This window comes from Nicotiana tabacum, chromosome 16, assembly GCF_000715075.1.
Source record: "Nicotiana tabacum cultivar K326 chromosome 16, ASM71507v2, whole genome shotgun sequence".
NCBI lineage: Eukaryota > Viridiplantae > Streptophyta > Magnoliopsida > Solanales > Solanaceae > Nicotiana > Nicotiana tabacum.
The window spans coordinates 72,147,409-72,291,587 of NC_134095.1; the positions used below are offsets into that span (position 1 = coordinate 72,147,409).

Genomic DNA, 144,179 nt, shown 5'->3' on the forward strand with positions numbered 1-144,179 from the left:
TTAGTTTTTTCACTCGTTTCGGTAGGAAATAAGCAACAAGTTCATGCTCTTGTGTCCTGTTTTGTCAACGATTCCAACTTCGACTCGTATGAAGTTTATATGTATTGTTCAACAAGGTATTTTTTAAATTTACAATTTCTTTTTCGATCAAACCATCATAAATTTATGCTAAATAATCTTAAATTTAAAATAAAGCCCACCCACCAACATAGATGATCCCCAATCACCAATTGAGTTAAACAACACCAAACCAAAAAGATCCATTGAAAAATGCTATGGTTAGAGAGGGAATTAAAGATATTTTATTATTCTAATAAAGCTTCAGTAATAAAGCTCTTCTGATAGCTTTATTTCTATTCTGATAACAAAATATGGAAGAAGTACAGATAATCTTTTTATACATTGGTCTTTGTTATTCACGAGAACTTGTACCGATCTTCTTCTTTTGGACAAGCAATAGGTGATTAAAACCAAGATGAAAACTTCAACCACAATTAGTTGGAAGATCATCTGCAAATAGCATACATTACGATACCTCTCCTTGGATGTGGCCAGTGGCGAAGCCAAAATTTCATTTAGGGTGTTCAAACTTGAAATAAGTAAAAAAAATTCAGATAAATGGTGTTCAATATATGTTATATACCATTAAAATCTAATATTTTACATATATATACAGTGTAATTTTTCGACGAAGGGTGATCAGTTGACCACCCTTAGCTCTATGTACCTTCGCCACTGGATGTGGCGCATCAATACATCCATCACCAAGGCAAATAAAAACAGACTAAGAGCTGAACCCTGGAGTAACCCCATCATGACAGAAAAGTGTCCCGAGTCACCTCTTACTATCCTAACCCGAGTTTTGGTTCCATCAGACGTATCCTTAATCGCCCTAATGTAAGCTATAGATACACTTTTTGCCTCCAAATATTTCCATAAAACCTCTCAAGGGACTTTGTCGTTTGCTTTTTCTAGGTTAATAAACACCATACAAATTCTTCTTCCTCTCCCTATACTGCTCCACCAATCTCCTTACAAGATGAATGGTTTTCATCGTTGATCCCCCTGGCATGAATCCGAATTGGTTCTCGAAAATGGGCACACTCCTCCTTATCCGGGCCTCCACCATCCTCTCCCAAACCTTCATAATATGGTTTAACAACTTGATGCCCCTATAGTTGTTACAATTTTGAATATCACCCTTGTTCTTGTATAACGGGACCATTGTACTCCACCTCCATTATTTGGGTATCATCACCGTGCTGAAAATAACATCAAACAACCTGGTCAACCACTCCAAACCTGTCCTACCTGCACTTTTTTAAAATTCCACCGGAATCTCGCCTGGCATGGTCGCTTTTCCCTTGCCCATCTTATGCATAGCCTCCTCCACCTCCTTGACCTTAATAAGACTACAATACCCAAAGTCATGTCGACTCCCGGAGTGCTCCAAATCACGTAGCACAATAGTCCTATCTCTCTCTTCATTCAAGAGTTTATGGAAGTATGCCTGCCATCTTCTTCTAATATGTGCCTTCTCCAATAACATTTTACCTTCTTCGTCTTTGATGCACTTCACTTGGTCCAAGTCACGAGCCTTCCTCTCTCTCGCCCTAGCTAGTCTATTGTACAACTTCTTATCCCTGTCTTTGTCCCGGAGTTCTTTATACAAGCATTCGAACGTTGTTGTCTTAGCCGCTGTAACTGCTAACTTTGCCTCCTTCTTCGCGGTCTTGTACCTCTCCTGATTCGCGCTCCTCTTTTACTCATCTTTACTCTCTCTTACCTTCAAATATGCTACCTTCTTCGCCTCCACTTTCCTCTGCACCTCCTTATTCCGCCACTAGTCCTCTTTATACCCGTCACAGTAATCCTTCGAGACCTCTAACAACTCTCTAGCTACTTCCCTAATGCAGTTCGCGGTTCTAGCCCATATACTACTCGCAGTCCGATGATTTAAAACATAATACTTATTAAAATTTTAGCAATTTTACAAACATATCAAAACATCGTAAAAATTATTGGATTCAATTAAACCCGTAGCTTGGTAGCTATATTTGCCCATGCGCGCTTAGCCAACGAAGGAATGGATGAAGCTGATAAAGGTTAAATAAGGACTCCATAGACATGTATAGCAAAAATAGAAAGAATTTTAGCCAATAAAATTCTAGACTACAATCAAGTCTCTTCTATTTTGAATCTCACTTTCCTTGTTGATTGACAAATTGCGAAAAATCATCTATTCCAGTGGCCATTGCATTTGCAGTGCCACTGTTCCTTGTCGCAAATTTACCTTTTTTTTTTGTTTTTGATTCCACACGAGTCACATTATCCTTTCAATTCTTGTTTATAAAATTCTATCGGATTAGTATGACTTTGTGCTAGACTTATTTTACTTATATTATTTAATTATTTATAAATTTTATAGGATTGCCGTGACTTTGTGCTAGACTCATTTTGCCTATATTATTAAATTGTTCATAAATTCTACCGAATTTGCATGACTTTGTGCTTGTTATTTTATTCACAAAATCCTTATGAATTGATATGAATTATGTGCTATATCCATTCTATATATGTAGTTTAATTGTTTGTAAATTTTATCAGATTAATATGGCTTTGTGCTTGTTCAATCATTCACAAAATTTACCAGATTACCACAATATTGTGTTATATTCATTCTATTGTTCACAAATCTTAGCGGATTAGTTTGACTTTGTACTTATTAATTGTTCCCACCAGATTGGCATAATTTGTGCTATATTTATTCTGTTTATCTTGTTAAATTGATCATAAATCCTATCGGATTGGAAAAACTTTGTGTTTGCTCAATTGTTATTAATATACTGCCGGATTGACATAATTTTGTGCTTTATTCATTCTACTAACAGAGAAGGATCATAACTACCCCTTTATTATCTAAAATAAGATATATTTACCCTCCGTTTTAGTTTTTTTTATTAAAAGTACTCCGACCCTTGTACTTCTGTCATGACCCAATTTCCCCCTTTGTGAACTGTCGTGACGACACCTAGTTTCTATGACTAGGTAAGCCTAATATTGTAGAAATAAAATAAAACACAAAGATAACAACTAACATATGTAATTAATTAAGCATAAACGGTGCCACTCGGCATATACAATAAACATCTTTTCCAAAACCCGGAATGTCGCAATGTCACAAGCTTCTAAGATAGTCTTAATTGTTCTATACATCGTTCTACGGGTAGGAAGAAAAATGAACATAGGGGATAGAAAGGGATTCCGAAGTCTACGGACGTGGGCAGACATACCTTTAAGTCTCCTGAAGCAGCAACCACATAGCTAGACTCGAGGCTTATAGCTAGTACCTAGATCTGCACACGGGAAAACATGTGCAGGAAAGAGCATGAGTACACCACAACGGTACTCACTAAGTTCCAAGCCTAACCTCGGTCGAGTAGTGACGAGATCAAGTCAGGACCCTACTGGTATAAATATAATAAAATAACACAGAAAGAAATATTACAGTAAAGTAAATGCAGAAATCTAATAGGAATAGAATTTGATGAAAGCCAACAGCTCAGAACATAGTAATAGCGATAGGGGATCTCCCGAGATACCGTCCCGTAGTCCCAAAGGTAAATGTATAGGGGGATCTCCCGAAAACCGTTCTGTAGTCCTAAAGTAAATAAGCAGTGCTGAGAGATCTCCCAGAATAACGTTCCGTAGTCCCAAAGTAAATATGCAGTACAAGGGGGGATCTCCGGAATACCATTCCGTAGTCCCAAAGTAAATATGCAGTATAGGGGGATCTCCGAAAATACCGTTCCGTAGTCCCAAAGTAAATATGCAACTCAACCAATATAAATAACAGTCACAACAAGAAAATCTACCGTTAGAATGAGTTCAAATCAAGAAAAACCAGGTAATTTCATTAAACATGCTGCACAGAGTTCAAATAGGCAGTTAAAACACGTAGGCATGCTATACTAATCTAAACAGGATAGAACATATGCTAGTGTAATTCAAACAAGGAGAAAACATGTTATGACTTAGTGAAAAATGGAGTTTTACAACAAATAGCTCGTGTACATACTCGTCACCTCACGTACACGGTGCTTATATATCAAACAGTACCAAATCCAAAGGGGATTTCCCCCACACAAGGTTAGGCAAGCCACTTACCTCGAACCAAGCTCAAATCAATCCAAAACAATGCTTTTTCCACGAATATATGGCTCCGGGTGGCCAAAATCTAGCCAACTCGATTACATAACGTAAATATAGCTACAAACAACTAATCTAGTTAATGAAATCAAAGCTAAGGCAAGAAAGTAGAAAAACACCCAAAAAACCTCCCCAGGCACACGTCTCAGAATCGGGTAAAAGTCACAAATTATAAATTCCCATTCACTCACGAGTTCACTCGTACAAAATTATCCAAATTCGATGTCAAAATCTCACTCAAAACTCAGAAATTCGATAGGGGAATTTTTCTCCCATTTTCCCAATTTTCTCACTCAAATTCCTTGATTAAATGAAGAAAACAACAATAGATTAATGAAATGCAATCAAAATCGAGTAAGGAATCGTTACCCACAAGCTTCCTCTGAAAATCCCTCGAAATTTTGGCTCAATCCAAGCTCTCTAGGTCCAAAAATGGAGAATAAAATCAAACATTCGATTTTGCCCTTTTTCTGCCAGTCAAACCGCGGATGCGGACCCTTCTTCGCACCTGCGATGCCGCACTTGCGGAAATTTCATCACAGGTGCGGAATTCACTTAAGTGGGATGGGACCGCATCTGCGAGCATTGGGCCGCACCTGCGAGCCCGCTCATGCGGTCCCCAACCGCTTATGTGCCTCCGCTTCTGCGGACTTCTCATCGCGTCTGCGGACCCACCTGAACTAGGCCCATATTTGCTTCTGCGGTTCCTTAGCCGTTTTTGTGGCTCCGCACCTGCGACCCAAAGTTTGCAGGTGCAGTTACACCAGATACAACAACTTCAGCCTTTTTCCTAAATCTCAAACCAATTCGTTAAGCACCCGAAACTCACCCGAAGCCCTCGGGACCTTAACCAAACATAGAAACCAATCCTAAAACATCATACAAACTTAGTAAAGCCCTCAAATCACATCAAACAACGCTAAAAGCACAAATCACCCTCCAATCCAAACTTAATGAACTTGAAACTTCCAAATTTGACAACCGATGCCGAAATCAACCAAACCACGTCCGATTGACCCCAAATTTTGCACACAAGTCATATTCAACACTACGGACCTACTCCAACTTTTGAAATCATATTCCGACCCCGATATAAAAAATTTCACTACCGGCCCAATATCCTATGTGTGAAAGTTTGAAGGAAATTGTATGCCTTCTTTGAATATAGACGGTGCACTCGGAAATGGGTCATCATCCTAATCATCTAGCACAATTATTGCACGTGTACCCCTGCCCACTCTAATGCGTGAAGCTCGGAATGGTGCCTCAAGTGCCAACTCTCCATCGGCAGGACCTGTGGGGACCCCCCTCCGCAAGCACAGTGCAGTCACCAAGGAAGGGAAGTAAAACCCCTTTGACAGCAGCGGTCCCCGCAGGACCATTTCGTCACTAATTACCCGGGCTGCATCAAAGTCCTTCTTCGTCATGAAGCACCATGTCAATAATGCTCTGTTGAAGTTCACATCAGTGGTGTTGCTAGAGGGCATGAACCGGCTGCAGATAACAGTCAACCAACACTTAGCCAAATGCGTAAAAGAATTGGAATTCAGGGTGCTTTGGTCTTTGATCCAGGTGGGGTGCCCTCCAGCACAAAGTACATCCGTCATAGCCTCCCACGTGACACCTGGTCTGTCATGGTAGAAATCAACGTCGCCCGTGAACTGGGGCAGCTGCAATACCTGTTGGACAGTCACAATAGAGGCATCCACTACTATGGCTCGCACAATCACCTCCCACAGCATATGTGCAGGGCAGTTCGCGTAAAACTCCCTAACAATCATCCGGTTCACCGGGCCGGGAGGATCAAAGAGGTATTCCATTTCCCTCCTCCGAATTTCTTCATACATGTCCTCTTGTTCCACGCGGAGGGCTGCCCGGTCAATTTGAATCTCGTGAATGAAGTTCTTTCCAGGCTTCGCATTAAAATCGTCCTCAACTCGTTCCGATTCAAACAGGGACTCGTCAAATGTCAGCTGGAGGGATGTGCCCGCCCCTCTCCTTTGCCTTTTACGTGCCATAGTACCTGCAGGGAGTCAGAAGAAAAAGAAAAAAAAAAAAAATCAACTTCATCCTAATTAGTGCCAGTCAGATGGGTACTCAGACATCGCCACCTTATGGCACCAAAACAATGCCCCCATATAATTCTTCATGACAACTAGCCGCACAAGCGGGGTGGCGAAGGTCATAACCTCCACAGGGGCCTCACAACAGAACTACTTACCACATTCTGCCAACACCACCCCACACTTACTCCTGTGCATATCTTTCCAAACATAAACAACACCCCTATCATCGAGTACAACACTCCACAATTAGGGGTGGGTAGAACCCGCCTCGCAATATCACAACAACTCCAAAATTGTGGCCCACATGGTGCCTAACAACAACTATTCCCAACAGATTAGATTTTTAGACCAAAACATCACAAATACCATGAAGGCCCAAACACCTTAACACCAACCAAGTTCACAACATTATCATACAACAACGAAAATCAAGAACAAAGCGAAAATTGACAAAAATTATACGAAGCCTACCTAGGTTTAAACTAAGTAAAAGTATTCTAGATTACACAAAAATAGAAGATTAAATAGAGAGAGAAAAATAAAAACTTACTAGTGTGGTTGAGTAGAAGTGGGTGATGAAGGTGGATGGCAAGGGAGTGTGATAATGGGGTTTTGGGAGGAGAAGAGTGGAAGAGAGAAGATAGAGAGAAGATGGAGAAGAAGAGAATGAGAAAAGACAGGGGGGTTGTGTTTTATTATGCTGGGCAGATGGGGGAATTAGTGGTAGGTGGGGTGGGGTATTTTGGGTAAAAGGGAAAGAAATTTTTTTTTTTTTAAAAAAATCGGACCTGGACCCGATCTGTGGCTGCCTCGGTTCTACCGCGGTCGCGGTAGAAACGCGGTAGACCAAGTTCAGAGGGTCGTACTTACCGCGGTTCTACCACGATCACGGTAGAAACTCGATGACCTAGGTTCAGAGAGGGGTCAGTACCGCGGTTTGACCGCGGTCTGATCGCGTCTCTGATTCTGACGTCTTTTTTTTTATGTTATACTTACAACAATTTCGTGAGTTGCCTCCCACGGAGCGCCTGATTTAACGTCGCAGCACGACGCAGGATGAGCGCATTTAAGGCTCGCTCGACCTCTGTGGTTCAGTCAGGTGTAGTTCAGACCCTTCCTTAAGCTCGCTCATACCCACATACAACTTCAATCTTTGACCATTGACTCTAAATGTACGAGAGTCATTCTCAGTGGCAACTTCAACCGCTCCTGACGGGAAAACTTCAACTACTCGAAATGGTCCCGACCATTGTGACTTCAGCTTGCCCGGGAACAACCTTAGTCTTGAGTTGTATAGCAATACCATGTCCCCAGGTTTGAAATTTCGCTCAACAATGTTTTGATTGTGTAGTTTCTTCATTCTCTCTTTGTACAGCCTTGTGCTCTCAAAAGCAAGATACCTGAATTCCTCGAGCTCATGCAATTCTGTGACTCTTGATGTGCCCGCAGCTTCCATATCTAAGTTTAGTTGCTTCAGTGCCCACCATGCTTTATGCTCAAGTTCTACAGGTAGGTGACAGGCCTTCCCAAACACTAACTTGTATGGTGACATACCAATTGGTGTCTTGAAAGCTGTTCTGTAAGCCCATAGTGCATCATCTAACTTCCTTGCCCAATCAGTTCTTGTGGCGTTTACAGTTTTCGTTAACACACTCTTGATTTCCCTGTTGGATACCTCAACCTGTCCACTAGTCTGCGGGTGGTAAGGAGTAGCTACCTTGTGGCGCACATCATATTTCATAAGCAACTTCTCGAAGGCTCTATTGCAGAAGTGAGTGCCTCCGTCGCTAATAATCGCCCGTGGTGTCCCAAAGTGGGTGAATATGTTCTTCTTTAGAAATCCCACCACCACTTTCGTATCATTTGTGGGCAATGCTACAGCTTCCACCCACTTGGACACATAGTCTACAGCAACACGGATGTATTTATTGCCATAGGAGCTGACGAAGGGACCCATGAAATCAATCCCCTAGACATCGAACACTTCTATCTCCTGAATTGGGTTCATGGGCATTTCGTGGCGCCGCGAAATGTTCCCGGTGCGTTGACATTCATTACAACCCTTCACCCATGAGTGCGCATCTTTAAACACAGTCGGCCAGAAAAATCCGGCCTCTAGCACCTTCGCTGCTGTCCTGATCCCTCCAAAGTGTCCACCATAAGCCGATGCATGACAAGCCTGCAAAATAGAAGATTGTTCTATCTTGGAGACGCATCTCCGGATCATGTTATCCAGGCATATTCTAAAGAGATAGGGCTCATCCCAATAGTACAAGCGGCTTTCACGAAAAAATCATTTCCTCTGGACCGATGAAAGGTCGTGAGGGACTATACCACTGGCTAGGTAATTGGCCAAGTCCGCATACCATGGCGCTTCTTGATGAGTGGTGGCGAGCAGTTGCTCGTCTGGAAAAGTTTCCAAAATTTCCTCAACTTCAATTGCATTTTCAGATCCCTCAAGTCGTGATAGATGATCAGCGACTTGATTCTCAGTGCCCTTGCGGTCACGTATTTCAAGATCAAACTCTTGCAGAAGCAGCACCTAACGAATCAGGAGTGGCTTAGAGTCTTTCTTTTCTATTAAGTATCTGAGAGCAGCATGGTCAGTGTATACAATTACCTTTGATCCTATCAGGTAGGACCGAAACTTGTCGAATGCGAACGCTACAACTAGAATCTCCTTTTCAGTCACCGTATAGTTCAACTGGGCTCCACTCAGCGTTCTACTAGCATAGTAGATTGGGTGCATCCATTTATCTTTTCGATGGCCCAGCACTTCCCCCACTGCGTAGTCACTAGCGTCACACATTAGTTCGAACGGTTGCTCCCAGTTGGGGGCAACAATGATGGGTGCTGTGACCAGTTTCTGCTTCAGCTCCTCAAACGATACCCTGCAATCATCAGAAAATAAAAACGGGTGATCTTTCTCTAATAACTTATAGAGAGGATTGGCGATTTTGGAGAAGTCTTTTATGAACCGCCGGTAGAAACCGGCATGTCCAAGGAAACTCCTGATTGCTTTGACCGAAGTTGGTGGAGGCAGATTTGCTATTACATCAACCTTTGCTCGATCTACCTCTATTCCCTTGCTTGACACCCGGTGCCCCAAGACTATGCCTTCTTGTACCATGAAATGGAACTTTTCCCAATTCAGCACCAGATTAGTCTCGATGCACCTTTTCAGCACACGCGTCAGATTCACCAGGCACTCATCAAATGAATTCCCCACCACTGAGAAGTCATCCATGAACACCTCCATTATATCCTCAACCATGTCAGTGAATATGGCCATCATGCACCGTTGGAATGTGGCGGGTGCATTGCATAGGCCAAAGGGCATCCTCCTAAAGGCATAGATGCCATAAGGGCATGTGAAGGAGGTCTTCTCTCGATCCTCAGGTGCAATGGAAATCTGATTGTACCCTGAGTACCCGTCCAGAAAACAAAAGTGTGACCTCCCTGCTAATCTATCCAGCATTTGATCAATGAAGGAAAGTGGGAAGTGGTCTTTCCGGGTGGCTAGGTTCAACTTTCGATAATCCATGCAAATTCTCCAGCCTGTGACGGTTCTCGTTGAGATTAGTTCATTGTTGTCATTCTTCACAACCGTCATGCCACCCTTCTTAGGCACACATTGAACTGGGCTAACCCAGCTGCTGTCAGAGATTGGGAAAATAATTCCCGCATCTAGCCACTTTATCACTTCCTTCTTCACCACCTCCTTCATATTCGGGTTCAGCCTCCTCTGATGTTCCCTGGAAGGTTTGTGCCCCTCTTCCAGCAGAATCTTATGCATGCAGTACGCGGGGCTGATCCCCTTGATGTCTGCCATGGTCCACCCAATGGCAGTTTTGCACTCCTTCAATACCTGTAGAAGCTGTTGGACCTGCACATCTAACAAACCAGATGAGATAATAACAGGTAGAGTGGAGTTAGGTCCCAGAAATTCATACCTGAGGTGGCCTGGCAATGGCTTTAATTCCAGCTTCGGTGGTTCTTCAATGGATGGCTTAGCTGGAGGAGTCTCCCTCTTTTCTAAGTGTAGGGGCTCAAACTCTAGATTTCTTTCCCAAAACCCTCTACCTTCCAATGCCAACACCCATTCTGCCAAGTCCTCACCGTTCACTTCCTCCAAATTCGTCAAACATGCAGCGATGGGATCCTCAATCGTCAACACTTCATCATCAGACTGAACAATTACATCCACGGCATCCAGAAGAGAGCAATTTGCGAACTCACTTGGGTGCCTCATAGATTTCTGCACATTGAATATAATCTCTTCGTCATTGAGCCTCATCTTAAGCTCCCCGGTCTCACAATCAATAAGAGCTCTCCCTGTGGCCAAGAATTGTCTTCCTAAGATGATAGGAATTTCTTCATCCACTTTGCAATCCAATATCACAAAATCAGCAGGGAACACGAACTTCCCCACCTGAATAAGTACATCATCAAGGATCCCAAATGGACGCTTCACAGTCCTGTCGGCCAGCTGTAACAACATAGAGGTGGGTCTAGCTCTCCTAATGCCCAACCTCTTGTAAATGACTAGGGGCATAAGATTAATGCTGGCCCCTAAATCACAGAGTGCTTTCGCAAAAGCAAAGTTTCCAATAATACATGGAATAGTAAAACTCCCGGGATCTGAGAGCTTTTCAGCAACAGGTCTAGTTACCACTGCACTGCACGTCTGAGTAAGTGTCACCGTAGCCAAGTCTTGGAAGTCAAATTTCCGGGACATTAAGTCTTTCATCATTTTTGTGTATCCAGGCATCTCCTTTAAAGCTTCGATCAATGGAATATTTACTGGATTTGCTTGAGCATCTCAAAGAACTTTTTGTATTGCTCCTCCTTTTGGTGTTTAGCCAACCTCTGTGGAAATGGTGCAAGAGGTCTTTTCTTCCCAATCACTTGGGACTTTTCTTTCTCAGCTACTATCTCTACTACTGGCTCTTCAACTGCTTCAGCAACTTTCTCAGTATCATGCTGAGTATTCTTTTCTTACTGAGCAGGCTGGACTGTCACATCTGTCAGCCTTATGGATTCATCCAGTTCAATGGGTACCTGAATAAGTGTCTCAGCCTGTATATTGGCACGAACTTTCTCCTGCTCTTCATCGAGATCCCTGCCATTACGGAGACTTACCGCCATCAGCTGCTTCGGGCCCTGATCTTTAGGATTGATTCGGGTATCTGCAGGTAGCGTTCCTTGAGGACGATTATTCAGAGACATTAAAATTTGGCCCACCTGCACTTCAATATTTTTGATAGCTGCATCATGTGCATCTACTCTCTCATTTATCTTCGCAGTGGACCCAATAACCTGCTGCATCATTGCTTCCAGTCTAGCAAACCCATCGTCTTGTCTTCCACCATGCTGCTGCTGAGGCTGGTGGTACCCCTGCTGCTGATTGTTGTACCCTTGGGATCTAGGATACGGTGCCATGTTGTTGAGGGGTCTTATACCTCCCATGTTTCCGGCGTTATATTGTGGCGGAGGTGGTCTGTACTGTTGTTGAGTCTGCTGACCCCAGTTCGGATTTCCCTGTCTCTGACCCCCATAGTTAGCTACATAGTTCATATCTTCAGGGTGCTGATGATGATGATCAAGCTCTGTATTCCAAGGATTACCAACTGGTTGACTAATGCAAGATGTGCACAAGCCCCCATTGGTAGTGTCTACTATGTGTACCTGCTGCTTCTGTCCTGATTCCTCCACATTTTTGGTGAGGATGCTCATTTGTGTCAGGAGGGTCGCCATATTTTCAGCCATAGTGTTTGAAGGATCAAGGGGCACTGAGTGTACCACTGGAGTGAGGGGTGCATTCCTGGATGTCCATCTCGAATTCTGTGCCATTTTATCAAGTAAACTCTGACCTTCTCTCCATGTCTTGCTCAAGAATGCCCCACCAGCTGAAGCATCCACAATATTCTTCAACCCATCCGACAGTCCCATATAAAATCGTTGTCCCAACATCTGTTCTGGAATACCATGACGTGGACACATAACCAACATTCCTTTGAACCTGCTCCATGTTTCATGCAGTGTCTCCATTGGTTTCTGCTTGAAGCTCACGATCTCATCAATTTGTTGGGCAGTTTTGTTGGGTGGATGAAACTTGTTATGAAACTGCTTGACTAACTCATCCCACGTTGCTATAGAATTTATGGGGAGTAAGTTTAGCCAAACCTGTGAAGCTCCTGTCACCGAGAATGGGAACAATAGTAACCTGATAGCCTCTGGAGTGACATTGGGCTGCCTTTGGGTCTTACAGATCGACATGAAGTTCTTCAAGTGTTGCTGAGGATCTTCAAGTTGTGTGCCAGAGAAGAGTCCCTTGTTTTGCAACAAGTGCAGCATATTATTTGTGATCTGGAACGACTCAGCTTGTATTGCAGGCAAAACTATGGCAGTAGCTAAATTGTCAGTTGTGGGTTGTGCCCAGTCATACAGTGCACCCTCGGGCACCAGAGGTGCCACGTCTCTGACATTCAAGTTGACTTGCTCATGCCTGCCGTTTCCGTTAGGGTCGATTGCGTCTCCCATGTCAGTTTCGAATTTGTCTATTTGTTGAGGTGGTTGAAGTCTTCTGTTGGCACGGTTCAATGCCCTGAATATTTTCTTAGGGTCTGCGAGTCCTTCAAGTAGTTCTCCGGTCCTTGTAGAGTTTCTAGGCATACACCTGTGCAACCAAGTCAACAACTGTCAAAAATTTCAATCAAAAATTGGGTGTAGAGGAACTGCCTACGCGAAGAATTTTTTTGTATTTCTAGCAATGGTAATTGATAATTCCGTTAACTCCCCGGCAACGGCACCAAAATTTGATCACGCCCAACTATGCCTTATACAAAAGACAATGCGGTCGTTGCAAATATAATCCGGTTTACAAGTCCGGAGTCGAATCCCACAGAGAGTTAACCTATCAATCACAATCTTTAGACTCACTAAACTCTTCAGAACCAGCTTCCCAAATGTTTGAATCACAAGTTGATGATTTCTTTAGTAACTAAGATTGCAAGTAAATTAAACAGGCTGTAAACTAAAACGCTAAGGTTGTAAACAATGAAGAGATAAATCTAAGGTAAAGATTTCCCCTATTGATGGAATCCCTTCTGTTTATGCTTCATACAAATCTCCCAACACACCTGTATCAATCATGAACACTTTTCTTACCGTAAATCTCTCCTGAGTAATCACAGTAATATACTATTGCACTCTCCCGAGATACACTAGCTAGCTTTAATTAACACAGTTCACTTAAGATTGCACCCAAGGATTCGTTATCCCTAATCTCGCCTTTAAACCCGCAGTTATAGATCCCTCTTATACGTTGGGAGTGGTGTTGTTCAACAATAACCTAAATATGCACTCTCTTCCGAGTTATGCACACTAAATAGACACAGCTAATTGAGGATCCTGTCAATTAACTACAACATACACAAAGTTGAACAAATAAAGATTGAAACTAGCAATTTGTATTCACATAAACAAGAAGTTCATCCCCCAATAGGTTCCATCAAAACCTTAGACAAAAGATTTAGCTACTCATAACTATGGGTAAACAAACTAAGATAAGATTCATCATAAACTAGCAATAGAAATCAAAGAAAAGAAGAAAGATGTTTTGGGTGATCTCTCACAATTGTTTTCTTGCCAAGATACTCTCAAAATCAATACATGCCTCTCTTGGGCGAAGTCTAGTGTTTAAAATAGGGTTTTGGGCTAAAAATTCCGTATTTGCACTTTAGTCCCTGAAATTCCCGCCTCCTGCCGCGGTTCTGTCGCGGTCGCGGTAGAACCGCGGCCAAACATGGCCTCTGATCTTCCTTCTATCCGCGAACATCCTTCACCACGGTTCCACCGCGGTCGCGGTGGAACCGCGGTAGACTCAGTTTTCTGATTCTTCAGCCTGTTTTGCGTGGTTCACTTGGGATATTTCATGGTTGGCCTCTATTTCTTCATTTTTTTCACTCCAAACGTGATCCCTAGCCTTCCTTAGTCATATATAACCTGCAAATCATGAAAAGCACTAATAAGAGCATTTTGTTATCACTTTTATTATCAAAACTATGCAAGAAGGCGATTAATTAGGGTCTGAATAAAGTTAAATTCACCTATTATCACTGAACCCTGGAGTAACCCCATCATGACAGAAAAGTGTCCCGAGTCACCTCTTACTATCCTAACTCGAGTTTTGGTTCCATCAGACGTATCCTTAATCGCCCTAATGTAAGCTATAGATACACCTTTTGCCTCCAAATATTTCCATAAAACCTCTCAAGGGACTTTGTTGTTTGCTTTTTCTAGGTCAATAAACACCATACAAATTCTTCTTCCTCTCCCTATACTGCTCCACCAATCTCCTTACAAGATGAATGGTTTCTGTCGTTGATCCCCGTGGCATGAATCCGAATTGGTTCTCGAAAATGGGCACAATCCTCCTTATCCGGGCCTCCACCATCCTCTCCCAAACCTTCATAATATGGTTTAGCAACTTGATGCCCCTATAGTTGTTAAAATTTTGAATATCACCCTTGTTCTTGTATAATGAGACCATTGTACTCCACCTCCATTATTCGGGTATCATCACCGTGCTAAAAATAACATCAAACAACCTGGTCAACCACTCCAAACATGTCCTACCTGCGCTTTTTTTAAATTCCACCGGAATCTCGCCTGGCCTGGTTGCTTTTCCCTTGCCCATTTTATGCATAGCCTCCTCCACCTCCTTGACCTTAATAAGACTACAATACCCAAAGTCATGTCGACTCTCGGAGTGCTCCAAATCACGTAGCACAATAGTCCTATCTCCCTCTCTTCATTCAAGAGTTTATGGAAGTATGCCTGCCATCTTCTTCTAATATGTGCCTCCTCCAATAACATTTTACCTTCTCCGTCTTTGATGCACTTCACTTGGTCCAAGCCACGAGCCTTCCTCTCTCTCGCCCTAGCTAGTCTATTGTACAACTTCTTATCCCTGTCTTTGTCCTGGGGTTCTTTATACAAGCATTCGAACGTTGTTGTCTTAGCCGCTGTAACCGCTAACTTTGCCTCCTTCTTCGCGGTCTTGTACCTCTCCTGATTCGCGCTCCTCTTTTACTCATCTTTATTCTCTCTTACCTTCAAATATGTTGCTTTCTTCGCCTCCACTTTCCTCTGCACCTCCTTATTCCACCACTAGTCCTCTTTATACCCGTCACACTAATCCTTCGAGACCTCTAACAACTCTTTAGCTACTTCCCTAATGCAGTTCGCGGTCCTAGCCCATATACTACTCGTAGTTCGATGATTTAAAACATAATACTTATTAAAATTTTAGCAATTTTACAAACATATCAAAGTATCGTAAAAATTATTAGATTCAATTAGACCCGTAGCTTGGTAGCTGTATTTGCCCATGCGCGCTTAGCCAACGAAGGAATGTATGAAGCTGATAAAGGCTAAATAAAGACTCCATAGACATGTATAGCAAAAATAGAAAGAATTTTAGCCTATAAAATTCTAGACTACAATCAAGTCTCTTCTATTTTGAATCTCACTTTCCTTGTTGATTGACAAATTGCGAAAAATCATCTATTCCAGTAGCCATTGCATTTGCAGTGCCACTGTTCCTTATCGCAAATTCACCTTTTTTTTGTTTTTGATTCCACACGAGTCGCATTATCCTTTCAATTCTTGTTTATAAAATTCTATCGGATTAGTATGACTTTGTGCTAGACTTATTTTACTTATATTGTTTAATTATTTATAAATTTTATAGGATTGCCATGACTTTGTGCTAGACTCATTTTGCCTATATTATTAAATTGTTCATAAATTCTACCGAATTTGCATGACTTTGTGCTTGTTAAATTATTCACAAAATCCTTATGAATTGATATGAATTTTGTGCTATATCCATTCTATATATATAGTTTAATTGTTTGTAAATTTTATCAGATTAGTATGGCTTTGTGCTTGTTCAATCATTTACAAAATTTACCAGATTACCATAATATTGTGTTATATTCATTCTACCTATATTATTCAATTGTTCACAAATCTTAGCGGATTAGTTTGACTTTGTACTTATTAATTGTTCACACCAGATTGGCATAATTTGTGCTATATTTATTCTGTTTATCTTGTTAAATTGATCACAAATCCTATCGGATTGGAAAAACTTTGTGTTTGTTCAATTGTTATTAATATACTGTCGGATTGACATAATTTTGTGCTTTATTCATTCTACCAACAGAGAAGGATCATAACTACCCCTTTATTATCTAAAATAAGATATATTTACCCTCCGTTTTGTTTTTTTTATTAAAAGTACTCCGACCCTTGTATTTCTGTCACGACCCAATTTTCCCCTTCGTGAACTGTCGTGACGACACCTAGTTTCTATGACTAGGTAAGCCTAATATTGCAAAAATAAAATAAAAACACAAAGATAACAGCTAACATATGTAATTAATTAAGCATAAACGGTGCCACTCGGCATATACAATAAACATCTTTTCCAAAACCCGGAATGTCGCAATGTCACAAGCTTCTAAGATAGTCTTAATTGTTCTATACATCATTCTACGGAAAGGAAGAAAAATGAACATATGGGATAGAAAGGGATTCTGAAGTCTACGGACGTGGGCAGATGTACCTTTAAGTCTCCTGAAGCAGTAACCACATAGCTAGACTCGAAGCTTATAGTTAGTACCTAGATCTGCACACGGAAAAACATGTGCAGGAAAGGACATGAGTACACCACAACGGTACCCACTAAGTTCCAAGCCTAACCTCGATCGAGTAGTGACGAGATCAAGTCAGGGCCCTAATGGTATAAATATAATAAAATAACAAAGAAAGAAATATTACAGTAAAGTAAATGCAGAAATCTAATAGGAATAGAATTCGATGAAAGCCAACAGCTCAGAACATAGTAATAGCGACAGGGGATCTCCCGAGATAGCATCCCATAGTCCCAAAGGTAAATGTGTAGGGGGATCTCCCGGAAAACTGTTCCGTAGTCCTAAAGTAAAATATGCAGTGCTGGGAGATCTCCCGGAATAATGTTCCATAGTCCCAAAGTAAATATGCAGTACAAGGGGAGATCTCCGGAATACCATTCCGTAGTCCCAAAGTAAATATGCAGTACAGGGGGATCTCCTGGAATACCGTTCCGTAGTACCAAAGTAAATATGCAACTCAACCAATATAAATAACAGTCACAACAAGAAAATCTACCGTTAGAATGAGTTCAAATCAAGAAAAAACAGGTAATTTCATTAAACATGCTGCACAGAGTTCAAATAGGCAGTTAAAACACGTAGGCATGTTTTCTAATCTAAACAAGATAGAACATATGCTAGTGTATTTCAATTAAGGAGAAAACAAGTTATGACTTAGTGAAAAATGGAGTTTTACAACAAATAGCTCATGTACGTACTCGTCACCTCACGTACACGGTGCTCACATATCAAACAGTACCAAATCCTAAGGAGATTTCCCCCACACAAGGTTAGGCAAGCCACTTACCTCGAACCAAGCTCAAATCAATCCGAAACAATGCTCTTTCCACGAATATCCGGTTCCGGATGGCCTAAATCTAGCCAACTCGATTATATAACGTAAATATAGCTACAAACAACTAATCTAGTTAATGAAATCAAAGCTAAGGCAAGAAAGTAGAAAAACGCCCAAAAAACATCCCCAGGCCCACGTCTCCAAATCAGGTAAAAGTCACAAATTATAAATACTCATTCACTCACGAGACTCGTACAAAATTATCCAAATTAGATGTCAAAATCCCACTGAAAACTCAGAAATTCGATTGGGGAATTTTTCTCCCATTTTCCCAATTTTCTCACTCAAATTCCTTGATTAAATGAAGAAAACAACAATAGATTAATGAAATGCAATCAAAGTTGAGTAAGAAATCGTTACCCACAAGCTTCCTCTGAAAATCCCTCGAAATTTCGGCTCAATCCGAGCTCTCTAGGTCCAAAAATGGAGAATGAAATCAAACATTCGATTTTGCCCTTTTCTGCCAGTCAAACCACACATGCGGACCCTTCTTTGCACCTGCGGTGGCGCACTTGCGGAAATTTCATTGCAGGTGCGGAATATCACTTAAGTGGGATGAGACCGCATCTGCGAGCATTGGGCCGCACCTGCGAGCCCGCTCCTGCGGTCCCCAACCACTTATGTGCCTCCGCTTCTGCGGACTTCTCACCGCGTCTGTGGACCCAGCTGAACTAGGCCCATATCCGCTTTGGCGGTTTCTTAACCGTTTTTGCGGCTCCGCACCTACGACCGAAAGTTTGCAGGTGCGGTTACACCAGATACAACAGCTTCAGCCTTTTTCCTAAATCTCAAACCAATCCGTTAAGCACCCGAAACTCAGCCGAGCCCTCGGGACCTTAACCAAATATACAAACCAATCCTAAAACATCATACAAACTTAGTCAAGCCCTCAAATCACATCAAACAATGCTAAAAGCACAAATCACCCTCCAATCCAAACTTAATGAACTTGAAACTTCCAAATTCGACTATCGATGCCGAAATCAACCAAACCACGTTCGATTGACCCCAAATTTTGCACACAAGTCATATTCAACACTACAGACCTACTCCAACTTTCGAAATCATATTCCGACCCCGATATAAAATATTCCACTACCGACCCAATATCCTTTGTGTGAAAGTTTGAAGGAAATTGTATGCCTTCTTTGAATATAGAAGAACAAAATATAAACTTTTCTTCTATTTATACTAAAGTTCATACAAGGTATGATATCATGGATGACATTATGTGGGTCATTTCTTGTTATAAATAGCAAGGTTTTATTTTATTTGAGAACACACCAAACATATATAGTAAGAGAGAGTTCACAGATTAAGAAGAAAAATACTCTGTAAGAAAAAAAATATAGAGAGTTGAGCGGTATTGTTGTGAGGTGGAAAAATCAAAAGAAAGTTATTTCTTTTGAGTGTGTAGTGATCGTAAAGTATTTTATTCGGTACCACAAATTATAAAATCCTTGCTATAGTAAAATTTATTACTCCTCTTGGGCCATGATTTTTTCCTTATTCAGAAGGGTTTTCCACGTAATAAAGTTGGTGTCCTTATTTCTCTTATTATTATCGTTGGTTACGGTATTTTAGTAATCCACATTTATTATAATTGTATAACATGAATATTATTTCTGTGAGGATTATTTTTCCAACAATTGGTATCAGAACATAGGTTCTGCTCGTACACAGAAATACTTTTCACGGTCGGTAGTACTATACGAGGTGGAAAAATAAAATGTCCAAGTAAAGTATGAAGTAGTAAAATTTAATGGAGATAGCGGTTGCTCAATATGGTAAAGAAGGATGAGGGATATGCTCATCCAACAAGAATTACACAAGGTATTAAATAGTGATACTAAGAAGCTTGATACCATGAAAGTTGAGGATTTGACTGACTTGGATGAAAAGGCTGCTAGTGCAATCAGGTTGCACTTATTAGATGATGTGGTAAATAACATAATTGATGAAGATACTTCATGTAGCATTTCAACAATGTTAGAAAGCATATACATATCCAAAACACTGAAAAATAAATTGTACCTGAAGAAGCAATTATATGCCCTGCATATGGGTAAAGGAACAAATTTTTGTCACATTTAAATTTGTTTAATGGACTAATCACGCAGCTTGCCAAACTCAAAGTAAAGATTGAGGAAGCAGATAAAACCATCTTGTTGAACTCATTTCCATCTTCATACTATAATTTGTCAACAACCATCATGTACAGTAAAATCACTATTGAGTTGAAGGTAGAGGTAGAAGTTACCAAAGGAGTTCGAGCAACTATTGTAAATTTGAAGGTCGTAGGAAGTCCAAGAACTGATTCAAATCAAAAGCTAAAAATTGCTACAAGTGTGATCAACCGGGTCACTTCAAAAGAGATTGTCCAAATCTAAGAAAGGGCAAAGGTGAAAGCAGTGGCCAGAAGAATGACGACTACACAACTGCCATGGTGAAAGAAAATGATAATGTTATAATCTCTTTATAAATGAGGAAAAGAAATGCATGCACTTGACATGCCCAGAGTCGAAATGGTGGTTGACACAAAGACATCTTACTATGCCATACCAGTAAGAGAATTTTTTTTTATAGATATGTAGCAGGTAATTTCAACACTATGAAAATAGGTAACATGAGTTACTCAAAGATTATGGGGATTAGTAAAATTTGTATTAAGACAAATATCGGGTGCACATTGGTTCTAAAATATGTGCGGTATGTACCTGATTTGTGAATAAACTTAATCTCGAAAATAACTTTAGACCGAGATGGATACGGAAACTATTTTTCAAATCAAAAGTGAAGACTCACCAAGGGATCTTTGGTGATTACAAAGGGAATTGCTCGTGACACTTTGTACAGGACAAATGCAGAAATATGCCGAGGTGAATTGAACGTGGCACAATATAAGATTTCTGCAGATTTGTGGCACAAAATAGTGGGTCATATGAGCGAAAAGGAATTGCAGATTCTTTCTAGGAAATCACTGATCTTTTTTGCCAAAGGTACAAAGATAAACCTTGTGACTATTGTTTATTTGGTAAGCAACATAGAATCTCATTTCAGACATCGTCTAAAAGAAAATTAAATATACTTGATTTGGTATATTTGATATTTGTCTTCCAATAAAAATTAAATTGATGGGAGGTGTGAGCATGTGATTTTTGCTCTATGAGAACTACTCCCAAAAAATTCAAAATAAAATAGTTTTGTGTTGTTTGTAATTTATTGGTATTTTTGTCTGCGCGTGTTTATTTCTACTTTAGTTAAGAAAAATACAAAAATATGTGTTGCCTGTGCATTTAGGATATAATGTTACAATTAGGAATTAATTAAAACAATTTTGGCTTTGCGAGGACGAAAATCACAAAATGATGTACTGTGCATTCTTAGCATTTGATGTCCGATTGTGCGATTTTGTTTTCCCATGTGTTAGTCAATTATGTATGATAAGTAATTAGCATTTTTATAAGTTAATTTGATTTATAAATCAATGTAGGATTTTGGTTTTTAATTTGGAAAATTAGTTTAAAAAGAAACAAGTAAAACAAGAAAAAGAAAAAAAGTCGGATTGGGCTTAGGCCCATCCCGTTTTGCCCGTTCCAACAGCCCCAAATGACCCCGGTCCAGTCCATCTCAGAAACACCCAAACGGCATCGTTTTGGGGAAGCCCTGATCAGGGCCGTTGATCTCACTTGATCAACGGTCCAGATCACTCCGCCTTCACCCGTAACCCCATACCCGACCCGTGGCCCCGAACCGACCCCATCCCCTACTTAAACCAAATGACGTCGCTCCCATTAAGGGAATTGATCCAGGCCGTCAATCCTCATTGATCCAACGGACTACATTAATCTCACCATCTCAATATACCAAACCCCTTACCCCCCCTCATTTCCCGACCCCTCTTCTTCATCTCCCAAACCATAGACCAAACGACCTCTTGAAACCCCTAGAGCCGCCACCCCACGCCTTCGCCTGAAACCCGGCGGCAACGCCGCCGCCGGCCACCCAAATAACACCCCTGAACCTTGTAACCACCCCCAATCCAAATCCAGTACCCGTTTGCTTCGAATCATCCTCAAACTTCTCGAATCTTCATTTGAAGATTCGAGCAAAACCTGGACCTACTCCAATCCGCCTTGAACTCACACCCTGGCACCCCTTGACCTCCCTCATGACCAAACCACCGTTGGTTTGGTTCGAATCTGGCTAGAAACACTCGAACCCCAAATCGAAACGTAAGAGCCCTAGAAAACCAAAACTGGTTTCTGTCCAAAGTTTAAGGGGATTTGGGTGTTTAACTGACCTTAGTCGAAGTGTTCTCAGTTGAGAACACTCGATTAAGGTCCGTTTGACCTTAAAAAGTTCAAGTCCGAGTCTATTCAAGTCCGTCTGTTCTCTGTTCCATTTAAGGTATTTTTCCTTCTTTCCTTTTATTCTATTTTGATGTTTTAAACGTCTGATTATTTGTCTAGTATTGTTATATTAATTTTTTAATTTTTGTCGATTGTTCTGTTCTTCTCCCTCAGACCTTTCTATTTGGTCGAATGTGTGTTTCTGCTCGTTGTTGTGTATAATTATAGGCTGTTTAATCGATTCGAATAAGTTTCGTCTATTAGTTAAGACTTATTGTAAATCCCTGGTCTTGTCAATACCGCTTGAATTGCCTGATTATCTATTTCTGATTAATTGCTGTCAATTGTTGTAGGCAATCGGTTAATTAGTTATCGTCGATTAATTCAGTTTTATTAGTAGTTTCGTCAAATGGTTTGAGGTCGAATGTTGTATGTGCTGATCTGTAGACACTTAGCTTCAGGGCATTGTCAATATGCTGACAATGATCCTGAATTCTTGTATAGGTTTGACTTAGAATCCCTGCATTCATGATTGATTTTGATTCAGTTTCAGTTTCAGTTTTAATGATTCTGTTGAGTTCTGTGTTGTGATTTAAATTCAGTTCATTGGTTTCAATTGGAACTCAACCTTAGTCATTTAGTTGTCATGAGGATTGGTTATAGCTGTTAATCAGATTTAGTTTCAGATCATTGTTAGCTTGAACAGATTTTAGAGTTAAAAGGTTTTAATACGGATGAATAGATTATATTGGGTCAGTAATATTAAAGGGGTTTCAGGGGTGATTTGGGAATGAAACAGTTAGTATAATATTGTAATGTTAGTGTCTTGTTAGTGAGATATTAAATGTGTTTAAATTAATAAGGTAATGAGGAACAAGAGGGAATGAGAGCTGAAAATAAGGAAAAGCTTTCCTTAGTGGGTTTTAAGTGGAAAGAGGCAGACTTTTGGTTGCTGGGGGGGGGGGGGGGGCAGGTAGTTAAGTTTAAAAGAGAGAGAGCAACAGAGAGGAAAGGGGGAGCAATCTAAAGCCGAAAGACACATTTTTGATAACGAGAGTATGAGAAATCAGTTTTCTGAAATATAAAGGGCAAAAAAGAAAAACAATTATTGTTATTCCGATCGCATTTTTCTTGGCTTCTTCATTCTGAAAACAATTCTGAACCATCCTGGGAACTTGAAATGTGTTTATCTTGGGTTAGAGAAGGTTTTTAATCTGAGCTTTTAAAAGGTTTACTGCTCCATTGATTTGGAATCGAATTCCTTGGTTTTAATCACTGAATCTGGGCTGTTTGTTGCTGTGTGCTGCTATTTTTATTGCTGATCTTCCTCTCCTTTTTCTTTTTCAATTCCAGGTATTCCTCTATCTACGAGCAACAATGTGAATGTGATTGTGTAATTCAAGTAGAAATCTTATGGAATGCAAGCTGTATTGGCCTTAGCTTTTCTTTGTCCGATTTCGTGAAAGGCCAAGATAGAGTCCTTTCATTACTTTATTATCGATTAATATATAAGTTTGAATTCTTTATAAGAGGTATCTGTATAAATGTTTGGCTCAAACGTACTGATTGGTTGAACATTTTATTTTTTTGTTCATTTTTGGCATAAACTAGTGTGTCATTTTTGTTGGTTTAAAGTTTCAGCAAGAAAATGTTTGTTCCCTTTTAATCCATGAATGATAGTAATTTTCTGATCTTGCCTAGTTTTCTCAAAAATAATTTTGTTATATTGTAGTTAACTTTATAGAAAGGTCGATTCTGTGAATAGTTAAGGTTTGAATTTTTTTTTTATTTTTTTTATCTTCTAATCTCTTTTTTTTTGTCAATTTGATTTAATATGTATACTACATTTTTCGTAGCAGTTTGGGCTACTGTTTTGTTGCTAAACGTAAATTAGCTTGCCTTATCTGTCTCTCTATATAGAAATTAATTGCCAATTATGTTAATTAGATTTTAATTTGGGTACACAAGGCACTGACTTATGAACTTGGGTACCATGTATATACACATTGATTTCTTTTAAAAGGGGAACATGTATATATGTTTAGTCGCATTTGTGGTCTTTAAACTTGGGACACTTTGAGCTTGGCTGGGAGGCAAGTTATAAGTAAAGAAGTTAGGTAATTTGGCTTTAAAGTTTTAATCATTCCAAGATGTAGTATTGATGTTTACGATAGTTGATCCTTGGGTTAATTTGGGTTGCGTTAATGTGTATGATATTCTATACTAATCTTGTTATGAGAATGAAAAAAAAAATATTTGATAATATCTGTGATCACTTACTACAAAGGTTTGACATTGTCTTTTCCAGCAAAGTTATGCTATTAAAACATGACAGGATACTTCGTGTTGGCATATAAATTACATATTGATTTGAGTTGCATTTGTGTCTGTCACTTGATATACTGCCAAAGCTATGGGGGTTTTATTTATATCTTTAGAAAAACAAGTATTCCGGTAATGGATACGGTTCATAAATATCGTAGTTTGCTTTAGGCACGTAATTAATTTACTATAACTATGGGTATGGCTCCCATGGCATGGTTGTGATAATCTTAAACTAGTTTTAAATATGAATATCCATAGTTCACCTAGTTGAGTGTTTTTCCTCTAATAAAAATTGAGGTGTGCCACGTCAAATAAAATCTCAAATGCATGGCCCTCGGATAATTAACTTCGACTCTTTAGAAATCATGGCGTGTCGTTTAGAAAACTCCTTGGCCCTTGCAAAGTTGCAAACGCGAAAAGCTTTAAGCGCGTATTTTAATAATTTTACCTTCCTAAAATTTGGGTGCGCATTTATGTGATCCAAATTCAAATCCCCACAAAGTTGAAATATGTCAAAGACCGCGGGTACATTGATTGTGACGTGGTTCGAGATGCATTTCCACGACGTTGCAAATTCCTTTTAAAAATAATGAATGAGACTGTGAGCACGTGATTTTTTCCCTATGTGAGAATTACTCCCAAAAATTCAAAATAAAATAATTTTCCTTTGTGTGCAATTTTGAGAATTTTCGTGGCATTTTTGGATAATTATTTGTATTTGTCCGTGCATGTTCATTTGTTAAATTAATAAAAAATACAAAAATATGTCGCATTTGCATTTAGGATTTGATTCTACAATTAGGAGCAATTAAGTTTGTTTTACAAGAACAAAAAAATCATAAAAATAATGTACGTTGCATTTTTAGCATTTAATGTCCAAATTGTGTGATTTTATCGTAATTGCTATTTAATTGTGTGTAAATTATTTTTAAGAGTTAATTAGCGTTCTTATAAATTAATTTAGTTTTATAGGCTAATTTAGGATTTTTAGAATTTTAGTTTTATTTAAAGAAAAATAAAATAAGAAAAAGAAGCAATAGAAATAAGAAGAAAATCGGACTGGGCCACCTTTTAAATTAAATCAACCAGGCCCAAACCAAATAATCCCTTATCCAACCCAAAAAACTCCACCGGGTCGACCCGACCCAGTCCGCCCCATAACCCCAAACAAACAACCCCCCCTTCTTCCATTTTCATTTTTCATTTTTCGAAAAAAACCTAACCTAAAAAAACTAAAACCACCCGCCCCCTCTCCTCTTCATCTTCCCCAAACCACCCCCCTTTTCCCCTCACCTCCATGGCAGCTGCTGTTTCACTCATCTTCGTCTAAACGATCACCCTCCCATGGCTGCCTTCTTCTTCTTCTCCGTCCTCATCGTCCCTACGTCAAGCAGCGCTGCTGCTGCTGCTGCTTCACTCATCGTCGTTCATCTTCTCCAACCAACCTCCCGTGCTTCTCCAGCTCCAAACGACCTCACATCTATGGCTGCCCTTCTGCATCTTCTTCACCCATCGTCGTCCAAACGTCCACCCTCCATGACTGCCCTCCCGTCTTCATCTTCCCCAAATGACCCCATCTATTCTTTTTGATATTTTCCTTTAGGGTTTATCCTCTTCTCTCGTCTCTCAGTGTAGTAAAATGGCTGCAGAAGTAGAATACAGTTGCTTCGTCGGTGGGCTCGCATGGGCTACCACCGATAGAACCTTAGCCGATGCTTTCGGTACATACGGCAAAGTTCTCGACTCGAAGATCATTAACGATAGAGAAACTGGCAGATCTAGAGGATTTGGCTTTGTTACCTTTAAGGATGAGAAATGCATGAGGGATGCAATCGTAAGGATGAACGGTCAGGAACTTGACGACCGTAACATTACCGTTAACGAAGCTCAGGCTCGTGGAAGTGGAGGCAGCGGTGGTGGTTACGGAGGTGGCCGACGTGAAGGAGGAGGATGCTGCAAGTTCTGAAGCAATTGAAGGTAACGAGCTGCGTGTTTTCATGATCGAACGTAGTGAGCAGCAATACAAGTTCATGAATCTGTAGTTCTTCTTGCTTGTTTTAATTATCTTGCCTCGTTCTAGTTTCTGTTTTTGTCTTGGTTATGTTATGTTGTTTCTTTTCTTGTCGTTGTTCATCATTTTTAGTTTCCAGTATGTTGACAGTGTTCATTTGTTTCTTGTTTAGGTTTAATCTAGAAGTGTGTTAGTTTAATCACTGAATCTTTATTTTGAGGATATTTGGTCTGAATTGAGTTTCAAGCTTAAATTGTGATTTGAGTTTGATGAATCTTAATGTCATTGATTGGGAGTTAGTTTCATGTGTTTAAATCAGTCAATTGTTAGGATTTCTCAATTAAAATTGGTTATAACTGCTAAAGTTTGGTTAATTGATTTAGGAGCATTGGATATAACTGATGGGGTAGAATGTTAATTTTAGTAGTTTCAGGGGCATTTTCGGGATTTTAAGTTTTAAAAAATGATTAATTTGAGTGCTTTGTCCACTAAGTACTAATAATATTAAATTAATACATTGTTTAATACATAATGGGGGACAAGACATGTGGTAGTGGGAATTAATACATTGTTTAATATAGTGGGAGGCAAAGCATGCAGTAGTGGGGAATAAGAGAATTAAATAAAGAAAAGACATGTGGTGGTGGGAATTAATGTATTTGTTTAATATAGTGGGAGACAAAGCATGCAGTAGTGGGGAACAAGGCATGCAGGTGTGGGGAGAATATTTCGGATTAGTTTAAGTCTTTCAAGGCAAGAGATTTGTTATAAATAAAGTCACTTAGGACAGATTTAGGGGGGATTTTGGAGAGAGTTTGGGCGGATTTTTATAGAGAGTTTAGGCGAATTTTTTAGGGGGATTTTTCAAGAGAGGAGAGGGGGGATTTTTGGAGAGAGTCTAGGCCGGATTTTTAACATTTAAAAGTTCAGTAATCTGAGAGTAAAAGGGAGGCTGATTATTTCTGAGATTTCACTGAGGTTTTAAGTGGATTTTTTGAGTTTGTTATTCCTGGTCTGCATTGGTTTGTGTTGATACTGTTTCGTTGAGTGTGCTGGAATCGTGTTGGTTTTCAAATCTGTCACTGGGTGTTCCGTTCGCTGTTTGTTGTTGGTTATTGTTGTTGTTGCTGTGTTACATACTACTTTGCTGACCTTCCTCTTCTTGTATTGGCAATACCGGGTACACAACTGTAACTTTGGCATTTGTAAGCTGAAAACATGAAGTATGAATATACGTGAAGAGTTGATTTTCTGCTTTGGTTTCAACATGACTTGTGTATTTAAATTCTTCAGTCGCTGATGATAGGTAGATCCCTGTTAATATGTAGTTAGTGGACTGAAACGGAGTTGTATGAGAGATTTTTTTATTAAAACATGTTAGCATCTGGTAACTGAGTCCTATAGTTAAAAATGAGCTTGTTGGACTGTTAAATTAATTTGGACCGGGACTGTTTGGATCTTGGAATATGATTATGTAATAGTCGTATTAGTTTAGTTTTGTTTCGTAGTATAATTTGTGAGATTAGAGGTCAGCTGCAAGCTGAAACAGGAAAGTGTTTTGGAATTCCTGAATTTCACTCGTATTAAATAAATTGAGCTAAAATTAGTAAGGTGGGTCTAAAATTGGTAAAGAGTAATTAGTTTCGTTTTTGATATTATTGTTCGTCAATTCTGTATTTCTATTTATAATTTCAATTTTTTTGGTAATATTCACTTATAGAATAAGATATGAAATAATCTCCCTTTGTACAAGCTTGATTACAATTTCCCATTTGCATTTATCTTAGACTAATAACTAATAAGTCACGTCCTTTTTTTAAGCATGTAATTAATTTGGAGATCTGCTTTTAGAGATAAACTTAATAAAAATGTAGTCACTTTAGGATTGTCCTTTTAAAATAAATGAGATGAGCCTCGCTGGATAAACACATAAATGGCGGGGCCCTCGTTAAGTGTATGTATTAATTACTTAGATTCCGGGACAGGTCGTTTAGCAAATTTCACGGCCCTACCCAAAATAATATACGCTAGTCGCTTTAGGCGCGTATTTAATAATGTTATCTTCTTAAACTCGGGTGCACATTTATGTGACCCCAATCCAAATCTCAACGGAGTCGAAATGTGTCGCTAATCACGGGTGCATTGATTGTGACGTGGTTCGAGATGCATGTCCATGGCGTTGCAAATTCCTTTAAAAAATAATGAATGAGACGAGCCTTGACAAACAAGAATACACAAATTACGGGGCCCTCAACGGATAGTTATTTCGAATGCTTAGATTTCGAGACAGGCCGCATAGCGAACTTTACGGCTTTTCTCAAAATAACAACGCGTTAGTCTTTAGGCACGTATTTAATAATATTATTTTCCTAAACTCGGGTGCACATTTATGTGACCTAAATCCAAATCTCAACGAAGTTGGAACGTATCAAAAATTGCGGGTACATTTATGTGGCGCAATTCGAGATGCATTCTCACGACGTTGCAATTCTTTGAATAAATAATAACAAAGCGGTAAACAGTTAAAATTTGCACGTAGGTTCATAATTGTATAAAATCAGATAATCAAGCCCGAATATGACAGTTGAGCGACCGTGCTAGAACCACGGAACTCGGGAATACCTAACACCTTCTCCCGGGTTAACAGAATTTCTTATCCCGATTTCTGGTGCGCAGACTGTTAAATAGAGTCATTCTTTTCTTCGATTCGGGATTCAACCGGTGACTTGGGACACCATAAATCTCCCAAGTGGCGACTCTGAAATAAATAAATCCCGTTTCGATTGTCCTTTAATTGGAAAAACTCCCTTCTGCGCCCCTTAGCGGGGGCGCGGGTAAAAAGGAGGTGTGACAGCTCTGGCGACTCCGCTGGGGACCGAACCCAGAATCTCTGGTTCAGGGTTCAAGAATTCGAGCTTAGAATAATTGTTATTATTTGGCTTTATTTATTATCTGATTTTATTACATGTTTTAGCCTAAATGTGCAAAATGTTGCTCTTACCGCTTTGATATTATCTGAACTGTATATATAAATTGCTACGAAATCCCTCTCTTCTCTCTCTTGAGGAGTGCACGCTGGTCGTGACTTCTTTCTGTTAGTGTCATATCCCAAAATTGAACGGGGATTCAGAGGAGTTGCAAAACCGGATGATCTTTTGGTTACCAGTACGCAGTTCCCATCCTCGGCTCGAGTTGTCTGCTCGGGTAAGCCAGGTCTAGAACAAAACACCCAGGATAAACCTAGTATAACAAAACCTCATGCCGTATCCCTAGTAGGAACGCTTATTTGCATCATGTGCACTTGACTTAGGGGACTCAACACAGGGATTGGGTCCGTCTAGGACAAGCGACCTGAAATGAAAAATACCATCCTGCTGCATCCTGTTTATTTTACACATTTATTTGCTGCAGACTTGCATGCTGACCAGCTTCTGAAAATACTGGAATATTGAAAAAAAAATAAAAAAGAAAAAAAAAGCAGTATAGAGAGATAATTCTGAGTTACCGACGAACTCTGCCAAAATTTTGTGAAAAAAAATATGTTTTTAGTGTAATTTATTTAAACAAGTCTTGTTGTCAGAATTAGTTTGTTGTCGTGGCCCGAACTACGCGGGTCTGATTCTCACCGGATGTTAGATACGTAGGCAAACCTCTTCGGTTCCGGCCCACCATATTCAAAAAAAAAAATCCAAAAATATTTTCCATTACTCGCTTCTTTAGAAAGTCTTTCTTTTAGACCTCAATTTTAAAAAAAATAATACAAAAATATTTCCTTTTAATCTCTCTCAAAATTCAAAAATATTTGTTTAAAAATTCAAAAGAAATTCAAGATTCAAAAATATTTTTTCTTTCTTTTTGTAGTATTTCTTTCATAAATTCAGAGTAATAGTCCAAAAATATTTCCTTTTTTCTTTAGAAGTTTTTCTTTCGAAATTTTCAAAAAAAAAGAAAGAAAAAGAAAAATAAGTTAAAATTCAAAAAATATTTCTTTAGACGTCATTCTCTTCAAAAGTTTTTTTTTTAAAAAAAAGAGAAAAAAACAAACAAATCGAAATCCAAAAATATTTTCTTTCTTCTTTGTAAGTATTTTATTCGAAAAAAAAAGAGTTAGTTTATTTCCTTTATTCCTGATCGGCCCGAACTACGCCGGTTTGATTCTCACCGGATGTGAGATACGTAGGCAACCCTCATCGGGTCCAACCTCCCCTTTTGCAAAAAAAAATAGCCAAAAAATGTCAAAATTTTTAATTGTTAACATAAATAAGTCGGGTGATGCCGTGTTTGGCAAGAATAGCCGAATGTTCCCGAAAGGAACGCCGGAAGGCTTACTTTGCATAAACGACAACTTTTGATCATCCTTTAGAGTTTATTTCGGTTGACCCTCACAGTCTTAAAATCTTCATTCCTGAAGTGCTGAAAGGCCGTGTTCGGAACCAGATCTTTCTTTTAATCTGTGAAATTTTTTTTTAAAAAAAAATATCCAGTTGGCTGAGTCAAATAAATTTTATTTTTGCTTAGTCACCTTAATAAATGTGCAGAATGAGCACAATGCAAAAAGAACCTTTTTGTTTTCAATAAAGATTTATGTCCACCAGATCATGGAAGATTTGAAGGATCTGCAAAGGGGCCTTGCACCAAAGCCCGCGGCGAGGCCGAACGACACCCCGCGAGCGCCAAAATTCAAAAACTCTGAAACATTCATAGTTTGAGTCTGTATTTTTCTTTTCCTTAGAGTCTGTTGTCTGTTAGAGTCTGTCTTTATCCCGCATCAGAGTATATCAGTAGTTATTGAGTTCATACTTGGTTTAGTTTCGAGTTTGTTATTTTCCTTTCCAAAAAGTGTGTCTGGTTTGTAATAAAATGTTTATTAATGAAAAATCGAAAATTTCCAAAAAAATTATCTTTTTCCTTTTTGCACTTATGTGGCAGAACTACGCCCGGTTTGATTCATGCGGGGACATGATACGTAGGCAATCCACATAATATTCGACCACCTTCAAAAAAGAAAAATATATAGAAAAGAGAAAAATTGAGAAAAACAAAGAAAAAAAGGGAAGGCGTTCAAAAGGAGCACAATTATAAGAAGCCAGAATGATGCACATAACTGAAGCAAATGCATGATAGAAAAGGTTAATTGCCTAGTTGCATTGCATTCTTAATGTGTGTTTTCTTATCTGTTGAAAACCCTAACGCTAACAGGTTGCTTCCATTTTGTCCTTTTTCAAAAATCCAGAAAGGTGGTTGGTTGTGATTCTAAAGTAGCGCTTCCCTGCAACAAAAAGGCAAAAGACAATGGCCGAGAGCAACAGAACTGAGCGGGTTGGTACCGACGCCCGAAAGCAGTTGGTTGAACAGGACTACGGGTTGGTAGAAGAGGTAAGAATTTTGAGACAGCATGTGGCAGACATGTATCGGGCATGGAGGGCTGGGAAAGCACCAACCCCGCCACCGCCTAGCTTCTTGGACGCTGTCCTTACCCAAGCACCTAACACAATAACGGATGATCCCCCATACTCTCCATATCTACCCGCTTATAACAGCTTTCCCAGCCACCCGAGTAGCTCCATCACTCGTCATCCAACTATATTCTCCCAGCGCTACTCCCCTCCCCAACGCTACTTCTCTCCACGGGACTCCCAAGAACATGCTTCACTTTCCCAGTACCCAGCTCCACAAAATGCCTATCCACCCTCACAAGCCTACCGAAAGCCCTCTGGATCAGGTTTCCGGCCCAATCAAGCATTTAAGAATGAGAGGTTGCTGAAGAAAGAAAAGGCTTTCACCCCTGTTAGAGGATCATATGCCAGTTTGTTCCAAAAGTTGAAGCAATTGGACATGCTGAAGCCGATTCATATAAAAATGCCAAACCCTCTGTCAAAGAAGTTTGATTTTTCTCGAAGGTGCGCATATTGCTCAGATGCCCCGGGGCATGACACAGAGAAGTGTTGGAAGCTGAAGAAAGAAATTCAGAAGCTTATTGATGCAGGTGACATTGTCATGCAAAATCCAGATGCAACAGACACTAGCCACAGTCCGTCGCCTATTCGTAATGAGACGTATATGTCGAATATGACTTGTTTTGAAAAGTAATATGAGAAGTCTTCTGAGATCCTCGGAGGTCCGTGCGTTGCAGAGTTTTCAGTCCTATCGGAGGTTGCTCTTAAGAACGAGCCCGCAAAGGGAACCCAAAAGCAATTTGTTAAGATCAATGAGATGGAAGTTGGTGGAGGTCCCACTAATGTTGATGCCAAATTCAGTGGCTAAGATGTCGAGCTTGGCAATTGGAAAGACGCTCCTTTCTTGGTTGGTCAGGGAGGAATTTTTGGTGGTTCATTTTGTTATCATTTCTGTTGTCCGGGTTATTTGCAGGGTTGTAATCCAGACATTGTCTTGTGTCAAACCCTCTTATCCTTCCATTTTGTCCTAGTGGTTTGTTTAGGGATGTCTAGGATTGTTTTAGGGTTGTACCCCAGTTGTTTTGCTTGTTTCGTAATACAAACCGTTTCACCGCTTATCTAAATGCAAATTCTGGTCTTTTGTTACATCTAATCATCTTCTTTGTTTAGTTCTTTTTATCCTTTTGTTTGTCTTTGTTCAAACGCCAATTCTAGTGACATGACATGCACGCACAGTTTGGGCCTAATCTTAAGAGTTAATTATAAAGCCATTGGGGGATGATCGTGACACTTAAGGGAAATAGGAACAACTTGAGATCCTTTGAAGCCCGAGCCACGTGAAACTGGGGCAAGTAAAACATAAAGAAAAACCATAAAAGCAAGTGAAAGTACTGCCCAACGGTGCTTTAAAAATGCCAAATGAAAAGGCGAATGTGTGGATATGGTTATCGAGTGCGGCACAATCAGAAGATGTGGCGAATGTTTAATTGTTTTGTTTGTGCTTGGCATGTTTTGAAGATTGGAATGATGAAGGCATTTTATTCTTCTATCTAAATACTTTATCCTTCGTTAACCCTTTGAGCCTTATTGGTTTTCTTTCATACCCCTAATTCGGAATTAGTAGAAAAGATTAGAAAACACAAGCATGAAAGATAAAGAAAAAGAAAAAAAAGGAACAGAAACAACAGAAACAACAAAACAACAAAAGAGAAAGGAGAAAGGAGAAATGAGAAATGAGAAATGAGAAAGAAAAGAAAAGAAAAGAAAATAATAAATAAGTGAAAAAAAGGAATTGGGAACTACATTTGACCTGATTCCTCAAAGAGGATACGTAGGCGCTTCACGGCTCGGTCATAGTGTAACAAAAAAATAAAAAAATAAAAAAATCCCCAAGCAGAAACTGGGGCAGGAGTTGTGTTTGATGTAAAGAAATCTGGTTCCGAAGGTTGTAAATTTTGAACCCAAATTGATTCGTTTTGAGCCGTTAATACCCTTTCTTTCTAGCCCTATCCAGAACCCCACGTTACGGTCCAAAGAAAGATCTTTTGACCAGTCTTCGAAAGATGCCAAGTCATGCAAATGGAAGTCGAGAATAACACTCTGATCCCCGACAGAAAAGTAATAAAATGAGAGAGTCTTATCGGTGAAAACTTTCACGGGCACCTTGAGGCGGCTATAAATTGAGAGAAAAACCAAAATGAGAGAGGCTTGATAGTGAAAACCCTTCAGGCACTACAAGTCGAATAAAGATTGAGAATCGTACAGGAAAGCACCAGACGAAGATTGTGAAAGGTGATTAACGATGGAGGATAGGCCACGTGTGGATGTCATGGCCAATAGAGTTGGTATCCACATCTGATAGGTTTCTTGTTAGGAGTCATCTCTTTCTTTTGCCTTTTACTCTGTTCCTTTTACCTTTGTCATTTCCTCTTCTTGAGTCTCTTTGGTCAGAACAAGCGAGAAATGATTTCAAAATTTGCCATCAACTTTCCAATTATGCAAGACGAGATCTGACTAGTATATCAAAGGGGTATAAGTCAGGAAAGAACAAGCGCAATGAGCTGGTAATAGTCAACGTGCTTTGAGGTTCGCGCAAAATACCCAAGATTGGTCCATATCAATTCAGGGACAGTGCAACAAAAAGAGGGCCAAGGGGATTGAACCGAGGATATATTCGATGATGAGATTGACAAAAGGATAGACCGGTGTCAAGAAGGATATCCCCCGCGGAAATCTAGGGTTATAAGGCCAAGGCCAGCAAAAAATCAAGAAAGAACAACGCGGAAAGCAATGGACATAATTGGGAGATTCATAGGAGACTCAAAAGTTGGGGAAATGACAGTTCACGGACAATACCGCAAAAGAAGATATTGGGTCTGCCCCGGGAAAAGGTATTTCAGTAACACAGACGATGGAAGGAGTGGTTAATCAATGAACGAACATGCAAGATCTTCAAGTGAAATCAGCTGTCATGAAAATACATAAGGTCAGATAAGGAGACTGGAAAAATGGTTAAGAGGTTTGTGAATTTGTCAAGAAGGTCGGAAGGTATCAGCCAAGCTTCAAGATGGTCAGACAACGCATAGATGGAAAATGGTTGATGACATCCCCATCAGGAGTATCACAACCAACCACCACGTTTTAAACTGACCAAATTTTCTTTGATTTGAAGCAGGGACATGGAATGCTACCGATGACGGAAAGATGCGCCACAAGAAAGATTGTCAAACTGGGGGCAGAAAATTTTCGTTCATTTCGAAAATTTTCGGGAAGTCTAACACAAGTTTGGTGAAAAGCGGTATCCCCAGCAATTTTTCAGGAGAAAGCAAAATAAGTTTTAAAGAAAGCAATGTTAGGAGGAAGATAACACGAGTTTTAAGGGAGGTAGTCTTCGAAGGAAAAAATAAAAAAAAAAAAGAAGAAGAAAAAAAAAGAAAAAAAAAAGAAAAAAGAGGAAAACCAGTTTTGCAAAAGGAAACGGTTTGCAGAGGAATGAAACATCAGTCTTAAGGGAAGTAGTCTTTGAAGGAGTAAGATAACATATTTTTGAAAAATGTTATCCCCAGCAGTTCGCATAGAACACAATACAAGTTTTGAGGGAAGTAGTTTTGAAGAAAGTTAATTCAAGTTAGAAGGAAAATGGTTGTTGAGGTCAGGAGCCCCCCCTGAAGAACGGAATGACAATTTATTTTTCGAAGTTGTTGTTGAAATCTCGCCCGCCTGAAGAAAGGAATGGCGCTTTATTTTTCGAAGTTGTTTTTGAGGTCAGGAGCCCCCGTGAAGAACAGAATGACGATTTATTTTTCGAAGTTGTTGTTGAGGTCAGGAGCCCCCCCTGAAGAACGGAATGACGATTTATTTTTCGAAGTTGTTGTTGAGGTCAGGAGCCCCCCCTGAAGAATGGAATGGCGATTTATTTTTCGAAGTTGTTGTTGAGGTCAGGAGCCCCCCCTGAAGAATGGAATGGCGATTTATTTTCGAAGTTGTTGTTGAGGTTAGGAGCCCTCCCTGAAGAATGGAATGGCGATTTATTTTTCGAAGTTTTTGTTGAGGTTAGGAGCCCCCCCTGAAGAATGGAATGATAATTTATTTTTCGAAGTTGTTGTTGAGGTCAGGAGCCCCGCCTGAAGAACGGAATGACGCTTTATTTTTCGAAGATGTTGTTGAAGTCTCGCTCGCCTGAAGAAAGGAATGGCAGTTTATTTTTCGAAGTTGTTGTTGAGGTTAGGAGCCCCCCCTGAAGAACGGAATGACGCTTTATTTTCGAAGTTGTTGTTGAGGTCAGGAGCCCCGCCTGAAGAACGGAATGACGATTTATTTTTCGAAATTGTTGTTGAAGTCTCGCCCGCCTGAAGAACGGAATGGCGATTTATTTTTCGAAGTTGTTGTTGAGGTCAGGAGCCCCCCCTGAAGAACGGAATGACGATTTATTTTTCGAAGTTGTTGTTGAGGTCAGGAGCCCCGCCTGAAGAACAGAATGGCGCTTTATTTTCGAAGTTGTTGTTGAGGTCCAGAGCCCCGCCTGAAGAACAAAATGACGATTTATTTTTCGAAGTTGTTGTTGAAGTCATGATCCCCGCCTGAAGAACAGAATGGCAATTTATTTTTCGAAATTGTTGGTTGAGGTTGGGAGCCCGCCCATATAATAGAGGAATACATTTCAGCCTTTACATTTTAAGTTGAAGAAGTTGGGAGCCCGCCCATATAACAGAGGAATACATTTCAGTCTTTACATTTTAAGTTGAAGAAGTTGGGAGCCCGCCCATATAACAGAGTAATACATTTCAGTCTTTAAAATTCAAGTCCGGAAGTTAGGAGCCCGCCCATATAACAGAGGAATACATTTCAGTCTTTACATTTTAAGTTGAAGAAGTTGGGAGCCCGCCCATATAACAGAGGAATATATTTCAGTCTTTACATTTCAAGTTTTGAAGTTGGGACCCCGCCCATATAACAGAGGAATACATGGAAATTTGAAGTCAGTAAAGCGGAGGGTTACAAAAAAAAACCAGCAGAAATCAGAAGGAAGACCACAAGTCGAGCCAGAAGTAAAGAAATGGCAAAGGTGTTATATTTTAAGAAACAATTGGTGTTGAAGTCAGTAAGCAGAGGAATACAACCGAAATCCCCAGCGGGAAACAACAAAAATCCCCAGCAGAGGAAGGAAGTTCAAGATTCGATGGAAAAATAATGCGAAGCTCATGAGAAGGAAATAAACAGTTCGAGATCGGCAGTCAAGGGAGAATACAAGACAAATCAGAAGTAAAGAAATACCAGAGGAGTCACCGAGACATCAAAGCAACAAGAGATACAAGAGCACGGCTGAAGATCTAGATAAGATTTTGTAATTCATAGACTATAGTTTAGTCTAGCTTCTTGTTTTCTTTCAGCATGGTGTAATAAGGAGGTCGACAAGCAGTAATAACAGCATGCAACAACAGTAACATTGCAGTCCCATGGTAGTCCCAGCTACCAAAACTTCCCGAACTACATTAACCTGATTCCCTTCTAGCCAGGGATATGTAGTAAACCTTTGAAGCAAAGGTTCGGTTAAATCTTTCAAAAATTGCTTCACACGGAGTACTCGGATGGGCAAAAATCGCTCGTATCTGCTCACTTTATCTTTGCACGAAAACTCTTTGTATTTTCGGACAAAGAGGGGCAGCTGTGAGCACGTGATTTTTGCCCTATATGAGAATTACTCCCAAAAATTCAAAATAAAATAATTTTCCTTTGTGTGCAATTTTGAGAATTTTCGTGGCATTTTTGGATAATTATTTGTATTTGTCCGTGCATGTTCATTTGTTAAATTAATAAAAAATACAAAAATATGTCGCATTTGCATTTAGGATTTGATTCTACAATTAGGAGCAATTAAGTTTGTTTTACAAGAACAAAAAAATCATAAAAATAATATACGTTGCATTTTTAGCATTTAATGTCCAAATTGTGTGATTTTATCGTAATTGCTATTTAATTGTGTGTAAATTATTATTAAGAGTTAATTAGCGTTCTTATAAATTAATTTAGTTTTATAGGCTAGTTTAGGATTTTTAGAATTTATTTTTATTTAAAGAAAAATTAAAGAAGAAAAAGAAGCAATAGAAATAAGAAGAAAATCGGACTGGGCCACCTTTTAAATTAAATCAACCAAGCCCAAACCAAATAACCCCTTATCCAACCCAAAAAACTCCACCGGGTCGACCCGACCCGGTTCGCCCCATAACCCCAAACAAACAACCCCCATTCTTCCATTTTCATTTTTCATTTTTTGAAAAAGGCCTAACCTAAAAAACCTAAAACCACCTGCCCCCTCTCCTCTTCATCTTCCCCAAACCACCCCCTTGCCCCCTCACCTCCATGGCAGCTGCTGCTTCACTCATCTTCGTCCAAACGACCACCCTCCCATGGCTGCCTTCTTCTTCTTCTCTGTCCCCATCGTCCCTACGTCAAGCAGCGCTGCTGCTACTGCTTCACTCATCGTCGTTCATCTTCTCCAACTAACCCCCCTGCTTCTCCAGCTCTAAACGACCTCACATCCATGGCTGTCCTTCTGCATCTTCTTCACCCATCGTCGTCCAAACGTCCACCCTCCATGACCGCCCTCCCGTCTTCATCTTCCCCAAACGACCCCATCTCTTCTTTCTGATATTTTCCTTTAGGGTTTATCCTCTTCTCTCGTCTCTCAATGTAGTAAAATGGCTGCAGAAGTAGAATACAGTTGCTTCGTCTGTGGGCTCGCATGGGCTACCACCGATAGAACCTTAGCTGATGCTTTCGGTACATACGGTGAAGTTCTCGACTCGAAGATCATTAATGACAGAGAAACTGGCAGATCTAGAGGATTTGGCTTTGTTACCTTTAAGGATGAGAAATGCATGAGGGATGCAATCGAAAGGATGAACGGTCAGGAACTTGACGACCGTAACATTACCGTTAACGAAGCTCAGGCTCGTGGAAGTGGAGGCTGCGGTGGTGGTTACGGAGGTGGCCGACGTGAAGGAGGAGGATACTGCAAGTTCTGAAGCAATTGAAGGTAACGAGCTGCGTGTTTTCATGATCGAACATAGTGAGCAGCAGTACAAGTTCATGAATCTGTAGTTCTTCTTGCTTGTTTTAATTATCTTGCCTCGTTCTAGTTCTTGTTTTTGTCTTGGTTATGTTATGTTGTATCTTTTCTTGTCGTTGTTCATCATTTCTTGCATATAAAATCAGTTTGTTATCATCCAGTATATTGACAGTGTTCATTTGTTTCTTGTTTAGGTTTAATCTAGAAGTGTGTTAGTTTAATCACTGAATCTTTATTTTGATGATATTTGATCTGAATTAAGTTTCAAGCTTAAATTATGATTTGAGTTTGATGAATCTTAATGTCATTGATTAGGAGTTAGTTTCATGTGTTTAAATCAGTCAATTGTTAGGATTTCTCAATTAAAATTGGTTATAGCTGCTAAAGTTTGGTTAATTGATTTAGGAGGATTGGATATAGCTGATGGGGTAGAATGGTAATTTCAGTAGTTTCAGGGGTATTTTCGGGATTTTAAGTTTTAAAAAATAATTAATTTGAGTGCTCTGTCCACTAAGTACTAATAATATTAAATTAATACATTGTTTAATACATAATGGGGGACAAGACATGTGGTAGTGGGAATTAATACATTGTTTAATATAGTGGGAGGCAAAGCATGCAGTAGTGGGGAATAAGAGAATTAAATAAAGAAAAGACATGTGGTGGTGGGAATTAATGTATTTGTTTAATATAGTGGGAGACAAAGCATGCAGTAGTGGGGAACAAGACATGCAGGTGTAGGGAGAATATTTTGGATTAGTTTAAGTCTTTCAAGGCAAGAGTTTTGTTATAAATAAAGTCACTTAGGACAGATTTAGGGGGGATTTTGGAGAGAGTTTGGGCGGATTTTTAGAGAGAGTTTAGGCGGATTTTTGAGGGGGATTTTTTGAGAGAGGAGAGGGGGGATTTTTGGAGAGAGTCTAGGCCGGATTTTTAACATTTAGAAGTTCAGTAATCTGAGAGTAAAAGGGAGGCTGGTTATTTCTGAGATTTCATTGAGGTTTTAAGTGGATTTTTTGAGTTTGTTATTCCTGGTCTGCATTGATTTGTGTTGATATTATTTCGTTGAGTGTGCTGGAATCGTGTTGGTTTTCAAATCTGTCACTGGGTATTCCGTTCGCTGTTTGTTGCTGGTTATTGTTGCTGTTGCTGTGTTACATACTACTTTGTTGACCTTCCTCTTCTTGTATTGGCAATACCGGGTACACAACTGTAACTTTGGCATTTGTAAGCTGAAAACATGAAGTTTGAATATACGTGAAGAGTTGATTTTCTGCTTTGGTTTCAACATGACTTGTGTATTTAAATTCTTCAGTCGCTGATGATAGGTACATCCCTATTAATATGTAGTAAGTGGACTGAAACGGAGTTGTATGAGAGATTTTTTTTATTAAAACATGTTAGCATCTGGTAACTGAGTCCTATAGTCCCATTTGCATTTGTCTTAGACTAATAACTAATAAGTCACGTCCTTTTTTTTAAGCATGTAATTAATTTGGAGATTTGCTTTTAGAGACAAACTTAATAAAAATGTAGTCACTTTAGGATTGTCCTTTTAAAATAAATGAGATGAGCCTCGCTGGATAAACACATAAATGGCGGGGCCCTCGTTAAATGTATGTATTAATTACTTAGATTCCGGGACGGGCCGTTTAGCAAATTTCACGGCCCTACCCAAAATAATGATACGCTAGTTGCTTTAGGCGCGTATTTAATAATGTTATCTACTTAAACTCGGGTGCACATTTATGTGACCCAAATCCAAATCTCAACGAAGTCGAAATATGTAGCTAATCACGGGTGCATTGATTATGACGTGGTTCGAGATGCATGTCCATGACGTTGCAAATTCCTTTAAAAAATAATGAATGAGACTAGTCTTGACAAACAAGAATACACAAATTGCGGGGCCCTCACCGGATAGTTATTTCGAATGCTTAGATTTCGAGACAGGCCGCATAGCGAACTTTACGGCTTTTCTCAAAATAACAACGCGTTAGTCTTTAGGCGCGTATTTAATAATGTTATTTTCCTAAACTCGGGTGCACATTTATGTGACCCAAACAAAGCGGTAAACAATTAAAATTTGCACGTAGGTTCATAATTGTATAAAATCAGATAATCAGGCCGAATATGACAGTTGAGCGACCGTGCTAGAACCACGAAATTCGGGAATGCCTAACACCTTCTCCCGGGTTAACAGAATTCCTTATCCGGATTTCTGGTGTGCAGACTATTAAACAGAGTCATTCTTTTCCTCGATTCGGGATTCAACCGGTGACTTGGGACACCGCAAATCTCCCAAGTGGCGACACTGAAATAAATAAATAAATCCCGTTTAGATTGTCCTTTAATTGGAAAAACTCCCTTCTGCGCCCCTTAGCGGGGGCGCGGGTAAAAAGGAGGTGTGACAGAGACGAGCCTCGACAAACAAAAATACACAAGCTGCGGGGCCCTCTATACGTGTTGGTAAAAATACTTAGATTTCGGGATAGGCCGTTTAGCGAGTTTCACGGCCATTTCCCAAAATAACAACACGTTAGTCTCTTTAGGCGCGTACTTTAAATAATATTACCTTTTTAAATCCGGGTGCACATTTATGTGATCCAAATACAAATCTCAACGAAGTCGAAATATGTCGATAATCACGGGTGCATTGATGTGACATGGTTTGAGATACATTTTCACAGCGTTGCAATTCTCTGTTAAAAAAATAATGCTGATAATAATAAAAGCGGTTAAAAGTTAAAATTTTCACATAGGTTCATAATTGTATAAAAATTAGATAATTAAGCTGAATATATAGTTGAGCGACCGTGCTAGAACCACGGAATTCGAGAATGCCTAACACCTTCTCCCGGGTTAACAGAATTCCTTATCCGGATTTCTGGTTTGCGGACTGTTAAACAGAGTCAATCTTTCCTCGATTCGAAATTCAACCGGTGACTTGGGACACCATAAATATCCCAAGCGGCGACTCTGAATTAAATAATATATCTCATTTCGATTGTCCTTTAATTGAAAAAAAACTCCCCCTACGCCCCTGCGGGCGCAGTTGAAAAAGGAGGTGGGACAGCTCTGGCGACTCTGCTGGGGACCGAACCCAGAATCTCTGGTTCAGGGTTCAGAATTTGAGCTTAGATGAATTGTTATATTTGGCTTTATTTATTATCTGATTTTATTACATGTTTTGTCCTAATGTGCTAAAATGTTGCTTTTACTGCTTTGATATTATCTGAACTGTATATATAAATTGCTACAAAATCCCTCTCTTCTCTTTCTTGAGGAGTGCACGCTGGTCGTGACTTCTTTTTGTTAGTGTCATATCCCAAAATAGAACAAGGATTCGGAGGAGTTGCAGAACCGGATGATCTTTCAGTTACCGGTACGCAGTTCCTATCCTCGGCTCGAGTGGTCCGCTCGGCTAAGCCAGGTCAAGAACAAACACCCAGGATAAACCTAGTATAACAAAACCTCATGCCGGATCCTTAGTAGGAACGCTTATTTGCATCATATTGCATTTGACTTAGGGGACTCAACACAAGGGTTGGATCCGTCTAGGACAAGTAACCTGAAATGAAGAAAGACCATCCTGCTGCATCCTGTTTGTTTTGCACATTTATTTGCCGCAGACTTGCATGCTGACTGGCTTCTAACAATACTAGAATATTGGGAAAAAATGAAAAATGAAAAAATGTTTTTTAGTGTAATTTATTTAAACAGGTTTCGTTTTCAGAATTAGGTTATTTTCGTTGCCCAAACTACGCCGGTTTGATTCTCACAGGATGTGAGATACGTAGGCAACCCTCATCGGGTCCAACCTCCCCTTTTGCAAAAATAGCCAAAAAATGGCAAAAATTTTAATTTTTTCGTCATAAATAAGTCTGGTGATTCCATTCTTGTAAAAATGGCCGAATGTACCTAAAAAGACGTCGGAAGGCTGTTTTTGCGAGAACAACCACTTTTGGTCATTTTTAAGGTTTTGTCCGGTTGGTAAAACACAGTCTTTAAATCTTCTTCGAAGTGCTGAAAGGCCGTATTGACAAGACCGGAGTTTTTAAATGTGTGTCAATTCTTCCTTTGAGTCCAATGAGTCTTAATCACCCCAAACAAACATGCAGAACGAGCACGGGTCCAAGTTTGTCGGTAACAGTTAGGAGCATGATCCCTTTGGAGTTGCGCTTGTGGTGGGAGGATTTGGAAAATTCAGAGCGAGATAAGATCAAATCACATCTGGGAGGCCTCGCCAGTTTGTTGAATGTCAGACCCAGATGTGACATCATAAAAGCTTTGGTTACATTTTAGGACCCGGCCCACAACGTATTCCACTTCTCGGATTTTGAACTCACCCCAACCTTAGAAGAGGTAGCAGGTTATATGGACATTACTGAGGGGCTAAGGCACAAATATCTGATTGCTCCAAGAGCCGTCAATTCGCACAAGTTCATGGATTTGCTGAAGATAAGCAAGGGAGTCTCGTACTCTGAATTGGATAGGGGGTTTTCTACTCTGCAGTTCATATACCAGATGTATGGGCATATAAGAGGGTTCGACGATCTGGAAAGCGGGGTTTGCAGCAGAGGGAATCAGACAAAATGGGATGAACATAGGCGATTCACCTTCATGGTAGCGTTCTTGGGCATTATGGAGTTTCCTCGGAAAGACAGAAATATTGATTTGAAAGTGGCTGGAGTCGTCAAGGTCCTAATTACCAACAACAAAAGCACACTTGCCCCTATGATAGTGTCCGAGATATACCGAGCTCTCACAGCCTGTAAAGCCGGGGCAGATTTTTTTGAAGGATGCAATTTGTTATTGCAAATGTGGATGATCGAGCACTTGTGTCATCATCCTCAGTATATGAGCTATAGATCTTCAAACGAAGGTTGCATTAAAGGATATAACACGAGGGTTTCAGGGCTCAAATTGCCAGAAGGGTCTGAAGACTGGGTATCTTGCCTTCGCGCCATCACTGCAGCACAAATAGGGTGGACATTGGGTTGACTTCCTGTTGAAAAAATTGTGTACATGCCCGCCACGGGTCCTTACTTCCTCTTAATGAGACTCCGAGGCATTCAGCCTTATGTGCCTTACCGGGTGATGAGACAGTTAGGGAGGTGTCAGGTGGTACACCCAGATGAAGATCTTAGTGTTTATGCAATCGAGGTTAGCACCAACGACCAATTTCATGAAGAAACCATTCGTTCTATATGGAATGAATGCCAGTATTTAACGGTAACCACTCGAGTGCGCGACCTATCCAAAGGCGAAGTATCACCTGCTTATATCGCCTGGTACAGGAAGAGAGATGTTGTAAGAGACGAGCCAGAACGGCCAACCAAAAAACCTCACATTCAAGAGTTCGTTGAGGCGTCACAAGAACCGTGGGACTGGTTGGCCAAAGAGCGCGAATACCGGGCCGAAGTAGGCAAGCTGAAACAACAGATCAAGGATCTGAAATTTGAGAACAGGGTGGAAGTTGATGCCGATGAAGGAGAGAAGAACAAGTTAGCCCAAGAAAATGAGGCTCTCAAGGCTCAGATCCGACAAATGAGGATAGATGCTGACAATCAGCAAAGGAGTCGGTCGGATAAAAGATTGATTAACGGACTAAAGAAGGAAATCATTGAGCGCCGGGATGACCTGAAGAAATTCGAGGGTGCCATAGCACAGCTCCGGGCACAATGGGCAAAAATAACAAAAGAGCACACATAGTACTTGCAGCAGGTGAAGAAGGAATATGAAAAAACCATCGCCAAACTAAAGGGAAAAATGACCACCCTCGAGGACAAGGCAGCTAAGCAAGCTGAAGCTTATGAAATCAAAAGTGGACACTGTTATGATTTACTGGCTCGAATGGAAGATGAAATACGGCAGCTGCAAAGGCGGCATCTCCAGGATTCTCAGGTTTTGGGGGGCTGTAGTGATCAGATAAGGCGCCTGCTCATAGAAAAAGGTCGAACCAGGAACAAGATTGGGACTATTGCCCATGCCATCATTAGGAGATGCCGAATGTGTGAAGACATGACCCGCACTACCTTCATGTCAACAGTAATGATTTTAGTCAAGAGGACAATGTACAAACTGGAGCAACTTGAAAGGGATCTTGCACCTAAGCCCGCGGCAAGACCAAACGATGCCTCGTGGGCACCAACTTTTGGAGCTTTAATGTATTCATTGTTCGAGTCAGTATTTTGTTTTTAGAGTCTGTTGTCTGTCTGTATATTCTCTTTTGCATCAAAATGTGTCAGTAGTTTTTTTAGTCCGTAATTGGTTTTACTTCGGGTTTGTTCTCCTTTCCAAAAATGTTTAGTTTGTATTATAATGTTTCAGTAAAGAAAATGGAAAATTCCCAAAATTTGCTTTCGCATTTATATGGCAGAGCTACGCACGGTCTGATTCATGCGGGGACATGACACGTAGGCAATCCACATAAGATTCGACCACCACTAAAAAAGGAAAGTTTGGAGGCACTTAAAAGAAGTCGGAATGACGCATGCAGTCAGAACAAAGAAATGATAGAAATGGTTAAACTGCTTAGGAAAATTGCATCCCCAACGTGAAATTGCAATATGTGTTAAACTCTAACGCTAACAAGTTTGTTGTTGATCCAGAGATTTCGAAATGGTTAGCTCGTTAGAATGTTCTGGTAGATTACCATTACCACACAAGATCTAAAGGGCCCATTCCAAAAAGCATGTCTGGTTCGGACAAAAGTGTTGAGGAGGAAAAGACGAAGATGCAAATGATGAAGGAGGAAGCAGACAGGTTGAGACAAGAGATAGCTGGGATGCACCTAGCCTGGGCTAGGGGACAAACGTCATCAATCCTTCCCCCTACTCCTACCCTCTCACCGGCTCGGACTCCGGAACACCCTCCCACTGGTCCATCAACGAGCTTCCCCATTGCCCAATACTATCAAGGGGAAACTTACTATAATCCCCAAGCTCCACCACCCAAACAAAACCCTCCTCCAACAACTGTTCCTGTTTTCGTGGCACCTCCGCCCGCCACATTGCAAAAATCATCCGATGAACCAGTGTTTCAGGTTCACGACAACCAATACTATCCTCCCGAACTCACCTTCAAAACACCCGAGCCATACACTTACACCCCTCACCTTCAGCTCCCGGCGGAAACTGAGAGGCCAGGAAAGGATCCGGAGTAAGATGAAGTGCTTCGCAAAGTGAAAAGCCTGGAGCAGTCCTTCAGGAATATGCATGGATTGGGCAGCCAAGTTAGTGTGGCCTATAAATATCTTTGTCCCTTCCCCGATGTTCAATTGCCGACAGGTTTTAAGATGCCAAAGTTTGATCTATATGAGGGACATGGTGATCCCATGGCACATCTACGAGGTTTCTGTAGTAAGATGAGAGGGGCAGGTGGAAAGGATGAGCTGCTAATAGCTTATTTTTGTCAAAGTTTAAGCGGGTCCGCACTGGAATGGTACACGAGGCAGGATCCTAGCAGGTGGTATACCTGGGACGATCTAGCACAAGCATTTGCAGGTCACTTCCAGTATAACCTTGAGATCGTCCCTGACCGTCTCACACTGTTGAAACTTGAGAAAAAGCCTGGAGAGAGCTTCAGGGAATTCGGATTCCGTTGGAGAGAATAAGCAGCAAGATTTGATCCACCAATGAGGGAAGGTGAAATGGTGGACTACTTCTTACAAACTTTGGAGCCAACTTACTTTAGTCACCTGGTGACGTCAGTTGGTAAATCTTTCAACGAAGTAGTAAAAATGGGTTGTATGGTTGAAGAGGGACTCAGGTCCAATAAGATAATGAGCTATTCGGCAATCAAGGCCACAACTCAGGCTATCCAAAGCGGCATGAGAGGTGCGCTCGGGAAAAAGAAGAGAGAGGAGGCCGCAATAGTCGAAGCAGGTACTTGGTCCAGATCCAGAGGTCTTTCCTCTCACTACCAACCCAGACCCCATCACCCAAATGACCCACACACTCCATACGACCCTCCACAGCCCTATTATCCACCACAAGAGCCACATTTCTCCGTCCATCATGCCCAAACTTAGACCCAGCCTCCGGTGGCGTGCGCCATTTCCCCAGAATACATATCCAACTCCACAAAACACATACCCACCTCCGCAAAGCACATATCCACCACCAAGGGCCTACAGGAATCCTTCAGGGCCAGACTTCCGCGGAAATCAGGCTTTCAGGAATGAAAGGGTGCACAGGCAGAGAACATTCACTCTGCTGGGAGAAACCTATACTACTCTGTTCCACAAATTGAGGCAATTAGACCTATTGAGTTCTGTTGAGCCCAAATTGCCAAATCCCCTTCCCAAAAATCTGGACCACTCGGTAAGCTGTGAATATTGTTCGGGGGCTCTCGGGCATGATACTGAGAAGTGTTGGAAATTGAAGACTGCCGTACAAGATCTTATTGACACAAATAGGATCGAGGTTCAGGCACCCAACATCAATGAGAACCCATTGCTGGTGCACCATGAGGCTCACATGATCGAACTAGTGCACGAAGGAGGGGAGCCCAAGAAACCCTAACAAATGGTAATGATGATTCGTGCCAGTCCAAACGAAAAGCCAACCAGTGGAAAGGCAGTGGTTCAGTTGGGAAGGGTAGATGAAAAGCCAGTTGTGGTAATGGGGAAAGGTTTGTTTGTTGTTGCGAAGAAGCTAGAGCCGGTCAAGGTAGTATTGCAGGGAGTACCAAGCACACCAGTGTTAGTTGTGAAAGGGGCCCGCGTAGAACCAGTTGTTATCATGCCAGTAATGCAGTTGCCGATAACAAGTGAGAAAGTTGTGCCCTGGAGCTACAGTCAAGTGACGGTGATGCATAAGGGGAAGGAGGTTGTGGAAGAAGTATGCGAGGCCCAGGGGTTAACTCGTTCGGGAAGGTGTTTTGCTCCCGCAGAATTGAGAAGGGCCAATCCTATAACAATAAAGAAGCCAGTGACGAAGAAAGAAGCAGAGGAGTTTTTGAAGAAGATGAAGGCACAGGACTACTCCATTGTAGAACAGTTGAGGAAGACCCCGGCCCAGATTTTGTTGCTATCCTTGTTGATCCATTCAAGCGATCATTGTCGGGCATTAATGAAGATTCTGAACGAAGCCCATGTTCCGGACAAGCTCTCAGTGAACCATTTGGAGAAAATAGTGCACAAATCTTCGAGGTAAACCCAGTGACATTTTCTGACGATGAGTTTCCAGTCGAGGGTACAGAACACAACAGAGCACTTTATTTGATTACAAAATACGAAGACTCGGTGGTCACTCGAGTACTGATTAATAATGGGTCCAGTGCCAATATCTGTCCTTTGGCCACTCTAAACAAACTAAAAGTTGATGATGATAGGATTCACAAGAACAACATCTGCATCTGAGGTTTTGATGGGGGTGGTACTGACATAGTGGGTGATATCATACTGGAATTGACAATTGGTCCGGTCGATTTCACCATGGAATTTCAAGTGATAGACGTGGCGGTGTCGTATAATCTTCTATTGGGGCGACCCTGGATCTACGCAGCCAAAGCAGTGCCTTCTACACTGCATCAGATGGTCAAATTTGAATGGGATAGACAAGAGATTGTGGTACACAGGGATGACGGTACGAGCGCCGTTAGTGATGCCATTGTGCCCTTCATAGAAACCAACGATGACAAGGGCCCATGGGTTTATTAGGTTTTTGACGCAGTCTCAGTGGACAAAATTCTTGAGGGCGGGGGCCTTTCACTTCCCAGAATCGCAACTGCGACCTTCATGATAGCCTCGGAAATGTTAAACAGCGGGTTTGTACCAGGAAAAGGTTTGGGGGTTGGTCTGCAGGGTATTGTACAGCCAATTTCTTTGCCCAAGAACCTGGATACTTTTGGACTAGGATTCAAGCCTACCACAGCAAATGTAAGACGGGCCCGCAAGTTGAAGAAAAGAGTCTGGGTCCTTCCCAAGCCAATCCCGCGCCTATCCAGATCTTTTGTCAGGCCGAGCATCAAAAAGCGATTGCTGTCCAAAGTTACAGGGCAATTGATTGGTGCATATGGAGACTTAAATGAAGTCTTTGAGAGGTTATTCACCGAAATCAACATGGTAGAAGTTGGGGAGGGGTCCAGCAAGGCGGATGTGCAGTTTGTGGGGCCTAAGGCAAAAATCAACAATTGGATGGCTACTCCTTTTCCCATTCGGAGGGAGTCTTGGTAGTTGTCTCTGATTTTCCTTCCTGTTTTCTAGATTATTCCAGGGTTGTAATCCATATTTTTTTTTATTTTTTTATTTGTGTTCATCAAAGTGTGAAACCTTGTTATCTCATAATTCAATAAAATAAAAAGTTTCTTCTTCATTCCTTATTTTATTTTTTAATTTTGTTTTCTTATTTTCTTTTTTTGTATAGTTCTCTTTATATTGGTCTTAATGACATGGCGTGCATAAGGAATCCTCAGCCCAGTCTTAAAAATCAATCTGATTCCGAAATGATAGTTCAAGAAGTAGATTGTGGTTACGAATCAGAATATGATGATGAGGATGAAGCCTTCGAAGAAATTAGTAAGGAGTTAATTCACTTCGAAGAAAAACCCAAACCCAATTTGAATGACGCGGAAGTCGTCAATTTAGGGGACACAAACAATGTCCGAGAGACTAAGATAAGTGTCTGCCTCGAGCCAGAAATCAGGGAAAAACTAGTCAAAGCACTCATTGAATTCAAAGACATTTTTGCATGGTCGTACGATGATATGCCAGGATTAAGCACCGATTTAGTGGTTCATAAATTGCCCACTTACCCGGCATGCCCTCTCGTCAAGCAGAAATTGAGGAAGTTCAAGACAGATATGAGTGTGAAGATTAAAGAGGAAGTAACCAAGCAGCTGCAAGCAAAGGTTATTCGGGTCACTCGATATCCTGATTGGTTGGCTAATGTGGTGCCAGTGCCGAAGAAAGATGGGAAGATCAGAATATGTGTCGATTACCGTAATTTGAACAGGGCAAGCCACAATGACAATTTCCCATTATCCTACATCCATATCTTGATCGATAATTGTGCCAGACGTGAGATCGGGTCTTTTGTAGATTGCTATGCAGGGTATCATCAGATTCTGATGGATGAAGAAGATGCGGAAAATACGGCGTTCATTATGCCATGGGGGACTTATTACTACCGGGTAATGCCATTTGGTTTGAAGAATGCTGAGGCAACATACATGAGAGCAATGACTACTGTGTTTCATGACATGATACACAAAGAGATTGAGGTATACGTGGACGATGTGATCATAAAATCCAAGCATAAGGAAGACCACGTAGCAGACCTAAGGAAGTTTTTCCAAAGACTTAGAAGGTACGATATTAAGCTCAACCCGGCCAAATGTGCGTTTGGCTTCCATCTGGAAAGCTGTTGGGATTTATCGTCAGTCGGCGAGGCATTGAGTTGGACCCATCAAAGATTGCCACCGCCGAAGAACAAGACAGAAGTAATGAGTCTGTTGGGAAGGTTGAATTATATCAACAGGTTTATTTCTCAACTCACGGCAACTTGTGAACCCATCGGCTACTGAAGAAAGATGCGGTGGTAGAATAGACAGCAGAATGTCAGGAAGCATTTGACCAAATCAAAGGATATTTGTCAAATCCACCTGTGTTGGTTCCACCTGATCCGGGAAGCCCGTTAATTCTTTATCTAACGGTCCTGGAGAATTTGTTTGGCTGCGTACTGGGGCAACACGACATTACAGGAAGGAAGGAGCAAGCTATCTATTATCTCAGCAAGAAGTTTACAACATATGAGGTTAAGTACACTCAACTTTAGAAGACATGTTGCGCCCTAACTTGGGTGGCCCAGAAATTGAAGCATTATCTGTCATCATATACTACTTATCTCATTTCACGCTTGGATCTACTGAAGTATATTTTCCAGAAGCCTATGCCCACAGGGAGGTTAGCAAAATGGCAAATATTACTCACGGAGTTCGACATCGTCTATGTGACGGGGACGGCCATGAAAGCCCAAGCATTGGCCGATCACTTGGCTGAGAATCCTGTTGATGAAGAATACAAGCCATTGAGGACGTATTTTTCTAATGAAGAAGTGATGCATATAGATGAGTTGGAAATGACCAAGGAACTAGGTTGGAAGCTCTTATTTGATGGAGCCGCAAATGCGAAAGGAGTTGGAATAGGAGCAGTACTTATTTCTGAAACAGGACATCATTATCCTGTTATGGCTCAGCTACGTTTCTATTATACCAACAACATGGTTGAGTATGAGGCATGCATTCTGGGCTTACGGTTAGCTGCAGACATGGATGTCCAGGACATCTTGGTTTTGGGAGACTTGGACCTCCTAGTGCATCAGATTCAGGGTGAATGGGAAACAAGGGATTTGAAGCTCATACCATATCGACAATGTTTGCACGATCTGAGCAAGCGATTTTGATCAGTGAAGTTCAGACACATCCCAAGAGTTCACAATGAGGTTTCCGATGCTTTGGCCACTTTAGCATCGATGTTGCACCACCCAGACAAAATTCATGTTGACCCGTTGCATATCTAGGTTCATGATCAGCATGCTTATTGCAACATGATAGAGGAAGAAATGGATGACGAACCATGGTTTTATGATGTCGAAGAGTACCTCAGGATGGGGATATACCCAGAGCAGGCCACCGGAGATCAGAAGAGAGCCATTCGGCGATTAGCAAATGGATTTTTCCTCAGTAGATGAGTGTTGTGCAAAAGAACACCAGATTTGGGATTGCTGATATGTATAGATGTTAGTCAAGCCACGACAGTTATGACAGAGGTACATGCTGGAGTTTGTGGGCCACATATGAGCGGATATGTATTGGCGAAGAAGATTCTTCGAGTAGGGTACTATTGGCTCACTATGGAGCGTGATTGTATCAGTTTCGTGCGGAAATGCCATCAGTGTCAGATACACGGAGATCTGATTCATTCTCCGCCGATAGAATTGCATATAATGTCAGCACCATGGCCATTTGTGGCCTGGGGCATGGATGCAATTGGACCTATTGAGCCGGCAGCTACCAACGGTCATAGGTTCATTTTGGTGACCATCGATTATTTCACTAAGTGGGTCGAAGCTAAAACTTTCAAGTCGGTAACCAAGAAGGCAGTGGTAGATTTTGTTCATTCCCATATCATCTGTAGATTCGGGATCCCGAAAGTGATCATCACGGACAATGGTGCTAATCTTAACAGCGGTTTGATGAAAGAGGTATGTCAACAGTTCAAGATTACACACCGCAATTCCACCCCATATCGTACCAAGGTGAATGGAGCAGTTGAACTTGATTGATAAAAAGAGATTGGCAGCTGTGTGTCATGGCCAGTTATATAAAAAGAGAATGGCAAGAGCATACAACAAAAAGGTGCGTCCCCGGAAGTTTGAAGTGGGCCAGCAAGTGCTAAAACGCATCCTCCCACATCAGGCTGAGGCAAAGGGCAAGTTCGCCCCGAATTGGCAAGGGCCATTCATTGTAACCAGAGTGTTGTCCAATGGCGCTTTATGTTTAACAGATATCGAAGGGAAATGCGTCGACATGGCTATCAATTCTGACGCAGTTAAGAGATATTATGTATGATTTCTTTTAAATGTAATTGTTGTTTGTTTGCATTTGGTATGGTATCAGAGAATGAAATGACGGAGGCAATTTGTTCTTCCATCCAAACACTTCAACCTTTGCTTCCCCTTTTGAGCCTTATTTATTCTTTCATACCCCTCTTTTTGAATCAGTAATGAAAATGAAAGAAAAAGAGAAGAGAAAAATAATGATAATAAAGACAAAAGAAAAGTCACAAGAAAAAACAAAGGAATTGGGAACTACGTTTGACCTGATTCCTCAAAAAGGATACGTAGGCGCCTCACGGCTTGGTCATAGTGTAACAAAAATAAAAATCCCCAAGCAAAAAAACTGGGGCAGAAGTTGTGTTTGTAATTTTGGAAAGAAAGTTTGATTCCAAGAGTTGTACTGTTTTACCCATCAAAATTATTTTGAACTTTTGATACCCCTTTTCCTTTTGGCCATACACAAAAACCCATATTGATGTCCAAAAGAGACCTCCCGATCAATATCCGAGAAGTGCCAAGTCATGCATAACACTCTGATCCCCAGCAGAGAAGAGGATCATAAACTGGAAATGAATTGATAACCGAAAAGAATCCCCAGCAGAGAGAGTCATATCGGTAACACTCCAATCCCCAGCTGAAAAAATAAAATAAAATGAGAGAGTCTTATCGGTGAAAACCTCCACAGGCACCATAAGGCGACAGAAGTTGAGAGAAATAAAATGAGAGAGTCTTATCTGTGAAAACCTTCACAGGCATCGTAAGGCGACGGGAGATGAGAGAAATGAGAGAGTCTTATTGGTGAAAACCCCTCGAAGGGCACTATAAGGCGATGAGACAAGATTGGAGGAAAGGATCCGCATTTGGCAAAGAGTCGAGTGCATGTTTATCCCCAGCAACATGAGGCCGCCCGAGAGGTTGATTGACACAAATAGACTGGGTTGATTAATCCGAAATGCGCGACATGATCGTTGGGATCGGTTGTATTATTCAGATAAGTTCTTTTCTTTCCCTTTTTCCCCAGCATTTGTTCAGAAAGACTTCTTCTTTTTCTATCTTTTGAAATCATCACTTTTTTATTTCTTGGTTTAAAGACTTTACCTCCCCCAGCAGTTTTGTTTTGAAAAGAATTTTTCAGAGCTTACTACCAGTTGCCAACACGGTGCGAAGCAAAATGCGAATAGGACAGGCCAAAGATAAGGCGACGAAGCGAAAAGAAGTTAGTCGCAAGATTATCATTTTCATACTCTGATCGCAATTCCAAGAGGATCCCCAGCAGATTTGCGAGATGCAGGAACAACTCCGACAAATTATCGACCAAGTTCCGCGATGGTCGGACAACACAGAGCGGGGAAGGAAGAGAAAAGAAAAACCATCCCCAGCAGGAATATCATCTCCAACAAATAATATCATCCCCATCAGGTTTTATAATAAAGCGCAAAGCAGGGAAAGGAAAAGGGAAAAACCATCCCCAGCAGGAGTGGCACGACCACTCACCACGTTTTAAACAACAAATTTTTCTTTGATTTGAAGCAGGGAAAGGAAATGTTATTGACAGTGGGAGGACATGGCCACAAAGAAGATTATCAAACTGGGGCAGAAAATTTTCTCTCATTGCGAAAATTTTCTTGAAATCAGATAGCCACTTGGGGGAAGAGGGAAGATAACACAAGTTTTAAAGGAAGTGGAATCCCCAGCAGTTTACGGGAGAAGGCAATACAAGTTTTAAAGAAAGCAATCTTGGAGGAAGCAAGATAACCCAAGTTTTAAGGGTAGTGGTCTTTGAATCAGTATCATCCCCACCATTGTTAAAAGGAGGAAAGTAACTAGAGGATAATTCCCCAGCAGTGTTATCCCCGGCAGTTTTCAGAGGAATAAAACGCATTTCTTGAGAAGATTGAAGTCAGGAGCCCGCTTGGAGAATGGAGGTGTTATATATTTAAGAAGTTGTTGAAGTTAGGAGCCCGTCTGGAGAATGAAGGTGTTACATTTTAAGAAGTTGTTGAGGTCAGGAGCCCGCCTGGAGAATGGAGGTGTTGTATTTTTTAAGAAGTTGTAAAGTCAGGAGCCCGCCTGGAGAATGGAGGTGTTACATTTTAAGAAGTTGTTGAGGTCAGGAGCCCGCCTGAAGAATGGAGGCTGAACTATTTTTGGAGTCAGGAGCCCGCCTGGAGAATGGAGGCTGAATTATTCTTAAGTTGTTGTTGGAGTCAGGAGCCCGTCTGGAGAATGGAGGTGTTGTATTTTTTAAGAAGTTGTAAAGTCAGGAGCCCGCCTGGAGAATGGAGGTGTTACATTTTAAGAAGTTGTTGAGGTCAGGAGCCCGCCTGGAGAATGGAGGCTGAATTATTTTTGGAGTCAGGAGCCCGCCTGGAGAATGAAGGTTGAATTATTTTTAATTTGTTGTTGGAGTCAGGATCCCACCTAGAGAATGGAGGATGATTTATTTTTCAAAGTTGCTGATGAAGTCAGGAGCCCGCCTGGAGAATGGAGGCTGAATAATTTTAAGTTGTTGTTGGAGTCAGGAGCCCGCCTGTAGAATGGAGGTTGTTAAATTTTAAGTTGAAGGAGTCAGGAGCCCGCCTGTTAGAACGGAGGTTTTTATATTTGAAGTTGATGAAGTCAGGAGTCCGCCTGCAAGAACAGAGGAATATATTCCAAGAGCAAGTCAGAAGTCAGTAATGCGGAGGGTCACAACAAAAATACCCCCAGCACGAATCACATTTCAGAAATTAGAAAGAAGACTACAAGAGCAAGTCGAAGATAGATAAGATTCTGTAATCATTAGTTTAGTCTAGCTTTTGTTTTCTTTCTAGCAATGGTGTAATAAGGAGGTCGAAAAGAAGTGGTAACAGTATACAACAGCAGTAACAGCAACATCGCAGTCCCATGGTAGTCCCAACTACCAAAACATCCCGAACTACATTAACCTGATTCCCTTTTAGCCAGGGATATGTAGGAAACCTTTGAATCAAAGGTTTGGTTAAATCTTTTTAAAAAAATGCTTCACATGAAGTATTCCAACGGGCAAAAATCGTTCGTATCCGCTCACTTTTTGCACGAAAACTCTTTGTGTTTTTGGACAAAGAGGGGCAGCTGTGAGCACGTGATTTTTGCTCTATGAGAACTACTCCCAAAAAATTCAAAATAAAATGGTTTTGTGTTGTTTGTAATTTATTGGTATTTTTGTCTGCGCGTGTTTATTTCTACTTTAGTTAAGAAAAATACAAAAATATGTGTTACCTGTGCATTTAGGATATAATGTTACAATTAGGAATTAATTAAAACAATTTTGGCTTTGCGAGGACGAAAATCACAAAATGATGTACTGTGCATTTTTAGCATTTGATGTCCGATTGTGCGATTTTGTTTTCCCATGTGTTAGTCAATTATGTGTGATAATTAATTAGCATTTTTATAAGTTAATTTGATTTATAAATCAATGTAGGATTTTGGTTTTTAATTTGGAAAATTAGTTTAAAAAGAAACAAATAAAACAAGAAAAAGAAAAAAAGTTGGATTGGGCTTAGGCCCACCCCGTTTTACCCGTTCCAACAGGCCCAAACGACCCCGGTCCAGTCCATCTCAGAAACACCCAAACGGCATCGTTTTGGGGAAGCCCTGATCAGGGCCGTTGATCTCACTTGATCAACGGTCCAGATAACTCCGCCCTCACCCGTAACCCCATACCCGATCCGTGGCCCCGAACCGACCCCATCCCCTACTAAAACCAAACGACGTCGTTCCCATTAAGGGAATTGATCCAGGCCGTCAATACTCATTGATCCAACGAACCATATAAATCTCACCATCTCAATATACCAAACCCCTTACCCCCTTCATTTCCCGACCCCTCTTCTTCATCTCCAAACCACAGACCAAACGATCTCTCGAAACCCTAGAGCCTCCACCCCATGCCTTCGCCTGAAACCCGGCGGCAATGCCGCCACCGGCCACCCAAATAACACCCCTGAACCTCCTAACCACCCACAATTCATCAAGTACCCGTTTGCTTCGAATCATCCTCAAACTTCTCGAATCTTCATTTGAAGATTCGAACAAAACCTGGACATGCCCCAATACGCCCTGAACTCACACCCTGGCACCCCTTGACCTCCCTCATGACCAAACCACCGTTGGTTTGGTTCGAATCTGGCTAGAAACACTCGAACCCTAAATCGAAACGTAAGAGCCCTAGAAAACCAAAACTAGTTTTTGTCCGAAGTTTAAGGGGATTTGGGTGTTTAACTGACCTTAGTCGAAGTGTTCTCAGTTGAGAACACTCGATTAAGGTTCGTTTGACCTCAAAAAGTTCAAGTCCGAGTCGATTCAAGTCCGTCTGTTCTCTGTTCCATTTAAGGTATTTTTCCTTCTTTCCTTTTATTCTATTTTGATGTTTTCAACGTCTGATTATTTGTCTAGTATTGTTATATTAATTTTTAAATTTTTGTCGATTGTTCTGTTCTTCTCCCTCAGACCTTTCTATTTGGTCGAATGTGTTTCTGCTCGTTGTTGTGTATAATTATAGGCTGTTTAATCAATTCGAATAAGTTTCGTCGATTAGTTAAGCCTTATTGTAAATCCCTGGTCTTGTCAATACCGCTTGAATTGCCTGATTATCTATTTCTGATTAATTGTTGTCAATTGTTGTAGGCAATCAGTTAATTAGTTATCGTCGATTAATTCAGTTTTATTAGTAGTTTCGTCAAATGGTTTGAGGTCGAATGTTGTATGTGCTGATCTGTAGACACTTAGCTTTAGGGCATTGTCAATATGCTGACAATGATCCTGAATTCTTGTATAGGTTTGACTTAGAATCCCTGCATTCATGATTGATTTTGATTCAGTTTTAGTTTTAATGATTCTGTTGAGTTCTGTGTTGTGATTTAAATTCAGTTCATTGGTTTCAATTGGAACTCAACCTTAGTCATTTAGTTGTTAGGAGGATTGGTTATAGCTGTTAATCAGATTTAGTTTTAGATCATTGTTAGCTTGAACAGATTTTAGAGTTAAAAGGTTTTAATACGGATGAATAGATTATATTGGGGCAGTAATATTAAAGGGGTTTCAGGGGTGATTTGGGAATGGAACAGTTAGGATAATATTGTAATGTTAGTGTCTTGTTAGTGGGGTATTAAATGTCTTTAAATTAATAAGGTAATGGGGAACACGAGGGAATGAGGGCTGAAAATAAGGAAAAGCTTTCTTTAGTGGGTTTTAAGTGGAAAGAGGCAGACTTTTGGTTGCTGGGGGGGGTCGGGTTGTTAAGTTTAAAAGAGAGAGAGCAACAGAGAGGAAAGAGGGAGCAATCTAAAACCGAAAGACACATTTTTGATAACGAGAGTATGAGAAATCAGTTTTCTGAAATATAAAGGGCAAAAAGGAAAAACAATTACTGTTATTCCGATCGCATTTTTCTTGGCTCTTCATTCTGAAAACAGTTCTGAACCATCCTGGGAACTTGAAATGTGTTTATCTTGGGTTAGAGAAGGTTTTTAATCTGAGCTTTTAAAACCGAATTGCTGTTTTTCTCCTTTTTCTTTTTCAATTCCAGGTATTCCTCTATCTACGAGCAACAATGTGAATGTGATTGTGTAATTCAAGTAGAAATCTTATGGAATGCAAGCTGTATTCGCCTTAGCTTTTCTTTGTCCGATTTCGTGAAAGGCCAAGATAGGGTCCTTCCATTACTTTATTCTCGATTAATTTATAAGTTTGAATTCTTTATAAGAGGTATCTGTATAAATGTTTGGCTCATACGTACTGATTGGTTGAACATTTTTATTTTTTTGTTCATTTTTGGCATAAACTAGTGTGTCATTTTTGTTGGTTTAAAGTTTCAGCAAGAAAATGTTTGTTCCCTTTTAATCCATGAATGAAAGTAATTTTCTGATCTTGCCTAGTTTTCTCAAAAATAATTTTGTTATCTTTAGTATTTAACTTTATAGGATCGATTCTGTGAATAGTTAAGGTTTGAAATTTTTTTTATTTTTTTTTATCTTCTAATCTCTTTTTTTTTGTCAATTTGATTTAATATGTATACTACATTTTTCGTAGCAGTTTGGGCTACTGTTTTGTTGCTAAACGTAAATTAGCTTGCCTTATCTGTCTCTCTATATAGAAAGTAATTGCCAATTATGTTAATTAAATTTTAATTTGGGTACACAAGGCACTGACTGGTGAACTTGGATACCATGTATATACACATTGATTTCTTTTAAAAGGGGAACATGTATATACGTTTAGTCGTATTTGTGGTCTTTAAACTTGGGACACTTTGAGCTTGGCTGGGAGGCAAGTTATAAGTAAAGAAGTTAGGTAATTTGGCTTTAAAGTTTTAATCATTCCAAGATGTAGTATTGATGTTTACGATAGTTGATCCTTGGGTTAATTTGGGTTGCGTTAATGTGTATGATATTCTATACTAATCTTGTTATGAGAATGAAAAAAAAATGTTTGATAATATTTGTGATCACTTACTACAAAGGTTTGACATTGTCTTTTCCAGCAAAGTTATGCTATTAAAACATGATAGGATACTTCGTGTTGGCATATAAATTACATATTGATTTGAGTTGCATTTGTGTCTGTCACTTGATATACTGCCAAAGCTATGGGGGTTTTATTTATATCTTTAGAAAAAAAAGTATTTCGGTAATGGATACGGTTCATAAATATCGTAGTTTGCTTTAGGCACGTAATTAATTTACTATAACTATGGGTATGGCTCCCATGGCATGGTTGTGATAATCTTAAACTAGTTTTAAATATGAATATCCATAGTTCACCTAGTTGAGTGTTTTTCCTCTAATAAAAATTGAGGTGTGCCACGTCAAATAAAATCTCAAATGCATGGCCCTCGGATAATTAACTTCGACTCTTTAGAAATCAAGGCGTGTCGTTTAGCAAACTCCTTGGCCCTCGCAAAGTTGCAACGCAAAAAGCTTTAAGCGCGTATTTTAATAATTTTACCTTCCTAAAATTCGGGTGCGCATTTATGTGATCCAAATTCAAATCCCCACGAAGTTGAAATATGTCAAAGACCGCAGGTACATTGATTGTGACGTGGTTCGAGATGCATTTCCACGATGTTGCAAATTTCATTTAAAAATAATGAATGAGACGAGCCTCGACAAACAAAAATACACAAGCTGCGGGGCCCTCTATATGTGTTGGTAAAAATACTTAGATTTCGGGATAGGCCGTTTAGCGAGTTTCACGACCATTTCCCAAAATAACAACGCGTTAGTCTCTTTAGGCGCGTACTTTAAATAATATTACCTTTTTAAACCCTGGTGCACATTTATGTGACCCAAATACAAATCTCAACGAAGTCGAAATGTGTCTATAATCACAGGTGCATTGATGTGATGTGGTTTGAGATACGTTTTTACAGCGTTGCAATTCTCTGTTAAAAAAATAATGCTGATAATAATAAAAGCGGTTAAAAGTTAAAATTTTCACATAGGTTCATAATTGTATAAAAATTAGATAATTAAGCCGAATATGATAGTTGAGCGACCGTGCTAGAACCACGGAATTCGGGAATGCCTAACACCTTCTCCCGGGTTAATAGAATTCCTTATCCGGATTTCTGGTTCGCGGATTGTTAAACAGAGTCAATCTTTTCCTCGATTCGAGATTCAACCGGTGACTTGGGACACCATAAATTTCCCAAGTGGCGACTCTGAATTAAATAATATATCTCATTTCAATTGTCCTTTAATTGAAAAAAACCCCCCCTACGCCCCTGCGGGTGCAGGTGAAAAAGGAGGTGTGACAGGAGCTAACAAATATTTTGTAATTTTATTAATGATGCTTCACGAAAATTATGGGTTTATAGCTTAAAAACCAACTATAGGTGTTTTAAGTTTACTAGAAGTTTCATGTTCTAATAGAAAGAGAGAAAGGTTGAAAGCCATGAAAAGATAGTTCTTGGAACCCCACAACACAATAGTATAGCTGAGAGAATGAACCACACCATTGTTGAGAAGGTGAGAAGCATGCTCAGAATAGCTAAACTGCCTAAGTCATTCGGGGGTGAAGCAGTTTAGACAGCCTGTTAACTTATCAATAGGAGTCCATCAGTTCCATTAGAGTTTGACATCTGAGAGAGAGTTTGGACCCACAAGGAGGTATCCTACTTACATATAAAGGTGCTCGGTTGCAGAGCTTTTGCACATGTACCAATGGAGCAGAAAACAAATGTAGATGATAAATATGTTCCCTACATATTCATCGGATATGGAGATGAAGAGTTCGGGTACAAATTATGAGATTCTATGAAGAAGAAGTTCATCAGAAGTAGAGATGTAATCTTTCAAGAAAGTGAAGTTGGAACTGCAGATGATCAGTCAGAGAAGGCCAAAAAAGGTATAATCCCTAACCTTGTTACCATTCCTTCTACTTCTCACAATCCCACAAGTGCATAAAGTAGAAGCGACGAGGTTGTCGAGCAGTGGGAGTAACCTGATGATTTTATTGAGCAGGGGGAGCAACTTGATGATGACGTCGAGCAAGTGGAGTACCCCAATTAGGGCGAAGAACAGCCTCAGCCTCTGAGGAGATCAGAAAGTCAAGGGTAGAGTCATGCAAGCACCCTTTCACAAAGTATGTCCTCATCGGTAATTAGGGAGAGCCAGAAAGTATAAAGGAGTGTTGTCCCATCTAGAAATGAATCAGGGGATGAAATCCATGCAAGAAGAGATGGAATCTCTGCAAAATATGGCACGTACAAATTGGTTGAACTTTCAAAGGGTAAAAGACCACTCAAATACAAATGGATCTTTAAACTCAAGAAATATGGAAAATGGCAAGCTGGTTAGATACAAAGCTCGATTAGTGGTAAAAGGTTTCGAATAGAAGAAATGTATTGATTTTGACAAAAATTTCTCACTTGTTGTCAAAATGACTTCTATTCGAACAATTTTGAGCTTGGCGGCTTGCCTAGATTGTGAAGTGGAGCAGTTGGACATGAAAACTACATTTTTGCATAGGGTTTGTAATAAGAGGTCTATATGGAGCAACCAGAAGGTTTTGAAGTAAAGGAGAAGAAACACATGATGTGCAAGTTGAAAAAGAGTTTTTTTGGGTTAAAGCAGATACCAAGGCAGTGGTACAAAAAGTTTGACGCATTCATGAAAAGTCAAACTTACATGAAGACCTATTCCGATCTATGTGTATACTTCAAAAAATTTTCTAACAACGACTATATTATTTTGTTGTTGTATGTTGATGATATGTTAATTGTAGGAAATGACAATGAGCTGATTGTAGAGTTGAATGGAGATTTATCCAAGTCATTTGATATGAAAGTTTGGACCCAACACAATAAATTCTGGGGATGAAGATAGTTCGAGAGCGAACAAGCAGAAAGTTGTGGTTGTCTCAAGAGAAGTACATTGAACGTGTACTGAAATGCTTCAACATAAAGAGTGCTAAGACAATCAAACACCTTTTTCTAGTCATTTGAAGTTCAGCAATAATATGTATCCTATAACAAATGAGAAAAAAGAGCATGATAACTCTTATTCCACAGCAGTCGAAAGCTCGATGTATGCAATGGTATGTACTAAACCTGATATAACTCATGCAGTTGGTGTTGTTAGCGGGATTCTTGAAAATCCTAGGAAAGAACACTAGAAAGCTGTCAAGTGGATACTCAGGTACCTGAGAGGTGCCGTAGGCGACTATTTGTGTTTTGGAGGATCTGATCCAGTCTTAAAGGGCTATGTAGATGTTGATATAGCAGGTGACATTGATAATAGAAAATTTACTACTGGATATTTGTTTACATTTTCAGGGGAAGCTATATCATGGCAATCGAGGTTGCAAAAGTGTGTCGCACTCTTTATAACTAAAGTGGAGTACATTGGCGCTACTGAAGCTGGCAAGGAGATGATATGTCTTAAACGGTTTCTTCAAGAGCTTGAATTACATCAAAAGGAGTATGTCGTCTATTGTGATAGTCAAAGTCCAATATATTTGAGCAAGAACTCCATGTACCATGCAAGAACAAAGCATATCGATGTGAGATATTATTGGATTCGTGAGCAGGTGGAGAACGAATCTTTGCAGGTCAAAAAGATTCACACGAGTGAAAATCCTGAGGATATATTGACCAAAACGATACCAAGAGACAAGTTCGATTTATGCAAAGAACTTGTCAGAATGAGCTTTATACGAGAAATTGGAAATTCCTCCTTCAGGTAAATGGGATTGGAGGAGGAGATTTGTGGGGTCCAGCCCCATATCTTATGTATGAAAGTTTGAAGGAAAGAGAATTATTTCTTTTGAGTGTGTAGTGGGTTTAGAGTATTTTACTCGGTACCATAAATTATAAAATCTTTGCTATAGTGAAATCAGTTGCTCCTTTCGGGCCGTGATTTTTCTCTTATTCAGAAGGGTTCTCCATGTAAAAATCGTGATGTCCTTTTTTCTCTTATTATTATCGTTAGTTATTGTATTTTGTAATCCGCAGTAATTACAGTTATATACCGTGAATATTATTTCTATGGGAATTATTTTTCAACACGTTGAAGAACAAGCGCGGTAGAAGAAGCTGACAGAGTAAGAGGAGGAGGAGGAGAGTGGTAGGGTAATAAGGTTATTTTTGTCTATAAGATTAAAGGAGCCTATTTTTGTCCAACTTTTAAAAAAGGAGACAAAAATCTAATATCAGCCCCTCAAAGGGACACGGGACAGATTTTAAATCAAATCAATCAATTATAAATTATTATAAGAAGAAATAAATTATACCAAAACTACCAATATATAATAATCGGTTTGACGTGTCGATATACAAAGAAATGTCGTAATTTCTTTAAGTTATTTTTTTTTCTTTCATTTTTTCTATCATAATTCAATTAATTAAACCACTCACATATCTCTAGAAAACTTAGTCTACTTTGGGAAACATTAGACTTTGGATTGTGAAAAATTCTAATCTTGAGTAAAATTCTATCTAAATGTCTCGGAGGAAAAGCTCTTTAACAGATACCTCATGAAATAAGACTATGTATTCTTCTAAAACCCTAATAAATTTTCTCTTCTTTTTTCAATCGGCCACACCCAAATAGTTCCAGTTAATCGATGTCGTCTGCTCGCAATAAGCGCCAACGGAATCATGTCATTGTTGATAGAATCAGCGACTTGCCTGACTTAATTTTGTGTCACATTCTCTCTTTTCTTCCAACTCAATATGCTGTGTGGATAAGTTTACTATCACAAAGATGGAAAAATCTATGGACCCATGTCGACACTTTGTACTTCGATTGCTTTAATAAAAAGTGGAGAAAACGTAACTTTACCCGATTTGTTAATAGGGTTTTGATGTACCGCAACGCGTTGTTTCTGAACAAGTTGAAAAAGTTCTCCCTTTTGTGGACCAAAATTTGTGACAAGGATGATATTCATGCATGGGTACGTTGGGCTATTGCTAACGGAGTTGAAGATTTTAATTTGCAAAAAATTGGTGAAACTAGTCGCCCAGTGAATTTGCCTATTAGCTTATACTCCTGCAAAACGCTACAAGTTCTTGAATTGCGAGGCCAAATACTCATCAATTGTCCAGAAAATATTTGTCTTCCAAAATAAAAAAACTCTTAGTCTAATTACAGTTCATTATGAAGGCGGCGAACATGATGTTGATAAGCTTATATCTAGTTGTCCCATGTTGCAATCTCTTTATGTTGAAAGGAAGGGGTATGATAATGTGTCTAAGTTTGTTATAAGCTCTCATGTGTTGAAAAATCTCAAGGTTAAAATTTATGATGATGGATCCTTTAGTGAGTTGTGTTTGGTGATAAATACACCTAAACTTGAGAATATAAATTTGATGGATGATGTTTCTGAGACATATTTTATAGTGGATGCATGTATCATCCTTAGTTGGAGCAAATGTGAATCTTAAAATTCCAATGCGACTCTCAGATGAAAAGAAAGAGCAAAGAGTCAACTCTTTTGCCAGATTGATGCAAGCGCTTCACAAAGTTGAGAATTTACAGATCGACGTTCCTACTCCCGCGGTACGCCGCACTACATTCTCTGTCGCTTTATTCCTATCTACTATGCTGTTAGCTATTATTATCGGTGATCATTTTTTACTGTTGGTATCCTCTGATTGTGTTTGTTTTAGCTTCTTTGCATAATGATCCATGAACATTTTTTGTTGCACGTGCTACAATTAGATCACAGTTTTTACGGAGGTATGAAGTGTTATAATTGATTAATCTTCCTCTTGGTAACCTTCAACTAAGTGCACCATTCGACCTTCAACCAAGTGCACCATTCGACCTTCAACCAAGTGCCCAATTCAACCTTCTTGGAGCATGTATGCTAATAGTTAATATTTTACCAATTTTTACAAACATGTACATACAATATCTAATTTTGCCGAGAGATCATGAGTTCACATACCGTAAATTTCCTTTATAAATCCGCCCCGTTGTAGATGCACCAATCCGTAGGTGTAAAATTATGATGGGAGAGGTGTTAAAAGAGGATGGGTAGAGTAAAATCACATGAAAGTAAGTTGTTTCGAAAGACCGACAAATCCTTGGAATCAATGCAGAGTAAACTAAAAATAAGATGCAATGGAAGAAAAATTCTAGTGGAGAAAATGTTTTATACTTGATAGAAATTTTTTATTATATGTATATATTTTGGTAATGTTGCTGAGATGAGTTGAATTAAATGAAAAAGAATGAAATTCATGAAGTGAACTTGTTCGGGAATGAGGAGTATATTGGTATTGTTATTGATATTTGTAAAGAGAGATATTACATTGGTGAAATAAGTAAATGGCCCCTTAAATTCGTTACGAATTGCCAAGTAGACACCATAACTATGGTAGCGAACAATTTGAACACCTCTGTATGTATCTCTGAGACCAATCTCTTATATTTTCTTCTCCACCCATGAACCATCCATCTCCCAAAGGCACTTTCTCTTTTCTTCCCCGCTTAAGAGATTTAACAACTCAAAGGACAGTAGTATATCATTTCATTTGTTGAGTGTCCTCCATTTGCTTTGCTACATGTGCTATCTAATTAAGGTCAACTTCAAAAAATTGGTACAACTGAGTCCTGACTGCAAGTTTGTGACTGATCAAATATAATTGTGCTGCTATTTTCACATTGATCTTGGAAGCAATGGAAATATCTCAAAATCCAAAACCTTGGCACAATGTTAGTGATAAGAGGGTTCCCATGTGATATATTCTTTTTAGGGTTAAAATAGAATGATATTTTGCTCTAGGAGGTTTTAATTTTTTCCTCAATATTCTGCAGATATTTTTCTTGACGGGTGGCCGATGGAATTGGAAGGAGTAGAGTGAAGAGGAGGGTGCAAATTAAGGGTTTCACGCACTCTGCAGGTTAAGTGTGGAGATACATATTTCGAAATATTTCTGCCAAAGAGAAGTACTGTCTATTTGGTCGTTGGTATAGTTAAGAATGTGTCTAGCAGTTGATAATTTTAAGGGCCAACCTTTGTATTTTGCCTATTACATATTTGATTGCACTATGATAGCATTTTTTTTTGGGTAAGTAGGATGACAGTATGTTATATAGTATGAGTTGTATGAAGGTTTCAAGATAGGGTAGCAACTTTCTGCTTCTAACTGCTGAATGTGTTACATGCTCCTGTACATACAGTGTTTAAGCTTATAATACTTATCAAATAGTTGTAGCGCTTGTTTTTACTAAAATATAGAAATAGGAGTTGAAGTGTACCAACATTGGAACGAACACTGGCAAAATGGATGTTTGTCATGGGCATTGTTTCATTCTGCTCTTCAAAATCAGCAATTTTCATGACACGTGTTGGTTTTTGTATTTTTGTCTCCCACTTTCATTGATCCCATTTTTCCACTTCAATATCAGTCATTTCGCTGCTTTCCTCCTTCGAAAAATGCACACTTTTTCTTCTCTGGTTTTTCCTCTTCTTGATTTTGTAGGCATATAAAATTTATTGAATTCAAATTCAATAAATAATTTGAATTATATTTTAAATATATTAGTCCAAATAAATATTATGAGCTAATATAATTGAATTAATTATATAAGTCCAATATATATGGATTAAATAAATAAGTCTTAATCCATTGGGCTAGCCCATTTAATTGGGCTAAAGTGATGAGCTCACTTCATTAAGCCCAAGATGTCATCTTCCTAGAGGCCCAGTTTGGTGTCACGTGTCAAATGACGTGGCGCGCCAAGTCAAGCGGAAGAGCCAATAGGACCATACCACGTGTCAAAATGCCAAGGCATGTCCAGTCGCGCTAAAAGGCCAATGAAATCGCGCCACGTGTGCAAGTGACATGTTCTGGCCAATCAAATGCAGCCATGTCACACTTCAATTTGATTGGTCGGAAAGAGTTTGTTCTTATCACAACTCTTCCCTTCCACAACTATAAATAGGGGTCTTCATAACTCAGAAAAGACACCAGAAGTTATAACAAGAAGCAAGAAAGAGCTCGTGGATCAAACGCTGCAAATTCCTCCACAAGTTTCAGGCTTCAAGTTCAAGTTCAAGAAATCAAGTGCAAGTCCAAGAACGAAGAACAAATCAAGGTCAAGTTCAAGCTATCAAGTTCAAGCTCAAGAACAAGATCATCGTTCGAGGCAACAAATACATATTCAAGATCAAGCTCAAAGACCCTTGAATTTATTTACTATTGAAAAGAAGAATCAGAGGATTCATAGAGATTGTACACTCAAATATTTGAAATAAAATACTACGATTGTTGCGATATTTTTCGGTCTTGATTTTATTTTCTCGACCCAAATTTATTGTCTACAAATTCTGGCACGCCCAGTGGGACAATCTCTACCTCTCATCTCAACTTTTCAATCACCAAAGTTCAAGAACATTGATATGGCTTCGAAGAAAATCAACTCCAAATCAACATCCACCAAGGCTGCTAACTCCAGGTTCTATGCTGATGTGGAAAGCATCCTCGATGTCACCTTTGGAAGCTTCGGACCAGTTACGAGGAGCAAAGCAACTCTTTAGGACAACAAGTACCCTAAGTGTCGTCCGCATCAACCCCTATTTTCGGATCTTCATCCTCAAAAGGAGCAAGATCTTCCACAAATGCATCTGAAGGAGGAAGCGATGTTGCTGAAAAGATCAAGAAAACTCTTGCTCTGCTTGACCTCTCCAGCTCCAAGCACTCTGCTGTGAAGGAAGATGATGATGCTTCAAGCGATGGATCCTCCCCACTTACACCACATAGCGTGACCCAGTCAAGGATCAACCTGTGTGAAAATCCATGCTACTCTCCGTCATCGACGACAATCATGCAAGCCATGGTGACAAACACTTCATCTATGGAGGAGCAGTTAGCAAACTTGATGGAAGCAATCGCTGGCTTGACCAAATGCATGCAAAATCAAGAGACTAGAATTGACAAGCTAATAGACATGGTGGGAATCTTGATGGAAAAAGAATCTACCCATGCACCCGACAAGCTCCCAGAAGTTCTAGAGAGTGACTCTCCCCCAAGACAAGTAGCATCCACTAAGGCTATCCCTATCTCATCTGAAGGGATGATTCCAATCGATCAACTGAAGGAGTTCATCGAAGGAACCATTAAGAACAAATATGAAGTTGCTGCCAAATCCTCCCTTATATATGTAAAGCCGTACACTGCAAGGGTCGATATGTTGAAGATGCCTGCTGGCTATCAACCTCCGAAGTTTCAACAGTTTGATGGTAAAGGTAATCCAAAGCAACATATTGCGCACTTCGTGGAGACGTGCAACAATGATGGGACTTATGGAAATTACCTCATCAAGCAGTTTGTTCGCTCGCTAAAAGGAAATGCTTTTGACTGGTACACAGACCTCGAGGCTGGATCTATCGACAGTTGGGATCAACTAGAGCAAGAGTTCCTCAATCCCTTTTATAGCACAAGACGCACGGTGAGTATGATAGAACTTACAAATACTCGTCAACGAAAGGGGGAACCAGTTATCGACTTTATCAATCGTTGGAGGAATGCAAGTCTCAACTGCAAAGACAGGTTTAATGAAGCTTCAGGCATAGAGATGTGCATCCAAGGCATGCATTGGGGATTGCGCTACATCTTGCAAGGTATCAAGCCTAGCACATTTGAAGAACTTGCAACTCGTGCCCATGACATGGAATTGAGCATGGCTTCCGCTGGAAATGAAAGGCTACCCATCTATGAACCTCGCAAAGTGAATGACAAGCAAGAAGTCAGGAAGTGGGGAAAGTTCGTACCCAAGTCGAAAGCAAAGAAGCTATGAATGTCAATACGTCACTTGTGAAGTTCACGGCGAAGGAGAGCAAGAAGCAGAGTATGAAATCCACTTCGTTTCAAGATAAGCCAAGTGGGAAGTTGACTCTAAAAGAAATGCAGGAAAAAGAGTACCCATTCCTGAATTTTGATGTGCCAGCCATTTTCGAAGAACTCCTCGAGTTAAATCTCATTGAGCTTCTGGAGATGAAGCGACCAAATAAAGCTGGGAAAACAAATGACCCGAACTACTGCAAATATCACCGACTTGTAAGCCACCCTCTGGAGAAGTGCTTTGTCTTCAAGGATAAAGTCATGGACTTGGCTCGCGAAAAGAAGATCGTGCTTGAAGATGATAAAGCAAGTGCAAACCAAGTCTCTATCACCTTTGGCTCACTCAGTCCGGATGACTTATGTGGTTTTAAAGAAAGTAAAGATGAAGAATTACTGGAGAGCGACAAAGCTGAAGTCAATCAACCTGATGACGATGAAGGTTGGACATTGGTGACTCATCGTAGGCACCACAAAAGGAGCCCACAAAAAGAATCAATAGAACAACCAACAAGGAAGATGATGGTAAAAAGACCAACGAAAAAGAATCCAGTTAGGCATTTGAAGAAAGCAAAAGTGGAGATGCACCATCCTCAAAAGCCACGAAATCCAGTGACCTTGGAGGAGTTTTTACCAAGTTGGTTCCACACGAAGATTTCCCATGAGGGCATTGATGCCTCTTGTTGCCATGCTGACAAAGGGGAAGAAAAGATTGATGACCTACCGTTGGCACCACCTTCGAAAAATCCCATTGAGTCCACTCCTCAAGAAGTTAATGCTTGTGAGGAAAAGGTCACGTTCACAAATGACGATCTTTTGCTAGGTGACACTCCTCATAACCGCCCATTGTACCTGGTTGGCTATATGTGCAATGAAAGGGTAAATTGAATTTTGGTTGATGGAGGATCCTCAGTGAACATTTTGCCAATCCATACTGTGAAAGAACTTGGTATTCCCATGAACAAACTCTCAGAAAGTCGTGTGATGATCCAAGGATTCAACCAAGGGGGGCAAAGAGCCATAGGCGCGATCAGGCTGGGAATCACTATTGAAGATATGCGATCAAGTGCATGGCTGCATGTGATCGACGCGAAGACTTCATACAATGTTTTGCTCGGGAGGCCATGGATACATGAGAATAAAGTTGTTCCATCTACCTACCATCAATGTTTGAAATACTACGAGGGCGAAGTCGAGAAGACGGTAGTTGCTGATGATGAGCCATTCACCGAGGCTGAGTCACACTTCGCCGATGCAAAGTTCTACTTGAAGAACCGCATTGTGAAGGAGCTGAAAGTTGATGATGGTATGAAAAGCAAGAATGACGAACCCATAACTAAAAGAGCTGAGGTGACTATTGGTAAAGCCAAAGTTGTTACTGAGGAGGTACCCGCCAACGTGAATAAATCTCATAAAGGGGGTATTGTGTCTTATGGAAAGAAAGTAAGTCTCGCGCTCCAATATGTCCCTAAAAGGAAGAAAGACGAGGGCGAATCATATAATCTCCAAACCAAGACGCTAAGGGAGTTAACTCTTTCGGTAAAACGAATTGAGGCAGTAAAGTTGCCCTCAAAGTCGCTTGCAGGGTTTGTAGCCCATAATCGTTTGCATAATGTGGCACTCCCTACAAAGCGAACAGATGAAGGTTTTGATCCTAACGCTTACAAGCTATTTGCAAAAGATGGATACAATCCCAATGAGCTGTCAAAGTTAGGGAAGCTCCCATCAGAAGCAGCAACGAGGAAATACCGTGAAGGTCTGGGATACAAGCAACCGTCACCAGTGCGCATCTCAATAAGAAGGGCAAGTAGCAATTATATCACTGTAGAAGACGAATCTGCCGCTTCTAATAGGCCTTCTGTCTTTGATCGGCTTGGAAAATCAACTGTGAGAACTTCTGTATTTGAGAGATTGGGTCCATTAAAGAAGGGGAATAAATTCCAAAGAAATCATCGAAATACAAGAACACCCGCTTCACCCAAAATTCAGGAGATCTCTAGGGATTTACAAAGTTTGGTTCCTTCCAGAATGAGGCGACAAACAAAACTGATGGTTTCATGTGAAGAAGTACTGAAGGTAAAGCCATATACTGTGGTCTACACTAAGGAACGTAACGAAGATGAAGAAAGTGTAGGTTCTTCGTATCATATCACTGTACAAGGCGAGAATGGTGTTTCGTCTTCGATGGAAGATAATGTGGAATTGGAGGATGTTTCGCCGTGTTATCACATATCCTTCAATGATGGGGACCCTCAAGAAGATAAAGATGCGAAATATGCTCCACCTGAACTTGAAGAAGGAGTGAAGACGACAGTTGATGCCTTAAAAGAAGTTAATCTTGGCACCGATGAGGAACCAAGACCCACCTACCTAAGTGCTTTACTAGAAGTTGATGAAGAGAGCACTTATATTGAGTTACTCAAAGAATTCAGGGATGTCTTTGCTTGGAGTTACAAAGAGATGCCTGGCTTGGACTCGAAAGTAGCAGTCCATCACCTTGCAGTCAGAAATGGTGCTCGCCCTGTTAAACAAGCTCAAAGGCATTTTAGGCCAGACTTGGTTCCCCTGATTGAAACTGAAGTTAACAAACTCATTGAAGCTGGATTTATTCGGGAAGTTAAATACCTAACATGGGTTTCAAGTATTGTCCCTGTAAGGAAGAAGAATGGCCAAATTTGAGTATGCGTTGACTTCAGGGACCTCAATAATGCATGTCCCAAAGATGAATTCCCGCTTCCTATTCCAGATCTGATGATCGATGCTACTACTGGTTACGAGGCAATGTATTTCATGGATGGTTCGTCGGGCTATAACCAAATTCGCATGGCACCAAAAGATGAAGAGCTTACTGCATTTCGCACCCCCAAGGGTATTTATTGCTACAAGGTAATGCCTTTTGGCTTGAAGAATGCTGGTGCTACTTACCAAAGGGCTATGCAGAATATTTTCGACGATCTTCTCCACAAGAATGTCGAATGCTATGTTGACGACTTGGTGGTGAAATCAAGAGAGAAGGGTGACCACATGAAATACTTGAGGATGGTATTTGAATTGCTCCGGAGGTACCAACTTAGGATGAATCCGTTGAAATGTGCCTTTGGAGTTACTTCTAGAAAGTTCCTTGGTTTCATTGTCCGACATCGAGGGATCGAAATTGATCAAGCCAAAGTGGATGCCATTTTGAAAATGCCTGAGCCTCGAGATATCCATGAATTGAAGAGTCTGCAAGGAAAGCTAGCATACCTTAGAAGATTCATATCAAACCTGGTTGGGAGGTGCCAACCATTTAGTCACCTCATGAAGAAAGGTGTTCCTTTCAAGTGGGATCAAGCTTGTAGCAATGTCTTCGAAGGTATCAAAACCTATTTGATGAAGCCTCCAGTTTTAGCAGCTCCTATACCAGGAAAGCTATTGATACTATACATTGCGGCGCAGGAAAGGTCTGTTGGAGCATTATTGGCCCAAGAAAATAGTGAGGGGAAAGAAAACTCTCTTTACTACTTGAGCAGGATGATGACACATAACGAGTTGAACTATTCGCCAATTGAAAAGTTGTGTTTGGCGCTAGTCTTCCCAATTCAAAAGTTGAAGCACTACTTTCAAGCTCATGTTGTCTGTCTTGTTTCTAAAGCAAATCCCATCAAGTTCGTGATGTCAAAACCTGTTCTTAGTGATCGACTAGCGAGATGGTACCTCCAATTTCAACAATTCGAGATTTTGTACATCCCTCAAAAGGCTGTAAAAGGACAAGCATTGGCAGATCATCCGATACCTGATGACTGGGAGCTAACTGATGAACTACCTGATGAGGACGCAATGGTCGTTGAAGTTCAACCCCCATGGAAGATGTACTTTGATGGTGCTGCGCATCGTGGGGGAGCTGGGGCTGGCGTAGTATTTGTCACTCCTCAAGGTGAAGTCTTGCCCTACTCTTTCACCTTGACATAACTCTGTTCCAACAATGTTGTTGAATATCAAGCATTAATACTTGGTCTTGAAATGGTCGTTGATATGAAGCAATTGCAATTGCAAGTCTTTGGTGACTCCCAGTTAGTGGTCAATCAGCTTTTGGGTAGTTACGAGGTCAAGAAGCCTGAACTACGCCCATATCATGATTACGCAAAAAGGTTGATGGGGTGGCTCAGCGATGTGACTATTCAGTATGTACCAAGGAAAGAAAACAAGAAGGCTGATGCTTTAGCCGCTCTAGCTTCATCATTAGCCCTGCCTGACCAAGTGCAAGTTACCGTCTGCCAAAAATGGGTAGTACCACTGCCAAATGAGGTCAATGGTGAAGAAAATGAACTCAAGCATCTTGTTGCTGTTTCTGAAGTTGATAAAAAAGAATGGAAACAACCCATTATTGACTACTTATGCTATGGGATACTTCCACAAAATCCGAGGAGAAGGACTGAAATCCGTCGTCGTGCACCTCGCTTCCTTTACTATAAGGATACTCTATACAAAAGGTCGTTCGAGGGAGTACTCTTGCGATGCCTAGGAGAAGAAGAAGCTTTCCAAGCTTTGCAAGAGGCACATTTTGGGGTATGTGGGTCACACCAGTCCAGACCAAAGCTCCACTTCCATATAAAAAGGATAGGATATTATTGGCCAACGATGGTAAAAGATTGCTTGGACTACGCTCGAAGATGCAAGGCTTGTCAATTCCATGCGAATTTTATTCATCAACCTCCTGAAGTGTTGCACCCGACTGTTGCATCCTGGACATTTGACGCTTGGAGATTGGATGTTGTTGGACCACTACCAAAGTCCTCTAGCGGGCACCTATACATCTTGGCTGCAACTGACTACTTCTCAAAATGGGCTGAAGCTGTTGCTCTTAAGGAAGTAAAAAAGGAAAATGTTGCAAGTTCATCCGAGTAAACATTATTTATCGTTTTGGCATTCCTCGTTACATAATAACGGATAATGGAAAGCCATTCGATAATAGGTTGATGAACAGGATTTGTGATCTTTTTGGCTTCAAGCAACGTAACTCTTCGATTACAATGTTGCCGCCAATGGTCTAGCTGAGGCATTCAACAAGACTCTATGCAACTTGTTAAAGAAAGTTGTCTCCAAATCCAAACGATATTGGAATGACCATATGGAAGAAGCTCTATGGGCATATAGAACGACTCATTGCCCAACACAGGCGACTCTTTATTCACTCGTTTATGGAGTCGAAGCTGTCTTGCCACTTGAGCGTCAAATACCTTTGTTACGACTGGCTATTCAAGAAGGGATCACTAATGAAGAAAATGCTCGACTTCGATTAGCAGAGTTGGAAGCTCTTGATGAAAAAAGATTGGAAGCTCAACAGAGTCTTGAATGTTATCAAGCTCGATTTTCTCGCGCCTTCAATAAAAGAGTTCGTCCGAGATCCTTTCAAGTAGGAGATCAAGTCCTTGCCGTACGAAGACCCATAATTACTTCCCATAAACCTGTAGGGAAGTTCACTTCAAAATGGGATGAGCCATATGTCGTACAAGAAGCTTATTCAAGTGGGGCTTACAAGCTAGTTGATGTAGATGGTATGAGAATTGGCCCTATCAACGACAAGTTTTTGAAGAAGTATTATCCATGAAGTTGCAAGTCATGACGCTTCTCGACGTACGAGCCTAAACTGCAAATTATGATGCTCCTCGACACACGAGTCTAAACTGCATGTTGCTACGCTCCTGGCCCGCAAGAGTATAAATTGTGTACAGCCCAAAAAAAAATCCGCTAGGTTGAAAATCTCGAAAGAGGCGGCCTAGACAAAAGTTAGGACATAAAAAAATCACCCATTCTGAACTACGGAATGACTTGATCCTCTTCACCGAGGTACGTAGGCAGCTTAGAGTTTCATTCTAAGTTCAGTCGCACAAGTTCAAAAGATACATATTGCCCCAATTGTTGTCCGAGTGAAGTATGGAGGAATGCAAAATCAAGCTGAAATGCCATCCTCTTGTGGAACTTTGATCTCATTTGATTTAAAAGGGGAAACCCTCCATGGTAAATTGATATCTTCACGTCCGTCGGTACTCAAGTTGAAGTCCCCAAGTTGAAATCTTCAACTCCGTCGGTCTTCAAGTTGAAGTCTTCAAATTCGCCGATCTTCAAGTTGAAATATTTAGGCCCTCCAAGTCTCAAGGTTGAAGTCTTCAAGTCTGTCGGTCTTCAAGTTAAAGTCTTCAAATTCGTCGGTCTTAAAGTTGAAATATTTAACCCCCCAAGTTGAAGTCTTCAAGTTCGTCGGTCTTCAAGTTTCAGTCTTCAAATTCGTCGAGCTTAAAGTTGAATTGTTTAAGCCCTCTGAATCTTCGAGTTGAAGTCTGCAAAGTCCGCCAAATCTTCAAAGTTTTCCAAGTGTTCAAGTCGATGTCGTCTTGAAGTTGAAGCTTTATAACTTTCCAATCTTAAGGTGGACATATAAGTTCCTTTGCACCTTAAGTTGGCCTTTTCGTGGGTTTGTCCTTAAAAGGAACTATAACTTTCCAATCTTAAGGTGGACATATGAGTCCCTTTGCACCTTAAGTTGGCCTCGCCGATAGTGTGGGCCACATTGAGAGTAATCTCTCCTGTAGTCGATCCACTTTGAGAGTAATCTCTCCAAGAATCGGGCCATTTGAGAGTAATCTCTCCAAGAATTGGGCCACATTTTGAGAGTAATCTCTCCAAGAATTGGGCCATATTGAGAGTAATCTCTCCAAGAATCGGGCCATTTTGAGAGTAATCTCTCCAAGAATCAGGCCATTTTGAGAGTAATCTCTCCAAGAATTGGGCCACATTTTGAGAGTAATCTCTCCAAGAATTGGGCCACATTGAGAGTAATCTCTCCAAGAATCAGGCCATTTTGAGAGTAATCTCTCCAAGAATCGGGCCATTTTGAGAGTAATCTCTCCAAGAATCGGACCACATTGAGAGTAATCTCTCCAAGAATCGGGCTATTTTGCGAGTAATCTCTCCAAGAATTGGGTCACATCGAGAGTAATCTCTCCAAGAATCGGGCCATTTTGAGAGTAATCTCTCCAAGAATTGGGCCACATTGAGAGTAATCTCTCCAAGAATCGGGCAAGGATGAATACTCATCCCCTCACACTCCAAGATTATCTTCTTCATGCGTGGATCATCTTGTTGAACAAGAACATATCTTTCTCGCTTGACCTACAAAAAAAAGGAAAAAAAAAGACAACAAAAAAGAAATCACCAGAAAAGAAGAAGAAATTACCTTCGCGTTATTGCTTTCGAGTCCACAAAAATAGACTCAAGTGGCTTGCAAATACTGCGAATTGATGCTAACAATACAAGCATATGAGTTTATATAGGCATGGCAAAGACAACATAAAAGAATAACTTCCGATGTGGGATCACTTGTTGAGGCGGCTCCAAGAAGTAGTTTCCAACTTGAACTGGAATGTAGTAATTTGACTACTGCTCGAATAGTAATATGCGTATTTCATAATTCAAGTAGGGGTCTAACTAAGCATTTCAGAAGTTGGATTCTAAATGGAGATTGCACTATTTTTGAGAAACAATTCAAGACCAACGTGACTTGGTCTTGGACTCAAGTCCATGATAAGCAAAAAGTCATGTTTACGTATATTTTGCCTAAGGGAATCCATCTGGTATTTGGATTCAAGAATTGTTTACTTAATCTTGAAAGCTGCATATTGAGAGGTAAACAAAAATATGACTTTCCTTGGAAAAAGAAAGCAAATGAGTGTTAGTCGTAATACTTCAATCCTTGTCTTTCAATATTTGACAAATATATCTGACAAGACTTGAAGCAGGGGGCATTTGTATGCATATAAAATTTATTGAATTCAAATTCAATAAATAATTTAGATTATATTTTAAATATATTAGTCCAAATAAATATTATGGGCTAATATAATTGAATTAATTATATAAGTCCAATATATATGGATTAAATAAATAAGTCTTAATCCATTGGGCTAGCCCATTTAATTGAGCTAAAGTGATGAGCCCACTTCATTAAGCCCAAGATGTCATCTTCCTAGAAGCCCAGTTTGGTGTCACGTGTCAAATGACGTGGCGCGCCAAGTCAAGCGGAAGAGCCAATAGGACCATACCACGTGTCAAAATGACAAGGCATGCCCAGTCGCGCTAAAAGGCCAATGAAATCGCGTCACGTGTGCAAGTGACATGTTCTGGCCAATCAAATGCAGCCATGTCACACTTCAATTTGATTGGTCGGAAAGAGTTTGTTCTTATCACAACTCTTCCCTTCCACAACTATAAATAGGGGTCTTCATAACTCAGAAAAGACACCAGAAGTTATAACAAGAAGCAAGAAAGAGCTCGTGGATCAAACGCTGCAAATTCCTCCACAAGTTTCAGGCTTCAAGTTCAAGTTCAAGAAATCAAGTGCAAGTCCAAGAACGAAGAACAAATCAAGGTCAAGTTCAAGCTATCAAGTTCAAGCTCAAGAACAAGATCATCGTTCGAGGCAACAAATACATATTCAAGATCAAGCTCAAAGGCCCTTGAATTTATTTACTATTGAAAAGAAGAATCAGAGGATTCATAGAGATTGTACACTCAAATATTTGAAATAAAATACTACGATTGTTGGGATATTTTTCGATCTTGATTTTATTTTCTCGACCCAAATTTATTGTATACAGATTTTGTTGTTAATTTTCTTTTTGGGTCTTGGTTAACTCCAAGCTTTGTCTTACTATTCTTCTTCTATATGTATTCTTGGTTCGTCTGATATCACATATTTCTGAAGTGTTGCATGTGAGTAATTTCTTTTATTTTAATGAAATTTTAAATTTTAACCTAAGATTTGAAATTGGGGTAGTAAAAATTCAATGAGACCAAGCAACTGAAACGCACATAGGATTTTTTGGGGTGCAAGAGGAATAAACGGTGAAGGTTGCAAAGAAGCAGCTTTTAAGTAATCTCTCGGCGGCTCATATTGAGAGGTAATGAATGAACTTTCTTCTTCCTGAACAAACTATTAAGAACTTTTTTTAGGTTATTTTAATTTTTCATATCGATTGTCATGATTTTCGTTAATTGGTATTTCAATACTTATTGTATATATAAAAAAATGAATTGTACGTATGAGCTTCAGACACATTGGTATTTCATTTATAAGGAATTGGTTCCAAAATGACAACCTCATAAACATGCTTCATTCGACTTTTTAGGGAGTGAAATTGGGTGTTAATTTGGTTCCTACTTCCGTCCTATCCTGTTCGTATCTTCTTCTTCTTCTTCTTCTGTATTTATGAGTATTTCTTTGGTGTTTTCTATTTTGCTACCCAATTTTATATATGAATATTTTGATTTATCATTGATTTGCATATGTCTAAGATTTCATAGATATTGTCAGTTCAGTTCCTTATCCCCTTTGGGTTTGGTTAGAGCACATGTAGCGCGCGAACTAATTCCCTCGACTGGAAAACTGCGGGCCCTTCATTTTTACAATAATATGAGAGGAGATAAGGGCGTTATTGCTATCTGTGAACTTGTGAAGCACTCTCCAATATTGGAGGATTTCATAGTCATATACAATGATTGGATCTGATGAAGATAAGGGCGTCATCTACTATCTTTCACAAGCAGTTGGAGTATGCACCAACTTAATGGGGGTTGACTGGCATGAAAGATGTTTATGAGGAAGCTGAAATTGTATTGAGCAAAGTCATATCGAGTTTGTTTGTCAAAGTTAACTGAAATCTCACCCGAGTTACTTGAATTTGTAGGATAAAGTCTTCACTTCTCTTGCTAATGCCCTTAATAAATTTGTTGAATTCTTGGAGTTTTAGAAAGACAAACCATCAAACCTTCTCCTTCTTTGCCCACCTGTATAACTGTAAAACAAATTCTTACCAAGTTAAACTTTGCTGAGAATGAATTGAAAGATGAAGGTACTATCTTAGTTGCTATCTTTTGAGCATTGTCTGAACACACTTCACATTCACAATTGCACCAAAATAACAATGTGTTACTTTATTTGAACTATCTAACCATATTTCTTTCTTTTTGTATTTCACAGTATGAATATCATGATATTAATCTGATATTATTTTAAGATCAATAACTAGATAATTTCCATTTGAATTGCTATGGAGATCAACGACTCCAGGTCTGTTTTGAACTTGGGGAATACATTTTTATGAAGATAACACCAACTTTTTGACAACCTCTTACAATATATACTGTTTATTAAAAGAACATAGTTCTGGCAGTTTTAAATCTTTAAAAGAAAACCCATTTACTCCAAAAGTTTTACTTGCAATGTGAACTACAACAATTTTATCTACAATGTGGCCTATGTTGTATTTGAAAATTGATGCCCATTCGAATCCTATCGATAAAATTAAATTCTTAAACAAATGACTTGCCATTTGGTTACCCGAGCTAACAGTTCTGTGTTGTCGTGTGGATGATGATACTTACATCTAAGCTGCTCCTGCTGGAATCTATATTCCCATATCACTGTGAACCTTCCAAGAAAAGTTTTAATATGAAAATTTTGAAAAGTGTGGGGATGTAATTAGAATAAAGCTGCTTAATTTTGAAGAACATGATGCTCTTGCGTATTTGATATGCCTTCATTAGAAAGAGAACTTGCAGGACTCATTTGACTATATGTTGTCTTATTTGTCATTGCCTAGGAGAAAACATAACGATCTTACCACTCTATTTCTAGGAAAATCACAACTGATTGGTTGTAATCTTAGAAGTTGTTCATCTTGGTGATTTGAGAAGGCATAGGATATATATATGGATCTGGATCTGGCCTAAAACATTTGTCTTCCACTGTAGATGTGTCTTTCTAATCTGGAGGAAAGATGAATGCAGTTAGTAAAGTTCAGGAAGTGCTTACCATGACAAAGAAGAAGAATTGACAGAATCATGACTAAAGTGCCGCAAGAATGCTCCAATATTGACATTCTATGGACTGCTTCAATGGATATGGCATCTTATCTTAATCCTTATGCTATTGTTGCAACTAGAAATTATATGAAAAAAGAGGATGTTAAAGAGAAGCTAGACATGGGTTTAACATCATACTTTTGTTGCACCAGGTATTTGAAATTTTAGGCATTGCATTACAAGTTTGAATGGCAACATAGTAATAGATTGCACAGGAATGTTGTAGTAAAAAGATGTGTTGCTGCAAAACTAAAGCATGGAGAAAGTGGGAGCCACATTGAAAGAGGGAATAAGACTAATAGATGGTAGACATGTACTTGGAAGTGCTGTGGAATTCATAAAGATTGCCTTGGTTAGAGAAGTTGATGAGAACAATCTCAGTTACATGTGTTAGCTTAATTTTTCTGTTAAGTGATGTTTCAACTGGGAATCCTTTTGGTGCTGCTACTTTGTCTTCCACCCTTATCCAAACAAGCAAATTTTATATCCTTTGGCGTTTGAAACCTTATATTTGCAGGTTACTCCACCACAAGAGAAAAGTTCAAACTTTTTTTTATCTTCAAAGGTCTTCATCACATGTATTAGAGAAAATAGTTTCAAATATGTTATGAATAGAATTCTATTTAGAGTGAATGTCTATCTTGTAGAGAGTTTTACTTTGTGGCTAAGTCATTTTTTCCCGGTCTTACCCCATTGTAGATCATCCCAAAATTCAATAAGAATTTTCTCTCTCTTTCTCTGCAATATTGTTCTTCTACTTTTATTGTTTTATCACACGTTATCAGCACGAGACTCTACCGTCTCAAGAAGCTCTTTGAGAAGATTAAGCAAATATGGATATCTCACAAAGCAAACTTGGATCAAAGTTTAATTGTAAAAATATTTGTTTAATTGATTCATGTACGACACATACAATATTCAAAGAGAAGAAATATTTCTCTCATTTAAATATGTGTAAGACAGATGTTACTACAATTTCTGGTAGTAGTAAATTAATTGAAGGCTCTGGAAGAGCTACTATAACTTTGCCTAAGAGAATAATACTTATCATAGAGAATGCAATGTTCTCCTCCAAGTCCAAGAGGAACTTGTTGAGTTTTAAAGATATCCGTCGAAATGGATATCATATTGAGACAATAGATGAGAATAATCTTGAATATCTCATCATTACCAAGAATGTTCTCTGGACAAAAGAGGGTTATTGAGAAGTTCCAATCTTTATCTTGTGGCATGTATTGGACAAGAATTAGTGCAATTGAGGCACATTCTACCGTAAACCAAAAGGTTACTGATTCCAATACTTTTGTACTTTGGCATGATCGATTGGGACACCCTGGATCAATTATGATGAGACGAATTATAGAAAACTCAAATGGGCATTCATTAAAGAATTTAAAGATTCTTTTAAATAATGAATTTTCTTGCACTTCTTGTTATCAAGGCAAGTTAATTATTAGACCATCACCAACAAAGGTTGGAATTGAGTCCCCTGCGCTTTTGGAACGTATACAAGGGTACATTTGTGGACCTATTCACCCACCTAGTGGGTCGTTTAGATATTTTATGGTCTTAATAGAGGCATCTTCTAGATGGTCTCATGTGTGCCTATTGTCATCTCGCAACCTCGCGTTTGCAAAATTAATGGCACAAATAATTCGACTACGGGCACAATTTCCCGATAATCCAATTAAGTCTATTAGACTTGATAATGCTGCTGAGTTTTCATCCCAAGCATTTAACGATTATTGCTTATCAATTGGGATAAAAGTGGAACATCCTGTAGCTCATGTTCACACTCAAAATGGTCTTGCAGAGTCTTTAATTAAACGTTTGCAATTGATAGCAAGATCGTTACTCATGAAAACGAGGTTGCCCACTTCTGTTTGGGGTCACGCCATTTTGCATGCAGCAATGCTAGTTCGTCTCAGACCGACAAATTATCATAAATATTCCCCGTTGCAACTAGTTTTGGGTCATGAACCTAATATATCCCATTTAAGAATTTTTGGATGCGCAATATATGTACCTGTAGCACCACCATATCGCACCAAAATGGGTCCGCAAAGAAGGTTAGGAATATATGTTGGGTTTGAATCGCCCTCCATTATTCGCTATCTTGAAACATTAACGGGGGATTTATTCACTGCTCGATTTGCAGACTGTCGATTCGATGAGACACTTTTTCCAAAATTAGGGGGAGAAGTTGGTGAAACCAAACAGGAAATTTTGTGGAAAAATCCATCATTATCTCATCTTGATCCACGTGCCTCTATTTGTGAAAAAGAGGTGCAAAAGATTATCCATTTGCAAGGAATAGCAAATCAAACCAGGCGCATTTACGGATGTGAAAAGGATAACAAAATCACATATCCCTGCAGAGAATGTTCCAATCTGTATTGATGCCCCTATTGGACAATCTTCTAGTGTCATAGTTAATGAGTTAAAAGCACGCCTAAAACGTGGCAGACCATTAGGTTCCAAAGATCGAAATCCTAGAAAAAGGAAAACAAATTATCAAAATGACACTACGAAAGAACCTCATGAAGAAATCCACGATTTAATAAATTCTGAGATTCATGAGGAATCCACTAAGCCCGAGGCTCAAGAAAATAAGGAACTATCAATAAATCCAATCGATATTGAGACAAATTTGAATCGAGTGGATATAGTGGTGGATTATGTCTTTGCATATAATGTTGCATCTAGCATTATGCAAGAAAGTGAGGATCTTGAACCTCAATCTGTTGGAGAATGTCGACAAAGACTTGATTGGCCAAAATGGCAAGAAGCAATCCAATCAGAGTTGAATTCACTTGCAAAACGTGAAGTTTTTGGGCCTGTAGTCCAAACACCTAATGGTGTTAAGCCTGTTGGCTATAAATGGGTCTTTGTACGCAAGAGAAATGAGAAAAACGAGGTACAAAGATATAAGGCACGCCTTGTTGCACAAGGATTTTCACAAAGGCCTGGTGTCGATTATGAAGAGACATATTCACCCGTTATGGATGCTATAACTTTCCGTTATCTCACTAGTTTTGTTGTCCATGAAAAGCTTGACATGCATTTAATGGATGTGGTTACCGCCTACCTTTATGACTCACTTGATAATGAGATATACATGAAAATTCCCGATGGATTTAAAATGCCAAACGCACATAATTCAAAGTCCCGGGAAATGTTTTCAATCAAATTGCAAAGATCGTTGTATGGTCTAAAGCAATCAGGACGAATGTGGTATAATCGTCTTAGTGAGTATTTATTAAAGGAAGGTTATATAAATGATGCCATTTTCCCATGTGTTTTTATAAAGAAAACAACATCGGAATTTGTTGTACTTGCTGTATATGTTGATGACATAAACCTTATTGGAACTCCTATAGAACTCCGAAAGGCAATTGATTATTTAAAGAAGGAATTCGAGATGAAAGATCTCGGAAAGACAAAATTATGTCTTGGTTTGCAAATTGAACATTTGGCAAACAGAATTTTTGTTCATCAATCTACCTACATAGAAAAGGTATTGAAACGGTTTTACATGGATGGAGAACATCCATTAAGTACTCCGATGATTTTTCGATCACTTGATGTGAATAAGGATCCATTCCGGCCTCAAGAAGAGAATGAAGAGCTACTTGATCCTGAAGTACTATATCTTAGTGCAATTGGTGCACTAATGTATCTTACTAATACTACAAGGCCTGACATAAATTTTTCAGTTAATGTCTTAGCAAGATATAGCTCTGCTCCTACAAGGAGATATTGGAATGGAATCAAACACATATTGCGGTATCTAAAAGGGACTACCAATATGGGCTTATTTTATGGCAACAATTGCAGTCCCGATCTGGTTGGTTATGCCGATGCTGAGTATTTATCCGATCCACACAAGGCTCGATCTCAAACAGGTTATGTATTTACCTGTGGAGGCACTGTCATATCTTGGCGATCGACTAAGCAATCAATTGTGGCTACTTCATCTAATCATGCCGAGATAATTGCTATTCATGAAGCAAGTCGAGTGTGTGTGTGGTTGAGGTCTATAATACATCTTATTCGAGACAAATGTGGTTTGAAATGTGACTAGTTACCCACAATTTTGTATGTAGACAATGCAACATGCATAACTCAATTGAATGGAGGATTCATAAAAGGAGATAGGACAAAACACATTTCGCCAAAATTATTTTTCACACATGATCTTCAAAAGAATGGTGATATCAATGTGCAACATATTCGTTCAAGTGATAATATGGCTGATTTGTTCACAAAATCTCTACCAACGTCAACCTTCAAGAAGCTAGTGTACAAAATCGGGATGCGAAAGCTCAAGGATGTGAATTGATACTTTCATCAGGGGGAGTTAATGCGCGTTGCACTCTTTTTTCCTTACAAGGTTTTGTCTCACTAGGTTTTCCTTGAAAGATTTTTAACGAGGCAATCAAAAGGCGTATTATTAGAGATGTGTACTCTTTTTCCTTTTCTAGAATTTTTTTCCCATTGGATTTTATTTTAGTTAAGGTTTTAATGAGGCACATTACTTATCGAGTATACATTCAAGAGGGAGTGTTATGAATAGAATTCTATTTAGAGTGAATGTCTATCTTGTAGAGAGTTTTACTTTGTGGCTAAGTCATTTTTTTCCCTATAAATAGAGGGATCTTACCCCATTGTAGATCATCCCAAAATTCAATAAGAATTTTCTCTCTCTTTCTCTGCAATATTGTTCTTCTACTTTTATTGTTTTATCACAAAATACCTTTTGTAGATGCTGCTAAAATAAATTAGTCATGTTGGGCCGTGCACAGCACGGGCTGAACCTTACTAGTATATATATATAAGCGAGAGAAGAGTGTACGAACGCAGCATTACATCATTGTGCAAAAAGTAACCTGGATTGTACGTACCTTAGATTTGTATTGATATCATTGGTGATTCAATTTATTTACCCTCACTTCAATTTCCACTTTACTTCCACTTCTGATTCTTCTCATTTGTTTTTTAGTCCGTCCTTGCTCTTTCTCTTTCTCTGCCAGTTTGACATTTTGATATCTTCTTTGTTATTCATTCTCTCAGCAAAAAGTTATTAATTTCCCTAAATTGGTTTGACTTCACATAGGAAACACTCTTATGTCTCCAGCTCCAGAACGCTCAAAATCAACTTTCATACGGTTTCCGTCTCCTGCTTCAGTTTCAGAGATAAAAATAATATGCTCTTCTCCTTCTCCTTCAAAGGTCGTCTACCTCTTCGAGTGAGTTTCTCAACTTTTTCTATCTTCCTTTTCTCTTGGAGTTCGCTGATGTCTTTTGTGCATGCCGCCTTCTCTGTCCTTGTGAGCTTTTCGGCATTCTTTCTCTGTTTAAGATATCCAGTTGTTGCTAATTGAACTTTGGTAGACCTCTATTACAGTCATCTACTTTTCTGATAGGTTTTTCATTTTTGTTGGATTTTTTACATACTTTATTTAATTTAAGAATACATGTTTGGAATAAGATACATTCATACAAAATTTTGATATTTGATGAACACAAACTTTATTTTCGGGCAATCAACCTTAATTCCCTATTTCCCCTCTTTATTTTGGGAATTTTGTTTATCTATTTTTCTGTTAATTTCTACAAATATCTACTCACTTCATTCCTATTTGAAGCTCTAAGATTGTTGGTATGGGGATAAGTAAGTGATGTAAGCAAGATTAATAACGACTTGATTACAAATGACAAAATATTGAACTAGAGTAGTATACATTACACTCTTTTTTAAATCTCATTGTTTGAGTTATTTGAGGCACCTAACCCTCAGGGTTGGCCTGGTGGCAATTGACTTGAGCCTTGGGGTTTGCTCCCTTTCAAGGTCTCATGTTCGAAACCCACTGGGTGCAAACAATTTCTGAGGGTCATCGGACTGGGTAACACCTGAATTAACCGTGGTGCACTTGCGGGAAACTCCTTGCCGAGGGCCTGTGCACCCCGGGATTAGTCGGGGCTCTTAGAAACTCGGACACCCGGTGCAAATCCCAAAAAAAAAAAAAGTTATTTGAGGCACCCCAAATGTTCGACGATATGTCAAAAATAATTAACTACATAATATTTTTTTTTTCCTTTTGACTGCTCTTCTATCGTTCATTGTGTGTATTTCTACTACAAGATTGCCTCTGTTTGTTTCTAATTTAAAAACGTGCCACTTTTTATCTAACTTTACCTTTTCAAGAAAAAATAAAGATGACTTTAAAGTTGCTCAAAATTACCCAAATTGTAAATATAATTTTATGAAGTTATAATTGAACTATTTGGAACATGAGTATTGAAAGATAAAGATATTGCTGAGCCGAAGGTTGGGGGTTTAGATTATCCATTTCTTTGCATGACCTTCTTTTGATAGACTTGAGTGTTCCAATGATGGTGAAGAAGTTGGTCGATTAAAATAGACAAGAAGGAGGACATTTATTACGCTATTTTTGTACCTTGTGAAGAGCAAAATCAACTGCTCCTCTTTGTTGTAAGATTACTTGAAAGTTAAAACATCAGAGGTTTAATACAATAGGTGATTGATGGTCAAAAGTTGGAAACAAGAGAAGTGTTAAGAAAAGCGATGAAGATGTTGTGTGTTTACATATTTAACCTAAGGTTTCACTACTTGTGCCACTTAGATCTCCAGGATATATGAAGTGTTAATGCCATCTATATTCGAGCTGATGAAATCTTAACACTTTGGGGAGCATAGGTCATCCTGAATGGAGTAAAAGTAGCATAAGACATTATGAGTGGAAGAGCTCAAGGCGAATGTCTTGAATAGCGACAAAGGTTATACAAAGTTACAATATTGTTTGTATTCTGTATTTAAATCCAATTTAGTGAGTCACACTCTTCGTTTTACTTCTTTGATATTTGTTCGTGGTTGAGAATATTTTGTGGATGTAGTAATCTAACAGCTATTACTTATGTTTGTGTTCAAGAAATTCATTGAAACATATATCATTTGTTTGCATCTGTTTCAATTGCAGTTTGGTATTAACCGCCTAATTTTGTGTCTATCAGTATCAGAAAAAATTAGAATTATACCAAATTTAAAATTTTACTTCAACAAAATAAAAAGACTTGGAACAGGAATGTCGACAAATAGAGGGTCAAGAAGAGTAAGTGATATCATTCTCTATTCTTGCTTCTTCTTTTTTAACCCCTGGTCTATATTTCTTCTTTTCATTTTGTTTTGGTATTGAAATTGGCAGCTCAAGGGTGTTGAAAAGAAAAGAACATGTGGTACCTGTAATTCTGGAGATTAGTCAAATTATAAATGGCAATATCACCAACACTATGAATGTCTTTGTTTGTCATATGATAGTGTTTGCAAATAACTGCTTGGTTTTGCAGAAATTGAAGCTATAACTTTGGTTCTTGTAAGTGTTTGCCAATTTTGATGTTAATATTTTTGAAAAGCAATGTGGTCATGTGTAGGGAGATTGTAATGTTACTGTCCATGTATAGTCCTGCACGCAGCGTTGAAGATGTCTTAACTTTTAGAAAGGAACTTTTCCCCGAGACAGTAGTGGTGCTTCTTGGCCATAATATTAGATTGCTTTCTTATATCTAGAAACCCAAATGTGAGGTGATATGATGTAGACAATTCTCATGGTTAATAGCATATATTTAACTAGTATTATTTTTCTTAAGGTTCTTGATACTATTATATTCATTAGTGCTGTTGTAGCTGGAATTTCAAATATTTGGTGGTTTAGGGTTGCGGACAGTTCCAGTAGTTAATAATTTGATACTTGTTAACCGTGAATCATATTCTGATTACTTGGTTGTGTAGCAATCTGGAATTCAAATTGTGAGGTGGTTTACATAAGTTAATAATGTATCCCGTTCTTATTTTGGGATAGATTTGATCATGTTATAATATTCTTTCACGTTATTGCAGCTGAAATCCCAAATGTGATATTGTTGCAGCAAATCATTCACATGGGAACAATGCTTGTGAAGAGCATAAGATGGTGGATGTGCTTTATGTAATAGTAGTAGTTTTACTCCATCCAGTTTGTTGTACATATCTGTAGTGTGGTTTGTTTTCATAGAAACAACGTGACTTGACTATGTTAATGTTTTGGTTTCTTTTTAATTCTAAGCTCTATTTCAGCTCCCAATTCTGCCGTCTTCAACATTTTTCAAACAAAACTAATTCTATGTCCTTTGGTTGTTTGAAGTCAGCTTTGTAATTATATTTGCCGGTACTGAGAAAAGTTCAACTTTTTCCTTATTTAGTTTTTGAAGTGGACTTTGTGCATTTATAACTAAAGTGACTGTACAAAAAATATCTTTTGTATATGTTGTTGGTATAATGCAATGACGCTTGGAATAACAAAGTTGTTAACAACCCTTTACTGAAAGACTTCAGATAAACTAGAAAACAAAAATAATCATGGGCATTGCACGGGCATACCTTGCTAGTTTTTTTTTATAAATAAAAGACATAAAGTCTGTATGAGTTACAGAAGTAAGTCATCAAGAAATGGGGTGCTAAATGGTAGATTGACCATCCCAGAAGCCACAAGAAATGCAAGAATCCACAAGGGTAGAATCCATTTGAACACAACAACTAAAATCTTCTTTCCTGTGACAACAAACAAAAGTTCAAGATTGTTAAGCATTTAATAAAAGAAGTAAATATAAAAGGAATTTATTACCAGCAGAGGCAGATGTGTCTTCAGTTTTATCAATAAGCCATTCACCAGTTTCCCTTAGCTTCTTTTCCACATCTGCTTCATTCTCCCCAACAGAATTTGACAAAATTGAATCAAACAAAGTCTTGCTCTCCTTTGCTTCCCTTAACAAATGAATCTTTTCTTAGATTAGCTACACAGTATTTGATTACACTTATGTATCTTCAGCTTTTTAAATTCATTTGCTCCCTTGCTAGGAGAAAGTATGTAAACCAAAATGATCAAATTTAACACAGTGATAATATCTCTCCTAAAATACACAAGCTTTACAGAAAGATTCAGTAAAATAGCAACACCAACAAGATAGTATTATGTTTGATAAAGTAAAAGGTATTTGCCTGCTGGTATCTCTGTCTCGGAAAATGCCAGCACCAATGGCTCTTTCAATCTCTGCAACTGAAAGTTGCCTTTGATTCTGCTTCTTTTTCTTCTGCAGCTCCAGTCTTGGTTGGGATTTGAGGAGTGGAGGGTTTAAGTTATTAGAAGAAGGAGAAGGAGAAGGTGAAGGGTCAGTGGGTGGAGATGAAGATGCAAGTATTTTGCGAGGCTTTGCTGTAGAGATGAACTTTAGTCCAATCATTTTGGATATGTTTTTGTTATAGAATGAATTATAAGTAGCTAAATGTCTGTGTTGAGCTTTTGCAGTTGTATTTGTGAGGAATTCCTCAAAAAAATCCCATGGATTATCTTCTTTTTCGGGATAATCTTTGCACCGAAAAATCCAGCATTCTTATTATCGGTTTTGGACTATTTCTCAACTTGTTCGTGTTATCCTTACGCAAGGTATTAGCTTCAAGGTTTCACGTATTGATTTTGATGATAACAAATTAAACCAAAATAATTATTAATTAAAGAATATTTATTTGTGGTAATTTTATTCTTGCATATATTTGTTCAAGGGAAAAGAAGTTAGTAAAGATCCAAACAAATATGCGAAAGAGAATATCATGTGATGAATTTATGAACGAAAATATAATCAAGAAAGATTATTTTAAAGGATTAATCTCCAAGCACCGTAGAAGGAATAATATTTAAAAGTCAAATTTCAAATATTCAATGGCTCACCACAATATCAAAAGAAGACTCTCCGAAAATTATGGAAGGAAAGTTCTTCAATATCTTGGAGGGAATCTTACATAAATGTCCCAAATAAGTTTCAACTTACCAACCTCTAGCCATTAATCATAGATTTACCAAAACTAGCCAATCACAAATAAAATTGAAAATCCAAATAAATAAGGTTCTTTCTCTCCACGAATCACACGCAAAAATATCCTTCCATATTTTTAAGCGTGATCAGTAACATTAGATGCAAGACGGAAAGAAAATTTCATGGATGAGATAACAAATAAGGAGATAAAGTACAAATATATATATATATATATATATATAGGTATGGTTGATATCAATTGAAAACATATAGATGAGTCAATATACAAATTTTGAGGAAGATTGGAGGTTATTTAGACTGATTTGGTATCAAAATTCATAGCTGTCACACCTCCTTTTTGCGCGCCCGGCCCCGAAGGGTTAAATGCGCGGGTGGAGTTTTTCCAATTTAAGTGACAATATTCGAAATGGGATTATTTATTTAATTCAGAGTCGCCACTTGGGAAAGGTTTGGCTTTTGGTGTCCCAAGTCACCGGTTTATCTTGAATCCCAAATCGAGGAAAAATATTCGACTATCCAAATGAAGTCTGCGAACCAGAAATTCTAAGTAAGGAATTCTGTTGACCCGAGGGAAGGTGTTAGGCACCCTCGAATCCCGTGGTTCTAGCACGGTCGCTTAAATTGTTATAATGGCTAAATATCTGATTTAAATACATGTTATGACTTACGTGCTTTTATTAAGTTTAAACCGCTTTTATCATTATCACTTATTTTTGTAGAATTGCAACGTCGTGAAAATGCATCTCGAACCACGTCACAATCAATGCGCCCGTGATCGTCAACACATTTTGACTTTGTTGAGATTTGGATTTGGGTCACATCAATGTGCACCCGAATTTAAGAATATGATTTAATTAAGCCGCGCCTAAAGAGTCTAACGCGTTATTATTTTTTGAGAAGGCCATGAGATTCACTAAACGGCCTAGCCTGAATTCTAAATATTATGATTAGTTGTTGAGGGCCCCGCAATTTGCATTTTTATTTGGCGAGGCTCGTCTCATTATTTTTTACAGGATATCCTAAAGCGACTACATTTCTAATGTGTTTGTTCCCAGAAATAGAAGAAAGAAAATGTATGCTAATTGAAGTATATGCTTTGGCCTAAACCGGACTCTTATCAATTTCTGATTAATTACTTACAAAGTGGAGTAAATATTATATTTCATGAAAGAATGCTTTAATTTGACAAAAATCACATATGAGCTAACGAAATACAACACTTAATCCGAACAAACATCCTTAAATTGGATCTAAATTAACTTATTTAAACAGGACTGATAGAATTCCTTATTAAAGGATGTTACCGATGATGTTCAAAACTAGTCCTATAAACTGCCTCAAGAAATAGAAACTGGGTGATTCAAAACTGTATTATATTTGGCTAGATTTAACAGCCATTTGCCCCTATCTATTCAAAGCATGCTGAAAGGGTGAGTTTAATTTTAACAATCGTACTAAATAGTTTCACATTCCATGAGTTGTATTTACGTCCTGTATGCTACTAAACGAATCAAATACCGCAGTTTCAGATCAACATAAACTTTAATTAAGTACAAACTTACTAATGTGTTCTCTACTAGACTAACACACTAAAATTTACACAGCTTGACAGTAGTTATAAAATTTGTAAGCGAAGCAACAGATGATTATAATCCCTTCAGATCTTTCGATTCAATCTTTCACTGCGACATCAGTTACATCAGACAAATTCGAAATGTGTACCTGAGGAGATGCTCACAATGAAATAAGCAGGGGAGTCAGTTGAGCAGCAATGTAAACGAAACACCAGCAGTAACAGATGAACAACAGCAGGATAAATTCCAATGCAAGATGCAATTATAGACGAAGAAAGAGGCAGCAAAATGACAGCAACAAAGCCAGGGGAGTAGAATCAGAATTCAGACAAACCAATTCCAAGAGAATCAACCAATGCAAACCAAACCATAAACTCAACTGACACTTGAAAGAAAAACAGAACTGACTGAACAGGTTGAGCAAGCTGGGAATCGAACAAACAGCAGGAAGAAGAAAACAGTTTCTGCTTTCTGTATATCCCTCTCCCTATCTCCTTTCTTTCCAAAATCCAAATGTCAATCTTCAGTTTTGAAACTATACTTGAGTTATCAAAAGAAATCTTTTCCAGTTTTCTGTTTTTCAGAACTCAAAACTCTCAATATTCAATCTCAGTGTTTTATGTGTATCTCTCTTTCTGTATGTGTGTATCTCTTTCCCAGAACTTCAGCTCTCAAATGTTCAATCCCAATCCCCTCTCTCTCTGTGTTAACAATTTCCCTCTGTGTCTGTATCTCTATCTCCCTCTTCTTAATTCCCTCCCAGTTCTCTCTTATTTTTTTGTATGTCTCCCTCTTCCCCCCTTTTATAAGCCTAAAACTTAGCCCTTTAACAGCCTGTTCATCAATCTCAAAACACCCTCCCATGTGCTCCCTCCTTTTCAGTTTCCACTCAAACTTTTAAGTATTAGAACCCCATCACATTCCCTGGCAGACTTACTCTTTTGAAAGAGGTTTAATACTTCTTAAACTAAAGCAGGGTATTGGGCAGCATGGTATAATCTGACAGCATATGCTGTCAAACTATTTTAAATGTAACAAAGGCCTTTATGCCCATGTTGTGCACAAGTGCACATGTTGTGCACAAGTGCACATGCCCTCCAATTCTGACTGCAACTAAACAAAACCAATCTTTTTTTATATTTCTGATTCAGATTAACAACTATAAGTAGCTAAATTCAATTCCTAACTGATTCATACAATGCTTAACAGAAGCAGATCAATTTGTTATTGTTCAACATCTGAAACTAATTGACGACACATGTCGACTCGACTATATTAGTTATAACACATACAATCGTAGCCAAAAATCAGACATTTAATAGTATCGACACATGATTTGAATTGTACTGACCAAACAGAATTGTACTTGAGGAGTCAGTTAATCGGTTCAAATTTGAGATTCAGTTAATTGCACAACAAATACATACATACACATTATCAGAACAAAACAGAAGAAGGACTCAAAACACCGAGGTTCCGGCAAAGTGGATAGGACACAGTTGATAAAATTCGAAATGAATTACACAAAATATGAACAGATCTTGAAAACGAACATGGACTAACAGAAATAAGAAAAGAAAAGCAAAACTCACCTTAAAACTCGAAAAATCAAAAGCCTTAATTTGGATTCGGACAGACCTTTCTTAAGGCTGAACGGACTTTAATCGAAGTGTTTCTCAAATGAGAAACACTTCGATTAAGGTCCATTAGACCTTAATCTCTTCGGCTTGAACAGATACGGAACATGCACGGAGAAAACTAGGGTTCAAAAAATTAGATCTGGGATTCGTGTTTCCCTAGTTAGATTCGGACCAAACCAAGCATGGTTTGGTCACGAGGGGGTCTGGGGACTGTCTGGTGTGAAGTTGAGGTCGATTGGTGTAAATCGGGTTCCGACTCGAATCTTCAAATGAAGATTCGAGAAGGTGGGAAGGGATTCGAACTAAACGGCCAACAGATCAATGTTCAGGGCGGTGAGGGGGTTCTATGGTGTTAAGGTGAAGGCCACCGGCGTTCATGCCGCCGGCTTTCATGGTGAAGGTGTACAGAGGCGGCTCTAGGGTTTGGGGTTCTTGTGAAGACGATGAAGGCTGGGGTTCGGATAGGGGGCAGGGTAAGGTTATGAGTTTATATAGTTAGTGGGTAGGTGGATCCTGGCCGTTGGATGAGATGTGATGAAGGGCCAGGATCCTTCGACTAACAGGGAACGGCGTCGTTTCAAGGGTAAAGGGTTGGGGTCGGTCCGGGTGAGACGGGTCGAGTCTGTTAGTGGGTTCGAGGTGAGAGATCTTGGCTGTTGATCAATCTGAGATCAACGGCCCAGATCAGACCAGATCAGAACGGTGTCGTTTGGAACCCCCCTTGAGGCCAGCTGGTCTGGACCGGGTTTACATGGGGTTTTGGGTTGGGTTGTTTTGGGCTTTGAATTAACAATAAAAGTAAACCCAACCGATTTTTAAACCCAATTATGCATCTCCCTTTTTTTATTATTATTTTTTTATTTTGTTTTTATTTTTAAAACAAAACCTAAGTAAATAAAAATAAAATTTCATAAACACTTAATACAATTATTTTCACACGCATAAAAATATTTTAAAACAGGTAAAATCAAACAAAACAAAATCACGGACAAAGATGCCTATTTATGATTTTCTATTTAACAACCGGGTTACGGTTCAAATTATGCATGACACATACATTTTTTGTATTTTGTTTTAATAAAAATAAAAATGGGAAAAAATCATAAATAATTAACAAAGTGCCATGTAAAAATCCAAAAATTGTACAGCAAGATCAATTGTTATTTTTTTATTTCTTTTGGAGCGATTGTCGCGCGAAACAAAAATCACGTGCTCACAGCTGCCCCTCTTTGTTCGGAAACACGAAGAGTTTTCGTGCAAAGATAAAGTGAGCGTGTATGAGCGATTTTTGCCTATGGACTACTCCGTGTTAAGCATGTTTTTGAAAGATCTGACCGAATCTTGCTTCAAAGATTTCCTACATATCCTGGGCTAAACAGGAATCAGGTCAATGTAGTTCGGGAAGCTTTGGTAGCTGGGACTACCATGGGATTGCAATGCTTGCTGTTACTGCCGTTGCTGTTGTCATTGCTGCGTCACTGACCGCCTTATTACAACCAAAGGAAAATTGGACTGAACTGACTACTTATATGCATGTCAACTGCGAGTTACAAGATTCCTATCTATGATTCTTTTGCGACTTGATCTTGGGTCTTAGCTGATTGTGCTTGGAGACTTTGATCCGAATCTTGATGCTTGCGAGTTGCGGCGACTTGTTCAATCTTTGGGATACTGAGTGAAACGCGACTGGCAGAGTTCAGGACCTTAATCAAATGTTGGAGTCGATCCGCCTTCCATTTACTCTGATATCTCGGGACATCTTCATTTTGTCTTTTTCTTCTTTGATTCTGAGTTGAGACTCATCTCGTGGGTCATTTCGATCCGTGTGGCTCGAGGTTAGACCAGCGGGAGAAAACAAAACAAACGAACGAAATTTTCTGCCCCAGTTTCACTAGGAGAATTTCGTGAATTATTCGCCAGGAAGTTCATAAAATTGATGAAGGAAGATAAAAAATGCTCAGTTCAGGGTTGGAGCCCTAATACCGACTAGCTGGGGATAAGTTCAGTTTAGGGTTTAAAACCCTAATGCTGCCTAAAGGAAAAATTCAGTTTTAGGGTTTAAAACCCTAATGCTGATTGCATGGAAAAACTCAGTTTAGGGTTTAAAACCCTAATGCTGGCTGAAATGAAAAAGTTCAGTTTAGGGTTTAAAACCCTAATGCTGATTAAAAGGAAAAATTCAGTTTAGGGTTTAAAACCCTAATGCTGATTACATGGAAAAGCTCAGTTTAGGGTTTAAAACCCTAATGCTGGCTGAAGGGAAAAAAGTTCAGTTTAGGGTTTAAAACACTAATGCTGATTGCATGGAAAAGCTCAGTTTAGGGTTTAAAACCCTAATGCTAGCTGAAGGGAAAAGAGTTCAGTTTAGGGTTTAAAACCCTAATGCTGACTAAAAGGAAAAATTCAGTTTAGGGTTTAAAACCCTAATGCTGATTGCATGGAAAAGCTCAGTTTAGGGTTTAAAACCCTAATGCTGGCTGAAGGGAAAAGAGTTCAGTTTAGGGTTTAAAACCCTAATGCTGACTAAAAGGAAAAATTCAGTTTAGGGTTTAAAACCCTAATGCTGATTGCATGGAAAAGCTCAGTTTAGGGTTTTAAAACCCTAATGCTGGCTGAATGGAAAAAGTTCAGTTTAGGGTTTAAAACCCTAATGCTGACTAAAGGAAAAAAGTTCAGTTTAGGGTTTAAAACCCTAATGCTGATTGCATGGAAAAGCTCAGTTTAGGGTTTAAAACCCTAATGCTGGCTAGAGGAAAAAAGTTCAGTTTAGGGTTTAAAACCCTAATGCTGATTGCATTGAAAAGCTCAGTTTAGGGTTTAAAACCCTAATGCTGGCTGAAGGAAAAAAGTTCAGTTTAGGGTTTAAAACCCTAATGCTGATTGCATGGAAAAGCTCAATTTAGGGTTTAAAACCCTAATGCTGGCTGAAGGGAAAAGAGTTCAGTTTAGGGTTTAAAACCCTAATGCTGACTAAAAGGAAAAATTCAGTTTAGGGTTTAAAACCCTAATGCTGATTGCATGGAAAAGCTCAGTTTAGGGTTTAAAACCCTAATGCTGGCTGAATGGAAAAGGTTCAGCTTAGCGTTTAAAACCCTAAGGTTGATTAAAGGAAAAAGTTCAGTTCAGGGTTTAAAACCCTAATGCTGATTGCATGGAAAAGCTCAGTTTAGGGTTTAAAACCCTAATGCTGGCTGAATGGAAAAATGTTCAGTTTAGGGTTTAAAACCCTAATGCTGATTGCATGGAAAAGCTCAGTTTAGGGTTTAAAACCCTAATGCTGGCTGAAGGGAAAAGAGTTCAGTTTAGGGTTTAAAACCCTAATGCTGACTAAAAGGAAAAATTCAGTTTAGGGTTTAAAACCCTAATGTTGATTGCATGGAAAAGCTCAGTTTAGGGTTTAAAACCCTAATGCTGACTGAATGGAAAAGCTCAGTTTAGGGTTTTAAAACCCTAATGCTGACTAAAGGAAAAATTCAGTTTAGAGTTTAAAACCCTAATGTTGATTGCATGGAAAAGCTCAGTTTAGGGTTTTAAAACCCTAATGCTGGATGAATGTAAAAAGTTCAGTTTAGGGTTTAAAACCCTAATACTGACTAAAGGAAAAATTCAGTTTACGGTTTAAAACCCTAATGATGATTGCATGGAAAAGCTCAGTTTAGGGTTTTAAAACCCCAATGCTGGCTGAATGGAAAAAGTTCAGTTTAGGGTTTAAAACCCTAATGCTGACTAAAGGAAAAATTCAGTTTAGGGTTTAAAACCCTAATGCTGATTGCATGGAAAAGCTCAGTTTAGGGTTTTAAAACCTTAATGCTGGCTGAATGGAAAAAGTTCAGTTTAGGGTTTAAAACCCTAATGCTGACTAAAGGAAAAAAGTTCAGTTTAGGGTTTAAAACCCTAATGCTGATAGCTGGGAACAAAATTCGAGGACAACAATTGACTTCTCTTTTTTTTGAATTTTCTTGTTTTAGTAAAAGATAAAAGGGAGTTTCGTGGAAACTTACCTTTCGAGTGAATTCCTTATTGCCCAAAATGTTTCTTGCACCCGTGTCCCTTCTTCTTTGGGCGACACCTGCTTCTTGCACGGTTGTCTTGGGTTAAACCTGTTTGAACTTTTCAGACAAAGAACAATTGTTAGTTCGGAAATGACGGTCGGTTTGGTGACCTCGATCGTTCCCGGTTGCTTTGTTGCGTCTTCATTTCTGGTGCGAAGTCCCGTCATTGATTTGATTCATATGTCGGAACCTTTTAGAGTGCTCAGGCTTGTATTTCCAGATTCCGTGATGATTCGCCTCACAAGGCTCTTTTTCTTTTCTCTCTTTTTTTTTTGTCCCGTTTTGCTTGGAGGTTCTCAACGGGGGTTTTATTGGAGGTATTCGGTGGGGATTTGTACAAAAGGAAGCTATGAGGGGGAATATTTACAAAGTGGATTCTTTGTGCGGATTTTGTACAATGGGGCATGCTGGGTATTTGTTTCAAAGCGGGCTTTCTAGGATTTGTTGGGGTAAGTTTGTTGGGGAATTTTTACAAAGGGACTCGCTGGGGATGTGCTGGGGAAATTCCAACAGGATTTTTTTTTCTTCTTTTTTTAATTTTATATTGGGGAAACTCTGTGGGAGGATTGTACAATGAGAGACTCTGTGGGGATTCGTCCGAAGGCGGACTTGCTGGGGGGAATTTCTCTTTTTCCTCTTTACTTCGAACGCCATCAAATGTCATGATTCATCAAGTTTGGACAGACGTACCAACGAAATGGGGTGTTTTCCTTCATGAAACGGAACTCCGTGAAAACAAACCTGCCACCTGCCCTCTCCGGTGTATCCTGAACTTGGGGTTAAAACATAAAAGGGATTCGAAAAGAAACAAAGAAAGGAGAAAACAAATTTCAGGAAGGGAGTGTCCCTTTTGGGACGAGAAAGACTTATCTGAGGAAGATAACGCTGGCTTTAAATGACATGACATGCTCTTTGGACTGGACGTCTGACCTTCCATGAACTTGCGTTTCCCTGAACCAGAACGGATCTGTGATTCCAAACCGGTGGAACTTTGCCGAGACCTCTTTGGGGTGGAGTCATTCTTTCCGGCCAACAGCGCCCTTTGCGGGTTTTCGCCGGCTGACCTCTCTCATTTCTCTTCTTGTCATCGCTTGATAGCACTCTTTGTGAGTTTTTACTAAACAAGCTCTCTCATTTTGGTTTCTCTACTCCCGTCGCCTCGTGGTGCCCGAAGGTTTTCACCGACGAGACTCTCTCATTTTATCTCTCTCAATTCAGAGTGTGTCGGTCTCCATTTGTGATGCTTATTGGTTCCCCACCATCTTTGGTAATTGATTTGAAGGCTTGTGCTTGGTAAAGAGAGGTAGATAATACTAACTTCTCAACTGCTCGACGTGCCCCGGTTTCCATTTCAGGGCGAATGGGATTTTATTGTTGGTGTGACTGAACCTCAGGGAGAGGCTGCCTATGTATCCTTTCGGAATCAAGTCAAACGTAGTTCAGGCCTCAACCAATTTTTTTTTTTTTTTTTTTATAAGCGGCTCAAAGGTTTGTAGAGAGAATTGGGCAGTGTTTGGGGAGTAGTGGGAATAAAACCTTCATCATTTCAAATGTGTCAAGACTACTGGAGTATAATTCAGACGTAGTATCTCTTGACTGCATCCGCATTTACTGCTGTGTCGGGGTCATTTCCTTCGATATCACCTAAATACAATGCTCCTCTCGGCAATATCTTCCTTATGATGTATGGGCCTTTCCAATTTGGAGCAAACTTCCCTTTTGCTTCCTCATTATGCGGCAGAATACGCCTCAGTACCAGCTGACCTACTTCGAAATTCCTGGGTCGGACTTTCTTATTGTAAGCACGGGTCATTCTTCGTTGGTACAGCTGTCCGTGACAAACCGCGGCCATTCGCTTTTCATCAATCAACGTCAATTGCTCTAACCGAGTCTTGACCCACTCGCTGTCTTCGATTTCTGCTTTGACAATGATTCGAAGCGAAGGAATTTCTACCTCTGTCGGTATTACAACCTCGGTCCCATAAACCAAAAGATAAGGAGTCGCTCCTACTGATGTGCGTACCGTAGTGCGATACCCCAACAATGCAAATGGTAACTGCTCATGCCACTGTCGGGAACTTTGGATCGTTTTCCTCAAAATCTTCTTGATGTTTTTGTTCGCCGCTTCCACAGCACCATTGGCTTTCGGCCGATAAGGAGTAGAATTCCTATGCGTTATCTTGAATTGCTCGCATACATCTCCCATCAAGTGACTGTTCAAGTTTGCTGCGTTATCTGTAATGATAGTCGCAGGAATACCGAAACGACAGATAAGATTTGAGTGTACAAAATCCACTACAGCTTTTTTAGTGACCGACTTGAGAGTGGCAGCCTCTACCCATTTCGTGAAGTAATCGATGGCAACCAGTATAAACATGTGTCCATTTGAGGCTTTTGGTTCGATTGGTCCAATGACGTCCATGCCCCAGGCGACAAATGGCCAAGGTGCAGACATGGGATGCAGCTCCGTGGGAGGTGCATGAATCAAATCACCGTGCACCTGACACTGATGACACTTCCGAACGAAGCTAAAGCAATCCTTTTCCATGGTCATCCAGTAATAACCTGCTCGAAGGATTTTCTTTGTTAAAACATACCCGTTCATGTGAGGTCCGCACACACCTGCGTGTACTTCGTGCATGATCTTTCTTGCCTCCTCGATATCGACACATCTTAGAAGATTGAGGTCCGGGGTCCTCTTATACAACAATTCACCGCTCAGAAAGAAACCACTTGCATGTCGCCTAATGGTCCTCTTTTGATCTCCAGTAGCATGCTCGGGGTATTCTTGCGTTTTCAAGAACCTCTTGATGTCATGGTACCAAGGCTGCGTATTTGATCCCTCCTCGATTACATTGCAGTAACCGTGTCGTTCCCTGATTTGGATTTCCAAAGGATCGACGTGGGCGTTGCCCGAGTAGGGTAGCATTGAAGCCAGAGTAGCGAGTGTGTCTGCCAGTTCATTGTGACACCTCGGGATATACCTAAACTCTATTGATGTAAAGCGCTTGCCGAGGTCCTCCACATGCTGTCGGTAAGGGATAAGTTTGACATCCCGAGTTTCCCATTCGCCTTGGGCTTGCCGGATAATCAGGTCAGAATCTCCCATAATCAGTAAGTCTTTGACATCCTGATCGATTGCCATATGCATGCCCATGATGCAGGCTTCATACTCAGCTGTATTATTTGTGCAAAAGAAACGAAGTCTAGCTGTGGCGGGATAATGCTGACCAGAAGGCGAGATCAAAATTGCCCCAATCCCTACACCCTTGGCGTTCACGGCTCCATCAAAGAACATCTTCCAAACATGAGCTTCCTCCGAGACCACTTCTACGGTGTTTACTTCTTCATCTGGAAAGTAGGTATCCAATGGCTGGTATTCCTCATCGACCGGATTTTCGGCCAAATGATCTGCTAGCGCCTGGGCTTTCATTGTCGTGCGAGTGACATAGACTATGTCGAATTCCGTAAGCAAGATTTGCCATTTAGCCAGTCTCCCAGTAGGCATTGGTTTCTGAAATATATACTTCAAAGGATCCAACCTGCTTATGAGGAACGTAGTGTGGGCTTGGAGATAATGTCTCAGCTTTTGAGCAACCCACGTGAGAGCGCAGCATGTCCTTTCCAACAGAGTGTATTTGGCCTCGTAGCCGGTGAATTTCTTGCTCAAGTAGTAGATTGCTTGCTCCTTCTTTCCGGTTACGTCTTGTTGCCCGAGGACGCAACCGAAAGAGTTCTCCAAGACTGTCAGATACAAGAAAAGTGGCCTCCCCGGTTCTGGAGGGACCAAGACTGGGGGATTCGAAAGGTATTCTTTGACTTTATCAAAGGCTTCTTGACACTCAGTTGTCCATTTAATCGCCGCATCTTTCCTTAACAGCTTGAATATGGGCTCACACGTGCTTGTCAGCTGGGCAATAAACCGACTGATGTAGTTCAACCTGCCCAACAGACTCATCATATCTTTCTTTGTTCTCGGGGGAGGCAGATCTCTGATGGATTTTATCTTAGTTGGATCTAGCTCGATACCTCTCCTGCTTACGATGAAGCCCAAAAGTTTGCCCGACGAAACTCCGAAAGCGCATTTGGCTGGGTTCAGCTTCAAGTCATACTTTCTTAATCTCTCGAAGAATTTCCTCAAGTCTTGGATGTGATTATCCTGCGTCCTAGACTTGACTATCACGTCGTCCACGTACACCTCTATTTCCTGATGCATCATGTCATGGAAAATGGCAGTCATGGCCCTTATGTAAGTAGCCCCAGCATTCTTCAAACCAAATGGCATGACCCGGTAACAGTAGGTGCCCCAAGGCGTGGTGAAGGCAGTTTTCTCGGCGTCCTCTTCATCCATCAATACCTGATGATACCCAGCGTAACAATCTACGAAAGACTGTATCTTGTGTTTGGCGCAATTATCAACGAGGATGTGGATGTTGGGCAGCGGGAAATTATCTTTAGGACTTGCTCTGTTCAGATCTCGGTAATCTACACATACCCGAGTTTTCCCGTCCTTTTTTGGTACTGGAACCACATTCGCCAACCATGTTGTATATTGGACTACCCGAATCACTCCCGTTTTCAGTTGTTTGGTGATCTCCTCTTTAATCTTGTCACTGACCTCAGTTTTGAACTTTCGTTGCTTTTGTTGAACTGGAGGACAATCAGGATGAATCGGCAATTTATGAACCACTAGATCAACACCTAGTCCCGGCATGTCATCATATGACCAAGCAAACACGTCTTTAAATTCAAAAAGAAGTTGAATTATCGCCTCTCGCGTTTTCTTGTCCGTGTGAATGCTTATCTTGGTCTCCCGGATTTCTTCCGGGGTTCCTAAATTTACCAGTTCAGTGTCATTCAGATTTGGCTTAGGTTTATTCTCGAAATATTCCAACTCTTGGTTTATCTCCCTAAAAGCTTCTTCCGCGTCATATTCTGGTTCTGGGTTCATTAATTCGCAGTTAAATAGCTCATTGTGATCTGGGCGTGAAGTCCGCAAGCATGTCATATTTAAAGCCGCATTATTATGACTGAAAAGAAAGATAAAAGGAAAAATAACAAAAATCAGAACAAAAGAAAGAATGGGAAAGCAATGATGATTTTTTTTATTTTTCTTTGGAAAGTTGGAAGACAACAATGTTTACAACTTAGGAATTCAAAACAACAATTGAAAAGAAGAAAACGTTCAAGTTATGTCCTGGAGATAACTTGTGACACAGGAAAGGTGGCAGGACAGGTCTACCCGGACTTCCGTCTAGTCGGGAATGGCGTAGCCTCCCAGTTTTGAAGTTTGGCGTTCGGCCCCATGTACATCATCTCAGCAATGCTTGTGCCTTCACCTGGTTGAACCATGTGGACCTCGTAGAGCATCTTTCTCATCGCCCCACATATCTCCTCGATTTCCTCAGCTGTGAAGACCTCATCATCTTCTTCTTCAGCGTACCTTGGCCTGATGAAAGTTGCATATAAATCCGGCAGTGGTCGAGGTAACTTCCAACCCTCATTTTTCCTTTTCTTTGCCCACTCTTCGTCTGCTAGAGTAGGTTTGAAACCTAGTCTAAAAGGTTTCTTGGTGACTGGCAAGGTAATGGGTTCTGTTATTCCCTGAAGGGTTCGTCCAAGCCCCTTCCCTGGCCTAAATCCGTGCCGGATCATCTCTTTGGCCACCATAACCGAGGCGTTAGACAAGAAAGGCTGGGGGCAGGGTATTCCCTCTTCGTGCTACTCTGCCAGTACAATCTCAAAAGCTTGATAGACCGTATGTTCGCTCCCTTCTCTCGGTTCCAGATATGGGGTGGATGGGTCCCGATAAATAGCATGCTCATCTTCCCCATGGACCACAATCTCTCTGTCTTTGTACTCGAACTTCACCATCTGGTGAAGAGTGGAAGGCACGGCTCCTGCCGCATGGATCCAAGGTCTGCCAAGGAGAAAATTGTAGGATGTATCCATGTCGAGCACCTGGAAGGTTACTTGAAATTCGACTGGTCCTATGACCAACAACAGGTCTATTTCTCCCATGGTATCTATCTTGATGCCGTCGAAAGCCCTTACGCAGACATTGTTGGGTCGGATTCTTCCGGTCCCAATTTCCATTCTTTGTAGTATGGAGAACGGGCAAATGTCAACGCCTGAGCCCCCATCCAACATTACCCGCTTGACATAATAGTCTTCGCATTTAACTGTTAGATGCAAAGCCTTGTTGTGTGCCGCTCCTTCCGGGGGTAGATCGTTCTTGCTGAAAGAGATTTGGTTGACGGCGAAGAATCTTTCTGTCATCCGCTCTAATTGTTCTACCGAGGTTTCAACTGGCACATATGCTTCATTTAGAGTCTTCAGTAAGATCTTTTGATGCTCAGTCGACCTCATTAACAATGACAGCATGGACACTTGCTCGGGGTACTTGCGCAGTTGATCTATCACTTCGTAATCCGGCATTTTCATTTGTTGGAAGAACACTTCCGCTTCTTCAACACTTACGGGCTTCTTTGGCGGGAAGCGCCTTTGTGTGGCGTTGTTCAGTTCTTGGGTATTTGAATACCTTCCAATGAAAGTATTTTCTGGAAGTTCTCCAATGACCTCTTTACCTTTGTACATTACCAAAGTCTTTTGATAATTCCACGGCACTGTGGATGGGTTGGTCATTGGCTTTTGTGGCACGCGTCCGATAACCACTGGCTCATTCAGCCGAGTTGATTGAATCGTCCCCCGGACCACATAGGCCCCTTTCGGCACGTACATAGGTTTTGTCTTTTTGATTGCGAAGTTCTGCGTCTTCTCAGTTCGACCTCGTGGTATGTAAAGAACTCCATCCTCTACCGGTACCACTTTCTTCTCCACCTTCTTTTCAAGCTCTTTCTTTATAGCCTTGGCCTCCTCCCCCTTTCCTGGTTTCTGGTCTGTTTCGGGCCTCTTCCCCGTGTCGACAATGGCAATTATGGCTTTCAGAGCAGGGTCGAATTCTTTGTCTTCGCAAATCATTCCGATCAGCGGCCCATCATTGTGACCAAGCAATGGATTGTTAGTCACATTTGGGATCTCTTCGTCCCTTAGCACTATTTTCCCTTGCTCTATCAAATTCTCGACCACTCTTTTCAACGACCAGCAGTCATTTGTATCATGTCCCTCGGCCCCTGAATGATAGGCGCATCTGACTCCAGCTTTGTAAGAAGGTGACGTCGGGTTTTGCCTTGTTTGAGGGATTGGTTGCAAGAAACCCAATTGGACTAGCTTCGGGAACAAAGTAGAGTATTGTTCACCGATGGGCGTGAAAGTCCGCCGTCGAGGTGGCTCTTGAGGGCGGAAGTTATTCTGCGGGGGTTGTGGGTTATAGTGGTTGCGGTAAGGAGGCTGATTTCTGGGAGGTGGAGCTGGGCCTCGGTTGGCTTGTTGTGGTGGATGGGCATAAGGTTGGGCATTCATGACCATATAAGGTTGATGAGCATATGCCAAATTGGAGTGGGGGTAGTAGTGTTGTGGGGTTCTTTCCGGAAAACGGGGCCTGGGATGACGATACTCCCTTGCTTCAGAGGCTGCCATAGTCGTCTCTTCTTTCTTCTTCCCTCTTGTCATTCCTCCGGACCCGCTTTGGACGGCCAGGGAGGTTGCCCTTATGGCTGCTTGACTCAGAATCCTACCTGTTTTCAGACCATTTTCTACCATCTCTCCAAGCTTGATCGCTTCCACGAATGGCTTACCCATGGCTGACATCATGTTTTGGAAATAGTCAGACTCTTGAGCCTGGAGAAAGGTAGTGACCATTTCCACTTCATCCATGGGAGGCTTTACTCTTGACGCCTGTTCGCGCCACTTAATAGCATATTCTCTGAAGCTTTCTGAAGGTTTCTTCTTCAAATTCGACAGAGAATTTTGGTCTGGCGCAATGTCGATGTTATACTGGAATTGTTTCACAAAATCTCTGGCGAGATCATCCCATATATGCCATCGGGACATTTCCTGGTCCATATACCATTCCGAGGCTATCCCTACTAGACTTTCCCCAAAATATGCCATTAGCAGTTCTTCTTTTTCGCCGGCTCCCCGCAATTGGTTGCAGTATTTCTTAAGATGTGCAATGGGGTCACCGTGCCCCTCGTATTTCTCGAACTTCGGGGTCTTGAAACCCGTTGGCAGGTGCACGTGAGGGAACATGCACAGGTCGGCGTAAGAGACGCTCTTCTGTCCGCTCAATCCTTGCATATTCTTCAAACTTTGTTCAAGGCTTCTCATTCTCTTGGCAATCTCATTTTGTTCTGCAATTCTGGGGTTCTGATCCTGCCCGGGTGCAAGCTCGCACTGAGGCGGTAGAGGATTAGTGCTGGTAGCGAACCTAGTTGGTTCCATTGAGAACGATGGTGCTTGGAATGTAAAAGAGGATGAGTCAAAGCTTGGCTTGTACGTGGTAGGCTGTGCCGTAATCGGGCAAGGCGATGCAGTAAAGATGTTCATGCTTGCATCAGTGGATGACATTCGGGGATGAGGCTCAGAAGGCGATCCAGCAGAGAAGGCTGAGGTGGCTGGGTACCCGAATGGGGTAGCAGGATAATTTATGGGGACATTAGAAGTCCCACTCGACCTGGAGAATAATTCAGGGAATCCGGGGACGACACTTGGCGGTTCTTTCCCATTATTCCAGTCGTCCAACATTTACAACATGCGGAGCCGTAGGATTCTATTTTCCTCCGCAGTTGCGGATTCAGGTGTGAGGACGGCTGAGATTGAACTCTCCTCAGAAACAGGGATTGTTTGCAATGGAATTTCTGAAGACATTTCCACACTTCCTTTTGACCTGGTGAAGTAAGTGTGAGTACTGCTTCTGGTCCTAACAACAGGTAGTTGAACACTTCTCCTTGACCTCGTGAAGTATGAGTGCGAGGCCAGACTTTCACCAAACCAACCGTCTTTTCAAAACCCTGAGAATACTCAACGACAAACGCACTGTTAATTTGCAGCAAATAACATATAGTCAATCTCACGTTGGGCATAATGCACCTATACAGTTAAGTGGATTACTACATGTTTGCTACGAGAGCATGCGTCATTCCGGCATTTTCTTCTTATTAGTTTTTCCCCTTTTTTATTATATTTTTTTCTTTTTCTTTTTTTTTTTTGTTTTTCTTTTTTTTATTTTTTATTTTGCAGTAAAAGAAATGCGATCGGATCCGATGAGGATTGCCTACGTATCACGATGCCTACGTGAATCAGATCATTACGTAGTTCAAAAACACAAATGAGCGTAAAAGAAGCAACCTCTTTGTTGTTGAAATGTTCTATTACAAACTACACTTTGCAAAAGAAAGAGCAAACTTTGAAAATAAACCTAGACTCAAAATAGACTAAAAATCACCCTGATGGAAAAACAGGCAGAAGATGCTAAGATACGGGCTTGACTTATGAGTGCATTATGGTTTTGAAAATTGGTGTCTGCGGGGCATCGTTCGGCCTCGCCGCGGTCCTAGGCGTGAGATCCCTCTCAAGTTGCTCCAGCTCGTGCATAGTCTGCTTGACATAACCCATCACTGCCGAGAGGACGGTAACGCTGGACATGTTCTCACATTGTAGACATCATCTGGTGATGGCATGGGCAATGACCTTGATCCTATCTCTGGTTTGCTTCTTCTCTACGAGTAGGCGTTTTATCTGATCGCTGCATATCTTGAAGACTTGAGCATCCTGTACATGCTGATGCTTCAGTCGCCGTACTTCCAACTTCATCTGGGCTATTGAGTCGTACCAGTATCTGCCCTCAATTTGGAAATCCTTGGCCTGATTAACTGCTTTGATCTCAAGTGCAGCCATTTCTCTCTTTATTTTAGCAACAGTTTTCTCGTGGTCGCCTTCCAATTGATTCAGGTATCGGCGATGCTTATCTACTCTTGTATCCCACTGTGCCCTGAGCTCGGCTATGACGTTTTCAGATTTCTCCAAACCATCTTGCCATTCCCTGATTTCACTTTTTAACCTTTTTATCAGCTGCTCGTCTGATCGACGCCTTGGCTGTTTATCTGCATCCACCCTTATCTGTTTGATCTGGGCTCTGAGCATTTCGTTTTCCTGAATTAACCTGTTCCGCTCTCCTAGATTGGTAGCAGCTTGCACGTTGTGCTCATATTTCAAGCCTTCTACTTGTTGCTTTAACCTGCTGATTTCGGTGCAATAGCCTCTTTCCTTTGATAACCAACCCCACTGCCTTTGTGATGATTCGGTGAAATTCCGGATGTGGGGTCTCTTAGCCGGCCTTTCATGCTCAAATTCCCTTCTATACCATGCAAGGTAACCTGGCGCTGTCTCTCCTTTGGCTTGATCCCGCACGCAAGTATCTGATTTCAAATATTGACACTCACTCCAGATTTGGCGAATTTTCGCTTCTGGGAATTGTCCGCTAGGACTTATCTCAACTGCTTGAGTGCTAAGATCTTCCTCATGAGGTACTGTCTGGCATCTTCCGAACTGTCTCAAAACTCGGCAGGGTGCGTAAGGTTGAATGCTCTTAAGCCCCATCAGTAAGAAATGAGTTTTAGCTGCAGACATATATAGGATCTCATCAACAGGCAACCATCCTAACGTCCATTGTATTTGGCTGGCAGTAAGAGCTTGAAAGAACGAGGTCCATGCCAGGACTCCTTTGGGCAAACTGATCTCTTTGGTTCTCGTGTAAGATTCTTCTATGCAGGTCTTTGCCGGGGAACCATGGCTCAAAATCTCGGAATGATGGCAGAGGTGCTCGGTCATCCATATCTGTAGGAGCAAGTTACAACCTTCGAAGAAATTTCCCCCAGCTTTACAAACTGTAAGAGCTCGAAAGATGTCAGATACCACCATAGGCGCGAGAGTACTGTCACTTTGCGTGAGTAAAGTGCTGACGACCCCGGATATCTTCAAATCAATGTTTCCGTCTTTCCTTGGAAATACCAGAAGGCCCAGGAACATTATCATGAACGCTACCCGTTTGTGCTTGTCCCACTTCTGACGAACTCCTTTGCTGCACAGTTTGTTGATTGGATTATTGAATCCCCCTCATGACCGTACCTATCATATATGAAGCATGGAGTACAAAATCCGGCTGCCAGATCCGGGTTGTGGACTGTTCTAGGTATCTTCAATGAATCTAGGAACCTATGTACCGTGACAACTCTTGGGGCGACCAAGTATTTTTGCCTCAAGGGAAGTTCAGTATTCCTGATGTATCCGGCCATTTCTTCCAAAGTCGGGGTGAGTTCAAAATCAGAGAAATGGAAAACATTGTGCGCCGGGTCCCAATAGGTAACCAAAGCTCTTATGATATCTCCCCGAGGCTGGATTTCCAACACACCCACAAGACCTTTCAGATATTTCTTGACCTCATTTTGTCCTTCAACACCTAGATCATTCCACCATAGCCGTAACTTGATAGGGATTTTGGTCATTATTGAAAAATGTTCATTTTGCATCGTGCTCATCCTGCACATTTATTAAGGTGATTTTAACAAAAATGACTTGACTCCAAAATATTTTACAAAGGGGATCAAGTTTTGAACACGGCCTTTAAACACTTTGGGGACGAAGATTTTAAGGCTGTGTGGGTCAACTGGATAAAAATGCTAAACAAGACCCAAAGGTGGCTGTTCATGCAAAGTCAGCCTTCCGGCGTCCCTTTTCGGGAACATTCGGCTATTTATGATAAAACAACATCACCTGACTTATTTATGACTCTTTTTAAAATTTGACATATTTCCTTTTTTTTATTGATTTTGGCTATTTTAGCAAAATGGGGTTGAACCCGACGAGGGTTGCCTACGTATCTCACATCCGGTGAGAATCAAACCGGCGTAGTTCGGGCTATCGTGAATAGAGAAAATCAAATAAACCTAGAAAACGAGAATATTTTTTTTATTATATTTTTGAAAAGAGATAAAGACTAAAGAAAAAATATATTTTTTTTAGGAAATATTTGGACTATTAGTCTGATTTTATAAAAGGGTACTACGAAAGAAACAACATTTTTTGAATTATGAATTTTCCGTTTTTTTTTTTACTTTTAAATAAATACCTTCTCTTTTTTTTATTTTGAAAATGATAAAAAGAAAATTTTTATATTATTTTTTTTTCTTTTTTTTTAAAAAATCAAACTAGAAGACAATCTCTTTTTTTATATATATTTTAGAAGGAATTCCGGCGAGGTTTCGACACTACTCGGACATTGGTTTTTCCAAAAGAAGTAATTATCTCCCTACGCTGCTATTTTTTCCTTTTATCTTTTTTTAAAAACCGGTCAGCATGCGGAACTGAAGCAAATAAATGCGCAAAACAAATAGGATGCAGCAGGATGGTCTTTTCATTTCAGGTTGTCTGTCCTAGACGGACCCAACCCCTGTGTTGAGTCCCCTAAGTCAAATGCAACATGATGCAAATAAGCGTTCCTACTAGGGATCTGGCATGAAGTTTCGTTATACTAGGTTTATAACCTGAGCATTTGTTCTAGACTGTGTACCCGAGCGGACAACTCGAGTCGAGGAGGGGGCTACGTACCGGGGACCCGCGAGATCGTCCGGCTTTGTAACTTGTCCGGCCTCTTTCTTATTTCAGGTAATGACACTAACAGAATAGGGAGTCTCGACCAGCGAGCTTCTCCCCGGAGGTAAGAAGAGAAGGGTTTCGGCACAGTTTATATACAGTTCAGATAATATCAGAGCGGTAAAAGACAACATTTAGCACGTTATGCAAAACATGTAATAAAGATCAGATAATAAAGCCAAATATAACAATTATTCTAAGCTCGAATTCTTGAACCCTGAACCAATGGTTCTGGGTAAATATTCCCCAGCAGAGTGAAGAGTGTCACACCTCCTTTTTGCGCGCCCGACCCCGAAGGGTTAAATGCGCGGGTGAAGTTTTTCCAATTTAAGTGACAATATTCGAAATGGGATTATTTATTTAATTCAGAGTCGCCACTTGGGAAAGGTTTGGCTTTTGGTGTCCCAAGTCACCGGTTTATCTTGAATCCCAAATCGAGGAAAAATATTCGACTATCCAAATGAAGTCTGCGAATCAGAAATTCTAAGTAAGGAATTATGTTGACCCGAGGGAAGGTGTTAGGCACCCTCGAATCCCGTGGTTCTAGCACGGTCGCTTAAATTGTTATAATGGCTAAATATCTGATTTAAATACATGTTATGACTTACGTGCTTTTATTAAGTTTAAACCGCTTTTATCATTATCACTTATTTTTGTAGAATTGCAACGTCGTGAAAATGCATCTCGAACCACGTCACAATCAATGCGCCCGTGATCGTCAACACATTTTGACTTTGTTGAGATTTGGATTTAGGTCACATCAATGTGCACCCGAATTTAAGAATATGATTTAATTAAGTCGCGCCTAAAGAGTCTAACGCGTTATTATTTTTTGAGAAGGCCATGAGATTCACTAAACGGCCTAGCCTGAATTCTAAATATTATGATTAGTTGTTGAGGGCCCCGCAATTTGCATTTTTATTTGGCGAGGCTCGTCTCATTATTTTTTACAGGATATCCTAAAGCGACTACATTTCTAATGTGTTTGTTCCCAGAAATAGAAGAAAGAAAATGTATGCTAATTGAAGTATATGCTTTGGCCTAAACCGGACTCTTATCAATTTCTGATTAATTACTTACAAAGTGGAGTAAATATTATATTTCATGAAAGAATGCTTTAATTTGACAAAAATCACATATGAGCTAACGAAATACAACACTTAATCCGAACAAACATCCTTAAATTGGATCTAAATTAACTTATTTAAACAGGACTGATAGAATTCCTTATTAAAGGATGTTACCGATGATGTTCAAAATTAGTCCTATAAACTGCCTCAAGAAATAGAAACTGGGTGATTCAAAACTGTATTATATTTGGCTAGATTTAACAGCCATTTTCCCCTATCTATTCAAAGCATGTTGAAAGGGTGAGTTTAATTTTAACAATCGTACTAAATAGTTTCACATTCCATGAGTTGTATTTACGTCCTGTATGCTACTAAACGAATCAAATACCGCAGTTTCAGATCAACATAAACTTTAATAAAGTACAAACTTACTAATGTGTTCTCTACTAGACTAACACACTAAAATTTACACAGCTTGACAGTAGTTATAAAATTTGTAAGCGAAGCAACAGATGATTATAATCCCTTCAGATCTTTTGATTCAATCTTTCACTGCGACATCAGTTACATCAGACAAATTCGAAATGTGTACCTGAGGAGATGCTCACAATGAAATAAGCAGGGGAGTCAGTTGAGCAGCAATGTAAACGAAACACCAGCAGTAACAGATGAACAACAGCAGGACAAATTCCAATGCAAGATGCAATTATAGACGAAGAAAGAGGCAGCAAAATGACAGCAACAAAGCCAGGGGAGTAGAATCAGAATTCAGACAAACCAATTCCAAGAGAATCAACCAATGCAAACCAAACCATAAACTCAGCTGACACTTGAAAGAAAAACAGAACTGACTGAACAGGTTGAACAAGCTGGGAATCGAACAAACAGCAGGAAGAAGAAAACAGTTTCTGCTTTCTGTATATCCCTCTCCCTATCTCCTTTCTTTCCAAAATCCAAATGTCAATCTTCAGTTTTGAAACTATACTTGAGTTATCAAAAGAAATCTTTTCCAGTTTTCTGTTTTTCAGAACTCAAAACTCTCAATATTCAATCTCAGTGTTTTATGTGTATCTCTCTTTCTGTATGTGTGTATCTCTTTCCCAGAACTTCAGCTCTCAAATGTTCAATCCCAATCCCCTCTCTCTCTGTGTTAACAATTTCCCTCTGTGTCTGTATCTCTATCTCCCTCTTCTTAATTCCCTCCCAGTTCTCTCTTATTTTTTTGTATGTCTCCCTCTTCCCCCCTTTTATAAGCCTAAAACTTAGCCCTTTAACAGCCTGTTCATCAATCTCAAAACACCCTCCCATGTGCTCCCTCCTTTTCAGTTTCCACTCAAACTTTTAAGTATTAGAACCCCATCACATTCCCTGGCAGACTTACTCTTTTGAAAGAGGTTTAATACTTCTTAAACTAAAGCAGGGTATTGGGAAGCATGGTATAATCTGACAGCATATGCTGTCAAACTATTTTAAATGTAACAAAGGCCTTTATGCCCATGTTGTGCACAAGTGCACATGTTGTGCACAAGTGCACATGCCCTCCAATTCTGACTGCAACTAAACAAAACCAATCTTTTTTTATATTTCTGATTCAGATTAACAACTATAAGTAGCTAAATTCAATTCCTAACTGATTCATACAATGCTTAACAGAAGCAGATCAATTTGTTATTGTTCAACATCTGAAACTAATTGACGACACATGTCGACTCGACTATATTAGTTATAACACATACAATCGTAGCCAAAAATCAGACATTTAACAGTATCGACACATGATTTGAATTGTACTGACCAAACAGAATTGTACTTGAGGAGTCAGTTAATCGGTTCAAATTTGAGATTCAGTTAATTGAACAACAAATACATACATACACATTATCAGAACAAAACAGAAGAAGGACTCAAAACACCGAGGTTCCGGCAAAGTGGATAGGACACAGTTGATAAAATTCGAAATGAATTACACAAAATATGAACAGATCTTGAAAACGAACATGGACTAACAGAAATAAGAAAAGAAAAGCAAAACTCACCTTAAAACTCGAAAAATCAAAAGCCTTAATTTGGATTCGGACAGACCTTTCTTAAGGCTGAACGGACTTTAATCGAAGTGTTTCTCAAATGAGAAACACTTCGATTAAGGTCCATTAGACCTTAATCTCTTCGGCTTGAACAGATACGGAACATGCACGGAGAAAACTAGGGTTCAAAAAATTAGATCTGGGATTCGTGTTTCCCTAGTTAGATTCGGACCAAACCAAGCATGGTTTGGTCACGAGGGGGTCTGGGGACTGTCTGGTGTGAAGTTGAGGTCGATTGGTGTAAATCGGGTTCCGACTCGAATCTTCAAATGAAGATTCGAGAAGGTGGGAAGGGATTCGAACTAAACGGCCAACAGATCAATGTTCAGGGCGGTGAGGGGGTTCTATGGTGTTAAGGTGAAGGCCACCGGCGTTCATGCCGCCGGCTTTCATGGTGAAGGTGTACAGAGGCGGCTCTAGGGTTTGGGGTTCTTGTGAAGACGATGAAGGCTGGGGTTCGGATAGGGGGGCAGGATAAGGTTATGAGTTTATATAGTTAGTGGGTAGGTGGATCCTGGCCGTTGGATGAGATGTGATGAAGGGGCCAGGATCCTTCGACTAACAGGGAACGACGTCGTTTCAAGGGTAAAGGGTTGGGGTCGGTCCGGGTGAGACGGGTTGGGTCTGTTAGTGGGTTCGGGGTGAGAGATCTTGGCCGTTGATCAATCTGAGATCAACGGCCCAGATTAGAACGGTGTCGTTTGGAACCCCCTTGAGGCCAGCTGGTCTGGACCGGGTTTACATGGGGTTTTGGGTTGGGTTGTTTTGGGCTTTGAATTAACAATAAAAGTAAACCCAACCGATTTTTAAACCCAATTCTGCATCTCCCTTTTTTTTTTTATTATTTTTTTTTTATTTTTTTATTTTTAAAACAAAACCTAAGTAAATAAAAATAAAATTTCATAAACACTTAATACAATTATTTGCACACGCATAAAAATATTTTAAAACAGGTAAAATCAAACAAAACAAAATCACGGACAAAGATGCCTATTTATGATTTTCTATTTAACAACCGGGTTACGGTTCAAATTATGCATGACACATACATTTTTTGTATTTTGTTTTAATAAAAATAAAAATGGGCAAAAATCATAAATAATTAACAAAGTGCCATGTAAAAATCCAAAAATTGTACAGCAGGATCAATTGTTATTTTTTTATTTCTTTTGGAGCGATTGTCACGCGAAACAAAAATCACGTGCTCACAATAGTTAAAATCGAGTTCAAAATATTCGTCTCCGATACATGTATCACGCATGTATTTCACACATAGGTATATGTGTGATACACATGCAAATATGAACATATGCGATACACAAATGATTCACAATGAGATACACATATCATTTTTGTCGCGACCCAAAATTCATTAAAGGTCATGATGACGCCGGATACCACTGTCAGACAAGCCAATAATAATTACTTAATTTGGTTCTCATTTTAGTACTTTGGAATCATAAATTTTTCCTTCAATTAAATAATAAGAAATAATTTACAGAGTAAATAATAATGTTTTTAACAATTTCCAATAATGAACAATCCATACTCACCCCAAAACTCGGTGTCACAAGTGCATGAGTATCAACTATGAAGAATAAAATAAAATAAATCATCTTTCCGGAATACAACGTAGGACAGGAGAGAAAAATCTAATACTCCAAAGGAGACTCTGCTGACTGCGGATCGTAACATAAGATACAACTCACTTAAGTCCCTGCATCAACCACGCCGCTGCACCCACAACACCACTAGACATACATATGCCTGTACAACAATATGTACAGCAAGTGTAGTATGAGAATGAAAACAACGCATACCCAGTAAGTATCCCGTCTAACCTCGAAGAAGTAGTGACGAGGGTCGACTCCTGACACTTACTATAGGCTATAAATAAAATGTCAATGATATAATTTAAACATGAGTTATATATATATATATATATATATATATATATATATATATATATATATATATATATATATATATATATATATATATATAACGGCTGTAAGCTCATTATTTTGAAGTAAGTAAACAATTCTTTTAAAATTAAGAAATCTCCAAATTCATTTCTCATCTTTTAACAGCTTATCTCAGGCCAATGAGGAAATATTATTTATTATAAATTTTAAAGCAATCAATTCAATCATGCGCAAATCATGCCGAGATCATACGACCCGATCCAACATGGTGGCCCAAGTAAATGTTAGTTTTGAAGACTGACAAGGTAACTCAGACATCAACGAGGTCCATCCCAGTGAACCACAAATACGAATAGACTTAAGCATGTGGGATGCACATGAAAGAGATAAACCTAACTTGACAAAAGTAATATCTCCTTATCCTGATCGAAAAGGTTTCATATTGGATAAGGAGAACGACTCCTTGCTCAAAGAGAACACGGGGAAGGAGTTAGAGGTTGAGATCAGGTGCGATCCAGAAGTGCAAACCAATTTAGGGAAATTAATAACTTTTTGCTGAGAGAATGAATAACAAAGAAGATATCAAAATGTCAAACTGGCAGAGAAAGAGAAAGAGAAAGGACGGACTAAAAAACAAATGAGAAGAATCAGAAGTGGAAGTAAAGCGGAAATTGAAGTGAGGGTAAATAAATTGAATCACCAATGATATCAGTACAAATAAGTCTTACCAATAACTTGCACTATTGTTATTGGTAATGTTAATTTTCAATTCTTTTTTTTGTAAACATGATTTTTTGCTTGAATTCTTATGTACATGTTGGTAATTTTACCTGATTTACACATGCATTATATATGTCTCTTTGACGAATTTTGTGTTCGTTACCAATGGAAAATTTAAGGTATAAAAATGTTTGTTATTACCCATGTGTTTGATGAATTATGATATATGTCTGAGTCATCTTATTCGGACTATTCTGTTGTCTTTATCCTATTTGGGCTGCAACAGAGAAATCTCAAGGAGTGGCTAGCTGAGCAAGGACTTTTCCAGAAGAAAGTCAATTTATCTAACCTCTGGGGCTACAATTCAAGCCTTATGTTGGCTCTTACCGTCTTGCACAAACTAAAGATGCAAGTTATGATTGTTAATTACCTCTTATTGATGTTCTATTTTCTTTGATTTGGTCAACAATATGGGATCTTTGTTATTGTTCATTCACACTCAATATTTTTACTTTACTTTGTTGTTTGGTTGGTTGTTCTACTTTTCTTCTTTGAAGTTAAGGAGTATTTAAGACTGCAAAAATCATGCAAAATGTTCTTTGTTCTTTCCTTTTTCCGGCACAACAGATTATGGAACATTATGCAAAAATCATGATTTCTTAGATTGCTCTGTCTTGGAATAACTTTAAGTTATTTTCTATTGGTAATGACTTGATGCAGGGTACAAAGGCGCTTTGTAGTGATGGTGATCAGTCATTAAGAAATAAGGACGACAGTTACGCTGATTTTGAAAGTAATTGGTACCTCAATGTTTTAGATTTACTAACAATCCATTTTCTTTTAAATTATGTTCAACAGAAACAATTTTTATGTAAATTTTCGTTACTCCCTGTATCTGCATCTTTTATAGAGAATAGAATAAAAGATGGCCTTCTTTTTAATGAAAGATTTGATTAAGTAATCCAACTTCCTTATAAGCAAGAAACCAGTGCCAGATGCATATGGGTAATATCACGAAGCTAAGTTGTATATGCTGCATTACTGATTTCTAATTGGCTTTGCTTACTATCTTAATTATGTTTCAGAACCTATCTAAAATGATCTTTGGACCGGAAGAAATTTTCTCATCAAATTGAGGAATTTTAACAATTTGACATGCCTGGTGTAAACAAGTTCTTCTCTGGGACACTCTCAAGTATAAAAATTAAATTATTATCTGGAATTTTTTTATTTGTTATAAGTGAAGAAACTTCTATTCGCTATGTGTTCATTTCTCCAATAATGGCTATATAAAGCAACAGGTCTTTGTTGTCTTGCACATACAACAGGATTTTCTGTACTCAGATAGAGTTTAAAAAATGTTGAGATCTCATAGGAGGCCAAGAGTGAAAAGGTGAAAAATCCCAGAAGCTGCGCTATTCAGTATTGGTGAAAGCACCGGAGGTAATCTTGGTCACTTTGTCAATTTTTCAATTCATTCCAAGTACTTTTGTTCCAATTTAAATTTCAGTTCGGAAATATAATTTCTATTTAGTTACACTTGATGATGAGAAGTTGAAGAAAAAAATGAGGGTGTTGCACTGTTAGAGCCAACGAGCAAGTAATCCGCAGAAAAACATCAACAACTTTAATAATGGTTTACTGATTAACTAATAGAGGTGTCTTGATAGTTGAAGAGTTTTCAGTTGTTGGTATCAATTGAGTTGCAGGTTTTGCTGTTGCTATTTCCATTGAATTTTGTTGCTTCATTTTGGTATTCGATGCAAAACTTTAATGCAAAGAGATTGGTACTTGAGAATGTGTTTAATTTTTTAGGCACACACATGTGTTAAGTTCATAATCCTATTAATGGAACTAAAGTTAGATATTTCAGTAATGAGAACTTTATATATGTTAAGTTTTCAAATATGGTATATATGCATAAGCTCAGAATCGCTGCTCAAAAGTAACCTTTATGTGATTAAAAGTAATGTTTTGCCAAACCAAATAGCGTATCAAATTCTGTACAGCGCACTCTGCTTCTTAGGTTGGGAAATATTTCACATCCATATGATTAAGTCTATGAATACCAGAATATGTTTGAAAAAAAATATGCAACACTTAAGAGATATATTATTAACCTAATATTAGTTAGGAAAAGAAAAAAAGACAACAAGAGAGGATATTTACTTAGGGTACTGAACCTATTACAACACTTCATATTCTGGAATTTGGAAAAAATGCTGAGAAAGGTTGTCCCTTTCTAGAGTACAAAGGTTAAGTCAATTGCATGCTTCTGCTCTTTGATTAATCTGATAATTCAAGCATTTAAGAACACTTTAAAAAGTTTATCCTCTCTTACATCGTCTCAAGTCTGAGTAAACAAGACGATTATACATTCTAATTGGAGCATCATCTGCTCCCTTGCCTTTTGAAGGTATTCTAAAACTTCTCCCTATGTTGTGGTTTTTGGAATGGCAAAATGTTGGCTACTAAGCTGAGAGCTATAGCTCTTCCTCATAGGAACTGATGAATTCAGGTTGTGATGAGTTCGAAAATGCAGACATGCTCAATAGTCTTGGATACTTTATTTAATCAACATAGTTGTGCCTTTAGCACATATTGTACTCTACTTCGTCCGTCTTCAAGAAGAGGTCATTTCTGCACATATTTAATATACAGTTTTTTGGCCAAGTGTAGTTAATTATTTTAGCTGTATTATTATTAATACTACCTTAAAATAACTCTGAAAAATATCACTAAGCTGTATTGGTCGTATTATTTTAGCTATTTGAGTTAATTCTTCACATTAATATTAGTATGTTGGCACGGGCCACCATTCTTCTAGTTTTATTTAAGGAATTTTTACCCCCTATAGCAAAGGCTAACACCTTATTTATTTTAAATAAATACCATTCAAAAAAAATTATATTCTATAGATACCTTTTACTGTTTATAGCAAAATATTTAATTTTGGTTACTTCCTACCCCTAAGCCACTAAATACGCTATTCAGTTACACTATTTTCTTTCTCTCTCTAGTTTGATACGCTATTCAATAATGAAAGCAGTAAGTTTCCTCTTTATCAATTCGCCATCTTCAACTGCACCCATCCGAATGTCATTACACCGTAATTGATAATCAGAATGTTTTCGGATCTGTTCCTGTAATTCTTTTCTCATTTTTTTGTGGTTTGATTGAATTATTATTCTGGCCGTCGTTCAGATCTAATTGTCTAATTTCTTATATATTATAGGCAGTCGCAGATCCACCTTGCCAAGTTGCCGTCAAATTCACTTGTAATGTCTTCAGATTTCAACAAAATTATACAATAGTATTTTTGTGGATCATTCTGAACGGCTCTGGCACCATCGCCAGACCAAGGCGGCGCGTTTTCAAAGATTTCTCAAGCAACTTATCTCGGTCAGATTGGGATTGACGTTTACCAAAGTGGACCTATTAGTCTATGAAAGCCTTATAAGAATCTGAAGTGATACGTTTCTGTATAATACTTTCTTCCTTGTATCCTTGAAGAAACAACGTAATTTGGGAACCCTGATCTTCCTTTTCAACACTGTCTGAGCCAACGACCTATTTGGGAACCCTTTTCACTACCGGCTTTCGGTGAACGACGGATTCGCCAGAAATTAGGGTTTGTTCTTGAACAAAAACGACGGATTATACCTTAATTATGAAAGTTACACCATATACCTATAAAGAAATTACAACGTATAATTTGATAGAGAATCTTATGTGTATAACAACCACTATTAATAAGGGAATAATATCCCTTAAATGTAGTTGTAATTATTGAAACCTGTACTCAATGAATTTTGAGATTCACATCTCCCCTAATTAAACCATATTCCTATTTTCCATCAGAACTTTATTTTTGATATTGTATATTCTATACTTTCAAATCTTCCAATATATTTTGAAAATATCATAATATTCTAATTTGAAATACAATTCAAATCGAATATATCACAATGTTCTAATGACAAGTATGCTATCTAAACCAAGCATATTACAATATTCTAGTTTAGAATATATTATTCAAACTAATATGCCATAATATTTTAATTTGTAATATATTATTCAAATACTATAATATTCTAATTTGGAATACAACATTCAAACTAAATATGCCATAATATTCTAATTTGGAATACTATATTCAAACAGAACATACTATAATATTCTAATTTGGAATACAATATTCAAATAATATTTTAGTTTGGAATACAATATACAAACCAAATATTCTATAATTTTTTAATTTGGAAAAATCTGGTTTGAATACTGTATTCTAAATTAGAATATTGTGGTATGTTTGATTTGAATATTATATTCCAAATTAGAATATTGTATTATGTTTGATTTGAATATTCCAAATTGGAATATCATCGTTGTTTGATTTGAATAATGTATTTTTTATTAGGATATTGTGGTGTATTGGTTTGAATAGCATATTCTAATATTTTATTTTAGTTTATATATTAAATCCCAAATTAGAACATTGTCACGTTATTTTATTTTTCTTTTGATTACATAGATGAAAGAGAAGAAAACGATTATGGAGGACTTCATAGAGATATTACTCGGGTGAACTTTTTGGTGAACATGTATAATTTCAATTCCTTAAAACATGGGATGATGGAGTATTTTAAGGGATTTATTAAGTTGGAGTGAGAGATAATTTAGTTCCTTAAAAAGTGAGATTTATTTAATGGCATATAATGATATTAAAAGTTTAAAAAGTAATAAACTTTTAGAAAATAGGTATACAAAGTAAAATAAATATTTCAAAGGTATATGGAGTTAACTAGCATTTCTTGTGGGCATACCGTGTAGATTAATCTACGTGGTCTACCCATTAAAAATGCCAGTTAACTCCATATACTTTAAAATATTTATTTTACATTCTATACCTACTTTATAAAACTTTAATTACTTCTTAAATCTTTAATATCATTATATGCCATTAAATATATCCCACCTTTTAAGGGATTAGATTATCTTTCACTCCAACTTAATAAATTCCTTAGAATACTCCATCATCCCACGAAATTAGAATTATACATTTTCACCAAAAAAAAATCGAACCCTAATAATTTCTCTTGTTCTAGATAAACAACCTTCTCTATTCTTGTTTATGATATGGGGACGCAGAAGGAAGAAGAATATGAAAATGGAGCAGTTATTATGTACAAGACAATACTTCTTTACATTTTTTTTTATTTTTCTCTTCTATCTTTCTAAAAGTACAAGAGGGGCTGCTCTGATGGTAAACAACCTCCACTTCCAACCAAGAGGTTGTGAGTTCGAGTCTCCCCAATAGCAAGGTGGGAAGTTCTTGGAGGGAAGGATGCCGGGGGTCTATTTGGAAACAGCCTCTCTACCCCAGGGTAGGGGTAAGGTTTGCGTACACACTACCCTCCTCAGACCCCACTAAGTGGGATTATACTGGGTTGTTGTTGTTGTTGTTGTATCTATGTAATCAAAATAAAAGTTAAAATAACGTAAAAATATTTTAATTCGGGATACAATATCTAAACTAAAAGAAATAATAGAATATACTAATATTAAAACTAATAGAAATATTAGAATATACTAGTATTCAAACTAATATATACACTACAATATTCTAATGAAAAATACAATATTCAAATCAAACATGCAATAATATTCTAATTTGAAATATAATATTCAAACTAAACATACCACAATTTTCTAATAGAATACAATATTCAAATAAAACATACCACAATATTTTAATGTGGAATATATTATTTAAACCAAATTAAACATAATAAATTACAATAGATTAATGAAGAATATAGTATTCAAACCATCATACCATAATATTCTAATAAAGAATACAATGTTCAAAATCAAACATATCACAAAATTCTAATTTGAAATACAGTATTCAAACTAAATATACCACAATATTCTAATTTGGAATACAATATTCAAATTAAATATAGCGCAGTATTCTAATTTGAATATAATATTTAAATCAAACATACTTTTATTTTATTTATTGTGTATATATTGTTTTAATTGGAATATTAACATACTTTAATAGTATACAATGACTAGTTTACTGTATAATTTTTATTGTATACAAAAAAATAAGGACAAAGGTTCCCATAATAATAAAAAATTATTTAATTTAATGGATAATATTTTTTTATTCTTTAATTTTATGTCCAAGTTTAAAATGGATGTAGTAAGATTTTGAATTTGCTTCGTACATTTAATTTCCTTTAGTTTAGGCGACAAATTTGCAAGGTAGTTATTGTCCTTTGACTAATTGAATATATGAATTTATTAATTAATGTGTACTATATGTAATTTTATAACTGAAGTATATAGTGTTAAGGCAAGGGGTCTTTAGAGGGGTATACGGTGTAAAGTTCCCATTTAGTTTTATCAGTTTGACTTGATTAAGATGACTATTGACCAGCATATGGCCTGAAAAAAGGGCTATTTGTGTAAATCCACCGTTCATTGATAGACAAGAATATTAGCCCATCCGTATCGGCCCAAATATTGACTGTCTAAGTTATAAAGACGAGCAATGAAGCAGATGTTTTGAAACATCTTAAATTGCCTCAACAAAAGATATCTCTAGCTCATCCTATGATAATATATTTTTGTCTTTTATGATAATATTTTCCTGTGAAACACTGTTGTTAGTTACCCAAATTAGGAAAATTCGGCATTATTTTATGCGACTGTAGACAATACATTTGCGTCAAAAAAATAAAATCAAGACCGAAAAAATATTGCAACAATCGTAGTATTTTATTTCGAATATTTGAGTGTTACAATCTCTATGAATCCTCTGATTCTACTTTTCTATAGTAAATAAATTCAAGGGCCTTTGAGCTTGATCTTGAATATGTATTTGTTGCCTCGAACGATGATCTTGTTCTTGAGCTTGAACTTGATTACTTGAACTTGACCTTGATTTGTTCTTCGTTCTTGAACTTGCACTTGATTTTTTGAACTTGAACTTGAAGCCTGAAACTTGTGGAGGAATTTGCAGCGTTTGATCCACGAGCTCTTTCTTGCTTCTTGTTATAACTTCTGGTGTCTTTTCTGAGTTATGAAGACCCCTATTTATAGTTGTGGAAGAGAAGAGTTATGATAAGAACAAACTCTTTCCGACCAATCAAATTGAAGTGTGACATGGCCGTATTTGATTGGCCAGAACATGTCACTTGGACACGTGGCATGATTTCATTGGCCTTTTTGTGTGACTTGGCATGCCTTGTCATTTTGACACGTGACATGATCCTATTGGCTCTTCCGTTTGACTTGGTGTGCCACGTCATTTGACACGTGGCACCAAACTGGGCCTCTAGGAAGATGTCATCTTTGGCTTAATGAAGTGGGCTCATCAGTTTAGCCCAATTAAATGGGCTAGCCCAATAGATTAAGACTCATTTATTAAATCTATATATATATGACTAATATAATTAATTCAATTATATTAGCCCATATATATATTTGGACTATATATTTAAAATGGTCCAAATAATTTCATTGAATTTATATTCAATAAAATTTGCATGCCTACAAATGCCCCCTACTTCAAGGCTCGACTGGTTTAGACGTATCCAACTCCAAAAGGCTAGGGTTGAAGTATTAACATAGTATTTATTTTGTTATGAATATTGCTAAAACTTATTAAAGTGATCTATTTGCATTTCACAATATCTATGAAATGACAAATATGAGCATGTAGGTCAACATCTTTTACATTATTTGAAATTTTACTTAACATTAGCACCATATATTAAACATCCTAATTCTTGTTCACAAACTTCCATGAAAATCCACGTAGGAGACATCATCATACCACATATTCCCATATGATTAGGAGACCGTGAACACTATAACTTGAATCTTGTGAAATTTATGATTCTTATACGAAACCAAACAAACAGCTGAACAATTTGTGTCGACAATAAATTTGTCTCATACTTGAACTTGAATTTGCGTCGACAAGTTCAATTCCTACTTGAACTTGAAGAAGAGCCAAGTAATATTAAAATTGGAGTTAACCAAGTAGATCCCGTACAGTTGTACTGCCGCCTTAGCAATCCCAGTTCTTTTTAATAACTGATTTAAGCTATTCCCACATCGAAATCTCGCTTCCCAATCAGCTTCATTGAAGATCTATATAAACCCCATGCCCATGTGTTTATTAAGCATCGAATTGTAGCATCTACAAGTTGCCTTGGCTACGTGTTTTCACTAGTAGGAGGCAATCCAAATAATTTTTCTTCTGTGTATTTTTCATCATTTTTTTTTGTAGGTCAAGTGATAAAGATATGTTCTCGTTCAACAAGATGATCCACACATGAAGAAGATAATCTTGGGGTGTGAGGGGATGGGTACTCATCCTTGCCCAAATATCGGAGGGATTACTTTCATGGCCCGACTACCGGAGAGATTACTCTCAAAATGGCCCGATTCTTGGAGAGATTACTCTCGATGTGACCCAATTCTTGGAGAGATTACTCGCAAAATAGCCCGATTCTTGGAGAGATTACTCTCAATGTGGTCCGATTCTTGGAGAGATTACTCTCAAAATGGCCCGATTCTTGGAGAGATTACTCTCAAAATGGCCCGATTCTTGGAGAGATTACTCTCAATGTGGCCCAATTCTTGGAGAGATTACTCTCAAAATGGCCCGACTATCGGCGAGACCAACTTAAGGTGCAAAGGGACTCATATGTCCACCTTAATATTGGAAAGTTATAGTTCCTTTTAAGGACAAACTCACGAAGATGCCAACTTAAGGTGCGAAGGGACTTATATGTCTACCTTAAGATTGGAAAGTTACAAAGTTTCAACTTGAAGATGACATCGACTTGAACACTTGGAAAACTTTGAAGATTTGGCGGACTTTGCGGACTTCAACTCGAAGATTCGGAGGGCTTAAACAATTCAACTTTAAGATCGGCGAATTTGAAGACTGAAACTTGAAGACCGAAAGACTTGAAGACTTCAACTTGGAGGGTTTAAATATTTCAAACTTTAAGACCGGCGAATTTGAAGATTGAAACTTGAAGACCGACGAACTTGAAGACTTCAGCTTCGAGACTTGGAGGGCTTAACTATTTCAACTTGAAGATCGGCGAATTTGAAGATTTCAACTTGAAAACCGACGGACTTGAAGACTTCAACTTTAAGACTTGGAAGGCCTAAATATTTCAACTTGAAGATCGACGAATTTGAAGACTTCAACTTGTAGACCGACAGACTTGAAGACTTCAATTTTGAGGCTTGGAGTGCCTAAATATTTCAACTCGAAGATCGGCGAATTTGAAGATTTCAACTTGAAAACCGACAAAGTTGAAGATTCAACTTGGGGACTTCAACTTGAATACCAACAAACTTGAAGATATCAATTTACTATGGAGGGTTGCTCCTTTAAAATCAAATGAGATCAAAGTTCAGCAAGAGGATGGCATTTCAGCTTGATTTTGCATTCCTCCATACTTCACTCGGACAACAATTGGGGCAATATGTATCTTTTGAACTTATGCGACTAAACTTAGATTGAAACTCTAAGCTGCCTACGTACCTCGGTGAAGAGGATCAAGTCATACCGTAGTTCAGACTGGGTAGATTTTTTTTGGGGCCGTACACAGTTTATACTCTTGCGGGCCAGGAGTGTGGCGACATGTAGTTTAGGCTCGTGCGTCAAAGAGCGTCATGACTTGCAGTTTAGGCTCGTACGTCGAGGAGCGTCATGACTTGCAGTTTAGGCTCATACGTCGAGGAGCATCATGACTTGCAGTTTAGGCTCGTACGTCGAGGAGCGTTGCAACTTCAAGGATAATACTTCTTCAAAAACTTGCCATTGATAGGGCCGATCGTCATACCATTTGCATCAACCAGCTTGTAAGCCCCACTTGAGTAAGCTTCTTGTACGACATATGACCCATCCCATTTTGAAGTGAACTTCCTTACAGGTTTATGGGAAGTAATTATGGGTCTTCGTATGGCAAGGACTTGATCTCCTACTTGAAAGAATCTCGGACGAACTCTTTTATTGAAGGCGCGAGACAATCGAGCTTGATAACATTCAAGACTCTGTTGAGCTTCCAATCTCTTTTCATCAAGAGCTTCCAACTCTGCTAATCGAAGTCGAGCATTTTCTTCATCGGTTATCCCTTCTTGAATAGCCAGTCGTAACGAAGGTATTTGACGCTCAAGTGGCAAGACGGCTTCGACTCCATAAACGAGTGAATAAGGAGTCGCCTGTGTTGGCGTGCGATGAGTCGTTCTATATGCCCATAGAGCTTCTTCCATACGTTCATTACAATCTCGTTTGGATTTGTAGACGACTTTCTTTAACAAGTTGCATATAGTCTTGTTGAATGCCTCAGCTAGACCATTGGCGGCAGCATTGTACATCGACGAGTTATGTTGCTTGAAGCCAAAGAGCTCACAAATCTTATTCATCAGCCTGTTGTCGAACGGCTTGCCATTATCCGTTATTATGTAATGGGGAATGCCAAAGCGATAGATGATGTTTACTCAGATGAAACTTGCAACATTTTCCTTTTTTACCTCTTTAAGAGCAACGACTTCAGCCCATTTTGAGAAGTAATCAGTTGCAGCCAAGATGTATAGGTGGCCACCAGAGGACTTTGGCAGTGGTCCAACAACATCCAATCCCCAAGCGTCAAATGGCTAGGATGCAACAGTCGGGTGCAACACTTTAGGAGGTTGATGAATAAAATTCGCATAGAATTGACAAGCCTTGCATCTTCGGGCATAGTCCAAGCAATCTTTTACCATCGTTGGCCAATAATATCCCATCCTTTTTATATGGAAGTGGAGCTTTGGTCCAGACTGGTGTGACCCACATACTCTAGAATGTGCCTCTTGCAATGCTTGGAGTGCTTCTTCTTCTCCTAGGCATCGCAATAGTACTCCCTCGAATAACCTTCTGTATAGAGTATCCTTGTAGTGAAGGAAGCGAGGTGCACGACGACGGATTTCAGTCCTTTTCCTCGAATTTTCTGGAAGTATCCCATAGCATAAGTAGTCGATAATAGGTTGTCGCCATTCTTCTTTCTCAACTTCAAAAATAGCAACAAGATGCTTGAGTTCATTTTCTTCACCTTCAGCCTCATTTGGCGGCGGTACTACCCATTTTTAGTAGACGGTAACTTGCGCTTGGTCAGGCAGGGCTAATGATGAAGCTAGAGCAGCTAAAGCATCAGACTTCTTATTTTCTTTCCTTGGCACATGCTGAATAGTCACATCACCGAGCCACCCCATCAACTTTTTAGCGTAATCATGATATGGGCGTAGTTCAGGCTTCTTGACCTCGTAACTACCCAAAAGCTGATTGACCACTAACTGGGAGTCACCAAAGACCTGCAATTGCAATTGCTTCATATCAACAGCCATTTCAAGCCCAAGTATTGATGCTTGATATTCAGCAACATTGTTGGAACAAAGTTGTGTCAAGGTGAAGGAGTAGGGCAAGACTTCACCTTGAGGAGTGACAAATACTACACTAGCCCCGGCTCCCCCACGATGCGCAGCAGCATCAAAGTACATCTTCCATGGAGGTTGAACTTCAACGGCCGTTGCGTCCTCATCATGTAGTTCATCAGCTAGCTCCCAGTCATCAGGTATCAGATGATCTGCCAAGAAGTCCGCTAACGCTTGTCCTTTTATAGCCTTTTGAGGAATGTACACGATTTCAAATTGTTGAAACTGGAGGTACCACCTTGCTAGTCGATCACTAAGGACAGGTTTTGACATCACAAACTTGATGGGATTTGCTCTAGAAACCAAACGAACGACATGATCTTGAAAGTAGTGCTTCAACTTTTGAATTGAGAATACTAGCGCCAAACATAACTTTTCAATTGGCGAATAATTCAGCTCATTTGGTGACATCATCCTGCTCAAGTAGTAAAGAAAGTTTTCTTTCCCCTCACTATTTTTCTTGGGCCAACAATGCTCCAACAGACCTTTCCTGCGCCGCAATGTATAATATCAACGACTTTCCAGGTATAAGAGCTGCTAAAATTGGATGCTTCATCAAGTAGGTTTTGATACTTTCGAAGGCATTGCTACAAGCTTGGCCCCACTTGAAAGGAACGCCTTTATTCATGAGGTGACTAAACGGTTGGCACCTCCCAGCCAGGTTTGATATGAATCTTCTAAGGTATGCTAGCTTTCCTTGCAAACTTTTCAATTATTGGATATCCCGAGGCTCAGGCATTTTCAAAATGGCATCCACTTTGGCTTGATCAATTTCGATCCCTCGATGTCGGACAATGAAACCAAGGAACTTTCCAGAAGTAACTCCAAAGGCACATTTCAATGGATTCATCCTAAGTTGGTACCTCCGGAGCAATTCAAATACCATCCTCAAGTCTTTCATGTGGTCGCCCTTCTCTCTTGATTTCACCACCAAGTCGTCAACATAGCATTCAACATTCTTGTGGAGAAGATCATCGATATTCTGCATAGCCCTTTGGTAAGTAGCACCAGCATTCTTCAAGCCAAAAGGCATTACCTTGTAGCAATAAATACCTTTGGGGGTGCGAAACGCAGTAAGCTCTTCATCTTTTGGTGCCATGCAAATTTGGTTATATCCCGACGAACCGTCCATGAAAGACATTGCCTCGTAACCAGTAGTAACATCGATCATCAGCTCTGGAATAGGAAGCAGGAATTCATCTTTGGGACATGCATTATTGAGGTCCCTGAAGTCAACGCATACTCGAATCTGGCTATTCTTCTTCCTTACAGGGACAATACTTGAAACCCATGTCGGGTATTTAACTTCCCGAATAAATCCAGCTTCAATGAGCTTGTTAACTTCAGTTTCAATCAGTGGAACCAAGTCCGGCCTAAAATGCCTTTGAGCTTGTTTAACAGGGTGAGCACCATTTTTGACTGCAAGGTGATGGACTGCTACTTTCGGGTCCAAGCCAGGCATCTCTTTGTAACTCCAAGCAAAGACATCCCTGAATTCTTTGAGTAACTCAATATAAGTGCTCTCTTCATTCGCTTCTAGTAAAGCACTTAGGTAGGTGGGTCTTGGTTCCTCATCGGTGCTAAGGTTAACTTCTTTTAAGGCATCAACTGTCGTCTTCACTCCTTCTTCAAGTTTAGGTGGAGCATCTTTCGCATCTTCATCTTCTTGAGGGTCCCCATCATTGAAGGATATGTGATAACACGGTGAAACATCCTCCAATTCCGCATTATCTTCCATCGAAAACGAAACACTATTCTCACCTTGTACAGTGACATGATACGAAGAACCTACACTTTCTTCATCTTCGTCACGTTCCTTAGTATAGACCACAGTATATGGCTTTACCTTCAGTACTTCTTCACATGAAACCACCAGTTTTGTCTGTCGCCTCATTCTAGAAGGAACCAAACTTTGGAAATCCTTAGAGATCTCCTGGATTTTGGGTGAAGCGGGTGTTTTTATGCTTTGAAAGTTTCTCCGGAACTTGTTCCCCTTCTTTAGTGGACCCAATCTTTCAAATACAGAGGTCCTCACCGGTGATTTTCCAAGCCGATAAAAGATAAAAGGCTTGTTAGAAGTGGTTGATTCATCTTCTACAGTGATATAATTGCTGCTCGCCCTTCTTATTGAGATGCGCACTGGTGACGGTTGCTTGTATCCCAAACCTTCACGTGGTTGCCTCGTTGCAGCTTCTGATGGGAGCTTCCCTAACTTTGATGGCTCATTGGGATTGTATCCAGCTTTTGTAAATAGCTTGTAAGTGTTAGGGTCAAAACCTTCATCTGTTCGCTTTGTAGGGAGTGCCACATTCTGCAAATGATTTTGGGCTACAAAACCCTGAAAGCGGCATTGAGGACGACTTTACTGCCTCAATTCGTTTGACCAGAAGCATTAACTCTTTTAGCATGTTGGATTGGCAATTAGATGATTCACTTTCATCTTTCTTCCTTTTAGGGATATATTAGAGTGCCGGACTCACTTTCTTGCCATAAGACGTAACATTCCCTCTATAAGACTTATTCTCGTTGGGTTGTACCTCCTTACTAGCAGTTTTGGCTTCACCATTAGTCACCTCTTCTATTTTAGTTGAGGGCTATTTATTCTTGCTTTTCATGCCATCATCAGCTTTCAGCTCCTTCACAATACAGTTCTTCAAGTAGAACTTTGCATCGGCGAAGTGTGACTCAGCCTCGGTGAATGGCTCATCATCAGCAACTACCGTCTTCTCGACTTTACCCTCGTAGTATTTTAAACATTGATGGTAGGTAGATGGAACTACTTTATTCTCATGTATCCAAGGCCTCCCAAGCAAAACATTGTATGAAGTCTTCGCGTCGATCACATGCAGCCATGCACTTGATTGCATATCTTCAATAGTGATTCCCAGCCTGATCGCACCTATGGCTCTTTTCCCCCCTTGGTTGAATCCTTGGATCATCACACGACTTTCTGAGAGTTCATTCATGGGAATACCAAGTTCTTTCACAGTTTGGATTGGCAAAATGTTCACTGAGGATCCTCCATCAACCAAAATCCGATTTACCCTTTCATCGCGCATATAGCCAACCAGGTACAATGGGCGGTTATGAGGAGTGTCACCTAGCAAAAGATCGTTGTTTGTGAACGTGACCTTTTCCCCACAAGCATTAACTTATTGAGGAGTGGACTCGATAGGCTTTTCCGAAGATGGTGCCAATGGTAGGTCATCACTCTTTTCTTCCCCTTTGTCAGCATGGCAATAAGAGACATCAATGCCCTCATGGGAAATCTTCGTGCGGAACCAACTTGGTAAAAACTCCTCCAAGGTCACTAGATTTCGTGGCTTTTGAGAATGGTGCATCTCCACTTTTGCTTTCTTCAAATGCCTAACTGGATTCTTTTTCATTGGTCTTTTTACCATCATCTTCCTTGTCGGTTGTTCTATTGATTCTTTTCGTGGGCTCATTTTGTGGTGCCTACGACGAGTCACCAGTGTCCAACCTTCATCATTATTAGGTTGATTGACTTCAGCTTTGTCGCTCTCCAGTAATTCTTCATCTTTACTTTCTTTAAAACCACATAAGTCATCCTGATTGAATGAGCCAAAGGTGATAGAGACTTGGTTTGCGCTTGCTTTCTCATCTTCAAGCAAGATCTTCTTTTCGCGAGCCAAATCCATGACTTTATCCTTGAAGACAAAGCACTTCTCCAGAGGGTGGCTTACAAGTCAGTGATATTTGCAGTAGTTTGGGTCATTTGTTTTCCCAGCTTCATTTGATCGCTTCATCTCCGGAAGCTCAATGAGATTTAACTCGAGGAGTTCTTCGAAAATGGTTGGCACATCAGAATACAGGAATGGGTACTCTTTTTCCTGCATTTCTTTTAGAGTCAACTTTCCACTTGGCTTGTCTTGAAAAGAAGTGGATTTTATACTCTGCTTCTTGCTCACCTTCGTCGTGAACTTCATAAGTGACGTATTGACATTCATAGCTTCTTTGCTTTCAGAATTGGGTACGAACTTGTTCCACTTCCTGATGTTTGTTATTCAATTGCGAGGTTCATAGATGGGTAGCCTTTTATTTCCAGCGGAGGCCATGCTCAATTCCATGTCATGGGCACAAGTTGCAAGTTCTTCAAATGCGCTAGGCTTGATACCTTGCAAGATGTAGCGCAATCCCCAATGCATGCCTTGGATGCACATCTCTATGCCTGAAGCTTCACTAAGCCTGTCTTTGTAGTTGAGGCTTGCGTTCCTCCAACGATTGATAAAGTCGATGACTGGTTCCCCCTTTCGTTGACGAGTATTTGTAAGCTCTATCATACTCACCGTGCGTCTTGTGCTATAAAAGCGATTGAGGAATTCTTGCTCTAGTTGATCCCAGATGTCGATAGATCTAGCCTCGAGGTCCGTGTACCAGTCAAAAGCATTTCCTTTTAGCGAGCGGACAAACTGCTTGATGAGGTAATCTCCATAAGTCCTAGCATTGTTGCACGTCTCCACGAAGTGCGCAATATGTTGCTTTGGATTACCTTTACCATCAAACTGTTGAAACTTCGGAGGTTGATAGCCAGCAGGCATCTTCAACGTATCGACCCTTGTAGTGTACGGCTTTGCATATGTAAGGGAGGATTTGGCAGCAACTTCATATTTGTTCTTAATGGTTCCTTTGATGAACTCCTTCAGTTGATCGATTGGAATCATCCCTTCAGATGAGACAGGGATAGCCTTAGTGGATGTTGCTTGTCTTGGGGAGAGTCACTCTCTAGAACTTCTGGGAGCTTGCCGGGTGCATGGGTAGATTCTTCTTCCATCAAGATTTCCACCCTGCCTGTTAGCTTGTCAATTCTAGCCTCTTGATTTTGCATGCATTTGGTCAAGCCAACGATTGCTTCCGTCAAGTTTGCCAACTGCTCCTCCATAGATGAAGTGTTTGTCACCATGGCTTGCATGATTGCCGTCGATGACGGAGAGTAGCATGGATTTTCACACGGATTGATCCTTGACTGGCTCATGCTATCTGGTGTAAGTGGAGAGGATCCATCGCTTGAAGCATCATCATCTTACTTCACAGCAGAGTGCTTGGAGCCGGAGAGGTCAAGCAGAGCAAGAGTTTTCTTGATCTTTTCAGCAACATCGCTTCCTCCTTCAGATGCATTTGTGGAAGATCTTGCTCCTTTTGAGGATGAAGATCCGAAAACAGGGGTTGATGCGGACGACACTTGGGGTGCTTGTTGTCCTAAAGAGCTTGCTTTGCTCCTCGTAACTGGTCCGAAGCTTCCAAAGGTGACATCGAGGATGCTTTCCACATCAGCATAGAACCTGAAGTTAGCAGCCTTGGTGCATGTTGATTTGGAGTTGATTTTCTTCGAAGCCATTTCAATGTTCTTGAACTTTGGTGATTGAAAAGTTGAGATGAGAGGTAGAGATTGTTCCACTGGGCGTGCTAGAATTTGTAGACAATAAATTTGCGTCAAGAAAATAAAATCAAGACCGAAAAAATATCGCAACAATCGTAGTATTTTATTTCGAATATTTGAGTGTTACAATCTCTATGAATCTTCTGATTCTACTTTTCTATAGTAAATAAATTCAAGGGCTTTTGAGCTTGATCTTGAATATGTATTTGTTGCCTCGAACGATGATCTTGTTCTTGAGCTTGAACTTGATTACTTGAACTTGACCTTGATTTGTTCTTCGTTCTTGAACTTGCACTTGATTTTTTGAACTTGAACTTGAAGCCTGAAACTTGTGGAGGAATTTGCAGCGTTTGATCCACGAGCTCTTTCTTGCTTCTTGTTATAACTTCTGGTGTCTTTTCTGAGTTATGAAGACCCCTATTTATAGTTGTGGAAGGGAAGAATTATGATAAGAACAAACTCTTTCCGACCAATCAAATTGAAGTGTGACATGACCGTATTTGATTGGCCAGAACATGTCACTTGGACACGTGGCGTGATTTCATTGGCCTTTTAGTGTGACTTGGCATGCCTTGTCATTTTGACACGTGGCATGATCCTATTGACTCTTCCGTTTGACTTGGTGCGCCACGTCATTTGACACGTGGCACCAAACTGGGCCTCTAGGAAGATGTCATCTTGGACTTAATGAAGTGGGCTCATCAGTTTAGCCCAATTAAATGGGCTAGCCCAATAGATTAAGACTCATTTATTAAATCTATATATATTTGACTAATATAATTAATTCAATTATATTAGCCCATATATATATTTGGACTATATATTTAAAATGGTCCAAATAATTTCATTGAATTTATATTCAATAAAATTTGCATGCCTACAGCGACTATTTGGTGTTATTTTATACTAGCAATTTCGATATTACTTTATACCGAATCGAACATACGGAGATAAAAAAAAACTAAACACCCAAGAGTTAGGCCAGTAAAGTTTTGTAGTGTATCGACATTTGAGATATTAAAAGAAGATTCAAATCTTATTAAGGACTTGAAATTACTTGTATTCAATATCTAAATGATAATTTATATATATAAAAAAGTGAATTTCACTTGCTCCTCTTATAATTAATGATGCGAGACGGAAAAGAGCGCTAAAAGAGAAAGATAGTATAGCAATTATTATATTAGGCAACAATCATTACTGTTGTTCCAAAGCTAATATAAGTAGTATAAATATTGTAAATAACTAACAATTCTTACCAAAATAAAATAACAGTACTGTTATAATAAGAGAAATAAAAGAAGCAAATGAAAGAACGTAACTCCAGAGAATTAAATGAACAAGGCCTCACTTATAAGAATATCTTAGAAAACTCACATGCTTGGATAAGGAGATCCACCAACCTTTTGGGACGCAGCATTAAGTATTGAAAATAATCTGACCTATGCATTAATTAGAATGCTAATTTATTAGGAAAAAAAAAGAAGAAAAAGAATGCTAATTAAATTCACAGTCATTGTCACCTTTCGATTTCAAATGTTGTCAATTCCCATCACCATTGGTCTCTATATATTCTGCAAAAAATAAACTAGCTTTTTAATGCTAATTGCGATTTGATATTTTTTCCCCCGATTTTTATATTCAATTCCATGTTCATATCATAATTGTGGCTGTTACGTTAAATCAAAGCTTATACAATTCTGGCACTAGAGTCATCTTCATACTTTTATTTTATATAAATCTTGACAAGTGACTGTTTTTAGCTTAAGCACGCCATGTGTTGAGAAAATATGTTCAATTGAAATTTGTTGCCTTATAACAACAAGAATAATAAAGAATGATATATATATATATATATATATATATATATATATATATATATACGAATAGAGGCTTAGACATCCATGAATGCGTAGGATTTGGATCTGTTTAGGCTTTAGTTTTCTAAAAGATACTTTGAGAAAATTATTTGACAAAATAATTGTGTACGGTTTTGAAAAGAGATCTTTACACAAATAGCTGGTACTGATTATACATATATTACACATGAATTAGACATACATTATATATTTACGGGTATTTTTAATTTAAGCAGTTGGATGAGACAGCTATTCAGTTTAATTCTTCTTTGAGAGAAGTTTTTTTACAAATATTTTGCCAATATTTGTGTAAATTCTTGGAATTATTGGTTGTTAGCATATCATGTTGGGCTTTTGGAAAAATCAATTCTTCTTTTTTATAAAATTCAAATGCTTTTGAGAACAATTTCTAAACGGAAATGGCCCAAGTAGTCAACAGTTACAGATGCCAAACAAATTAGGAAAAAATTGCACGGGAATCCTATTTGGTCGCCCCCATTTAACCTATACCTATTTTTTTAAAACTTTTAATTTGTACCCACTTTTTAAACAACTTTAGCCCCCTTTCTCCTCCTCTTTCTTCTCCTTCGTTTTCTCTTCTTTCCTTTTACGTTCAATTTCGTCTATTGGATATTTTTGTAACAAAATTATTTATTTGTTCATTCTGCCAATGAAAATTCAGGAATAAAAATATATGCGCCTAGTTTCCCATTTCAATTTATCCACCCATTTTATATTATATAGTCTAAAGGACCGAAACATGCGAATACACATCATAAATCAGTCTGTTTGATTGGAGAGAAAACCAAAAAGGAAACCGAATTGGGAAAGACAAATAAAAAGGAACAGCAGTTTTCAATCAAAAGAGAGTGGAAGCTGCAATTGAAGGATGAGAAATTACTTCAGCTCGTTCGCCAGTTGCAAAAACAAAAGAGCTGAAATTTTTGTGTTGTAACTGGGAAACTTCAGCTCTAGTATGTAATATTAATACAAAGACAAAAACTTCAACTCTAGAGCTGAAGTTTTTGTGTTGTAACTGGAAACTTCAGCTCTAGTATGTAATATTAATAGGTGGTAAAAAAACTTCAGCTCTAGAGCTGAAGTTTCCCATTTACAACACAAAAAAGAGTTGAAGTTTTTGTGTTGTAACTGGAAACTTCAACTCTAGTATGTAATATTAATAGGTGGTAAAAAAACTTCAGCTCTAGAGTTGAACTTCAGGGCCGACTAATAGAATACTGAAGTTTTGCGTGATTGTCTTTGCTACTTCAGCCCCGTATGCTGAAGTTATGTGAAAAAGCGGGTACGCTTGCAATTTTTTTTGCAAAGCGGGCACAAATTAAAATGTGACAGAAAAAACGGGTATAGATGCAAATGCCCCACGAATTAGAGTTTGAATACGCATTCCTCGTAGTAAAAGCAAATAACAGCTAGCGCTAACTGCTAGAAATAGAACCTACCAAGAATTACGTAGGTATCAAATTAGATGGTACTTTTACAAATTTACGAAGATGTAATTAACGCAATACTACCTAGGACGTGCTAGAAAACTAATTCTCAGAGTCAGAAAGAGTACGAACTTATTAAATGCCATAACAAGAAAAATCGATCATCTAATAATTTGACCTTAAAATTAATTTAAGGAATTGAAGTTCTATTAATGGGCTCATGTACTATATTCTTATGTCTTATTCTCTACACTTTCTCATAGATCCATGTGTAATCTAAGTAAATACCATGCTTTTGCTCCATGGTTATTTTTTATTAATTACTATTACTTTTTAGAAGTTTCGATTTTGCGTTCTTGGTTACTGGAACATATGCTCACCGCTTAAGCAACTTTCTCTAGTCATAACATGTTTTATTGGATTTTAAATACGGACAACAAATATATTTGGTTGTGACAATTTCTCAAGGCACTCATATAGGGTACGTAGCATGATATATAATTAGAGACCTCTAAAACCTAAACATAGTCGTACGAGTCTAAAATATTTGTTTATGTTTAAATAATTAATTAGTAGTATAACTTTTATAGGTCATTAAATGTCTGTATGAAAATTGAGGGTTAGAGTGTTTAATTATGGAAGAGTTTTCTTCTTTAATTTCCTTTTCTTTTACAATAATAAATTGGGAACGTTTGTTGCAGAGTCATTCCAAAATTAAGACTTCATTTTTAGTCAGCTAAATATTCAGATGTCAGTTATATTTAAAAGGGGCGGGAAATTTACTCCATTTCACTAGAAAAGCTCGATCACCCCTAATTAAAGTTTTATTTCCCACTTTTCTTTCTTTTCTTCTCAGTCATAAGCAACAATAGCCTAGGGTTAGAAATATACTCCGGTCCACAATAAATGATCAATTTGTCTCGAGCACACCCATCAAGAAAACACTAAATTCTAGAAAAAAATAGTTAGTGTGAGTAAATTACCGTTAATTAAATGTTGCAGCATAATTTAATATGAGGAGTAAAAAACGTTTTAGGGATACGTATATAAGGGTAATTTTGAAAAAACAAATTGAATTTTTTCTTGATTATATAAATGAACACTTATTTTTGATCAAAATAAAAAGGTAAATTGGTCACTTATTATGGACAAGAGGGAGTAACATAATTTATAAACTTGTTATGATAATATGTGATCGCATGAAAATATTGTTTTGTATATATGGGGCCAATAATTATGTAATCTTTAATTTCTACTTTTAGGCAATGCTCGACAAATGAGCAGTTTTGAGCTTAAGCATGCCATCATGTGTTGAGAAAATCTTTTTCAATTGAAAACACATTTTATATGCACTTTACAGTAACTCATTTGTTAAACAAGCAGGGGAAATATTACAAAGATCTATTTTATTTTCTTTATTTTACTTCCTAAAGATAATGAAGAGAAACAACTTTTAGGTATAGACGTAACATGAGGATCTTATCTACCTGTAAAATACCAACTCTTTTCTAGATATCACTCTAAACTCTCCAAGTGACTCAAATTTCCTTATTATTTTATTCTGTTGGCAATCATGTGAGCCAACCTATAACTGTTGTAATAAATTGTGGAACCACTTTCTGTTCTGAGAACCCCAAATAGAAAATATATACAAAGAGAATAGGAAAAAAGAAATGTCAATGATGGATACAGTATGGTGGTACCATAAGTTTGGGATATTTATTCACACGTGAAGAGTCAGTGGAAATGTGGAATTGTCATAATCTAAAATCTACCGACAATAGCAATTTAATGGGAAGAAAAGTAATGGTTATAAAGAGCCACAAAAGGAAGGTCCAATTACAATGCTCAAAAAATTACATTGATGGCATAATGTACAGTTTAATTAGATACTAGTTTGATTTTCGTTCTTCACATAAAGTGGGATGGAAATAAGATATGATAATTAATGGGGGCAGATTCAATGCCCAAGGCCCCAAACTAGAAGATTATTATTAGGCAGAGAGCATTTGTAGATACTTAGTTTCAATGTAAATTGATGAATTTGTGTTAAATAATCTTCGTTTATTGTTATATATATATTGCCTCATTTTATATTTCCGAACTGTGAAAATAGCAGTGAGGTAACTAAAGGAAAATCACATGCTGTGCAACTAACCTTATTTGGTCCCACCATTTTGGAAGACATTGTTACTCCCTTTAAGTTGGGTCTATTCCAAGAATAGGAATTTGGCCTAACATTATTATTTACAAAATCAGAGTAATAGCCCGTTTGGCGAAGCTGTAAAATTCAACTTATGTTGATAAGTGTTTTTTTTTTTTAAAAGTACTTTTGGTGAGAAGCAGTTTGTGTTTAGCTAATTAATTTGAAAAACACTTCTGAGCAACAATTAGTATTTGACCAAGCTTTGAAAAACTACTTTTAAGTATATTTTTCTCAAAAGTATTTCTCAAAAAAGTGCTTTTGAAGAGAAACTATTTTTTTTCTGTTTTTTCAAAACTATTTCTGTTTCTCCTCGAAAACACTTTTTTTCGTTCGAGAAGCTTGGCCATTGTATTGTAACTGAAACTGGATACTATTGTAGTTCATGTAATACATACTAAAAGTAGAAATAAAGAAACTGTAGGGCCGTCAGCTTGACAAGCACGTGTTAGGCAGCCGTTAGCTTTGGGAATAAACGTATAGAAAGAGGCCACTTGGCCTGAGAAGTAGCTGAGGGAATCACGTGATAAATAATGGTGCAGAAAGACTGTCCAGCCGTTGTGGCTTTGAATTGCGGCCGTCAGTTAGTAAAAGGCCGTTTTCATTGGTTGCTTCCACCGTCCAACCCGCAACTCAAATTAATGAGACCTCCAACCCGTAACTCATAATATTATTTTCTCCTCACTTTTAATTGTCCACTTTTAATTCTGCATTCCCTTTAAGAAAAAAATAAATTAAGTATTATACTCTCTCCTGTCATTTTTATTTGACGTGTATATCAAAAATAGATGTTTACTTTTACTTGGCACTTTACGCATATCAAGAGAAGACAATAAATTTTTTCCGATTTTACCCACAATATTTATTACCATTTCAAATCATTTTCTCAAATACAATAAAATATGCATCAATTAATATGGGTAACATAGTAAATTATGCACTTCATTTATTATTTCTTAATGGGCGTGAAAAGTCAAAATGTGCTAAGTAAAAGTGACCAGAGGGAGTATACAAGTAAAATTAGGGATAAACTCCCCAATTTCCTGGTGAAGAAAATGAGAGATAACGTGGTTTGTCGCTGGCTCAAGTAAAGTCGAGGGCGCCCACTGATTAAAGCCGGAGGGAAGGAATGACACGAAGAATCGGGTATGACCAAACATGGGAAGAATCGAGCTCAAGCAAAATAAAGAATCAAGGTTAAAGGGAAAACGATTAGAGAGGACGGACGAGGAGCCGAAATACCTGCCATCAACCGGATATTACAGTACAGATCATGTCCGATATCAACTACAGATCGTGTTTTACTAGAAGAAAATGATTTTTACTTTATTTAGACTTATACTAGGATTGAAACTCCTCTCCTATATAAATGGGAGGACCTTTTATTTTTTTACCACTGTTGGAACGCATATCAAAGCAATAAAGTTTATTTTTATCTTCCAGCTATTGTTCAAAGTGTTCTTCATCTATCCATTTCTTTGGTTGCAACCGAGCTCATCTCGAGGGCTCGATTGAAACCGGTTTCCAACATTCAAACCTGACGCCATGCTTAATTGTTTCATCACATTTGGTTTGATCGCCTTGTTTTCCTTTAATTTAATTATTTGTTGTTCTTGGATCATTCGTATTAAATTAAATCGCGTGTCCTTTAAATCGCGTACAAAATTAATTGTTATTTATTTTAAGGGTAAATAGTTTGGGGCCCACCGTGGGACTAAGGATAGTAGTGGTGATTTTATACGAATCTCTATAACATACCCTATTTTACATTTGCTCTTTAAAGTTTGATTTCAGGATTATTCAAAATGTCAAAATCTCAGTCTGCTCACTTGAATGTTGACGCTGAGTTAGGCCACCACGGTAAAAATAATAACATGGTACCACGCAACGACGTGCCCCTCTGTCGACCCTAATGGCACTCCAATCGCTGACCCACTCGACGCTAATTCACAAGTTGCTATCAATATCAGCCTACCGACTGATCCTGAAAACAATATTCACAGGGCACCCCGATTATTGGCTCGAGAAGTGCCCGAAGGTGGAGGTGATAGAGTTAGCTTATATTTGATTTTTGAGATATTACAAGCTCAGCAAGTGGCAATAGCACAACCGTAGAAACAAAATCACGCACACAACGCGGCTGAACCCGAACAGATTGGAGAAGATACTTGGAGAGAAGAATGGATTGTCATAGAACCAGATGGGTTCGAATCCGGGGAAACTTCCGAGGTAATGAAAATGCTCGAAGCATTAACAAAACAGGTGGAGTTCGGCGAAAAGAAGATAGAGGCAAATGACAAGAAGGTGAAGACTTACAATTCGAGGGTCACTCAGATTCTGGGAGCGCCTCCAATATTAAAGGGACCGGATTCCAAAAAGTTCATTTAGAAACCTATTCCCCTAGTGCGGCACCGAAGCCAATTCCGAAATGGTTCCGAATTCCCGATATTTCCAAATATAACGAAACCATGGATCTAAATGAGCATGTGACCTCCTACACGTGTTCAATAAAAGGCAATGGCCTCGAGGTGGACGAGATCGAGTCGGTGTTACTGAAGAAATTTGGGGAAACCTTATCCAAGGGAGAAATGATATGGTACCATAACCTACCGCTAAATTCTATTAATTTTTTTGCTATGCTTGTGGATACCTTTGTTAAAGCTCATGCCGATGCTATCAAACTTGAGACGAGGAAATCAGACCTGTTTAAAGTCAAGCAAAGGGAGAACGAGATGCTTAGGGAATTCGTGTCGAGGTTCCAGATGGAACGGATGGACCTAACCATGATTGCAGACGATTGGGTCGTTTAGGCGATTACTTAAGGTCTTAACCCTCATAGTTCGGTTTCTTCTCAACAAAAGCAAACCTTGGTAGAATACCCTGCGGTCACATGGGACGATGTCCATAATAGGTACCAATCAAAGATCAGAGCCGAGGACGGTCAACTAGGAGCTCCCTCGGGGTTTGTTTACCCCGATAGAGTGAATGAAATGTCTAAAAGAGTTGTTGATCAGGAACTGAGGCCACCCTAGATCGTTACCAGCCATACAACTCGGATAGAAGGGAAAACAGATCTAATCGCCACCCGACCAGGAATGATAGGAGAAGCGATCAAAGTCCAAGTGACCAATGTTTTGCGAATAGAAATGGTTTCGACAGATCACCCCGGGGCAGGGATGCCCCAAGACTATCTGCATATAACTTTAATGTGGATGTAACGAGTATAGTGTCAGCCATCAGTCGCATTAAGGAGACCAAGTGGCCAAGGCCACTCCAATCCGATCCCGTATAGATGGATCACAACTTGATGTGCAAATATCACGGTAGTTACAGTCACAGAACTGAAGATTATAGACAGTTAAGGGAAGAAATATCTCGTCTATTCAATAATGGACATCTTAAGGAATTGTAAGTGAGAGGGCCAAAAACCATTTTAAAAATAGGGACAACAATAAACAAGTCAAGCAAGAAAAATCCAAACATGTAATTAACATGATCATAGAAGGAGTAGATGTTCCACAAGGGCCAATGATAAAACGCACCAAAGTTTCTATCACAAGAGAAAAACAAACTCGAGACTATGTTCCGGAGGGATCCATCTCGTTCAACGATGAAGACTCCAAGGGTGTCATTCAACCTCACAACGATGCACTGGTAATATCTGTACTTATTAATAAATCTCGAGTTAAGCGTGTATTAATTGATCCAGGTAGCTTGGCTAACATCATCAGATGGATAGTCGTGGAACAACTAGGGATGTTAGATAAGATCGTACCAGCAGTTCGAGTACTGAACAAGTTCAATATGGAATGCGAGACAACAAAGGATGAAATTACCCTACCGGTCATCGCAGCTGGATCCACCTAGGAGACAAAATTCTATGTAATTGAGGGCAATATGAGGTACAACACCTTGTTCGAGAGACTGTGGGCCCACAGTATGAGGGCAGTTCCGTCCATCTTGCATCAACTGTTGAAATCTCCAACCCCAAGTGGAATCAAAATGGTCTACGAGGAACAATCAGCCACAAAGGAGATATTTGCTATCGAGGAAGTGAACCCGATGCTCACAATCGCAACATCAAAGAATGGGGGACTGGTCGAAGGAAAGGGCACCAAATAGCAATCACTGATCCCGACTGAGACGAGAAAATACGAGGAATGCCTAACAAATTAGGAAGATGACTTTGAGGTCCCGAGATTCTCCGTAGCACCCGATGATACCGGCGCCTCCACGTTGACGATCGAAGAACTGGAACAATTCATATTGATCGAGCACCTACCAGCCAGAAAGATATACCTGGGCACAGGATTAACCCTCAAGCTCAGGAAAAAACTCATTTATTTCCTTAAAGCTAATGCCGATTGTTTTGCCTGGTCCTACTTAGATATGACAGGTATCCCCCGATTGTAACAACTCACAAATTGAGCTTGGATCTAAAATTCTACTCGGTCAAACAAAAGAGGAGGCCGCGGTCCGAAATCAAGCACGTATTCATCAAGGATGAGGTATCTAAACTCTTAAAAATAGGTTCCATTCGAGAAGTTAAATACTTGGATTGGCTAGCTAACGTAGTAGTCCTACCTAAAAAGGAAAAAAGCTTAGAATGTGTGTAGATTGTAAGGACTTGAATAAGGCATGCTCGAAGGATTCGTTTCTAGTGCCTAACATCAACCGAATGATCAATGCAACGACTGAACACGAGACACTGAGTTTTCTCGACGCCTATTCCAGGTACAACCAAATACGGATGGACCCAGACAGCCAAGAGAAGACTTCTTTCATAACTAAATTCGGTACCTATTGTTATAATGTGATGCCGTTTGGGTTAAAAAAATGCTGGTACCACATATCAATGCATAGTTAACCGCATGTTCGAGGAACATATAGGGAAATCAATTGAGGTTTATATTGATGATATGTTAGTTATGTCCCTGCGAGCAGAGGACCATTTGAAACATTTGCAGGAAACCTTCGACATATTAAGGGAATACAACATGAATTTGAACCCAGAGAAATATGCCTTCGGAGTTGGCTCGGGCAAGTTCCTCGGTTTCATGGTATCCAACTGAGGAATAGAGATTAACCCGAATAAAATAAAGACCATATAAGATATCACCATGGTTGAAAACGTCAAGGCGATATAGAGACTGACCGGGGCGGATAGCCGCATTGGGACAATTTATTTTTAGGTCATCGGATAAGAGCCGCCAATTATTATTATTACTAAAGAAAAAGAATGACTTCTCTTCGACCACAGAATGTCAACAGGCTTTAGAATAACTCAAACAATATTTATTAAGTCCTTCTTTGCTGCACACCCCGAAAGTGAACGAGCAGTTATACCTGTACTTAGTAGTTTATTAGGTAGCCCTGGTCCGGGAATAAGAAGGTCCACAATTTCCTATCTATTATGTTAGTAAAACCCTAGGCGATGCCGAGACGAGGTATCCACAACTAGAGAAATTAACGTTTGCCTTATTAAGCGCATCTTGGAAACTAAAACCATACTTTCAATGTCACCTGATATGTGTCATGACCTCATATTCGCTAAGAAATGTTATGCATAAACATGAGCTTTCAGGTCGGCTAGCAAAATGGGCCGTAGACGTTAGCGGGAACAATATTGAGTACAAACCCCGAACAACTATAAAGTGTCAGAATTTGGCAGACTTTGTGGAAGACTTCACAGCGGATGGCGCTTGCAACACGAAAAGATCCGGGTTGGGAATCATAATTCACACCAAATACGAGGCTATGATTGCAGGTCTAGAACTGGCTAAGAGCTTGGGGGCTAAGGTGATCGAAGCCAACTGCAATTCCCTTCTCGTCGTTAACCAAGTTAACGGAAAATTTGAAGTAAAAGAAGACCGGATGCGGAAATACTTGGATAAATTACAAGTAACGTTATATCAATTCAAAGAATGGACACTACGAGATGTGCCCTGAGATTAAAATAGCGAGGCATGCATTGGCTAATCTAGGGTCCGATATATTTAATACCATAACTGTAAAACTCCAGACTTTAGACAGAGTCCCACATTGGCAAAACAGAAGAGAGATGCTGGGTATATAAGTTAACAAGCCTTAGACCCTAGTGACGCGTTCTGTAACAGCCCAGCCCGCTAGTGATATTATCCGCCCTAGGCCTAGGCCCTCACGGTAACTTGTCACTAGGGTCTAAGGCTTGTTAACTTATATACCCAGCATCTATCTTGTATTTTGCCTATGTGGGACTCTGATACCATCTATAACAGCCCAACCCGCTGACTCAACACTGAGGTTTTCCCCGTCTAACTGGGATTTGCCTAAATTCAGTTGAACTCTAATGCACCATCGGCATGGCTGACACAAGAGTGGCTCTGATACCATCTGTAATAGCTCAGCCCACTAGTGATCTTGTCCGCTCTAAGCCTGGACCTCACGAGTTTAAACGCGTCCTTGCTGAGTTTTGCCCCACCGCATGGGATTATGTCTAGCATATGTAAG

General features: G+C 39.2%; 3 protein-coding genes, 3 long non-coding RNA genes and 1 pseudogene across 11 annotated transcripts; 5 read left to right on the forward strand and 2 right to left on the reverse strand.

Moving 5' to 3' along the window:
- Positions 1-5,405: 5,405 nt before the first annotated feature.
- LOC107794847 (uncharacterized) lies at positions 5,406-11,046 on the reverse strand. Its single transcript, XM_075232160.1, has 5 exons — positions 9,971-11,046; positions 8,896-9,451; positions 8,642-8,817; positions 7,929-8,215; positions 5,406-6,232 (listed from the first exon to the last, which is right to left on the reverse strand). Exons 1-5 carry the CDS (start codon positions 11,044-11,046, stop codon positions 5,406-5,408), a joined length of 2,922 nt encoding a protein of 973 aa, XP_075088261.1.
- Positions 11,047-38,616: 27,570 nt separating this feature from the next.
- LOC107823997 (glycine-rich RNA-binding protein GRP1A-like) lies at positions 38,617-38,943 on the forward strand. Its single transcript, XM_016650718.1, has one exon. The coding sequence runs from the start codon at positions 38,617-38,619 to the stop codon at positions 38,941-38,943; it is 327 nt and encodes a 108-aa protein (XP_016506204.1).
- Positions 38,944-63,640: 24,697 nt separating this feature from the next.
- On the forward strand, positions 63,641-64,569 carry LOC107761393 (F-box/FBD/LRR-repeat protein At1g16930-like; annotated as a pseudogene).
- Positions 64,570-77,551: 12,982 nt separating this feature from the next.
- LOC107826090 (uncharacterized) lies at positions 77,552-80,507 on the forward strand. Of its 2 annotated transcripts, none has more exons than XR_012699800.1 (2): positions 77,552-77,800; positions 79,537-80,507. It is a non-coding gene; the product is annotated as an uncharacterized LOC107826090 (long non-coding RNA). The 2 variants fall into 2 exon arrangements; XR_001657208.2 differs by having other exon boundaries at positions 79,653-80,507.
- A 4,009-nt stretch (positions 80,508-84,516) lies between these two features.
- On the forward strand, positions 84,517-87,904 carry LOC107832571 (uncharacterized). Its single transcript, XR_001658595.2, has 2 exons — positions 84,517-85,012; positions 87,682-87,904. It is a non-coding gene; the product is annotated as an uncharacterized LOC107832571 (long non-coding RNA).
- A 212-nt stretch (positions 87,905-88,116) lies between these two features.
- LOC107832570 (putative NAD(P)H dehydrogenase subunit CRR3, chloroplastic) lies at positions 88,117-89,236 on the reverse strand. The gene is made up of 3 exons (XM_016660431.2): positions 88,819-89,236; positions 88,445-88,584; positions 88,117-88,371 (listed from the first exon to the last, which is right to left on the reverse strand). Exons 1-3 carry the CDS (start codon positions 89,058-89,060, stop codon positions 88,247-88,249), a joined length of 507 nt encoding a protein of 168 aa, XP_016515917.2. The 5' UTR covers positions 89,061-89,236; the 3' UTR covers positions 88,117-88,246.
- A 25,749-nt stretch (positions 89,237-114,985) lies between these two features.
- Positions 114,986-118,797, forward strand: LOC107806672 (uncharacterized). 5 transcript variants are annotated; one of them, XR_001652745.2, is made up of 3 exons: positions 114,986-115,230; positions 115,555-116,711; positions 118,504-118,797. It is a non-coding gene; the product is annotated as an uncharacterized LOC107806672 (long non-coding RNA). The 5 variants fall into 5 exon arrangements; XR_001652746.2 differs by lacking the exon at positions 114,986-115,230 and having other exon boundaries at positions 115,353-116,061; positions 116,354-116,711; XR_001652748.2 differs by lacking the exon at positions 114,986-115,230 and having other exon boundaries at positions 115,367-116,463; positions 116,570-116,711.
- Positions 118,798-144,179: the final 25,382 nt, after the last annotated feature.

Bases quoted from the DNA above. Each gene is read 5' to 3' on its own strand.
- LOC107794847 (XM_075232160.1), bottom strand. From the start codon at position 11,046: ATGCCTGGATACACAAAAATGATGAAAGACTTAATGTCCCGGAAATTT. The intron at 8,818-8,895 runs GTAATTGTATAC...CTGATTCGTTAG, and splicing joins CCTACCTGATAGGATCAAAG to GTGCTGCTTCTGCAAGAGTT. The intron at 6,233-7,928 runs GTGTGTTAACGA...GACTCCCTGCAG, and splicing joins ATCCAACAGGGAAATCAAGA to GTACTATGGCACGTAAAAGG.
- LOC107823997 (XM_016650718.1), top strand. From the start codon at position 38,617: ATGGCTGCAGAAGTAGAATACAGTTGCTTCGTCTGTGGGCTCGCATGG.
- LOC107832570 (XM_016660431.2), bottom strand. From the start codon at position 89,060: ATGATTGGACTAAAGTTCATCTCTACAGCAAAGCCTCGCAAAATACTT. The intron at 88,585-88,818 runs GCAAATACCTTT...TCATTTGTTAAG, and splicing joins CGAGACAGAGATACCAGCAG to GGAAGCAAAGGAGAGCAAGA. The intron at 88,372-88,444 runs GTAATAAATTCC...TTGTTGTCACAG, and splicing joins AGACACATCTGCCTCTGCTG to GAAAGAAGATTTTAGTTGTT.